The sequence below is a fragment of the Miniopterus natalensis genome, chromosome 5 (assembly GCF_054644295.1).
Source record: "Miniopterus natalensis isolate mMinNat1 chromosome 5, mMinNat1.hap1, whole genome shotgun sequence".
In the NCBI taxonomy this organism is placed as follows: Eukaryota; Metazoa; Chordata; class Mammalia; order Chiroptera; family Miniopteridae; genus Miniopterus; species Miniopterus natalensis.
Window position 1 is genome coordinate 40868363 of NC_142085.1, and position 144179 is coordinate 41012541.

Genomic DNA, 144179 nt, shown 5'->3' on the forward strand with positions numbered 1-144179 from the left:
TATGAATTTAATTGCATATTTTAAAAGGAAGTTCATCCTCTCCTTTTTTGAAATATGGAATTTCAGTTTATGTGGCAGCAGCCATGGAGTCCCAAGTTTAATGATAGCTGATTAAAATTGTTCTTTTTCCCCTTGTTTTTAACTTATTGTAAAATTATCAAAACTATGTTGGCATGGACAACATTTCTCACCCTGAATGTTTTAAAATTTCAATATTTTGTTATGTGCTCTGTGTGTCACTGGAAACAGACATTTTCCCCCTAAAAAATAATCAGAGAGAAAGATTATGTTTGCGTTTTCTTTGTTCAAGATGTTTATTGCATCTCAGAGGGCATACATGCACTGGGTTTTTAAACTGAAATACAAAGAAAGCCATTTTGAAATTGGTTTCAGGTAATTTTCCCCATTACAGTGTATGTTATCCCCACAGTAAATTCAGATACAACCACTTTTAAATGGTACCATACATCTATTAAATAATTCGAAAAATAGGCAAACACCTTTCCAACCCAATATGCTTTTACGAAGAGCTGCCAAGCCACTAGCAACACTGATCAACAGTGACCTCATTTATGCATCGAAATCTGAAGCCAAGCCATCAGCACAGACAGAATGACGACAAATTAAAAAGTAAAGAATACAGTATGTACAGTAAAGGATACAATTCTCTGAATTAGTTTAAATTCTATAATCACAATGGTACAACAAAACCTACTCAGAGCTCAGTTGAGGGATGGAAGAACACTAGTCTACAGAACACACAGAGAAATACTAACTTAACAGATGTACATAAAATCCACAATAAAATAAAAGTATCTGCAGTAATCTTTAAATTACAGATATACTTTGGGGTGCCTTCATAATATCACTTGAATAGCACATCTCTAATCGCATTTGCATGGACATGATAGAAACGGACCCTTTACTTTTCAGTGCATTTTATCAAGAATGAATAAATAGGTCAATTTAGATGCAAAACCTGTCAAATATAATTAAAATATATATTTTAATATAGCAGTGATTAAATAGGGAATTCTTCTCACATTTTTACTTCATTCTTGATAAGGGAGCTTCAAGGAGAAATATTTATTATGGACGTTAACCTTTATATTTTTTAAAATAAAATTTCTTAACATATACAGTGCCACAAAAATAAACATTTCTCACAACAGTTGAAGTTCCTGTGATTGGAAAAATGTACTCCACACAGAAAAAAGTTTTGTATATTTAAGTGTTTTCCTTACTATTTGATATCATCACACTATGTTTGTAACAGGGATACAGAAGAAGAGAGAATTTATGGAGAGAGTTTAGGTTTGTCCAAAAGTTATATATACATTGAAACCTTCAAAAACACAGACACATCTTTCCAAATGGCTCACCACACAACAGCTTCATCATCCGTCCATGGGTGAGGTCCAGAAAAGCACTAAGGGCGTGAGAAACATCCATTCATTGTTTACATCATACAACACACAAATAACCCAAATACACTACAAGTCTGAGAGTAGGGGTAACAGCTAAGGTCGTACACATTCCTAAGGGTCACTTTCACAGCTGTGCTACACGTTTCGGGAGAGAAGGTGTGAGGAAGCATTGGGTTTGGTACTGGTGGCTCACTTTGTAACTCTGAGCGTCAATCTTATTTGAAGTCTCCAAACTCATTATTTTTTTCCTATTCAGTCACAAAAATTGCAGCTGTAAAGATAAAAAGCACTTGAATTAAAAAACAATATTGCAGGCACCTCAAACATTTTACTTCTCTTGAAATTTTACTTCATAGGTAACACAAAAAATCTTTACACAGAAGGCTTCTATATGACCAAAGTCACATTCATATACTTTTTGCCATTCTTTAAAAGGAGCTTAACATTTCAGCCAGGAATAAACAAACAAAAACCATTTAATGTATAGTTTTGTTTTAGAAAAGAATTATATCAGCAAAATTTTGGAATTTGGATACTTAAAAATCTTGGTAGTAAGACCTTTAGTTTCAATGAAGAACAACTAACCTTTAGAAAAGAGCAGTGAAAAAAGGAATGGCAGTGATGTCTATTATTATTATTATTATTATTATTTTTAGTTATGGTGTTCAATGTTGAACAAGTGACAGAACAGAAGAGAAAGGAGAGATTCCTGGTGACTCAGTGCCTTCACTTCCTCTACTCTCTCCTAAGCTTCACAAGTCATCTTTGCCAAGAAACCTTGCCTGGGGTCTTAAGGCTTAGCTCCGTGGGTAGCTCTTCATAAAACCGTCTGCATGTCTCCCTCCTGACTGTGAATCTCTGAGGGTAGGGACTGTCTCAAGGGTCTCAGTTTTGGGTATTAATCAGCATTCCTGACATATGATGAGAGCAATATTTGCTGAATACGAGGCAGATAAAAGGCTGCTCTGTGCAGTGCCCTTGGTCATTCCTGAATGTTCAGTTGCTAAAATAAGTGCTTATTGTCTTACTTATGCCTACACCAGCCCAGTCCAACCCAAAGTGGAATATAAAAATTGGGCACAAGAGAAATTACTTGGCTGAGATGTCAAGGTCTCAAAATGACAAAGTATTAACTTTTCATAAGAAAAAAATCATAAAGCAGGAATTCAAAAAAATCTTAGTAGGCATCAGAGAAAGTTTAAAAATATACAGGTATAGATGCATAATAAAAATAACACTGGACAGTGGCCCAAAACTTCAACACTCTGCTCCTCCAGTGTGACCCTGGGCGAATCACTTGATGCCACGTGCCAGTTTCTTTAGCTGTGAAATGGAGACTAAAGTATCTGGCTACTAGTTTATTTCACGGGCTTTGATCTCATACAGAGAAGGTCAAAGAAGCTTATGCCTGAGAAGTGGGTAGGAAAAGTCCTGTGTAAATGAAAAGCGGCGTTATTACTGTCCCTCTACACTCACAGCAAGCATTTGTTGAGAGCCTACCCACTGTGTAAGGTGCTGGGATTAACAGTAAACCTTTTCCTTCACCAGTTTCCTTCCTAAGTCTACTATTAATCATTTCATATTATATTAGGAATTTAAATTTTGAACCTTAAAATTTAAAATTCTGCTTGAATGTGGAAAAGCAAAGGGTAATAATCTAAGTTTTATTTGACGAGGCCAAGAAAGGCTAAACAAAATAAAAATACGATATGTAGCCAAATATATTCTTAGGTGATTTCTAAAGGCAATATTATAAATGTTACCTTTCTATCAATTCCAGTCACAATTTACCTAGTAGCTTGAACAATTTTTTGCTTTATCAGTATAATATCTATGCTTTCCAATCTAAGAACAATTTGGAGAGATGTCTTTCTCTTAGTTTTATAAATTAAGTAAGGTTTAAAAAAATGATAATTCATTAATAGCTTTTGATATTCATTTAAAAATATAAACACTCAAGTTATTATTATTATATACATGTATTAAAAACACAGAAGTACAAATACCATACCTGAAATAGCTAAGCATTGCACAGGTAACTATCACAAGCCCACAGGAAAAGCTCAATATTAGATACCTTAAATTGTTTACAAGAAATCCTTGATGTTAAGATCCGCTAATGGGTCCTTTGCTGGAGGTTTCTTGGGACTCTGAGTGGCAGGTGTAGGGCTTGGAGAAAGCTAATGGGGAAAGGCCAGCCCAAGAGAGCAGAAAGAAAGCAAACAAGAGAGATAGGTAAGCATTAGGCAGAGCACATACCACAGGAAACAAACATGCAGGAGATCAGATGGCTAAGGGTTGGCAAAATCTACTTTGTTCTACTTGGTCACACTGCTGTGCTTCACTTTGGATTTGTAAAATACACTTCAAGTGAGATTTGGCTTTCTTGATATTCCTTCACATCAGATGTAGCCAAGCAAAATTCGAGGACTGGTAGAACAATATGGGTGTGAGGTAGAGAAGATGTGAAAAACTAGTTACATAAAGATACTATGGTTATATAGCAAACAAAACAAAACATCAATTTCTCTATACGAAAGCATTTTGGCTTTGGGTTATTAGTACCACTAAACTAATAGAGGAATTTAAATGACTTCTTTCATAGTGACAGCGAGTTTGAAGGAGAAATTGAAAAGTAACGGTTTACAGAAAGCCACATAAGAAATTCCTTAAAATTATTAGCTAAATATAGTAGGATTTCATATAAAGTATTTTAGGTGAAAACCAGTCAAGTTTGGGACAGTTTGTTTCAGATGAGCAAACAGTTTCCTAGTTATGAATGACACTAAACTCCAATATTGCCTGTCCAACTTGCAGAAAAGACTAATTATTAGATACTATAGGAAATAATCATACTGAACTTGCAGAAAAAGCAGCAAAGAATTAATTTACCTTGTTTCTGTTTGATACCCAAATTATTTCACTGTGTGACAGAAATAAGTTCTGGGAGCAGGCTTTTGCAGGCACAACAGGGTATAAGGCCTAAAAAAGGTTATGTAATTCTATGTAGAATAATAATTGGCATGTATCCTTTGAGTCTAATTAATCTCCTATGCTCATCATAATCTGATGGAAATCTCAGAAATCTGGGATTGTGGGGCAGGGAATGTGTGTTTTCATTGGTCGGGGAAACAGAGCTCCAGAAGTAAGGATTTTCAGATGTGTTCCTATGTCCAAGACACTATTGACTGACTGCAGAATCTAACAGTCAAATTTCCATTTAAGAAACTTGATTCATACTTCATAGGAAGATCAGGAAAAAATAAGTAGAAGGATTGAAGTTGTTTGGAAGATAAGAAACTCAAGGATTGATCCACAATTAATAATTAGGGGAGATGATAACAACATCACAATACCAACCAGTTGAGGAACAATGGAATTGCCCAGGCATTGCATCAGTAATGAAAAGCTGTTTTGTTTTCTGAAGCTACAAAGTCATGTTTATTTTATTATCTAGTATAACCAGCTATGCTTCATCTCTGATATAGGATATACAATCTAAAAATTGTATAAATATAGGATATACAATCTAAAAATTGTATGAATATGGCATATGATTTCCTAAACAACCATAAAGTTGATGAAATGATCAAAACACTGTTTTCATCATATCTATTTTTCAAGTTTATTCTTTGAATTAAGTAAACAAATTGATATTATGTAACAGTGATATTATGCTAGAAAGCAATTACCTTAAATAATAAAGTTGTACTAATTTATTTGTAAAGTTTTCAGCACACCTAATACAGTAAGATTTAAAAAATCTCAGTGGCATTCTTCCAAGTTCATAAAAATAGAAACACCTTCCTTTTTTCAAAAAGGTGGTAAATAGCCATGAATATATACAACCTGAGAAATGAGATCCTTCTTAAAATTTACAAATAGCTAGACCAAATTTAACTCCACGACTACCCCCCAAAACCTTCTTCACTCTCCCCACAAACAACTCTAGGAAGGGTTCATTAGTCTCAGAACAGACTAGAAAATTCCTCATGAAGACAATGCTTTGGTTGTGGCACTGAAGGCCAGGGTTTCTCACATTTTAAATTTATCTCTTTGAACACCTACCATTCTCTCTCCTGGTCATTGTAGCTTTTGAGGGATTAAAGTAAAAAAGTTGATAGCAAATTTTGGGAAAAGGTAGTGAATGGATTTAGAGATAGTTCAAGGAACAAAGGGGATTAATGTACACTCAGAAAGTTCACAGTAGGAATCCTATGGATAAGACAATATAAATAACCAATTGGTAAGTTAAAAATATAGAGGCAAAACCATTTACAGATATAGTTAAAATGTATTTGAGTTACTTGTTTTGGTTTGCTCAGCATGGTGCTAGTAAAGTCATAACTTGGTTTCTGACTATATCAAAGTCAGTTTCTCATGGTAAAAACCTTTTTGGTTTTACATATTATACATCCACCAGCAATTTATAAGAGAAATCAAGAAAGGGTGACTCATCAGCATGGCTATCACTATTAGCAGCAAAAGAGTTCTACAGAGTGTATATATTTTAGCAAGAAATTTGGCCTTCCCTAAAGAGAGGTTTGCCATTTGTCCTGGGTGCTGGTAGGTAACCTCTAAACCCTGGGAATTTCCCAAGTGACAGGAATATCTTTGTTATTAAGGCTGGATTCTTGAAAGCACACCTGAAAGTTTATGCTAACAAGACAGCTCAGAGTGGGCGCTAGCCATGACAGAAAAACCAAGTGTGTGATTTGAGAGCTGGGTCTTTGGGCCACATGATATCACTTTGAACTTTTAGGGAGAGGGTAGGGTGGGTAGATTAAGTTCAACTACATTGGCAATAATTCATTCAATCATTTCTATATAATGAAACCTCAATAAAAATTCTGCACTCTGAGGCTCAGGTGAGCTTCCTGGGTTGGTGACATTGCATGCATATTGTCACACATTGATGCCAGGTGGGTAACACATCCCTGAGAACAAAGAAGCTTCATGCTTGGAACCCTCCCAGAATTCACCCTATGTATCTCTTCTTTTGGCTGGATCTAATTTGTGTCTTTCACTGTAATAAAACTGTAATTTTAAATTTAGTGCTTTCCTGAGTTCTCTAAGTCATACCAGGAAATTGTCCAATTTGAGGGTGGTCTTGGGAACCCTCAAATTTGTGGGCAACTGATCTGAAGTGAAGGCGGCCCACAGGGCTCCCAGACTTGCAGGTGATGTCTGCAGCGAGGGTAGTCTTATGGGGACTGCTCCCTTCGACTCTGCAGTTTGGCAAACTCATCAAAGTTAGTGTTACAAGTCTTGGACAAACTTGGCAGTCTGGAGGACTGTGTCCCTAACTTTTGGCTAACTCTGGGAATACGTAATAAAACTGTGGGTCAGAAGTACTCATTTTTCTGGAATTAATGCATAGATACTTTCAATGCCTGGTTGTTCTCAGAAACCATTCAGAAGCAAGTAGGAGAGGGGGGGTGGGACTTTAAGAGAGGTAGTTATTTCTACCATTTCTCTCTAAACTTCACACTGCTGCTACTCTGTCTTCCATGTTCCCTTTACTTCTGAAGCAACAGATACAAGGATTATATTAGGTTAAAACATTTTTCAACAGTTTTCCACGTGAAAGTTTTATACTTATCAATTAATGTCATTGTTTTGTGGACATTTAAATGGACCTGTGTGCCAGGTACAGCAGCAGCTCCGAAGGGTGGCCTCATCATGGGCTGTCCAAACATGACTGGCTGCTGAGGCATCATGGGCATGCCCGTCCCAGCAGGAGGCTGAAAGGAAAGGTGGTTCACAGCATGAGAGGAATCCAGTATGGCAAAGCCCTGCCATGTACGTCTTTAATATGCTTCTGACAAATCCTGAGGAGTCCAGGAGGTGAGAAAGTAGAACTTGGGCTATGAGGCTGGCAGAGACTCCAGAGGTGTAGTAGAAGCCTGGCTGGCCACATAGTGTCCTCATGACAGCCAGGCTTTGTTGTTAATTCGTCTTCCGTAAGCATAATTCTTGAAGAGATAAAAACTTGTTTCTTTATGGAAGATGGCCCTACAATTTGCTAGTGAAAAAAGTGGTAAGTGAAAAGTCCTAGTATAGTGATTAAGAGTTGATTTTGATGATTGAACTAAGAATTTTTGATAAATATAACTCCCAAAACAATATATCAATGTATTATAGAAATTATTTTGCTAGAAATAATTTTAACTATCTTATATGTGATGTTATCATGTCATGTGTAGACTACTAATATCTAAAGCAGATGACTTTTAAAATTTTTGCTGCATTTTGGGAATAATTATATTCTATAGCAGTATTTTAAAATCTGGGATTTGGTAACAGCCTTAGAAATGTCAATTACAATTTTTAGTGCAGGTTGTCACTCACCATTCCATATCCTGCTCCTGGTTGTCCAACAGTTGGGGCCCCAGCAACGGGAGGAACCGAACTGGTTGGAGGTACAGCTCCTTGCTACCATAAAAACCACAAAACAAACATACACACAAAATAATAACAAAGAGAAAGAACCAACATAATTTGGTTTAAAATGACAGAATATAATTTTAAAACGCATACTCCTTAGGTATATGTAGACATGTAAAGAATTTTCAAATTTTAGTTTCAAATTTTAAAAAATGGCTCTAGCACCAGGACAACTCTATGAACACAGTTACTAAACTGAAGTTCACTTAATAGTACTATTTGGGCTCATTGGCTAGCTGCTTACTTACAGCATATGGTTTCCTCTCTACCTCCTTTTATATCTCTCCTCCAATCTTACTATAAATGAGTCAAATTTCTCTAAGCTTGTCCTTTCCTATCACTATATCTTCCGACAAATATTGGATTAAACATTTGAGGAATGTGTTTACATTTAAATTTTCAATGCTTAGTTTTCATCTCCCTCATTTTTATTTCAAGGACATCACAAAAAAGGAAACTACAGATCAATATTCTTTATGAACACTGATGCAAAAATTCTCAACAAAATACTAGCATACTGAATCCAGTAACATATTAAAAGAATTATACACCATGACCAGGTGAGATTTAACCAAGGAATTCAATAATAAATTTAAGAAAAAAACCCCACATGATCATCTCAATAGATGCAAAAGGACATTTAAAAAAATCCAACACCCTAACATAACAACAACAAAACACTCAACAAGCTAGGAATAGAAGCAAAATTCCTCAGCCTCATAAAGGACACCTACAAAGAACCCGTGGCTAACACTGTACTTAATGTTGAATGACTGAAAGCTTTCTCCTTAATAACAAGACAAAGATATACTAGAAGTTCTAATCAGGGAAATTAGGTGAGAAAAAGAAATAAAGAGTAGCCAGGTAAGAAAGGTAGAAATATGCTTATATGGTCAATTAATCTATGACAAAGGAGGTAAGGATATACAATGGGATAAAGATAGTCTCTTCAGTAAGTGGTGCTGGGAAAGTTGAACAGATACATGCAAAAAATGAAATTGGACCACTTTCTTATATAAAAAATAAACTCAAAATGGATTAACAAGTTAAATATAAGTTGAAACCACAAAACTCCTAGAAGAAAATATAGGCAGCGAACTCTGTGACTATGTTCTTCGCAATATCTTTTTGGATATGTCTCCTTGGGCAAGGGAAAAAAAGAAAAAAAGAAATGGGACTACATCAAACTAAAAAGTTTTTGCACAGCAAAGAAAACCACCAACAAAACAAAGAGACAAGCTACTGAATGGGAGAACATATTTGCCAGTGATACATCTGATAAGGGGTTAATATCCAAAATTTATAAAGAACTCATACAACTCAACACCAAAAAAACCCCAAAACAAAACAAAACACACCAAAGGGAGAGAATTGCAGATTCTCTGACTTCCTGCAAAATGCACATATTCCTGAATTCTAAGTATCTTCTCAGTTTGTATTATGGAAAGTCTAAGTATCTTCTCAGTTTATATGATGGAAACTTGACAGGCCTGTTATGCATTGGGTGGCTCTGGAAACACAGGGCCCCTGATGGCCATGATGACAGAGCCCTGCCAGCAGACAGATTTCAAATAGTCCAGTCCTGTTAAGGCTCTTAGATCTAACTTGGCTTCTCTGATCTGAAAAATTTTATAGCTGCACCTCCAAGTAGCAATTAAGGGAAATTCGAAACAAATTGGGAAAAGCAACCTTAGCTCTTGTCTGCAAATAAAAACTTTAAAAGGCAGCGAAAGAATTCTCACCCCCGCTTCTGCCCCTTCAGCTCCTACTCAGAGGTAAAGGTCTGCAGAGGGCCAGGAAAATTTGGACACACTACTCTGCTGCTTCTGAAACATGAATCTTGGAATATGTGAATATTCTTAGAAAAAGAAACTTAAACATATTTTAAGGAATAGGAAAATGGAAGAGAGATTTTATGAGAGAATGGGGTGGAGGGAAGCCAGAGGCCCGTGGAGTGCTTTCTGAGGTAAAAGCAGAGCCAGAGCTTTGTTAAGGAAGGAGAGCTTTGCAGTAAATGGTAGTGAATTTATATAGACTACAGATAAGGCTCAGTGAGAGTTAATAAAGATAAAACCACTCTGCATATGAGAGCCTTTATATTTGTTAAGGAAAATAAACAAAAGAAATAGAACTACATGTAACTCTGCTCTCCTAATAAATTATTTCTGTTCTAATTTCTCTTTCCAGAGCTGCTGTGGCTTCTCTGTGCTCAAGCCTACAGTCTCTACCTTTCTAGAGCTTACTAAGAATTTGAAGCTTTCTGCTTCATAAACCAACATAAGGCATTTTGAGGTTTAAAAAAATGAGAATATTAATCTCAGTCTCCGTGACGGTGCCTGCCAGTCAGACAAGTGGCAGCCTTGCTGCCCTAAAGAAGCAAAACAGCTGTTGAATAAGTATTTGATGAATTCACAATTTATATGGTAAAAATCTTGATCTCAGGGGAGGTGATGGCCAAGGAAGGTCTCCAACCTAATACTATTTTTAGAGTACTTCCCTTATTCCCCTTCTTGGTTGAAGGCCTCATTATTTAGCAAACTATCCCACATAGAAACCTGGGCAACCACTGTCTTGTGGCTTCATTCACCATGACCCACAGCTGTGTGGATTCTACCGGAGAGTTTTCTTTCTTGTCTTCCTTTCCCCCTCACCTCAGGCTCTCAACCATTTTTTTTAACCTACAGCTGATCTGCCAGATATCAGTATTCTCACCACCCTTTCTCCACTCCCCTCATTCCATCTTAGAAGCTGCTATCACATTGACTGTTCTGAAACTAACTTAAAAAACAACTTAAAACTTGATCCCACTGAATCGGGAAACACCATTAAAGTGTAAACTTCTCAGAACAGCACACAAGTCCTCTTTAACCTTGCATACAATAGAATAGGAAAATTCGTTCCTTGAACTTGGTTAATGAAAATATAAATTGTGAGATTTAATGTTACTATGTAGTATTAATAGATTGATAAGATCAGTTCTAAAGAAGCTTTTTCTTTCATTAGGGATTTTATTGAATCGCTCTCCCTCTCCCTTCAACAAGACAGTAGTTCTCAAGTGCTTTTGTATTTAAGAATGGAGCGCAGCCCCTTGTGCTAGGTGCTTATGGACTCAGCATCTATCTGAGTCACCGGCCAGGGGTAAATGTTTGAGTAACAATTATGCTCCCTTTCACCCACAAACAAGTCTAGGTTTGGACAATAAATTAAATGGTCATCTTATAGATCAGTTTAAAAGAGAAATTTAGTTTTCTACTAAGTATCCTTTGTAGAAATTAAAATGGAACTCTTTACTGTATTGTTAAATACAAAAATGGTACTCTTAAGCATTATTCATTATTATTATTTTTAAATTCTCACCCGAGAATATATAGGGCGTCCTAAAAAAATGTATATACACACTTTGAATAATTATAAAGGCAGTGTTTATTAAAATATATTTCATTTTCAAAATCGAGCTATCAGCTGTTAAAGTACATATACACTTTTGGGGGGACACCCTGTATTTTCCATTGATTTTTTAGAAAGAGTGGAAGGAACTGAGGGAGGGGGGAAAGAGAGAGAGGAAGAGAGAGAGAGAGAGACACATACGTGAGAGAGATACATAGACTGGTTGCCTCCCACTGGGACTGGAAATTGACCCTGCAACCCAGGTACGTGCCCTTGACCAGGAAACCAACCCACGATCCTTTGGTGCACAGGCTGACGCTCTAACCACTGAGCCACACAGGCCAGGACAAGCATTGTTATTAAATAATGCAAAGAAAGATTTAAAAAGATAAATATCTAGATATAATAGGCAATTTTCTCTTTGTTATCTCTTATAAATCACTTCTTAAAATTAAGTTCTTTCAGACTTTGAACTCACCAAAGGCAGAGAATATTAGTCCTTGAATTTCCTCTCTCACTAACATCACCAGTGGGGTTGGGCTGACCAGAGGAACTGGGTTTTGAGAACAGAATGTATTTTCCTATAGAAACTATGGTATAAATTGTAATTCAATGAATACTGTTAGTTCTGTTTAGTGGCAAATTTTGGTTCAAAAGGCATTTTTCAGATTGGTTTGAACTTATTTTTATTTATAAAACTGCTTATATATATAAACATTACTATTTATAAAATTATTTAAAAGACAATATGTTATAAATTCCAAAATTCTGATATTTAAATTAATTTAAGGAACACAATAGTTTTAATAGAGGACATCTAAAATGTTTATATTCTATTTATATTAATTCACTTCCATGCATATTTGTTTGGCTGGGATTGGTGGGTGATGGTTAGGATTAACTCAGGCAACAAGGAGAGTATTGTATCAAGAAAGCCTTTGATATGAGTTTGGTATAGACAGGTGAAGGTGGTAAGTAAAGGTAAGTGAACTTGGGAAACAGTGACTAGCCTAGTTTTGCTAAATATGGGGCATATATAGGAAAACACTTTTTGTGGCAGCAAATTTCACAAGATAATAATTAGTCTTTATTACCAGTGATATGCTATTTCACAGAGTGAATGGTGGTATTAATATATTAATAGAAGTTTAATATACAGAAATAAAACCTATTTGAATAGTATAGAAAAGATGGTGTTAGTAGTTGTAATTTTTTAAAATAGTGAGAATTCATAGCATTTTAAAATGAAAATTCACTTACACAATAGAAAACTGCCCAATCTTTCTGGTAAGAAAAAAAGTTTTTATTACTTATTAAGACAATCAAGAAATCTGGGCAAAAAATGTAATAAAATATAGATAATGACCCATGATATTAAATGCTTTTGAAAAATTATTCTCATAATTGTACAAATGTAGAACTAATATCTCAAGAAACATATATACTATTTTGAAATAATTAAAATTAAAAAATAGGTCATAATCTTTATGAAGTAAAAAGTCAGTAAGATTTGCATTTTGGTAAATACTGCACCTTGCTTATAATTCTTCGATGTTCATGAGAAAATATAGTGTCAGTAGCAAAATTAATCAAAATGCACTGTGCTGTGTACACTAGGAAACTGGCAAGTTGCCCGCACTGCCCTGGCCTCCGGTGGCTACATACCAAAGGTGCACTTGGTGGAACTCCTGCTGACCAGGTTGCCGGGGCCACTTTCGGCTGCCAGTTGGCTCCACCGGTCAACTTTTTCTCTCCAGCATTCCACTGAAGATCTCCCCTAAAATCAAGCATGCAAAACAAACAAAAACACAAAAATACACTAATCAGAAGGATGGTGTGTGATTCCTGACATAGTTTTATTTGGAGTTAGAAGCAGTCTGCTCGAGACCAGTGATAAGAAAGAGAACAGGTTAAAACTTACCATATTGTATCTAAGAAAGCTTAAAAGCACTTGACAAAAACAATTTAGAGTTTGGACCTCAATGATAACAGGAACTTTCTATCACTTCTAATACAAAAATATGCCACAGAATTTAACTGAATTCCTCACTGGTTATAAAAAAATTCCAAATAAGTCTATCATAAATACAGTGTATCTACACTTTATAGAATTTAAGGTGCATCCATAATGGCACTTTCTAGACTGACAGAAGTTTTCACACAACTATATCATGACTACAACCTGCCTTACAGTGACTGTAAGATACCATTTACTGTAAAATGGATCCCAATTCCAGATGTTGAAATATGCATCTAAAAAGGGTACACTGTTTATCATTCCCACGATCCTTCTTTAAAATTGAACCTCCATGAGAGACTTTTAAAAATCAATGTTAGCTAGGTATATTGTAACGAACCTTGACTATAAAGCTATTACAGTAATCAAACCACAATTCCCCAATATTTATAGATAAAACTTTGTGACAATCTTGGAGACTGAAATAGATTATTCCTTTTCATTGCCAGAGCCAACAGGTTGGATGTTTCAGTGGAAAACAACAAAAACAAGAATCCAGTATGAAATAAAAACCAATTCTGAAATTACCTAGCCTGAGAATGAATAATTAATGAGAACAATGTTTGATAGCCTCAAATAAGTACAAATACATTGTCACAAGAAAACCACATAGTTTAGGAAACACTTACTTTTTGGATGTGGTGCCAGAAATCCCAAGATCTATAAATGGATAAAAGGAAAAAGAATTTAAACCTCTATACTCAGCTTAAATGATATGACATTTAAAAGATCAAAGACTCAGAGGTCTAGAAAGAGTCCATATTTTGCCTAGGAATGACTACATTCAGTTTTACAAAGGAGAAACTATGTTAGGAAACATTCACAAATCTAACATTTTCTTTTACTTTACATTATACTTAAGGATCACATTTTAATGTCAACTGGTGTTCAGAAAAGAGTAAACACAGCAGGCTTGAGGCTGCTATCGTAGAAAGGTCTGTGCAGCTGGCATCTGGGAGCCTAGCTAGTAAATTATTCTCTCTACTGAGATAAAACTTCTCCTAATGATAAGGGTGGCTTACTGTGTCTAAACCATACAAACAACATGGTTCACGCTGAACACCTGCTTTCCTTCTGCGAGATTTAAACTTTGGTACATGATCAGCACCCAAGGAAAACCCTGGGTCCTGAGTCTCTGAAGGGCTTCCTTGGGCAAAAACATCACACATGTGGCCACGTTTTTTGTGTGCTCTTCCCTCCTAGGAAGGAGAGAGCATAAGGAAGTCTGAGTGTGGATGCCTCGGACTCTGCCTCTGTTTTCCCTGGTGACCCAGCTGTGCATCCTCAAGATGCTGCTGTAATAAATCTGAGCTGTGAGTACAAATGTGCCGAGTCCCTTGAGTCCTAGTGAATCTACGACCGTGAGGGCGGTCTTGGGGATTCTGACAACTGGCTTAGTCATTCTGCTCTAATCTCGATTCATTTATTCTGTCGGCAAATATTTATTGAGCTCCTACGTATACCAGGCACTGTTCTAAGTGCTTGGGTTATGTTAGTGAAGGAAAAAAAAATCCCAATCCTGGAGGAACTTACGTTCTAATGGGGTGAGATGGATGATAAACAGTATATGTAAAATAATAATAAAGTAAATTATGTAGGCTGCTAGAAGGTAAAATGGAAAGGCTATGGAAGGGCAGGGTAAGGGGGATCCGGCGGGGCAGGCAGTATTAAACAGGGTGCTCAGGGCCGGCCTCAGGGAGAAGGCGAGACTCGTGCAGAGCGGAGCGGAGATCTGGGGGAACAGCCTTCTAGGCCGTCATGTGGTGCACTCTCTGCCTAATGGCAACTTCACGTTTAACATTTCAAGAAACTGCCAAACCGCTTTGCACAGTAGCTGCCCGATGTTGCCTTCTTACCAGCAGTGTTAGAGGGTTTCGATTTCTCCACATCTTTGACACTGGCTGTTACCTTTTTTATTACAGACATCTCAATGGGTCTGAAGTGATAGCTCATTGTGGTTTTGATATGCATTCCACGGATGACTGATGTTGAATATATTTTCATGTGCAAATTGGCCATATATTCTTTGGAGAAATGCTTACTTGAGTCATTTGACTATTTTAAAATTGGGTTATTTGTGTTTTCATTATTGACTCGTAACGTTCTTTATCCTGGATACAAGTCCCATATCAGATGCATATTTTCTCCCAGTCTGTTGGCTGTTTTTCACTTTCTGGATGGTCTCATTTGTAGAACAAAGTTTTTAATTTTGACGTAGTCCTATTTATCTATTTTTTTTCTAGTGTTGCTTGTACTTTTGGTGTCATATCTAAGAACAAGGTTATGAAGATTTACTCATACATTTTCTTCTAAAAATTTTATAGTTTTGTCCCCCACATTTAATCCTATTATTTATTTTGAATTATTTTCAAGAACTACAAGACTGTTTTCAAAGTGGCTGCCTCATTTTACTTCCCTACCAGCAATGGTTGAGAGTTCTAATTTCCCTACATCCTAGCCAACACTTGTTACTGCCTTTTTTATTATGGTGTTCCCAGTGAGTGTGAAGTCGTCTGTCACTGTGGTTTTGATTTGCATTTCCCTGATGGCCAATGATGTTCAACGTCTTTTCATATACTTGTGGGCCACTTGTATATATCTCTTTTGGAGAAATGCTTATTCAAATCCTTTGCCAGTTTTTAAATTATTTGTCTTTTTATTAATGAATTGTAAAGTTCTTTAATATTATGGATACAAGTCCCATATGAGATATAGGATTTGGAAATTTTTCTCTCATTCTCTGGGTTGTTCTTTCACTTTCTTAATGGTAACAAAAGTTTTTTTTTTATTAAATATATCTTTATTGATTTCAGAGAGAGGAAAGGAGAGGGAGAGGGAGACAGAAACATCAATGATGAGAGAGTCGCTGATCAAGGCCACACCCGGGCATGTGCCCTCACCAGGAATCGAACCCCGATCTCCTGGATCCCAGGTCAACGCTCAACCGCTGAGCCACACCTGGCCGGGCTTAACAAAAGTTTTTAATTTTGATGCATTCTTATTAATTTACTTTTTATTTGATTGGCTATTTTTGGTATTATATCTAAGAAGTCACTGCCTAAACCCAGGTCATGAAGATGTGCACCTGGATTTATTTCTAAGAGTTTTATTGTTTTATCTCTTAGACTTTGGTCTTTGATTCATTTTGAATTGATTTTTGTGGATGATATAAGGAACAGGCCCAACATCAGTCTTTTGCATGTGGCTATACAGTTGACTTGCACATTTTTTTGAATAGATTGTCTTTTCCCACTGTGAATGGTCCTGCCAGCCTCATAGAAGAATTGTTTATCAATATATGTGAGGTTTATTTCTAGGCTCTAACTCCTGCTCTGTAGCACTCTTTATCTCTCTTTCCTGTTGTATTTTTTCCCCAGGGCACTTATGACCTAACAGTATAGAATTTATTTATTTGAAAATGTTTAATGTTTGCCTTTGCTCTTTCAAAGCACTATAAAAACAGAAATTTATACCTGTTTTGACTACTAATTTTATCTCTAGAGCCTAGAAGAAAGCCTAGTACTCAATAAATAGTACTTGTTGAATGGATAACTGAAATGCACTTGGCTGCTCAATTAGTAAACACACTGCAATTAAGTTACTCTATGTTCTCATTTCCAAATGAAATGAAAAATTAAGTACTTATTATACACAATGTATTTGACTTCATACTTACAGATGCTCTTTAACTATACCTTGGATAATTTAGATTAACAATGGCATGGGTACTGCTGGTGAGACTATGCCATAGAGACTGCTTATTTTCCAAGGAGTTATACTGGGTAAAGCACTAAGAATTTCTGCCCACTCCTTAATACACTCACCTACAAGTGAATCCAGAAACAATACATGTGAAAAGACAGGGGAAAAAACACACATGATTCAGTTAAATAAAACTATATTACTCACTGCCTACTAAGCTGGCAAGAGATGAGTCCAGATCACTCCCAAGGGCTTTGCTTGCTGCTACTGCAGGACTGGGCGGTACCATCGAGATGGGTGCAGGCTGCCCAGTTGGTGCCATGGTTGGCATCAGAAGATCACCTAGACCATCAAACACTGGAAATCAAATAGACCAGGTTCAGAATAATTGAAAAAATAAAAAAAAGATCATATGGAAAATTAAAGGGAAACTGTTTTTTAAAAAACTATGGAAACAAATGACTACACAATCTTATAAAAGAAGGCTTGTAATTCACACTTATGACCATAACACCAAAGAGAACTTCTCTACATATGTCTACTTATAAAATATTCTAATACTAATGAACATGAACAAAGATGGGGAAAAAAATCTGTGTAATGTACAGGAAAGAGCACAGACTTTGGAGTCAGAATTGAGCTCAAACTCAGCTGCATGCCTCACTAGCTGAGAAAGTTACTGTCTGAGAAAGTTACTGTCTGAGCCTTAGCTTCCTCATCTGTAAGTGGGGAGAGTACCACTACTATATGGCTTTGTAGTGAAGATTAAATTAGATAATATATGTCATGTCATCACTCTAATGTTTGCTCTACATCACCACTCAATAAGTGATAGCCATGGTTACTCATTAAAAGCTATCACTAAAACACTTTTTATTAAAAGTGGTAGTGATTTATCAAAGCCTAAATGGTTTACTCTAAATTCCTACATACCTACTTTTAAAACAATTCGTAAATGAGAAAAGAAGGCCGAGTCTCCTAGTTTCCTATGAAATCAGTGTCAAAATAAAACTGGATATAATGGTCAGTACCTAGTAAAAAGTATCTGAAAAACAGTTGAACATATTTTAGAAGTAAGAATTTTAATTTTTTTCTCCTGGTGTAGCAATTACTTTTGGTTCTAACTTTAAGGGCATATTTAAAGTAAACACTATTTCAGTAATAGGAATCATGCCATTATTCATGGTTCCTGATTACCATGTAACTAATTACTACTGTCTAGTTCCTAGAATACAGAAAGACTATTTAAAATGCAGACTCATAGGACTTGCATAAGTTACGGCTAATATGCAAGTCAAATGTTTTGTGGTTAACTTTTATCAAAACACTATGCATATTTACCACACACACTTCTATACAATGATTCTAAACTGAAAAAGAACAGCATTCAACGAGGCACTGGCAGGAGAAGCAACCAAATTGTCAGGCAGGGGAGATATTTAGGGTGTTTCTGAAACACAGGTAATTGCCAAAAACTCACCAATTGAAAATTTGTAGTAAGGACCCAGCATGGAAAGAGTAGAATGAAAGAGAATACAAACAGAATGACAGCAGGATGAAAGGTTAAAGGCAGGCAAAGAATACTATTTGTGTCTCAACTTCATAAAACCAAGAACCATGCAAGATTCAGAGGGTGTAAGCAATAGCAGGAGGCATGTCCACACATTCAAGATACTGTACAAAGATTTAGTACAAAGTACTTGTTTTCCCTTAACCATCTCTACACCGTGTGCATGTAAGCTCATGCAAACAGATGGTGTGCGTGTGAAGTTAGATTTCTGCAAAAAATTAAAAACAGAAACACAGAAAGGGATTAAAGGTTATTCTTAAAGCTACCAAAATGTGCTGAAAATATTTACTTAAGTTACAGAATGAGAGACTTATTGAACGGTTTTAAAACCAGGTCATCACTCAATATTGAGTATACATTTCCTGATATCATACTAACCTTAGATGGCTTATTTTTTAATCAGAACAAATGAAGAGAATGTTTGGAAACCACTGACTCACCTGATGGATCAAAGGAGCTGCTGCTAGAAGTTGAAGGCGTTGTTCCAAAAGCTGCCTCGAAATTGGGCTGTAGCAGGTTATTCTGAGCTGGAGTCACTGGTGATGGAGAAGGGGCCATGAAAGAACCCCCAAATCCTAGAAAAAATAGTTTCAGAAAAATATAAGCAGAAACAACTAAACATGGGTAAAGGCCATAAAAATAGAGTCAGAAAAAGTTCTAGAAGACCAAAAAGGAATTGAATGCATGTAGGTGAGAGAAGTCAATGACACCCGGGAAGTTAGTTTTTTAAGTTTTTCAAGTATCTTGATATCTGTCATGTATTAATGAGAGATTTAAGTTAATTAGAAATAAGACAGCACAAGAATATATGCCTTTGTTAAGAGAACCAAATCTATTATTATAGGAGAGAACATAAAGCTAAGAGGGTCTCACTAGAATTAAAATTCAGATAATTATTTTCATTATATTTGAATTTTGATTCTTCAAATCACAGTACCAGGTAGTTAGAAAATGATTAGCTATACACATTGAACCAGTATAATAAAATACAAATCAGAAAAATATGTGTGCATTCTTTCTGCCACCAAATCCTTTTTAATATCTTTCATGTGTTCTAGTCCTGTTGCTGCTACTGCCAAGTTTAGGCTCTCCCAAAACTGCTCTCAGGATTCATTAAGTCACCCAGGGGGGCTTCTAGTTTGGACTTCCTCCAATCTAGTCTCTGCAGGGGAGCTAGAGTGATTTTTCTGAGTGGAAAATGTTGACAAAGTTCCTTGCCTAAAATCCTTCACTAGATTCCAATAACTTTCAGATTCATAGTGTACAGATTCCTTTGTGTTGCAACCAAGCTCTTCTGTCTCTGGCTCCCTCTCCATCCCTGAAAATTAGGTTGCTGCTTATTGCATCATCACAGCGAGTCCAGTGCCTGCTCTGGGGGGGCTTCCTTGCCTTATATTGTTATCAGCCACAACTACCCCAGCCCTGCCCATGCCAAGTATGACTGAGTTCTGTGCTCCACCCAAGCCCCATCATAATTGTTTATTCTCACCCCCAAGCTCCCACCCACCCCAGGGATGGTCTTTTGATGTCAAGAACTGTGTCTTCTTTTCTCACCTTTTCCACTAGCAGTCAGACAATGCCTGAAACACTGTACTAATATTTATTGAATAAAGGAAACTTCTGAATATAAAATGTGTATACTATTATACAGTAAGCAAACCTCAGATTAAATATTTATCTTTTGACTGCTAGAAGCAAAGCATTTCTCTCCATCAACAGACAGAAGCAGAAGCAGGGCTCACCTGTGTTGCTTCTGTACAAAAATATGCAACCTGTGAAGGACCTTAGATGATGTTCTATTGTCAAAGAACTTACTACTACCAGAAGTCTTTTTATACTCAGTTTGGGTGTATATCTCCCTTTCTAATCTAGCTGTATCTCCTCTTCTTCAGAAACTGCTTATGAAAAACCATCAGGAATGATTAAAAACATCCTTAAGCTCACATTCCATAAAACCAATTTATAAGTTTGAAAACGGCTTGCATTGAAATTCTTTGGTTACTATTAGCATGTTGCTCCTGGAAATTGATATGGATTTGGGTTTATGCTTTACTTGTATATGTATTAAAAACTGTAATTTGGAAAATTGCTACCTATTAGAAGATGGTCTTTAAAGTTCACAGTGGCTACTTTAAATGATTTTAGTATTTGAATGCCATAAGCATCATGGGACATTCCTAACTGAAAAAAAGACATTCTTTGTATCTTTAAGGACTAATATCGGTATGAAGCAAAGATAGGTTAACAGTAATTATTTGTGTGGATGTGACCATTTTTTTGTTTTTGTTTTCAGGAGATTGGTGGCTGTGTCAGTGCTGAATTTTTTGAAACATCTCACACCTCAAAGTCAGAATATTGCTGCAGTTAATTTAAACAATTGTTCTATGGTGTGGTTCTTCTTACAGGCGAATGTGGAGGGAATTGTACTTGACTCTCAGTTTCTTAAAACTTGGCCAAGAAAAGACAATATATTCTAGAATGACACCACATTAGTGTTGGGAAGGGCCTTGGGGTCATCTGAGTCAATCCTATCTTTTCATGGCTGGAAGAAGGGATGCAAACAGAAGTTAACACACCCACCCAAGATTCAGTGGTAGAAAGAGAAAAATGTGTGTATTACACAGAGCTCACCTCTGCTTAGTGCTACTAAATTTCATAATATAACAGGGTCTCATCCATAGGTAAATAAATAACACTATTCAATGGAAAAAACACACATCAGTGCCTTCTCTAAGACAAGGAAGAGTAAAGCCAAATTGGCATGAGGCTCACCAAGTGCCAGGCACTGTTCTATGCATTTATTAGGTTGAACCACATGAATTGCCAATATTTGACCATTTTGGTCCTACAAAACAGCAATTTTATATCATTCAACCTAAAACATACGTTAGCTCGTTTAATCCTAACATCAACCCCATGAAGTTCCACAGATGAGGAAACTGAGGCCAGAGAGGTTAAGTAATGTGCCCAAGGTCAAACTGACAGCAAATGCAGAGGCAGGATTCCACACAGGAACTTTCCAGATCCTGGTTCATCACCATAATACTATCCAGCCTCTTTCCCACAGCCAAGAGTAATGCCAAACTTCTACCTTTCCTGTAGGTTTACAAGTTTGACAAAGATCTGGAAAGATGACTTTTCTCCATTATACTCAATTCCTATGAACTAGACGCCCTCACAAATCTAGACGAATTAAAAAGCTATGAAGTGATATAAAATAATCAACTGATTATCTTAAAGAAAAATCCTATAGCTATACTTTTAATGAAGAGCTAAACAAGAAAATTATAGACATTAATAAGGAGGTTGGGGAACTCCTCCCATTAAGTGAAAAGTCTTAGAGCCCTGGAATAGAGGCAAATATAAGAAAACTGAAACCACTGATCTTTCTTTCAATATGGTTCTAAATTATATCTGAACTGTCCTACCCTGTAACTGAATTGCCAACTATCTTCAGGTGTTTAACCGTCTACAGACTCACTGCCTTTTATCACAGATGATTAGTCTTACAAATGTATTTTTCTAAAAGGGAACAGCCTATGCTCTTAAGGAAGTTTTATTAATACAGAGATATCAAAACTGACAGTCAAAACACATCATTTTACTTGGGTCAAAAGAGTGAAAATTTAAAACTATTGGTAGATAAATATACTCCCACACACAGTCTCTCCCACACCCACACTTGCCCCATTATGTTAAAGATGATGCCATTTCAGTTATTCTCAGTGGTATAATCAGTTCTTAACACATTCCTTTTATGAAGATCAATCTGAGATAGTCAATATTTCTAGGAGTGATAGTTTTGTCTGACACCTTAAGACTGTTTCCCAGACCCACAGAGGATGAAAGTTTTGGTTCTCTGTGGACCTTCCCATTTAGTGAAAATTGTTATTTATCAATTCGACACTGAACATTTTTATATTTTAAATCAATTCAAGGACTTCCATGGCTCTGCTAAAAAGTAATTTGTGTCTTGTGGTTAACAGAGAATGCAAAACTACAAAGGGCCTCTAAGACTGCCCCAAATTCTTCCCCGTCTTTGGAATTAAAGATAGGATATGACACATTCCTTTATTAGCACAGATTCATGGTGCAGTCACCTCAGAATTGTGTCTGTTATGGAAGAATATGGTTTTCCTGCTTGATGTTAACCTCAGAAATTAGGCATATCCTTCCACACACCTAATCTTCCTTAATTATTTATTTTTACATCCATCACCCAGGAATCTGTCTATATCTCTCAAATCTCTATATTTTCAGCTGATATATATTGAGAGAAGTTTGAATTTTACTTTTCACCATGTGAGATAATACAGGGTGTTCCAAAAAAATGTATACACACTTTGAATAATTGTTAGTTCCAATGGGTTAAATCCAAAAAGAAACAAACATCAATTGAGCTATCAGCTATTAACTATGTATACATTTTTGGGGGATATCCTGTATTTCCTTTTATTTGTTATAAACTTAACTCTCAAGTTTCCAGCCAGATTCCATCTGAGATATGGGTCATATCCGCATTCTACCAGTAATCTCAATGGCTTGGAGAGAATACCAGAGAGAAAGACAGACTTCTTGGAATTCTACAAAAAGCCAGAACATTTGACCACATCAGTCTTAATTATAACTTCAAAGCAAAAACTGATAATCAGTAATCTCGTTTTAAAATTGACAAAGTCATGTCCCACAAATAGCCATTTAAATAGCTATTTCTGCAGCCTGTTAAAATCTTATTGCTACACTTAAAAACCTAAATTAATTGTACTGGTTTAGTAAGAGCTTCAAATTTCTGTGACCAATTTCAAGCTGCTATGACAAATATCTAGACCAGGAGAAAAGCCAGATAAACTAGTATTTTTTTGGCCAAGCAACCAGTTGTGGTTTATGTTAAGTACACCCCCTCTTATCATATCTGCAACTGCTGAAGTCCACAGTGGAACCCTGAATCGTCATCATTCACAAAAAATACCAGCTTACAGTCACTGGTATAAAGGGGATTTGGCAAATAGGAGGAAAGGATGGGAAAGACACAAAAAAGGCCCACGGCCCCTGGGGAAGATGATTAAATAACCAGTTTGATGGAAGGAACAGTCAAGAGTGCAGCTGTGATAACTCCCACCAGCCTTCTGAGGAAATATTTGACTTCATGTCAAATGTCCTCTAATTCTGAAGGCTGATGAGGCCGCTATGCATTACCCATCCCAGAATGAGTGTTCCTTATCTGGTATACCTGGTGTCAGGGTTGTTCATTACACTAAAACATGAGCGTCAGTCACTAACCCTATCAAGGGCTACGTGGCCAGCAGAGAATTTAAGCTGAGAGACTCTGGATGTGGTGGCTTCCCTGAGCTTATGGGACCCATATTCTCACCGGCTCCTTGCCACCCTTATGATCAAAATGCATCCCTTTTGGTGACTGGGGAGGGACGGCAGAAGTAGCATCGAGTATCTGAGGCCTCTGGATGCTCCTGCTGTGCTTCCTATTATGTTTCCTTCTAAGTCAAGTCAGAGTGAGGTAAACCAGCAGCGTCCTGTGAGTTTGATTGATAACCTGAACCCAGAACTCACGATTGTGGTCTTGTAACTGGCAAATGCTTTGTCTGCAAAAATTGTAAGTATACTTTGCCTTGCCCCCAAAGAAGACTGACAGTTGGCTTTTACTGTCTTTGAGTCCTTTTATTCTACCTATCCCATCCTGGCAATCGGCAACAATTCTAGGCGTTGTGCACCCATCTGTTCCCGTTGAACTGGGATTACTCCAGGGGTTTTCAGATAGAAAAAGGATCAGCTTTTTGAAAAGGTGGCAGCAGCTTCAACCCATGGTAGAAATCTATGAGTTTCTCTAGTGTGATTCATGTATTACAGAATCAATGATCAAACATAAGCATATTTTTAAATCATTTTTTATTCATTAGAGAGAGAGAGAGGAAGGAAGGGGGGGATTGAGAGATTGACTTGTTGTTCCACTTATCTGTGCATTCACTGGGTGTTGCCTGTATGTGCCCTGACAGGGGATCAAACCTGCAACCCTGGCCTATTGGGATGACGCTCTAATCAACTCAGCTATCCAGCCAGGGCTTAAAATATGAGCATATTACTTCGTGAGTAAACAAAAAGCAATGTGCTAACTAAAAGTAAGGCAGATTAGAAGCATCCATGGAGCCACGGGGGCGGCTTGCATACAGATGTGATTTTAAGACTAATTTCATAAAAGCCTGGGTCATAACCTTCTATTACACAATGTCGTTTTTCAATTTCACGTCTCAAGAGGGAAAGAAAACATGCAACCTTAAAATTTATATGTTACTTATAAAAATATATCCAAACTTCACGTCCACAAAATACCATTTTATTTTAATTAAATTACCAGCTAGTAGGTCTGCCGATGCTGACGAACTAGAAGCAGCCTGAGGTGCAGGTTGGGGCTCAGAAGCACTAGTTCCAAATGCATCTACCCATTATCCATTATGCAGCAAAAAAGTAAAAGAGTGTAAACGGTAAGTACAGTGAGTAATTTAAGTGTTTTGCAGATCAACGCATAGATATGGAGCTTTGTATGGTGAGCTTTGGAGGGTGAGCTGGTCGCCTATGGATATGTAAAATGATACAGTGAATCAAGTTATGTTCTAATCAGTTTATACTCTCAAAAAAGAGTTCTATAATATGTAACAATTAACACCTTTGTAAGAATAGGAGAACTTTTTTAAAGAATAGAACTTTTGGACTAAATCCTGTCATTGATCAAAATAGGATTAAAGTGTTAAGAATTTTGCCCAATGGTAATAAAATACAAACTTTCCATTTAGAACTGTTTTCCTTTTTTTTTTTTTAAAAAACACAAACTTAATTCAAGCAGCAGCAACAGCCCTCTTGTACCCATATATCAAGGTTCCTTGTTTATCTGCCACAATTTTTGAGCCTCTGAATGTCAGAGAGACTGTGACATCTTTGCACCCCTCATGTGCCCTACCTATCATGGCAGTGTGGGTTTAATTTAAGAATGGTATTTTAGACAAGTGCATACACATTTATGGATATTCATGAAGAAATCACTTCAATCCTGCATTTTTCCTTATAAGTTTACTGCTGATGGAAGACTTTAAATGTATCATCCAAAGGACTAGTTCAGGAGTTAATTCAGCGTATCTCCCTGCTTTCAAATAACATAAAAGAAGAGGAAAATACATTTAAATCAGCGAAACACCTTCCAATTCTCTGGAAGGATTTTAAAAGATTAAACTCAATATAAACCCTACAGAATAATGTGTGACATCTAGAGCTTATACCTTCCGTTTTGACTGGCTTATTTGTTTTCAGTTTTGAATTTGGTTAATTTTTATATTGCCTTTAAGAACTTAGAAATGTTGATTTAGCCAACAGATTAGGATCGCCAAGAAAGAAGAGTAGGAGGAAATTCCAATGAGCTGATTCTTCATGAAGATGAACGAAAAGTTAAAAGCACAATGATCTGGAATTGTTAGGCCATGCACGGAAAATTATAATGAACTGATGAGGATGGGGGTGACGGCAAAGAAATAGAAAAGATCTTAAAAACTTGTTTGCATTTAAGAGACGGGAATGATTTCACATGGTCAAAAAAAAATAATGAAAGAGAAAATCTACGACTTAAGTGTTGAAGGAGGAGAGATACGCACCCCCAAAAAGGTCTATCACACCTGAAGAATCCACCTTTGCTGGAGAGGCAGCGGCTGCAGGAGCCGGCGATGCAAATGTATCCACTGCAGTGAAGCACACAACAGGAAACATTGTATGTCACCCGAAGGAAAACGAAACCATGAGCCTTGACAAAGGGCTTCTTGAGAGTTCATGTTTAACAGCAGGCAGTAAGATTGCAGACAGTCTTGATAGTTAAGGAAAAGTAAATGGATTTTAAAGTACATACTTTCCAGAAGAAAATAAAATTTGACTTCTTGAGGTCAGAGGTTTTAGTGTGGGGGAAAAAAAGTTTTGTCTTTTTATTGCCTTAGATTTGAAATATTAACCTTCATCAGCTGGTGATGGGCCAACAAATGAGATTTTTAAAAGTGAGTTTTGAGTTTAAAAGAACTCAAGACAAACCACATGCTTGCACATTGAGCTCTCCATACATAACCCCCACAAGACATCAGAAGGCTTGACTTTGGGAAAAGGACTCACCGGATAAGAGGTCAGCGGTGAGAGAGCTCTCAGGCACAGGAGAGGCCCCTTGTGGTGGAGAGGAGAAAGCATCTTCCAAAAGTGAAACAAACCAAAACCAAGCAGAAGTAAGTAGAAAGCTGAAATCAAAGCCAAACATCTAACAAATGCATTATCACAGGTGAGTACAAAGAGCTTTATCACGAAAACATCTGGAAAAACTAACGTAAGAAAAGGGTTTCTTTGGCTTTACCTGTACCGAACAGGTCTATGCTAGGCGCAGCATCTGGCTTAGGCGCTGCCGCGACTTCAGGAGCAGACTCAAATAAATCTAAGACCAAGAACACACATGCCTTGACTCAGATTGACAAACCAGCCTGAAACAGTATCGCTTTCCAGTTCTGAATTAGTACCCTGGAGAATTCTGACACAAGCAGCAAATGGTTTCTAGAGAACCATTTAGTTACACAGTATTCATGCAGTAACAGTTGTGGATGCAGCAAATCGCAAGTACCAGCATTCAATCCACCAGGTGTAAAGAGGTCAAGGACAACGACAAAAAATTACCACCAAAGATATCTAGAGCAGGAGCGGCGGTGGCGGTGGCGGCGGCGGAGGTGGTGGCGGTGGCGGTGGTGGCGGCGGTCGTAGCAGCGGTGGCAGCTGCAACGGTGGCGGGAGCAGGAGAAGGAGCAGTGGCGGGCACCGGAGGGGCTGTGCTAGCTGTAGGGGTAACTACAGGAACACTGGTCTCGGGTGGCTTCATTGCAAAGAGGTCCAGCTCGGGCGCAGCCTCTGCACTACCTTCAGACGGGGCAAAGGGGTCTTTTGGAAAGGAAAGTGGAGACACGCACAGCATCAGTAAGGAAAGAGACAAGGGACTGGCATCATAACTATGGGTGAGAGACGCCTGACACGGAGAGCTACACACTAGCTAGGCATTCACTAGGCTGCTTGGACTGAACAACTGTCCTATGAGCAGGGGTCAGTGATTAGGATGTTTTTCTAAAGAAAAAAAAGAAAATTTAGCAGATACCGCAAGTTAAGAAACTGAAACACTTTAAAGTACTGTAAGATTAGCCTGTGGTCTAGCATCAGAGGTTGTTAGTCTTCAAATCCTTCCTTAATCTGGCAGCTTTGAAAATTCATTAAAACATGCCTACATATTTGAACTCGGTGTTACAAAGAGTTACAATACAGCATTAGAGAATAAAAAACATTAAGAGAGCATACTTGCACTGATAAAAATTGTCAATCTTAAGAAATTGTCAATTTTGATAAGTATGCACTTCATTGTCTTAATGTTTTAAGTGCCGGCATTTATTTATTCAGCTACGATGCATGATACTTTATAATCAGAAGAAATTAAAATTAGAAAAACATATGGCCCCATCTAACTATAGGAGCTTCACATTAGGACAGAAAAACAACAGACGGGCTCGTGACGTGAAACCCACCATTTCCTGAGCATGCATCAAGTGCTGCGGCTACAGGGGTTGGGGTGGCTGCTGCGGCGGCCCCTTCGGATGCTGCAGGGGCCTCCCCGGGAGAAGCTGCAAAGGCATCTTGGGTGCAGTTTTTAAAACAGTAGAAATTAAAGGAATAAAAAGAGAAGAAAATATAGTAAAAGAACCAAGTTAAATTGCGAAGAAGGCTCCCTTATACAACATGAATTTCTTAAAACGCATTTTTACGGCCCATGCACTGCTGGCGGTCACAAAACAACTCTTTGCGCCCCTTCATGTTGGTTACATGCAAGTGGTACAGTGTTGATACTGTGAGGCCTATTAGGATCCAAAAGATAACAAGATTCTCATTGTATAAGGGCTCTGAGAAGCATGTTTTATGTATCATTAGAAATTCATGGGTGTGAAAATTAAAACAAAAATAACTTTATTATGTAATTTAAGACGTTAAGCTTTGATGTCCAGGTGATACTTGTTCACTACATTACTATGATGTCTTTGACTAGTGGTTTCTAGCAAACATGGATGTCTTCTTTAATGCCAATAATTTGAAATATATGACGGTAATGTAAAACAGACAGTTCTAGTTAAAAAAATTTTTTATACTGTTAATACAAAAGGTTTACAAAGTCTTCATAAAAGTTAGGTCTTCATAATCCTTGAAAAGCATTTTCAGATACAACCAAGGACTTGTTTTAAAGAAATAAAGAGATAATAAAATTAGGGGATAACACCATAATGCCTTTATTTTGACTTAAATTTATTGTTGTTTTCAAATATTGTATTGCTCTAGTTATTTGGAAAATAGCCTATTTTTAATAGATTAAAATATAGTTTCATGTTCTAAGAATCTAAGTGTTCTTACTACTTAGAGTAGAAAATCCATCAACATACAGGCAGCCCCACTTTATAAATGCCCCATTTATAAACTGTTGATGTCTGCAAAGAGTTCCCAATATGTGTGGGGTTTTTTTCATTTTTTTCACCCCCTTAACAGACAATGTTAATTATAGTAAAAGAAAAAAACAATCCTGGAGTTTTCGGAGAGATTCTATAGTTCCAAAGTACAAAAGGAATGAACCATCATAAGTTGCTTACAAGAAGAAACTCCTGGAAAGTGGCCACCGACACCCACCCGGAACCTGCCACCTACAGGCTAGACCTCCCGCCTTAGAACACTGCCTTCCGTGACATCCACCAGAGTCCCCAGAACACTGCTGCTCTGGCCACTAAATGGAATTTGTCAATGATGCTTGGGAAACGCTGCACAGTATATTCCCTTTCTCAGAGATCTGTGTAATATATTAGGCTGTAGGAAATCCTACAGTCAAGGCACTTATTTCTGTTTAACCCAGCACGTTACTAATGTCTTGAGTTCCAGCATTAAGTACTAGAATGAACATTAAATTAGAGACTCAGTTGGCTTAAAAGGCCCTTTACAAAAACACAAATATCCCTAGAAGGGACCCTGAGGCAATCAGTTATTTATAGCTTATAGATTTATTGAATCTGATTGGTTCTCTCAGCTACACTGAGGGAATATATGTTCTGAGTAGAGATCAACAAGGGGAGAGGCCAAATAATAGTAATGGAGTATGAAATATATATCAGGAGATAGGGCACACCTACCTCTCCAGATGCCATGTTAAGGATTCTATAACAGGGAACTTAGAACAACATGAAAACTCTAAGAGATGGGGCAGACGATCACAGGAAAAGTCTAGGAGGAGGTTGGGAGGCCAGGAAAAATTTTGTGAGGAGTTGGGTCTATTTTCTTTCCTTTTTTTCCCCAATAACCTGGAACTGAGGCTAATAAAATGGAAATAGTAGAAACTGTAATAGCAGTCACTATTTAGTGAGTATTCATGTGCCAGCCACTGGGTAAATATTTCATGTGCATTATTAAATTTAATTCTTACATATCTTGTAGATGTAGGTTCTACTATCTCCACTTTGTAGATAAGAGAATGGAAGCTTGGAGAGTCCAAGTGACTAGACCAAGGTCACACAGTCAGCAAATGATGGAGTCAGGCTTTGGCCATGAATTGTCTGATCGAGGTTTGTGTGTTTAACCACCATGCAGCACTGCTATGAGCTATGCCACATCCTACTATGCAATTTCCTCCTGAAAGACGGAATAAACAGCAGTTATATCAGTGCTAGGGGTCAAGTAAATATTCATGGTGTGGCCTGCTGGCCTCTTTAATGATCACTTATGTGTAAGTAGGTGAAACCCATTTTTATAGCTCTATTCGGAGGGGTTTTTTGGTTTGTTTTCCTGTCAACAAGACATCTCCTTTTAATGCTTCTCCTATTAGGTAAAGCTAAATATTCTAAACTTAACTCATTTACTCCCATCAAAACTTCTCTTAAAGACAGAAGCCCAGCTGCTCCAGCCCTGGCTAAGTCTTTCCAGCCCAGGAGATGCAGGTATGAATGAGGAAGACTGCCTGGCCGCTGTCTGAATGTAGCCACAGAGGAACCCTGAGCAAGAACTGTCCAGCTGAGCCCAGTCAGCCCCCAGAATTGGAGAGATAATAAAATGTTGATGTTTTTTTAAAAAATAACACACAAAACTTCTTTTAATACCTAGCTCTCTCTCATCCTCAATGGCAGCATTATTCGTCCAATACTGAAAACTAAAGCTAGTTCCAATGCAGTTCTCTTTCCCTTGTTACCCATATGCAGTCCACGTCTAATTCTGGGGGGCCTTACCCAGCAAACTCCTCTTTTGAACACGGCTGGAGACTCGTCTTTTTTCCCTTCTAGCAATCTAGGAAGAATTTTCTCTCAAACTTCTTTATCATGTGACTGCCCTTCTAAATACGTCTAATAGCTGTTCTCCCCATCCTGACCTACTCTCCCCACCTTCTTCAGCCACATAAGCCACCTTTAAATCACACACTCAGCATGAAGGCTTCCATCGTTCTCAACAGCCTCAGAGTCACCATTCCAATCCCTCTCCTTCTCCTAAACTCAGCTTGTTAATCAACACGTACCAATGGAGTCAGACTTGTGGAGCAAGTTCCTTGGTTTCCCAGGCACTGGTTTTGTGCTCACAGACTACACCCTCATGAAGGCTCGCTCATAACTTGATACAGTTGCTTGACAGGGTACCCTGGTGCTTGTGTAGAGGAATTATCATCAATTTAGCATTCTAGTGCTTAGGAAAACACTGTGTTGTTACAAACTAATATGATGTTGTTAGTGAGGTTTCCATAAATAGAATGTTTTTAAGGATGTCTTTTAGCTTTATTGATATCTTTAAGTTTTACTAACATTTTAAACACAACATTGCCTTACAGTTGTGTTATGCATGACCACAGAAAGGAGGTTTTTATTCCTTAAGTTCATTAAAAAACAATAGACTACTTAGTAAAAATGTTTCTGAGAAACTTGTTTAATAACCTACACTGAGATGACTAAAATGTTATGTGGGTATAATCTGAATGTTTAAAAATAATAAGCATTTCAGCCCTAGCCAGTTTGGCTCAGTTGTGTCTGTGGACTGAAGTGTCCCGGGTTCAATTCTGACCGAGGGCACGTACCCTGATCCCCGGTCGGGGCATGCCTGCCGAGGCAACCATGAGATGCATCTCTCTCACTTCGATGTCTCTCTCTCCATATTTCCCTTCTACTCTCTCTGAAAAGCAACGGAAAAAATATCCTCAGGTGAGGATTAAAAAAAACAGACATTTCCTATTTTTCAAATTTATAATAAAAATATATAGAAAATGCTATTTTAATATTTCATATCCGTGAAATTAAAGAATTAGCCATTTTTCAGATATTAAAATTCCTTAAGCTTATTTCTAAAGAAATCTCCTTAATAATGCTGTACATGCTAAATAAAATCTCAAAATGGCATGTTTTAAAGTTGTGTCAACAAAATAACTGGTGTCTACTATTCAATTCCACCACTTGAGCATTTTAGAGATAAAATTTTTAAAAAAATGGCCATACATCATGGCCAAAGAGAGTTTTGTTTCAGTTTTTATTTAAAATCCCATCCCTAACTGATTTCTTATAAATCAACAAAGAGCGTGAAAGAAATTAGGGAATATCAATGAAAACTGCAAATTTTATCGCTGTCAGATGCCAGTTTTATTGAACTATACAGATCAATAAAAATAACTGTGATGAGATTTGCAGTCATCTCTACTCAGCCTCTAGCCAGATGACTAGAAAGGAGATAGGTGAGATCAAGGGAGAACCCCATTCTTTGGCATTAAGTTGCATGACTTTCTGTAGCACTAGTCCTTCCTTCCTTCCTTCCTTCCTTCCTTCCTTCCTTCCTTCCTTCCTTCCTTCCTTCCTTCCTTCCTTCCTTCCTTCCTTCCTTCCTTCCTTCCTCCCTCCCTCCCTCCCTCCCTCCCTCCCTCCCTCCCTCCCTCCCTCCCTCCCTCCCTCCGTACCAGTCCTTTAAATTTTTATTTTAGGGTAGAGATAATGACATTATGAAAATATTTTCAAACATATATATGTCTCTGCTTGATAAATATACTTAAAGCAGAAGAAATGATCAACACAAACAGCGTAATGGCACAAAGATTATTTCAAAGAAATGTCTTTAGCTTTATCATTCTAGAGAGCCACGAAGGCAGCAAGAGGGAGCTGGTTTCTAAGAGGCAACCAGCTCCTCACAGATAGACTGAGAAACAAAGATCTAAATAAGCTGAAGGCACGGAGGTGCTTAGGCACACAGTTGTTATCTATCCTGTCCCTCCTTTCCTAGAAGGTTTCCTGTTGACATAAGCCTGTGAGACACCACCCATACCCAACACCAGTGGTGGGGGCAGGGAAGGGAGGGCCTGAAGATATTAATTCTATACATTTAAGCTAACACAAATTTTTGGTCTCATAACCAAAAAGCATAACCAAAAAGCTTTCTCTAGTGGGTGATGCTTTATAGTAAATTATTAAAGAGTCTGCATAATTATTGACCTGCCCCCGTTTCTTTATAAAAACAGGTTTCTCCTGTGGGAATGGGAGTGCACATTCTGTTCCTGGAACAGTGACAACGATGTCGCCTTATTCAGTGCTCCTCGTCTCAGACAGGCCTGGCAGAGCTCAGAGACGGGCCCGGCGTGCAGCACAGTGGTATGTGACAGTGCGTAAGTGTCCAGGGGAGCATCCTAATTCACCAGAGCCTGCCAGATAGATCTCTCCTGCCTTCCCCACCACTTGCTTCCTCCAATGTCTTTACCATATTCTCAAAATGCCCTGGGAAAGACGTTATATTATGATGAAGAAACACAACACTCCTTGATGTGTGTATTTGATATGAGCACCTCTCCAGGCCTGGACACTAGCTCCACGCAGACGGGAACACGTAAATAAACTGGCTTCAGACGGTTCGCCAGGTCCAGGCATACGATGCTGGCAGAGTCTGGGATATTCGACTCGAGCCCACAGCTGTAAATCAACTCCGTCAGAATTTACATTTGCATGGAAAGCATTATTTTCGATCATTTCAAAGTCTCACCTAAACCTGTTTTCAATCTATTTCAAAAGCCGATTCAAATGATCTCTCAAAGTCCCAGAGCCAAAGATGGTCCAAACTTTTGCTCAGACAGAATAAGCTTAACGTTGCAAAAATGGGCATATTGCTAAACTCTTCAGAGACCTCCAAATGTGAAACTCTCTTAGATGATTTTTTTGTCATAAATCTTAAGAAATAACTTAGGCCAGGATTTCCCCTCCCATAGTCCCCAAATACTTTTCTCTCTGCTATTGCAAATCTGGCCTCAAAGCCAAAACTAAATATGATGGAGAGGTCTGGTACCCCTCTTACACAGACACGGCAGGGTGGAAACACACATGGGGCAAAAGTTCAAGCAGCAACTTCAATCCTAGCTTTTGAGAAATGGAAAATCAACCTCTGCTCTAAAACCACTAAAATTAAGTGAAGATAAAGTTGATAAACTTAGCTACAATAAATCACATAAACAAACATTTAGAAAGTATTTCAGCGCTCCGGCATGCTGTTAAATAATGCACGAACTTCTAAATTTCAGCAATCCTGGAAGGAAAGCGAGAGAACAGTGATGTGACGAACCAACCTCCAAAGAGATCCACTTCAGCAGTGACAGCAGTGACAGTTGTGGTAGTGGAGGCAGAAGCTGAAGCAGTTGCAATGTCAGCAGTTGTGGTAGGAGGGGTGGGTTCTGGTGCAAATGGATCTGAAATCTGTGCTTCAGAGGGAGCGGAGGGAAGCGGAGCCAGAGAGTCTATGTCGTACCAGAGATGGAGAACAGATGGGAGAGAAGAATAGGCAAGGACGAAAAATATACCAGGTTCCGAGTGATCAAAATGAGGGCAGCTATTTAGAAGATCCGGAAGTTTCCCAAAAACGGAAGTTTAAAATAAAGCTTTACTCACCCTCTCCCAAAAGGTCTATCGATGTCCGTTATGTGTCAGCATATGAAGAAATAAGAGACAAAGCTGAAATACTGGACCACACCAATGTCCAAGAAGGGTGAGGCACTAACGGAAGAAATTCTAGCTTTCTGGGCCATTTGTAATAAAAATAAATAAATGTAGAGTCAGCCCTCTGTATCCGTGGGTTCAACTAACCGTGAATCCAAAATATTTGGGGGGAAAAGTCACATCGTGCTAACAGGTACTATGTAGTCGGGCCTACGACGGTTACGTCTGCACTGAACATGTGCAGACTTTTTTTCTTGCCATTATTCCCTAAACAATATAGTATAACAACTATTTACAAAGCATTTACATTATATTACTTATTATAAGTAATCTAGGGATGGCTTGAAGAGGGTGTGTGTTATATGCAAATACTCGCCATTTTCTGTAAGGGTCTTGAGCATCCGCAGATTTTGGTACCCGAGGGGGGCTGTAACCAATGCCTCGAGGATACTGAAAGATGACTCTATCGTCTGTTATTACTATGGAACTTTTGAGCTGGAAGGGACTCTAGTGATCCTCTAGACCAAGTTTCCAACTCCATAGATGGGAAAACGGAGAGCAAGGGAGGTCAAGACACTTACCTTTAGTCAGGTCTAAATAATTTTGAAATACTTAATTTTTTTCTTAACAGATTTAGCATTTTATCTGCTTTGATTGACCTCACTATACTATAAATGTCCATTCTGACAAAACTATAGTTAACTGGACTTTATTGATCATCTTTATTTGATTTGCTTTCAAATGCATGTTGATGATTAATTTCTTCTATTAGGTGTATTAATTCTTTTTTTTTTTTTTTTTTGAGGTAGTTTTATTTCATTTTATTTTTTAAATTTTATTTTTGTTTAAAATATTACAGATGTCCCTTTTTCTTCCCAATGACCCGTTCCGCCCCATCCCTTCCCCCTCCCCAGTCCCTCTCCCCACCATTGTCCGTGTCCTTGGGTTGTGCATATATGCATATAAATTCTTTGGTTACTCTCTCCCCCTCCACCCACCCGCCCTCCTCATTAATCAGGAAGAATATATGTACTCCGATGTTCATAGCAGCACAGTTTACAATAGCTAAGATCTGGAAACAGCCCAAGTGCCCATCAGTAGATGAGTGGATAAAAAAGCTGTGGGACATTCACACCATGCTACGCAGCTGTAAAGAAGAAGAATCTCGTACCCTTTGGGACAGTATGGATGGACCTGGAGAATATTATGCTAAGTGAAATAAGCCAGGCAGCGAAAGACAAATATCACATGACCTCGCTTATACGTGGAATCTAAAGAACTTAATAAACTAATGAACAGAATAGATTCAATGACATGGAAGCATAGATGAGACTGACAAATGTCAAAGGGATGGAGGAAGTGTATTAATTCTAATTAAAACTCGAGCAGTAATTCTGTGTTTCTCACAAAGCAGAAATCTCACTTCAAGCATTTATAATAAGAAATAATCTGTTTTCCCACTTCTAAGATACACAGAAATATAACGCACACTCACTTATTTGTGCTGAGAGATGAATTTATTATGAGTAAATAAAGCTCTCCCTATTATGGGGCCAAAAATAGGAATTTAAAAAATTCTCAGTATTCTTTTCAGTGAAACATGTTCATTATTAGCCCAGAGGATGCCAAATCTTATATGCATTATTCAAATTAAATTTACTAAAATATGAATTTTCTATGTTGGTTGCTTTATACCAACTGGAAAAAAAATAATATCATTTACAATGTGTCCCCTAAAATAGCAATACCGATCAGTACCTGAAGTAGGGATGGTCATTGGAAAATGAAATCCTCTTACTCTGTTATAGTCAGATAAGAATATCCAAATAGGTCTAAAAAGTTTTAAAGTTTGTATTTTACTGTCTAGTTATACAAAATTAAAATATGCTTCAATAATAGAATCAGCCTGACCTTATCAAACTAGATTGAGAGTATGATTTTTATTTTTTTCTTAGTCAAATGAGCCAAAACATATTTGTTACAATACGGCATCACCTTCAACCATCGCTGAGTGTCTGTAGAATAAATGCAAACTGAAGGTAACTACTATTTCTCAATTTCATATTACACTAATTTACTCCAATTTCTTAAGACTTATAATTTTTACTATTTTCTTAGAAAATTTATTTCTTAGTATTTTTCTCCCCAGCTGACTTTTCTACTGATATGCAACACTGCAGCTGTAGGTATTTTGTTGGGATAGAAGACTAATGCTGTCTAACCATCAAAAAGTGACCATCAGGCTCTAAGTTAAGGCTTTTGCTAGCCTAGAAGGTGCTCTGCACTAATTATAAAAAAGTGCTCCCTCTGGGCCAGCAGGTTAGAAAAATAAAAAGCATTTTCTTCTCAAGGATGAGAAAGGCTGACAGCTTAGCAGAAAGCAGGCGGGATGTCAGCCCCTCTCCTGAGCACCACACAAACTGCATGTCCACCTCAGACGGCCGTGGCTGAAACCACACCATTCTCTTTTCTTCTCTACCTACAGATATCTCAGTGTTTCAGTCATCAACAGTTCCTTATTTCTAACAAGACTGACATGTATGATGATATAATTTTAACCTATTCTTCACAATATTATGTGAAGTACTTAGCAAAAAGTACTTGCAGATGAATATGAATGAAACTGTTCCACTGAAATTTTAAAAGATCTCACCTAGGTTTTTCTTTTGTGATAGAAAAATAAATAAATAAATCAGTGACCCAAGTAACCTCAGAGGAGAGCTGACCATAAATTCCTAACTGGACAGGTCATGGTGGGTAGTCATGCTCCAGGCCTGTAACTTCTTTAGCGAAAGGCTTATCTTTGCTTTAAGCAGGCCCTGTCCATTGTTCTTTGTGCACCTAGATGAACACACCTTTGAAATGTCAGAGTAATCCTCTTTTGCAGAGCTTAACGACTCTCCAGGGAGCATATAATCCTGCTAACTACCCTATAATACAATCATTGAGATTTCCCCAACTTCACCTAATCTTCCTTATGCCCCTCCTTAATTCCAAATGCATAAAAAGAATGGCAAAACTAGCCTGCTCGGGAGCATTTGAGATCTTGCTTCTCGGCATGTCATCAGGTAGCTCAAATAAACTCAAGTAATCTCTTGTAAAGTTTTCTACAAGTTTGGACATTTCTTACGTTGACACTTTTTAAGTTTTATTTTGGTGCCAAAAGTTAAACACACACACATGAAGGTGGAGAAATCTCACATAATTATTATCTTTATTTTTGTGGTGAGAATTTACTCTCAACAAATTTCAAGTATACAACACATCAGTAACTACAGTCACAACGCTGTATGTTAGCTCTCTAAGACGTTCTCATCTTACAGATGACTGTTTGTACCTGTAGGGGAGCTCAGAGATGCAATGCGTCTCTAGCAGTAAAGGCATCTGGGAAATGCTGGATTCTGTTTAACTTTCTATCACTGTTTAACTCTCTGTAGCCTCGGGTTTGGCTGGTCTATGTGACTACCCACCATATGGTTTTACTATTAACCCCCTATAAGGCGGGGGTAGGGGAGTGGGTGGGGAGAGGTTAATCAAAGAATTTATGTGCATATATGCATAACCCATGGACACAGACAATAGTGTGGGGAAGGCCTGTGGGGGGGGGATCAGTGAAGGGGGAGAAGGGGACGTCTAATACTTTCAACAATAAAGATTAAAAAAAAGAGAGAGAGAGAGAGAGAGACCGTGTCCTGGGAGTGGGTGGGTTTATTCCCGGCTGGCCAATACTGGGAGCGTAGCTGCTTTGCCCGTGTGTGTGTTTCTCCTATCAAAACTCTAATGAATTTGAATAAGGCTACGTGTCAGTTCTTCGGAATCCATCCTGAATTTAGGCTTTTGGGGCTTTCCCTCAATTGTAATCTTTGGCCAACATTTCCCCATCCTGCTCTGTGCCCCTCCCCAGCCCCCACCCCCAATTCCAGCCCCTGGCAACCACCAGCTTCTTTCGGCTTCTAGGAGTTGGATTTTTTAGATCCCACATATAGATCATGCAGCATCTGTCTGTGTCTGGCTGATTCACTTAGCATGATGTCCTCCATGTTTGTCTATGTTATGGTAAATGGGAGAAGTTCCTTTTTTTCTAGGGCTGAATACTATTCCTTTGACCATAACACATTTTCGTTATCCTTTTGTTCACTGATGTGCATTTAGGTTATTTCCATATTGTGGCTATTGTGAAGAATGAGGCAATGAACATGGAAGTACATATACATACACATATACATGTGTGTACCTGTGTGTGTGTGTGTGTGTGTGTGTGTGTGTATGGACATTCTATATCCATATATTCACTAAACAGAAGTTCCACATGATTCACTAATACCAATTCTAGAAAGGATGGAGGCGAGCCACTGGGCTCCTTCAGGATTTGAGGTTGAACAAAGGGCATTGGACCTGCATCTGGGGACATGAACCTATGTGTCACCTCTGGATTCCTGGGCAGGCAGGACTGCTCCTAGACCAAAAATGAGATGGGCTGGAGCTGGTACACAGGCCTTTTCAGGGTCCACAGCTGAGACCAAGGTTAGCAGGGCTGTTACCCAAGGCATGGGCACACGAGGCTCCTCTTGGGTCCCTTGGTGGATATTGCTGGTGGCAGGAGCTAGGCCTAACAGGACTTCAGCTGAGTCCATGGGGGGATGGCAAGGGTGTCTCCAGGTCTATAGCCAGGACCAAGGTTGGGATCCAGCCTCCCATCTGGGCGTAGGCCTACCTTCTCAAAATAACCCTCCTCAGTTTGGGCTCTACTGGGGGTTACAACCTCCTACCTGGATCTCAATGCTCCCACAAAGGCACTTTTGTCCTTGGATGGTTGTCAAATTATTGTTGCTGTGTGGAGATATGATGGGGCACCTCCTATTCCACCACCTTGCTTCTATAGTTGTATGAGTCACTTTTAAACTTAAAATTTTTTTTTTTGATAGTTTGATGCAATAGGGCAAGGTATTTAAAACCCACTCTGTGCAGCTTTGAGAATTATGGAGTAATTAACTTAATTTTTATTTAGTATTAAATATGCTTTTAAATCAAATACTTATACGAGTTTAATTTTTTCTAAGATACATGAATAAAATGGGAATTCCTCTCAGGCAGTTTAGAGTGGATCGTTCCTGGCACAAACAAGACTCTACCGCCGATTTCAACTGCATTAAGTCAAATACGATGTGAATAAAACCAGTTCCAGTCTAAAGGAATCCATGAAGGAGGCTATACCTGAGAAAACCAAGTTAGAAATGCTGTCTTTGGATAATCTCATAAATGCGCAGGAACACCCGGTCCTCTAGAGCCTGAATCTCTAGAGGATAATACTGAATATAATCAGAATTTTCATCTAGCAAAGAAAAGCACTGCCTTTGTTCCAACTTTTTAAATAAAAACTACATGACTGCTTGAACATTTTAACTGTATTATGAAGGTACTTTTTCTCTCTGTCTCTGTCTCTCTCAATATATATTCATCAATAGATGCTGTTCTGAGCATTTTCTCTCCAAGTTTCTAGCACCATTTTGGACCCTCAGAGGTAAGCATAATAATTGTCGCCTGGATAAAAACAATTAAACAGAGAGACGGCATGGCTGTCTGGTTTCGCTCACCTCCCCACGCAGTGGCTCCTCCAGAAGGCGGGGGTGGTGCCGGAGCCACGGCTGCTGCTGCCCCTCCAGAGAAGTCTGGCTGGAGGTCCAGGAGGTCGCTAGATGGTTTAGAAGCGCTGAGTGGAAAATATAATTTTAAAATCGTATTTCAAAATTTTATAATGTAAAGATGCTTTCAGTAAAGAGTGATATAGAAAACTTCATAGATTTTGTATATTTTAAATCAAATAAGGGAATAATCTTTTGGAAAGTATAGCAGTATAGTGTATGTTCTTCTACACCAAGGGCTGGCAAACTACTTTTGTCAAGGGCTAGGGGCGAAGTATTTTAACTGTGGGGGTTAGATGATCTCTATCACTGCTTGACTCTGCCACTGTAGAATGAAATAAGACATAGACAATGCCCAAACAAATAAGTGTGCCTTTGTTCCAGTAAAACTTTATTTACAGAAACAGACAGTGGGCTAGATTTGACCCCTGGGCCAACTCTTTTTCTATAGACAATGACAAAGTCACTCACCAGATCACAGAGCAGAAATTAAAAGGGAAAACCTAAATGCCTCAAACTAAGGTGGAATTTTCTTAATCGTGTTATGAAATGTTGGTTATGAGAACTGACAAAAGGAAACATAATTCAAATATTAAAGGTATTAGGGTAAGAGGATTATGGATTTTTTTTTTCCCTTTTCTCTATTTTCAAAATTTTTTTGCATGAAAAAAATTTGTCTTGAGAAGATTTAATTTATTTATGAACCAAAGATACTAAAGTGAATAATTGCTAACGTACCTTGTTTTCTAAATAAAATACAACATATCAATTTTGCCTGCAAAGAGGCTTCACCTAAAAATATTTCTATGTTTTTAATTCTTATTCAGTTGGGGCTGTGCTTCTCAAAGCTCCTCCATCTGCAGAAGTTCTAAGGGGGAACCTAAAGCTTTGCTGTTCAAAGTGTGGTCCCCAAACTAGTAGCATGCTGGGACCTTGTTAAAAATGCAACATCTCAGGCTTAACCAATTAGCTCCTATAACAGAATCTTTATTTTAACATGACGTCAGGTGTGTCATATGTACTTTCGGGTTTAAGGAGCACTGGCCTAAAGGTTACCAGACTAGGTACCAAGCCATGAGTGTCCCAGGGTCCCCATGCCCTCTTCATAAAGAGCAGTTCGATCTTTATCTTTTTTACAGATAAGAATTCCAAGTAACATTCTTTTGAAGAATGGATTCTGCTGCTTTAAAAAAAAGTTTCAAAACCCCTGAGACTTGCCTAGTTTTAATGTCCATTTAATACATACAACAGGTCTAAATGACAGAATAGAAAAATATATTTATTAAGACCCAAATCACAGCTTTTATAACAGGCAACTTGTCTTAGTAGTGAGGCAGAAAGGACTTGGTTTTACCAAGCTGGAGATTATAAAAAGCCAAACTAAGCAATAGAAAGCAACACACATAGTTAACATGGGTGTATTACTTGGATTTATTGCTTAGTTCAAAATTTAAGTCTCTAAATATAGGGCATTCACAATCAGAGTCACAGATACTACAAAATGAGACTAGAATCCTCTCAAGGCAAAATAGCCAAACAAAGAGTTGACTGAAAGTTATGATTTGAGGAAGGCCCTGAGCGTTGGGGCTTCACTGCAGGCAGCCCTGAGATGTCACAGAACGTACAGTCATCTCTGCCTTCCTCACTACCACTCTGACCTGTCCACGCTATAAAAGCTGATTAGGAATACCATGGTGGTCTCTGCCTGACCCCAGAGTTCAGTCCCTCAGGTGCACTAGCTAATTGATATACAACTGCAAGCATTTTTCAAAAAAGCATTTTAAGAAACCCTTAAATTTCCCACAAGGAGAAACTACTTTTAGAAAACATTTTCCACATCAGCCAGTTTCAGAAGAGCCTGCAATGTGCACATGATTTTTCTACTTCCTTTCCCAAATGTGGGGCAGCAAGGTGATTTCCACAGCTTAGGTCCTTCGAATGCTTCGAGAGGTACAGGCCTAAATAACTGTGTCAGGTATAAAAGAACTTACTTTGTGTACCCCAAAATAACCCCGAATAGTACATGTTAGGATTAGCTTTCACCTTCTGAAATAATTTGGGTTCAGTACATATAAAAAATAAAAACCAAACATTCAGTGAATACTCCTTAACTAACCTGACTGGGACAGCGGCAGATGGAGTCGCAAATAAATCCACTGGTGGGGATGTATCGATAGTTTTAGCTGGCGTAGAACTAGGAGACGTAACAGTTGTGGCTGGAGAAGACTGGAAGTGAAGATGCACAACACGCTGTGGTCAATACGAATCTACGGGACACAGAGCAACAGGACTTCCCCTCTGCAGACCCATGACATTCCCAGCATTTTTTTGGTAACTCCTCTTGGGAGGAATAAACTGAAGAAAATTTGAAATCAAGAATTGTAATAAATAACCAGTACTGGGCAAAACATCTTTCACATTTTAAAAGTTAAATGTAATTTATGTAAAATGATAAAAATGTTTGGCCTAACACCTTAAACACTTCTATTCATGTATTTAAAATCAAAGCTAAATGTATTTTTTGATCATTAGGGGAAAAGATCTTGTTAGCTGCCAGATTTAAAAAAAATTATTGATTGTAATAATTAGTATAAAACCAAGGCCATTATTTTTCCTTTGCATCCTAAACAGACTTCATGTGAAGTCTTCTCAGATACTTTCAAAATCTAGAAATCTAACTTTCAAAATAGTTCACAGATGACAGAGAACATTTTACAAAAATGCATTCAGGTCACTGCTCGCTTAAGGATACCATGACTATATCCCATCCCTAATATGACAGATATAAAACTAAAAAAAGTAAAATAAAAGCTAACATTGATTGTCCTGGATGGGTTGATTTTTAAGAATAGTTGGCTAGCACATTTAAAAATTAAAATTTTTATTGAATAACTATCATAAATTTACTTTCTTTTATTTTGTATGTTTTATTATTCATGTATTCACAAGAGAAAGATTAGTGTAAGATCTCAACAGTCCACTGACAGTTCTGTAAGTGGAAATGAAATAAAACAGCAGGGAAAAGGCACAGAGACCAAGACCAAGCAAGGGTTACCACACGCTGCTGTAGTGGACATCTGACTTCAAGTAAGCCAAACTTAAAGGACATTTCAAAAGGAGTAATTTAAGAAAAAGGACTGAGGAGATAAAAAACTTATAAGACTTTCCAGACTTAACTAGTATTTAATAGCTACTTGTCTAGGAACATAACTAATCAAGAGGTCAACATCCCATAGATACACAAGAGCCAAGCATTCAGCACTTTGGGAAAGACAAACACGAGCAGTATGGATATTGTTACTCAGAAAACATCAACTTGGCCTTTCTCAACCCAAATTCAGATTTTCCAAATGGACCTATGAAAGATTATACAGGGAACAGAATGGACTAAATAAAATTAATTTGCATATCATCTACTGTGGACACTGACAATTATTCTAATGGAAATTAGTTTTTGTTTTTTTTAACCACCACAGGTAAATAAGCTTAGAAAGTGATGTATGTAAAACATAACAAGAATTTAATGACAGCATGAATCCACCAACAAAAATACAGAAATGAAGGTCTTCAAAGGCCTGTTAAAAAGTGCCAGAAGAGCTGAGAGAGCTAACAAAAAAGAACCAAAATAATCCTATTTAAAAAAATTCAGTGAAAATCAACTTGGCCAAAATGTAGAAACAGACCATCCCAAAGGATGCCACAATTTTATGACACTACTTACATGTTGGAATTTTTCACATAGACATACAATTTTAAACCTGGCTTTGCATTAGAATCACCAGGGAGCTTTCTGCTTGTTTGTTTGTTTTATTTGGTTGTTCAAACTCCCAAGGGAAGCTTGGGCAGCCAGCCAGGCACTGCGCAGTATAGGGTGACTGTGACCCACCACTGCCGTCATGATAATATTCTTCATGTCTGCAATTATATAATGGAAATTTGCCAGAGAGTAAAGAACACGCTATATATATGTGTCTAAAAACTACGATGGCAACTGTGAACTACAGATCTATAGAAGGACATGCTCCTGTCACCGATAACACTAACCCTGTCCTTCAACATGCTAAAAAAGAGATAGGGAGGCAGAGGAATATTATTAAAGTAGACTATCTAAAAGGCATGCCTGTGGAAAGATACCCAACTACAATTGGTTTCTTTACCATCAAAACACACATAACATTATGTGCCTTACCTATCTCACAGGGCTGTGATTCAAAGTATGAGAAAGTGCTTTGTAACTACTTAAAAAATTTTAGTACAAATAGAGCACTAAGTTGACATTGCGATATTACTTTGGACTTAGAAAATATAAAGGAGAACACATAAAACTTATCTTTCCTTTTCTCAAAAATTTAAGATTAAATTAACATTTGGTCCAGCAATTCCCCTTCTGTGTAGATACCCGAAAGAATTGAAAGCAGGGACTCCAACAGGTATTTGTACACTCATGTTCATAGCAGCATTATTTAAAATAGCCAAAAGGTGGAAGCAATTCAACTGTTCATTGATAGAAAGATAAATAGCAGAATGTGGTATATTCATACAATAAAATATTATGCAGCCTTGAAAAGGAAGGAAATTCTGACATGCTACACCTTGGATGAACCTTGAAAATGTGATGCTAAGAAAAAGACGCCAGTCACAGAATGACAGGTACTGGATGATTCTACTTATATGAAGCACCTGGAGTACTCAAAGCCATTGAGATAGAAAGTAAAATAGTGGCTGCCAGGGACAGGGAATGGGGGAAATGGGGAGTTAATGTTTAAAGGGTATAGAGTTTCTGTTTCGGATGATAAAAAAGTTATGAAAATGAACGCTAGTAACATTGCTCCATAATATGAATGTACTTAATGCCACTAAACCGTACCTCAAACATGATTAAAACAAAACAAAACAAACTTACCTTACTTAATGGAGAGGGAGCACCAGATCTAAAAGGCAACCAAAGAATTAAATCTGAATATACATGGATACATTTGTAGAAGCATTTAAGTTTGATAATATCACTTGGCCAAACACTAATTTGTTTACATACAAAACTGTCTTTAGTAATGAACACATGATGTAATACTTTTCATCTTTTACTTAGTTATGACATATTCTTCTAATGCTTTCCATCTACTAAGTTTCTAGTATTAGAAATTCTTAATTTTTCCCCCTATATCTCTAGCAATTCAGTCCTTTGAGCTGATCATTATTGCCCATGTCTATCAAAACTAAATTGTCCAAATTGGAATTTTAAACGTTTTGCCAAAACTTGGGGAAAATGATGTTTTATAGAATTAAAAAAACCCAATAACCCTCTGGTTTATTATTTCAAAAAGTTAGAAAACTCACTGAGATGAAAGTACATTTGATTGATTAATCATAATTGTGATGCATAAAAGGAACACTAGAATATAAAATAAAAATCCCTACAAGCCCTGTGCCAGAAATGTGTCTCGACTTCCTGCAGTTCTTATGTTTTTTTTATGGCTATAATGAAATCTATAAAAAATATTCCTATTGTCCTGTTAGAATTGGTGGGAGCTTGAAAAAGAACAGTAACCTCAATGCTTGTTTCTAAGGCAAACAAGGAGGGAGAAGCAAATTTGTTTAAGTTAGATTATGAGTAGCAGCGACTATAGCACGTCATTTCTACAAAGGGCCTCAGAAACAGCTGCCTAAACAGCTTCCATTTACCAACCTGAGTTGGTGGAAAATAAATGAATAATTAAACAAAACAAATAAAAAATACATTTCAATAAGAAGCCTCTTGTCAGGGTCTTAGAGGATGTCAGGGATGTCTTGCTGCATATCTACAGAGAAAATAGCACATGTAGCAATAGCAGAACAAGATTAGCAGAGGTACTAACTAGAATTTTATACAATATCATGCATTTTTGTTTTATTCGATGTAGCAAGAAAAACCTAGTAGCATTATATGCCTGATTAATACCTTTTATGTTCAACTTGATTTGCAAATACATGCCTGCCATTTTCTGTTTAAATTTAGTTTTTACTTAAAATTAAAGTAAAATAAGGGCATGCAGATTTTTCTGCTATATAATAAAGGTAGAAGCATAAGGGTAACAATTTGGTTATGTGTAGTTTGGTTAAATATAATCTTAAGAATAACACATCCTATGAAGTAAACGATATATATTTATCTATATTGCTTAGTTCAAAGGGTCTGCTGAAACAAGTGAATTCACAGTCTTCTCTGTATCTACGAAAGTTACTTAGGCACCTAAAAATCTTGTATAGCAGAAGGTTGAAAATTCCCTAATGAGTTTTTGACTAATAATTTCTCCACTCTCACCAATTTTTTTCTTTATATATGTGGAAAAGGAAGGGAGGTAAGTCTAAATAAAAATCCAAGAAAATAACAGCCTGAACTTGGCAAAGAAAACACAGAAGCCATTTGACATGGTCACTTTCTAAGAATGAATTAATTGAAATTAATTTATCTCTCAAGCAATTTCATGAAGCAATGCTCAGTGGTACTGACACAGTGAGAAATACTATTACAGAAAAGAGAACTGAGGATATGCAAACATTTTTTGAAATGTTTCCAAACCAACACATAAAAATTTCTAACATATTCTATATTCCAAAGCAAGAATAAAAATAGAGTAAAAATGATAAAATTGCTCTACCTGCCGTTAACAAGTATCATGCTCAAATTTAAGTATAAAGTATCATATTTGGCACAAGAGTTAGTTTGCAAGCTCCTACATGAATGCTATTACTAAATGACACTTGTAGTTACCCCATGGATTAAACAAACAAATGAAAATCTCCTCCTGTCCATGTTGAGCTATCATGCCACTCACAGCACTGTATTTTAATTGTTCAAGTATCTGCATTCTCCATTAGATGCTAAGTTCTCAGAAGTGAGGGAACTCATCTCAATGTTTTAGACCCCTGGCTTTACACAGCAGCTTGCATTGTGTAGGCAGTGAAATATTTTCCTGTATTATCTGAATTTTTGAATGAGAATACATTCATGAACTCTTTGTGTGAAAATATATATTAACCAAAAGTCTTAAAAATCATTTTGTGTGAAACTAAACTGTCAGGATGTGTGACTTCTGTTCCCATGGACCAGATCCAACCATTGGCAAAATTTCATCAAAAAGGTGAGAACCAGAGGTGCTCCCATTGGGGCTATAACTTTAAAAAGGATCATTAATCACTGACTAAAATTTGAGAGCTCTGAGGCTCAGAGAGGTAAATAACTTGTCAAAGTCTCATCATTCTTTAGTGGTGGATTTAAGACTCCAAAGCCTATCTGATGCCCACACCCTGTGCTCATCTCACATTCTGGAAACACACACAGCCCAGCACATTTGTTCCTCCCTTACACAATACAGAAACTGCTTGCTTTCACTTGGTCCTTCATTGACTCTTCTATCCTACCACTGGTCATTTCTCCGTTATAAAAGAAAATGCTGCAATATTTTATAAAGAAATAATAACATTTATGAAAGACCTATACTTATTTTAATTATTTCAGCTAAAGATACTTAGCACATAGTGAACTGTATTGGGAAAAATAAAACACAAATATAATTTCAGAAGAGAATAAATGACCACAGAGTAATCTACCCTAAATTCTGTAAAATGCTACAAATATGTGTTTTTTTCTGATGCACGTGGCAAATGCCAAGATTTAAGTCCAAGATGTTAATAATAAGCTATCAAAAGAGAAAACTTTGTTATTTCTTATTCACAACAATAACCCCTACATAGTTCTGGTTATAAGTGCTGGCTAGAAAAAGAAACAACAACAAAAGAAACGAAACACAGGTGTGGAAAAATCTGTCTTCCAAATAATTTTAATTACAATAGATTTATCATCTTGTGTTTCTGGCGCCCTCAACAGTTAGTAAACCCACATGTAAAATCAAATCAAATTCTCTCTTTTGTTCTATGGAATCGTAGAAACAAACAATATACAAAGATGCATCATACAACATCGCGTAAAATTTCAAAAATAAATATCAGTGTCTTTAAGGCACTAAATATAAAGAACATACATATATTTTATAGAAGACATTTGAAAATGTGCCATTTTATGCATTTACTTAACCTAGAGGTTAGAATAATTTTATACTGCTACTGGAAGACATAGAAAACAGCTTTAATAATTTTCTTTATAAAACTGTCTTTTGGCACTTCTGTCATATGACATGGGAAAATCTTTTGATTAGTAAACAAATGAAAAAACCCTTTGATTTCTAAAAACTAAAAGGAATATATATGTGTGTGTGTATATACACACATACATATTTAAGAGAGACTGTTAGTCTTGATCCAAGAAGACCAAACTAAAGTAAAAACATTTATGCCAGTCACCTTGGGAGACAAATAAAAAATTAAAATGATAAAAACACACACAGATGTGTAAAATGGACAGAAATCAGTTTTAAATGTTCTAAATACCAAATGTGGACCCTTAAGAGTGTTTTTTTTTGCATTTTTAGTAATGACCAAATGCAAAAAAAGTCACTCAATATAGTACTCACCCTTCACTTAAGTTCCCAGGTAAGCACAAACATACAAAGAAGAAAATAGTTAACTACTGTAGTTCATTTATTTTAAAAATAGGGAATAAGCAAAAGACAAGTTCACATGTGGTCTAAGCCAATTCGGAAAAGAAATCTGACAAGCATAAAATGATTTTAAAGGAGAGAGAAAAATTATGCTCAGCAAGAGGTAATTCAAAACAGAAGATTTTATTTCACTGCTCATTGAAATGTAACTAAGTATATACATAGCTAAATTTTCCAAAAACAGTTTGCAGCAGCCACAAGGGGGCGAATTTAGATTTGAAATTAGGGCTAATGAAATCCACCATAGAAGGCCGCTTCTCCAGTGACTGCAACCCTGGAAAACTAAACAAGGGGATAGTGTGGATCTGTGCAGAGTGGGGGGGTGGGGGGGAATGCAGAGGGGGGAAAGAATGCAGAGAAATTGACTTTTCACTGAGGTACAGCCCTCACTGTCCAAGGAAGAGGCTCTGTCTCTTGGGGATATGCATACAGTATTTCCTTAGCTGAAGAGATTGCTCTGCCACAGGAGCAGGGACTTTTCTCAGGCTTCCCGCCTCTTTTACCTTAAATCCTAGGCAACTCACTTGGCTTCCCAGATACCCTAATGCAGGGTGGCCCCAGCAACAGCTGGAAGTGGGCATCTTCTATTGTACTTAATATACTCTCATGTTTTTTAAGCTGACATCAATCTATCCACCAAGACTGATCACCCATGGCCACCCTGAAGCTGGGGCAGACCCTGGGCTGTGGTAACAAACCTGCTAAAGCCCCCAAAAGGTTCATTGATCCAAATAGCTCTGCCATCACTGTCTAAGAGAGTCCTACAGTATTGTTTATCATTGAAAACTTAAAACAGGCAATAATTTTTCTACTAACTTGGAAAAGATGACAGAAATAACACTTAGCTAATAAAACAATAAACAAAAAAGTAACATCAAAACACAAGTCTAGATTTTGGGAGAAGGCCAACAGAAGAAAGCAGAAAGGAGCCACATTTTGATGGCTGTATCACAGGTAAACTCCGTGATCAGCCTACAGCCCTGCAATGATCAGTTCTTAGGCTGTCCCTGCTAACTTCTGCCGTCCATTTAAGTGGAATAAACATAAAGCCAGGATGACCCACCAAGACATTTCAAGCTGACTCTGGAGAGCTACACTAAGTGTTAAGGGGAAGATAATGAAGTATAAAATAGTCCCTGACCTTTAGAATCAGAAAATCTATTTAAACTACATGTGTGAAAAAAAAATTGGCCACAACATGGGGCAGTGCATGACTAAAGAAGGTTTTATGAAATATTCCTCTCGGGATGTGTGAGATTTACAGAGATAAGGGGGATAGGCATCCAAGACCAGCAGAATTATGGTCTGTACAAGGCACTGGATCTTGTGAATACACAAATCTGATACCTGCTAGAGCAAAGAAACGGAATGGAACCTGGACATTTTTTGCATGCACTGAGGAAAAGTAGCAAAAAATGTAAGTGCCCAACACAGGGTATGAAAATCCAATAAAACAGTACTGATAATAACAGAGACTGCTTGATTGCTAGTCTCTCTATAAAAAGATCTCTTAGTAAAATGTCAGCAGCATGCCTTGCTGAATGCTTCAAGTGGGGAGTGTCTGGAGTCTAAAAAACTATACTCAAGGGCTTTGCTTTTTTCACAGTGAGGTTGGTTATACAACAGTATTCAAAGGCTGCTTGTGAAATTGTGCTTGTTTTTACTCATGCCCAGTGATAACAGCCTAAATGTTTAAACACCAGCAACTCTTTTTGGGCACATTGTGAATCCCTTCCAAGGGTAAATATATAAATCAGCAAGTTCAGTTAACATACATACAAGCCAGTAATTTGCTGCATTCGTCTGCAGACAGATTGCCAATACGCAGGGTTACACTGTCATAAGTTAATGGGATGGACGGGGGTTTGGAGGAAACCCAGAAGAACTGCAATAAAGCATACCCTAAAACTGTAGTGATATAAGTTGTACTGTGATAAATCTCACTCCTGTAAAGAATGACTCTAACATTTTTCATCTTATTTAGAATATACAACTAATGCATACTTGTTTCCAGGTTTCTTTCCTTCTAATGTATTTAGATGCTGTTCAAGGGTCTCCATAAGACTGCTGGGAGCCTACAATAAGAAAGTAAAAATAAATGTCTGCATTTCTTGCTTGCAAAGCAAATACACTGGAACGTCACTGTAACTTCGTATGGTGGTCTGTGGGTGGACCCCAATACATATATGAGATAATTTCATTCTAGGTTCTTTTAGTATATTTTAATCTTTAAATTCCCTGGAATCTCAGACAGGCCCATTTTACATATACTTAATTCCATTGCATAACAAATAGTGTTACAGTGTGGTTTCAGTGTAGAGATTACATTAGACAAACTTTTTCTAAGATATTACTTATATGCAGTAAACTCAATTTAATCAAATTCACCATACATTTCCATAAGACCACAGTGAAAAAATAGGTATTTGTATCCAAGTCAAAAATATAAGTGCCCAAATATAAACTAATAGAAAATTGAAAATACAGTAAAATCTCACTTATCCACATTTGACTGAAATATTAGGAAAAATGTCTACTATATTAAAAAAAAAAGGAGGGTAAGTGACAGTTGTGGGGAAAAGAATACAACTTTAGTAGTTAACAACAATTAATATTTTCTTATATTGAGCTATTTAATTTATTTCTATAATAAAGTAACTTTAGCAAATATAATAATGTTATATGTGTATTGGGAGATTTAATATATTTCAACCATTTTAGCAAAAAGTAATGGACTGTTATTAAACATTTTAGGTAATATAAAGTGATGGCATTTTACTGTATGTTAGAAAGAGAAATAATAGGTTCATACAATATTCCACCCCATCTATTCCTCAAGCATCAAAAATATAATTTCATCTTTCTTAACTGTAACCCAAATTAGGCCTTAACAGCAGCATAGGCATTCAGATAGCATTTCATGAATAAAATATGTAACTACATTTATAGATACACTGAATTCTGACAATTGTATTTAAATTAATATGAAATTAATTTTGAAGGGCTTTATGCTAACTTTTGAAATAGCTCACGTAACTCAAGGAAATTCATACCACTGTAATTTTATACTGTACCTATAATGACAAATTAAAATAAAATTTTATTAAAAATTTTTAATTTTGAAAGTTCAGGATATTTATTTAATATTCATTTTAATGTCACAGATAGATTCATATACTGTCTTAATAATTATGTGATTATTATAAGTGTAAATTACTAAATGAAGCAAACATGTAAATTTATAAATATAAATTACTAAGTGAACAAAGTATTAAATGTGATCAGAGCGATGAAGGTAAGGTAGAAAGAAACAGCCCTACGAGCACTACCTAAAAAGTCAATGACTCTAGTGTAGAAAGAATAAATACTGTCAAGGAATATAATAAGTTTAGAAAATTATAAAAATGAAAAGTTTAAAATATAACTCAGGTGAACGTGGATTTATTCAATAAGTTCCAGTAAACTACAACAAAGAGTATGCCTCCAAGTATAAAAAAATGAATTTTTTAAAAAAAGAAATTTTGCCCGGCCGGGCGTGGCTCAGCTGTTGAGCATCGACCTGGGATCCAGGCGATCGGGGTTCGATTCCCGGTCAGGGCACATGCCCGGGTTGCGGGCTGCAGCCGATCAATGACTCTCTCATTGTTGATGTTTCCATATCTCTCTCTCCCTCTCCCTTCCTCTATCTGAAATCAATAAAGATAAATTTTTTTAAAAAAAGAAATTTTGCTGTATAGAAGAAACAGTCAACTATAAAGTTGTGCTAATTTAATAAACAGACTGTATATTGTAACCTTAAAAGAAAACAGAAATGGCTTCATAATTTTTAGGCGAATCCACACCTGATAACTTCAAAATTGTCATCATAATAATTATCATTTTCAAAATAATGGAACCTAGGAGGCCTGGGCATATAACTTCAAACTTCTCCTATTTCTATATATATATATTGGGATCTCAGTAAGGAAAAAATGTGTCAAGTCACAGAACCATTTTCTAGTTAGAAGACTCAAGTCCTCTGAATGTTAAATACAGTGTAAAGGAAATGTGATTCTGTGCTAATCCTGTTCAAAAACAACAAATGCTATTCACAGACATAACATAGAGAATATAAGAGAGTAGCATTTTCTCTTATAACATTTCTTAGGTAGCTAAACAACAAAAACCAAAACCAGGAACAGAGTTTGCCATTTCGTTCTTTTTTGCAAAGTTTCTTAATAATTTAATGAAGAAAAATTTGGAAATAAATTAATAGTCACAACAATCACAAAAGAAATCTGACCAAGAACACAGACTGAAAAATTGACTTTTGTCTTTAAGGGGAATTATTTCACAATACATTGCACATAAAATTAAGTTTGGAGCATTTTATCTTAGAGTTTTAAAATGCTTCATCATTTATATTACTTATAAGTATTTGTGAAATCTAATAGAAATAAATTCTTCAAGTGTATTTGGAAAGAAAAAAACAACTTTGCTAGTAATGCTCAGGAGCGCAGGGATACTATGCTATGTAATACTGTATGCTATGGCACTGAGCATATCCTAGAGTGTAGTAGGCAATAAACAAAAATTCAAATTTCCAAGGAGCAAAATTTTGAGAATGCCTCTGCCGTTGTAAAGGAATTAAAGGTTAATAAAGTATAGTTAGCAGCATCTTTAGTTGCTTATTTTTAAAAATGCCGAAGTCAATAGACCAATCAGACGGAAACACCAATGCAAAGAACAGGAGTCAGCCTGTGGAAGCCAACAGATAACAGCAATACATCATGGTTACCGATTCATCAGTGGTACAGTCTTTAAAAGGAGACTTTTCTTTACCAGTAGCTTTCAGATCAACCAGAATTCCTGACATCAAAACCTAAGATGTTTTTCATAAATGGAGATAGTTTAAATTTGGAATGTGCACACCATTTCAAATAATTTCAAATTATTTTGAAAATCTTTTTCTTGAAACAAATTCATAAATAATTTTGAGTCTAGGATCAAAAAGGAAGCATCCATCTAAAATTCAGATTGTAAAGCATCATTAAGCGAGGGAGGGGGTTAGGGGATTGGGTAGAAAAGGTGAAGGAATTAAGGGAAAAAACACAACTAAACTCATAGACACAGAGTACAGTATGGTGATTACTAGAACGCAACAGGGGTGGGGGGAGGTAGGAAAGGTAAAGGGGAGGAATAAACGACTTGGGGTGGTGAACACACAATACAATATACAGAGGATGTATTATAGAATTGTACACCTGAAACCTGTATCATTTTATTAACCAATGTCACCCCAATAAATTCAATAAAAAACCCAAATGTAAATAAAAGCAACCAAAAGATGACTCAAATTTTTGATCATTGGATCTAAGAAACCATTTGAAAGTGCTGAGCAGAAATACCTCAGTTCTAATATCACAGTCACTTCTTACCCAGCAGAACTTTTCAATGTGTTTTTAAAAATTTTTCATTTGATGTACATAAATCATTTAAATGTACTTGTGATGACATTAGATGGAAAATTTCAAAAGGGCTACAGATGGCCACACCGGCATTTATTATGCATTTTCTAACCTAAAAGATACCCATTAAATTCCTCTGGCCCATCTTGCTGCAAGAGGGAATCTGATTCTCTTCCAGTTACTGAGCAGCCTACACCTACCCCCAGTCAACAGGTCTCCATCTCCTCTTTAACTCTCTTCGGTGTCTGGTGTTTTCGTTTATTGTCGCAGCCAGATTCAGTGCCATGGTGGCTACAGAGAAGTCTGGCAGAGAGCAGAACCGAATCTCAAAGGTATTAAACTGAGCCCACAAAAAGTAGCGTTTCTGACCCATCTCCAGATTAATTTTGGTCTAACGCCATGTAAAGGATTAACCCTAGAGCAGCTCACACTTGACTAGCCTGGACCTGACTATGCTGTCCAAGTGGGTCTAAATCCCCACTTCAATTAGGAGCCTCCATTAGACTTGTGGAAGGGGCTCTAACGAATGAGGGAGTGTGTTTAGCTCTGTTAGTCATAATCCCAACAGAAATCACAATTAGGTAAGAAATTTCAGAATCACACAATACTCTTGCACTGAGATGTAAATATATACTGAAGAAATGAAATACAATTTTTTTTAATGAGGAGGTAATTTAAAAATAAATATTAATAATGAAGTTTACATGGCTCTTAAGGTCGTAACAAAAGTAGAGGATATGAAATAGCAGATTCTAATGAATCTCTACCACAGAATAACTTTTTACTAGACCCAGGGCAAGATTTTACCTTAAGGATTTTATCTCTGTTCTCCAAATTGTGATAACACACAATGTACATCATTATATAAAACAGTATGTCTCTGAACTTCTAGAGAGAGATTGTATAAATTATATTAAATATTGTATCATTAAAAATTAAACCCAAGTATGTGAATCCTTCTTTTAATGATACACTATAATTTTCTAATTTTAAAAACAAAAATGTATTAAGTATTCCTTTAAACCTTTCCTTGTCTTCCTTCAGACTCTGTCCAAACTAACTGGGACAAACGAGGACTTATTTTCTTATTAACTGAGAGCCTCTCTAACAATATATCTAGTTTTCCTTTTATTATACAGTGAGCTATCTATAGAGTTGAATAAAGATAATTTACCATTTCTAAAAGCTATTCATTGAGCTAAGTATTTTAATATCTAACTTTTTAAGTTAACACGCATTATTTATTTGGGTTATTTTACAAAACTACAATGTAAATGTTTATTGTAATTAAGTACCTTAAAAGCACACTGATTTTCGTTGCTTTTTGTTAGTGTTGCAAAATTCATACATCTATATCCAACAGAGATTCTTGACAGTACTCTTAATTTTTTAAATTAATTTAAAAATTAAGCATATTTAATTTTTAGTCACAAAGTGACATCAATACCTTATTCAGGTATGTACCTGATCATCTTCTCATTGTAGCAAAAATATTTTATACTAATAATCTGTCTACCTGAAGGAGATATTGCCCAGCTTTTAAACTGAAAAATATACTGCCATCATGTTCTGAATTGTTCTATGAATCATATTTATGAAAAATTCTTGGCATTTCATTGATGTTTTAATTATACATATACAGAGACCATTACTTTGGGTTTCTCTATTTTTAATAAAAATTTAAGGTCAACAGTATTTTAAAATGGAAATATTTTAAGGAAAGTAAATTATTAAATGCATTTTTGAGGCTGGCCGGGCATGGCTCAGCGGCTGAGCGTCGACCTAGGATCCAGGCGATCGGGGTTCGATTCCCGGTCAGGGCACATGCCCGGGTTGCGGGCTTGATCAATGACTCTCTCATCATTGATGTTTCTATCTCTCTATCCCTCTCCTTTCCTCTCTATGAAATCAATAAAGATGTATTTTAAAAAATGCATTTTGATATTGTTAAAGAGTGGGTAATCTTTCATTATGACAATTTTCTTTGATTACAGTGACTTTTTTTTACAAGACAGAAAACTTACATATTCATTAGTAGTATATAAGACAGTTTTATATTCTCTCCTATCATCTGTCTCCAGTTGAAGGATATATTTGGGATAGGAATTTACCATAACAGAGTGAAAAACTGATTAAATAAAAACAGTTCCTGCCAATTATGAAAAAGGTCATAAAATAATCCTATTTGTGTGAATGATCTTGATTTTATACCTGAGGGCACTCTTGATATCTATGGATTGGATATCAAGGATTGATAAAGAAGCCCAATATTGTTTTTGCCTACTATTGGTCCCAGAAAAATCACTCATCTACCACTATTACTTTGTTAAATATTATTTTATATATGGAAATTCCTCCACTTCATAAGGGAGACAAAAATCAGTGTAGTAGAACTAATCTGAGTTCGCCCCATTCACGCCCCTTTAGTACCCGAGACACATTGAACTCTAAAGAACGAGCAGGAAGAACAATTCAGGTGTTCTGATTACCATGCCTACAGGCATCTTTTCACAGAATAAGTACTTTTTAAACCTTATCAAGGTTTCCTTTTGATTCAAATTCAAGAATGAAAAGATGAGCTCAAAAGGTGAGTTCAGTTGCCTTTAAAGAAGAAACTATGTTCACAAGGGCAGGAAAATCTTCATATTCTCTTTAGAAATATATTCAATAGCTACGAAATATGTTAGAATAGTTTCCGGAAAAGTTGGTTGACCTAAATTTAAAATGCATTAAATACTTGTGAGACTATGATCTAGGTAAGACCTTTTATGAAAAACTATGGAATAATAATTTCATGTACACTGAATCTTCCACTCAGAGAATCACTTACCTGTGTGAGGTCAGGAATATCACCTTTATCAATGCCAACTTGCTGTGGATTAAAAAAAAATAAAACATAACTTAATGGGAATTAAAAAAAATTAATTTCTCTGAATTTAATTGAAGATCACCACAGAATTAGTTAAAACGATATGTTAAACATGGTATAGAATTTTTATACATATTAATCTTACTTTGAGCATATGCTTTCTGTGTAGTTTTCCACTCAAAATAATATAGCAATGATTTCATTAATATAGTTAGATATAACAAGTATAAAGAATTATGTTAGAATCCAAAATGAGAACTTAAGAAATTGAAGTGTAAAATTTAAGGTTTCCTCTATGTTTAACAGCAGCTAAAAAACTAAAAACATTACATAGGCTAAATTTAAATAGTTAATTATGCCCAATAAGTCCTCTGTATACAAAATGTTTATTTTTAAAAAATATGTTTTAGTTAAAAAATTTTAAATTTAACCCCCCCCCAAAAAAACCAGTTCAGCCATTTCTCCCCACCTCTTGCAACGACCAATCTATTCTCTGTACCCACGAGCTTAGATTTTTCTTTTTTTTTAGATTCCACATATAAGAGAGATCATATGGTATTTGCTTTCTCTGACTTATTTCACTTTGCATAATGACCTTGAGGTCCATCCATGATGTTCCAAAAGCAAGATTTCATTCTCTTTTATGGCTGAATAATAGTCCACTGAGTGCGTATATAATGTGTGTGTCTATGTGTGTGTATAACATTTTCTTTAACAATTCAACCATTGATGGACACTGAAGTTGTTTCCATACCTTGACTAATATAAATAATGGTGCAACGAACATGGGGTATATATCTTATCATTAGCGTTTTCATTTGTTTTGGATAAATACCCAGGTGTGGAATTTCTGGATTATACAGTAGTTCTATTTTTAAAAAAATCCTCACCCAAGGACATGCTCACTGATTTCAGAGAGAGGAAGAGAGAGAGAGAGAGACACTGATTGGCTGCCTCTCGTGGGTGCCCCAACCAGACCAAACCTGCGAGCTAGGTATGTCCCCTGATGGGGAATCAAACTCACGACCTTTCAGTGTTTGGGACAATGCTCCAACCAACTGTAGCTCTATTTTTTATTTTTTGAGGAACCTGCTTACTTTTTTCTATGGTGGTTGCACCAATTTACATTCCCAGTAACGGTGCACAGGGTTCCCTTTTTTCCCACATCCTTGCCAATACTTGTTATTTCTTGTCTTTTTGAAAACAGCCATTCTAACGTGTGTGAGGTGACATCTATTGTGGTTTTGATTCGAATTTCCTAATGATTAATGATGTTGAGCACCATTTTATGTACCTGTTGGTCATCAATATGTCTTTTTTGGAAAATGTCTATTCAGATCTTCTGCCCATTTTTAATGGAACTGTTTGCTTTTTTGCTATTGAGTTGTATGAGTTCTTTATATTTTTGGGGTATTAACCCCTTGTCAGACATATGATTTGCAATTATTTTCTCCCACTTGGCAGGTTACCTTTTTGCTTTGTTGATGGTTTCCTTTGCTGTGAAGGAGCTTATTAGTTTGATATAATATCACTTGTTTACTTTTACTTTTGTTGCTTTTTCTTTTGAGGTCAGATTTTAAAAATCATCAAGACCTATGTCAGAAAGATTACCACTTATGTTTTCTTCTAGACATTTTATGGTTTCAGCTTGTATGCTCAAGTCTTCAATCCATTTTGAGTTGGTTTTTATGCCTGGTGTAAGATAATGGTCCAGTTTCATTTTTTTGTATGTAGTTGTCCAATTTTCCCCGCACCACTTCTTTAAAAGACTGCCGCTTCTACATCATGTATTCTTGGCTTCTTTGTCATAAATTAATTGACCAAATATGTATGGGTTTATTTCTGGGCTCTCTATTCTGTCCTACTGATCTTTTCTCAAGATTGCTTTAGCTATTTGGGGTCTTTTTTGGTTCCATGTAAGTTTTAGGATTTTTTTTTTTCTATTTCTGTGAAAATGCCACTGAAATTTTGATAGGGATTATGAATCTGTATATTGCTTTGGGTATGAACATTTTAACAATATTAATTCTTCCAACCCATGAGCATGGAGTATCTTTTAATTTATTTGTGTATTCTTCAATTTCTTTCATTAATGTCTCGTAGTTTTCAATATACGGTCTTTCACCTCCTTGGATAAATTTATTCCTAGGTATTCCACTCTTTTTGATGCAACTGTAAGTACGACTTTCTTCTTAATTTCTCTTTCTGATAGTTCATTGTTAGTGTAAAAAAATGCAACAGGTTTTTGTGTATTGATTTTGTATTCTGCTACGTTACTGAATTTGTTTATTAGTTTTAATAATTTTTTGATGGAGTCTTTAGGTTTTTCAATATATAATACCATCTGAGAACAGTGACAGTTTTACTTCTACCTTTCCAACTTGGATGCCTTTTCTTTCTTTTTACTGCATAACTGCTCTTGCTAGGACTTCTAACACTATGTTGAATAAAAGTGGAGGGAGTGGCCATCCTTGTCTTGTTCTTGATCTTAGAGAAAATGGTTTCATCTTTCCACCATCATGTATGACGTTAGCTGTGGGCTTGTCATTTACGGCCCTTATTTCGGTTGAGGTACATTTCCTCTATACCTGTTTTATTGAGAGTTTTTTTTAAATCATAAATGGATGTTGAATTTTGTCAAACACCTTTTCTGCATCCATTGATATGATCATATGATTTTTATTCTTTCTTTTGTTAATGTGGTATGTCACATCCTTGCATCCACAGAACAAATCTCAGTTGATCATGGCGTATGCCCTTTTATGTATTCTTGAATTCAGATTGCTAATATTATGTAGAGAATTTATGCATCTATGATCACCCGTGATATTGGCCTGTATTTTCTTTTTCTGTGGCATCCTTACCTGGTTTTGGAATCAGGGTAATGCTGGCATTGTATAATGTGTTTAGAAAAGTTGTATTTTTTGGAAGAGTTTGAGAAGTATTAGTATTAGTTTTTCTTGGAATATTTGTTAGAATTCACCAGTGAACCATCTGGTCCTGAAATTTTGTTTGTTGGAAAGTTTTTGATTACTGATTCAATCTCCCTGCTAGTAATAAGTCTGTTCAGGTTTTCTATTTCAAATCATAATTCAGTCTTGGTAGGTTGTATGTTTCTAGGAATTTATCTCTTTCTTCTAGGATGTCCTATTTATTGGTGTATACTTGTTCATAATAGTCTCTTATGGGTCTTGGTATTTCTGTGGAATTAGTTGTAACATCTCTTTCATGTCTGTTTATTTATTTGAGTCTTCTCTTTTATTTCTTGCCGAGTCTAGCTAAAGTTTTGTCAGTTTTGTTTATCTGTTCAAAGATTGAGCTCTTAGTTTCACTGATCTTTTCTATCATCTTTTAAGTCTCTACTTCATTTATTTCTGCTCTAATCTTTGTTATTTCCTTCTTTCCAACTTTGGGCTTTATTTTTCATTTTCTAATTCCTTGAGGTGTAAAGTTAGGTTGTTTGAGACTTTTCTTGTTTCTTGAAGTAGGCATTTATCACTATGCACTGCTTTTTCTGCATCCCATAAATTTTGGTATGTTACATTTCCATTTTCATTTGTCTCAAGGTATTATTTGATTTCTCTTTTCATTTCTTCTTTGACCCATTAGTTGTCAGTAACATGTTGTTTAATCACCACATATTTGTGAATTTTCCAGTTTTCTTCATGGAATTTATTTCCAGTTTCATATTATTGTGGTCAGAAAATATACTTGATATGATTTCAGTCCTCTTAAATTTATTAAGACTTATTTTGTGGCCTCATATATGCTTTATCTTAGAAAATGTTCCACGTGTAGTTGAGAAGAATATCTATTTTGTTGCTTTTGGGTGGAATGTTTGTAACACTGGAATTTAAAATAGACTGTTATAGATATAAGTTGTTATATGTAAGGGGTGGGGGAGAGATTAATCAAAGAACTTAGATGCATATATGCATGACCTATGGACAGAGACAGTAGTGTGTTGAGGGCCTGGGGAGTGCGGGGGTGGATGCAGGGTGGAGGAGATCTATGGGGGAAACAGGAGACATCTGTAATACTTTCAACAATAAAGGTTGGCAGAATGGGTAAAAACACAGGATCCAACCATACGCTGTCTAGAAACTTATTTTAGATCTAAAGATACAAACAGGTTGAAAATGAAAGGGGAAAAAAAACCTATAGCAAATACCTACAAGATAAAGAAATCTAAGCACACAACTACAGAAATTCATCAAAGCACAAAGGAAGAGAACAAGAGAAGATGAAAGGAACAGAGAGGAACTACAAAAACAGCTAGAAAACATTTAACAAAATGGCAATAAGCTCATTTCTATCAACAATTACTTTATATGTAAATAGGCTAAACTGTCCAATCAAAAGACACAGAATGAATAAAAAACAAAATCCATGTATATGCTGACTACAAGAGACACACTTTATTTTTATTTAGATATTTATTTTTTAAAGTTATTATTTTTTTAAAATCCTCACTCAAGGACATGCTTTTATTGATTTTTTAGAGAGAGAGGAAGGGAGAGGGAGAGAGGGAAAGAAAGAGAGAGAAAGAGAGACAGATAGACAGGCATCGATGTGAGAGTGAAACATCAATCAGTTGCCTCCTGCACGTGCCCCAACTGGGAACTGAACCTGCAACCTGGGTAAGTGCTCTGACCAGGAATCAAACCCATCACCTTTCGGGGTATGTGACTATGCTCCAACCAACTGAGTTACACCAACCATGGCAAGAGACACACATTAGATGTAAGGACATTCAAAGTGAAGGGATGGAAAAAGATATTCCATGCAAATGGAAACCAAAAGAGAGGAGTACCTATACTTAGACAAAATAAACTTTAAAGCAAAGGCTGTAATAAGAGACAAAGAAGGGTGTTATATAATGATAAAAAGGTCAATCTAACAAGAGGCTATAACATTTATAAACATGTATTCACCTAATATAAGATCACTTAAATTTATATAAGGCAAATATTAAAAGATAAAAGAAGTAGAGATCAATGCAATAATAATAAAAGACTTTAATAACCCTACTTACATTGGTGAATAGATCATTCAGACAGAAAATTAATAAAGAAACATTAGCCTTAAAGGACATGTTATATATGAAATGAACTTAACAGATATAGTACATTCTATCCAAAAGTAATAGAATGTACATTTAAATTTCATAACTTGTTCAGGATGTATTTTAACTTCTTTCACAGACAGAACCATTTTGTTAGTTTCTTATGTATCCTTCCTGAGTTCCTTTATGTATATCCAAGGAAATGTTAACTATATAAACATTTATATCCCTCATTATTATACAATAGTGTATTATATATACTGAGTTTATATTTTTCATTTAACAATTTATCTTAGCTCTATATTGATACAAATATGCAGAGTTTCCTTATTTTTTAAAGTTACCTTGTCCTGTAACTTATTTAACAAGTCCCCTATTAACAGGCATTGAAGTTGATTCCATTGCAAGCAATGCTGCACACAATATTTTGCACCAATGTGGACTCACCTGTAGAATACATTTGTAGAAGTGGAATGACTAGGTAAAAGCATATAGAATTTTTAACTTTAGTAGGCTGGGGAAGGGAGTGGAGGGGGGGAGAAGAAGCAGAAAGAAAGAGCACATGTGTGTGTAAATATAGAAATAATAAAGGGAAATCAACGGAGAGAGTACATAGGTATAGGTGACCTATATACTCTCTTCATTGATTTATCTTTATCAATTCTTTTGTAGATTTGAAAATTATTCAAAATGAAAAGTTGGTAAAAATTCAAATTATAGCTTCAATGCTCTCATTTTATATAAATGATAGAATTGAGTCTCAAAGAAACAAAGTAGGTTAAAACAAAGTGTCTCTCTCTTTGAGAAATGAAGTGATTTGATTATGCTAATGAAAATAGAAGCAAATATATGAAGCGTAAATGTTGGGTTCCTGCAAAGACAATGAGGCAAACAGGAGACTGAAAAAATCCACCTATGCGTCACGTGCTGAGCTAACTTCTTTCCTCTGCCTTTTCTATGTCTAGATCAGCCTGGGCACTATTGATATTTCGGGATGATTCTTTGTTGGGGGCTGTCTTGTCTACTGTGGGATATTAGTAGTATCATTGGTCTCTACCCACTGGATGCTCATAGGCCTCCCCCTCTTCTTCTGTCTATCCATTGATGTACATGGGATTATAGTCCCCCACTATTATTGTATTGCTTTCTATTTGGTTGTGACAACCAAAAATGTCTCCAGATATTGTTCCCTGGGGAGGAAGGGGGAGCAAAATTGCTCACTGTGGAGCAGCACTGGTGCAGAGAGCATTGGCCCTCATCCCTCTAATCAGCTTATGCTGGAGATTCCTCCCTGAAATACAGATTTTTAACTGCTAATGACTGGATTCTGGCTTTAGGGAAGCCACTGATGCTTCCCTAAACTCACTTGTCATTACAAATTATGAAAATTATAAACTATGGCAACTTCATTACATTTTTCCATATTTTAAGACTCTTTAGATAATCCATTAAAATGTTAATATGAATGAAGTCAGTGTTTTTGAAATTAAAGTATTATGGATCCCTAATATTGGAATCACTTTGCTAAAAGGTGATGTGTTTTTACTAAATGTATAATTCTGTTAGAGACACAATTTAGAAATTCTTCCTTGACATTGCTATTTTTACTGTCTTGACCTCGGAAGATTGAGGTGAAGTGTGATTGTACTACAGAAATCTCATTACTTTCTGTCTGCAAATATTCTGGGAGACATAACTCCTACGACTTGGTATTTACCTTGGAATAGCAAACTAAGAATAACTTGGTTCTATAAAAGGGAAGCGTGTTTGGCAGAAATTCCTGTTACATGTAAAACAACCATTTTACTAAGTTTCAGTTCTCTGCTTTAGGAATCTTCAGTACAGTCAGCCCCCTGTATCCACGGGGTCTACATCCATGGATTCAACTAACCACAGATAAAAAATACTGGGAAAAAATGCTGTGTTGTTGGTGATGTGTACTATGTAGCCAGCCTATGATTGTGGTGTCTGTACTGAGCATATACAGATTCTTTTTCTTCTTGTCACTATCCCCTAAACAATGCAACGTAACAACTATTTAAATAGCATTTACATTGTATTCGATATTATAAGTAATCTAGAGATGATTTAAAGTATACAGGAGGATGGGATAGTTTATATGCAAATACAATGCCATTTCATATTAGGAGACTTGAGCATCTGTGGATTATGGGATCTACAGGGAGTCCTGGAATCAGCCCCCTGCAGATACCCAGGGATGACTGTATGAGAATACAAAACATGTAAGTTTTCTGCTCTTCAAGCAATTTCCCTGAGAAATTTGATTATTTCCATAGAAATTATTTTACTACTCTACATTTCTTTTATTATGATGAATAACTTACTGGTAACATTTTCCAACTGCCCAATAGAGTTGTATTTTTAAAATGATATTCTGGAAGTCTTCTACACACTCTAGGCAAGTGGTACTAACCACAGGATAGCTACTGGTTATGAGTCCATCTGAGTCCGTAGATACATACACCACATGAGTACTAACTGGGAGAGAAAGCTTTGTACATTTGTCAAAATATTTCTGTATTAACCAATCATAAGCATACCATTAAACACTGACATTCAAACAAATAGTGTTGAAACGATGAACAATTAATTTAAATGTGAAAGAAAACACAAATGGTTATGGGTTATCATTGTAGTTTAATGTTTATTCTATTAAAAATAATTTTGTAAATTAGTATCCATTCTATAAAACATTAATCATAATGTTCAAGTAAAAGTAATTCAGTTATTTAAAGACAGGCTCTCAGAGTGACATCTGATTTCTGTAACTGTCATCACAACAGCCTGAATTGAGCCTGTGCTAACATTAACAGACACAAAGTACATTTTTACATGTAAAAATAGAAGGAATTGATAAGTAAGTACACCTTTTCTCATGGAGACCTGAGCTGAGCCGTATTAATCTAATTAGATAAGTATATACTCAGACTGCCACATGTCCATCTTTACTTATCTGATACAAACAGTGACAATTAGGAAAACTGGGAAGCATGTGCACCAGGAATTAGTGGAACAATGAAATAATCTCCTGCTCTGGGTACTTAGGCAAAATTGTATTTCCCTAGAAAGAAATTAGGCAAATTTACTAGATTAGATTGATAACTATGGTTAAATCAGGGGAAAAAAATCATATAAAATACAAAACATAAAACCTGTGCAGCAGCAAAAGCAAAAGTTTCAAGCAATTATATCCTTTCTTAAAGACCATCGGCATCAATAAACCCATGAGGAAATACACACGAACATGCTTTCAGGTACATGTAATCTATATAAGCTAATCTTTACCTTTGTTTCCCATGTGATATAAAAATTTTTATTCCTGATTACAAGCTGTAAGGATCAAAGCTGAAGAGATAGCATTTTACAATATTATTTTGGTCTCAGAATTTGAATTTGACAAGTATTACTCCTGTGAATAAATGAGATTTGAAATATAACACATAGACGAGAGTGTTTTTGAAATTGTGTATATAAAACACTTCTTCTGTGCTATATTCTCAAAACGGCAAAAATTACAAAAGCATGACATGAATGTCCCATGGTCATGGCATTGTGTACTTTGCTATTGGGCTTCAAGGACCCCTTGCGCACAGTGCTCCAGTCAGTCTTAGCAGTCAGACGACATGAAAGATAGAAACCCATCTTACTAACAGATAACAATGTCACAATTTCCAATATCAGTATGAATCAGTAATTGGGTTTTAGAAGAGAAAAGACCAACTTACAGAGAACCTCAGGAACACCAACTATACGGTTATAAAGTCATTTTGACTAAGTATAAAAAAAGTCCTTAAGAAACAATTTTAAAACTTTATAAAATTAATTATACTTTGTTTTATTTTTTCAGTGTGTCTAAATCACTGACAAGGTAAGAAAGGTCAGATTTTATGATCTATCATTTACACACTAAGAACAATGGATAGACTTTTCTGAGGATTTTTTCTAGGGTTCAATCAAAAGGAAGCACTTCCTTACAATCAAAGATAGCCAGAACAGACCACCTTACCAAGCAGTAAATGAGCTCATAGCCATGAAACCTTTATTTAAGACAATGATCATGTGCTTGGGGTATAGGAGTGCAGAGAACAGCTCTGAGTGAAAAGTTGGATGAGGTGACCTCTAAGGTCACTTCCAACCCTACGCTCTGTGATCTGTGGCAGTGTCTGGCTAGATTATAAATGTTATCCTTTACTCCAGATACATGAGCTAGTATTTTAAAATTATGTTTCCAACAAAGCTTAATATTGCTTACCTCTGCAACTTTGAGAAATTCAGACACGCGCGTCATTCTGGTTAGAAATCGTTTGTAAATTTCTAGAGCATCTTTACACTGTCCTTTCTTCATTTCAAAAAACTTTTCTAGAAGAGACAGACAAGGATTTTGAAAAGAATATTATATTCAATTTCATTCTAAGCTTATGTTAATACCATTACTTAAAACTGAAATTAATGTTTGAATCAAAACACTTGGCGCTAAAATCTGTAAGAGGTAGTAATGCACCTAAACAAGGAGACCTGAGTAGTTTAAAAAAAAGATGTTGCCCGGCCAGGCATGGCTCAGTGGTTGAGCATCAACCTAGGATCCAGGCGATCAGGGTTCAATTCCCGGTCAGGGCACATGCCTGGGTTTCGGGCTCAATCCCCAGTCGGGGGCGTGCAGGAGGCAGCCGAGCAATCACTCTCTCATTATTGATGTTTCCATCTCTCTCTCTCCCTTTCCTTTCCTCTCTCTGAAATCAATAAAGATATATATATTTTTTAAAAAAAGGTGTTATGTTCTACCGTGTCTCACATGAAATAGTAGAGGCAATGAAAATACAGTTAAAGTAGAAGAACACATGAATTATCACAACAGGTGAAATTCATGGCCCATACCTCTCAGTGCTCCGTTTTGGAAAGCAGCGTCAAATTCTTTGTGATAACAATCTCAGCGTTATGGGTGACTGCACCGAACAGCATCCTTATTTCCTTACTAGCTCCCTCTAAACCAACAATTTCACATCATAAAGCAATAACCTAAAAAATTCCCCGAATTCACTACAAGAATTCTCTACAATGTCTACACTCTGTATAAACTGATACTTGCTTTTATTGTTTGTAAATGATTTCTTTCAAACAGTGTAATGTATTTTTTAGTTATAAAATAGTGGTTTTGTGAAAAACATTTGGTTGACCAAGCTCTCCTTGACTTCCTAGTCTACAACTGTCTCCTCTTTCTCAACCTGCAGCTTTCTCGTCAGAAAAACAGAGGACCTTGCTGTTATCTTCGGTGCTCCTAAGATCAGCCATCCCGGTCATTAAGGTACTATGGCTCCATTACAACTGCAGCACCACAGTGTACTTTCTCCACACCGTTTTGAGGAAAACCAGCACTATATCCGTGCTTTTGCCAGCCAGTCTTTCATCAATCCCTTCAGTCAATAACTGCTGCTGCTGCGGATGGCGACACGGCAGGCCATCGTCTGCAACAGCTCCAGGCAACTCTGGATCACAACCGACGGCGCAGGATCGTTATTTTATATTTACACGTGGTTAAACACATGCTATTCTTCTATTCGCTCAGACTTTAAAAGTTCTTGATTTCATTCAGCATGTAATTTTACTACCTCAAAGTATTTTAAATTTTCTCAAGAAGGGTTTAATAATATATAATTACACAAAGAACTAATTATTAAGGGCAGCTACTCATTACCTTCTGTTGACAGTCTTTTTGTAATTTTACTTTTAGCATGGACCACCCCTGCAGGGCATTCAGGGGAAGCAAACACACACAGTTTCCTACATGTTAAGATTTGAGAAGGAAGTGAGCTTAAAAAAATGGCCAAAGCTAAAGCTATATTCTTTATCCACACTATCATCTTTTTTTATGCTATAGGTAAGATCATGGTGCTATAAGGAAACAAATATTTTTTAGTTTAAAGTTTTGAAAATAAGAACTTATTCTGGTAAAACATACTTTTCTTTTTTTCTTGTTATACAGTCTTCACATAAACAATCTCTTCCAAATGTCTAAACTACTTTTCTTTATTATAATCTAAGTTTATTTCTTTGCATCAGATCTTCAGTAATAACACAAAAAAAGAGACTCAAAATAATCACAATTTCCTTTTTAAACTAATGCATCAAAATTTTAAGCAACTTTTCTCTGTCTCCTTTGGATGCTTTTAAAATTGTATTTATCATGGTAATTTAGGATTCAGCAACAAAAGAGATTCAATCATGGCTTTAGGTCATAGTCTCATAACTGTTTCTATCACAGTAGTAATGACATTGAAAGGCAACATGTACTGATACAGGCAAAGTTGTGAGGTTCCCTTGTCCTCTTAGAGACCAGGGCAGGTTCCAGAGAAATTAACACTTTTAACAGAAGGTATGTGTCACCCAGAAGTGAGCCTCTTTCTTTCATACTAAAGACACATTGGTTTTCAGTATTTTGAAATGATCAAATTTGACATTTGTAACATGAATCTTTGTAAAGTACTGATACATTCCCATCATGTTAGTATTAACTTTCACAGAATTACTGTCTTAGGAAAGGAGCCACATGAAAAGGAATCTCATCCCTGAAAGACACACCAAGGCTTTTGCATGTGAACTATTACTAATGACCATCAGTCAGTAAGGTAAGCATCTTCTAACCTGAACATCAGAGTTTCAATATAGTGATAAAATGTTTGTGAAGGTTTTTGCCACCAATATTGATTCCAATATGAGACGCAGAGAATTGGTCATGAAGTCCTTGATTAAAACGAACCCATAATATATTTATCAAGTTAACTCCTAGCATTACCTAGTAAACAAAAAACACACCTGTCTCAAAACACTTAGAATACTAAGTGTGCCTATGTTCTAGATTGTTACTTGCACAAGAGCTATTTGTCAGCGCAGAATGAAGGCCACTCCAACCAGAATGTTCTCTCACAGGAATGTACTCCTCTACCACTTTCAAAGATTCAGGGTCTTTAATATGAAAAAGTGTAACTCTCCTCCTTTTCTGCTCCTAATCTTAGCCAATAGGCTATCTTTTTCAAATTAAATGAAATAAAAGTATGTACTGAAGGGTTGTTATTTAATATAAAGAAAAAATGCATTCTTACTACAATCTGTGAATTCAATATAAAGAGAAAGTAGAGCAGCATTTAAGTAGCTGTTCAAGGCAACAATAGAGGAGAAGCACATGGCTTAACATGTTTGTTAAATGAACTGTGGAGCTGATATAGCCAACATTCTTGAAGCAGAAGTGGGAATGAAACAAGGGTCCACAGGTGCGAGAGGGTGAGAATGAACTAACTGAACACCTCAAAGATAAGTGAGGTTTTAGATTTAAAAGACTAATTATATATAAACAGAAACAAGAAGATTAGGAAGGGTAAATTCAAGAGGTCAGTTTTAGACGTTTAGTTTTAGGTAAGAACACAATATTTAAATTTAAGTGTCTACAAATAAGACATGCAAAAGTAAAGCTCAGAATAAAGGTAAGGACTGACATAATTAGATTTGGGACTCATCATCACGGAGATAGTAGGTTTTCCAACGAAGAAAATACAGGAGCAGCAGAATGGTAGATGGTTAGAAAGAAACCAGCAAAAGCTCATATTTATGAGTAAGATCAGTCAGCAAAAGAAAACAAAAAGTCTATCTTATTTGGCTTACTGATAAACTCTCCCATCTGAAATAAAGGTAATATGGTTTTGAACTGCCTATTATAGGCACCAATCTTTCTCCACTAAAGGCAAAACCTCCCAAGAGCCCTGTATTCAGTGTTGGGATTGGCTCACCTGTCCTCCATTCTATCGTTTTCTAGACTCATGAGAAGCCAGGGTTCCGGATGTAAATAAGGCAGACCTGTGGGAGGCCTAGAAGGTGAAACTGAGGCAGAACCATGTTTCCTGTACCTTTTCAGCTGCTCCTTACAAGTGCTAAAACCTTAGAAGTATGAGTTTATCTTTCAGCAGCATTGCATTGTCTGCTGTCCACTTTAGGGGTTTTGAGGAGTAAATGTTATGGCGGTGGCCTCTTGATATGACTCCCTACTCACTGGATTATAGCTTCAGGTGCCTGTTCTCCAGCTTCCTAGGATTGCAAGGCAGTCAGGGTGGTGGGAGCAGCGATTTGCTTTTAGCACACCTTAAACTGGTGGCCTCAGTAGTAGCTCCCCTAATGTGTAAGAACTTAGTATTCGGAAGTCATCTCAGCAGGCGGAGCCTAGAACCAGTGCCTGCAGGCTTCCAACAATTACATAAGCACCTACCTTCCTGTATCAAATCCCTTTTTATTTACAATATGTACAGTACTTTCTGTATCTTGAATGGACACAATATTTAGTACCCATACTGGCTGTAGAAATAAGACCCTCAAAAATGTTGAAAATGGGAAACTGGGAATAGATATGTAACCTGATTGGATTTGCTGGCAGCGATGACCACCTGTAACTATTGGAAAATTGGATTCTTATAGTCTGTGCTGCACAGGAGCAAAATAATTACTTAAATGATCATCTACGGTTTTCTGAAATGAGCACCCAGAATTAAGCATATCAGACCAAGCAGCTGCTGGGATAGACCACCATGATGGGAGCAAGGCAAACAGAACTGTGGGGTAAGTGGCTGCTCCTGACTCCCCTGAAGAGCTTATGAAGGAAAATGACAGCACAGGATTTGAAATTATTGGCTCAAGGCTCCATTTAGACTGTGGTACTTCAAGCTGGCCTAAAATAACCTTATCTCTTACAGACACAGGGCTGTCAGAGCTGAAAGTCAGATAGAGTCTAATCTAGTGAGTTGCTGAATTATAACTTCTGTGGGTAAGTTAAATTTCCAGCCTCACCGGTTTCCTTTGTGAAAGTTAGGGCTTTTATTGTGAAAGAAAATTGGAAACAAAAACAAAACGCTGGGGTAGATTCATACCCAAATGAGCTATCCTTGCTGGAAAAAGCTTCCCCTCTTAGTCTGAAGAAGGTGGTCCTCCCTTGCTTAGAGATCTTATAATCCACCCACCTTTCATCAGGGAATGAAAATTCTCCTCATACCCTATCCCTCTACTTCTTATTCCCTTCCTGCCAACTGCCTCGATACCTCGAATGAAATTAGGATCCAGCAATTCTAGCATGCCTGAGGGAGACAGACACGAAGTCTGACCCAGGAGGAGAAACCACACATGCTAAAAGAAGTGCAAGAATCTGTAAATTTATGTTGGCAGTAGGACTGCCAGACAAAAATGCAAGACACTGAATTAAATTTAAATTGTAAATAACAAATAGTTTTTAGCATGAGCATGTCCCAAATATTGCACAGTATTTATTAATACAGAGTCATTCATGTTGATCTGAATACAAATTTAATGGGGCGTCTTGTATTTTTTCCTCCTGAATCTGTCCATCCTAATTGATAAAAATCTAGAGAATTGGAATGAATTTTAAAGGTTCTGAGCAGGAAAGGAATCTTACATTAGAGTTTATAATGTAATCGATAACTTATCGATTTGGGTGAGCATACCAAAATGCTAGCCTTGAACACAGTGGTTCTCAAACTGAAGTCCCCAGACTGGCAGCAACAGCACTGCTCAGGACCTTACTAGAAATGCAGTTCTCAGGCCTTTCCCCAGACCTACTGAATTAGAAACTCCAGGTTAGGGTCTAGCAAACCTGGATTTCAGTAAGCCCTCCAGGTATTCTTAAGGAAGTTTCTAGAAACACAGACAAAGCACTTTTTTTCTCCTAAAAAGGGACTGTTACCAGAGTGACTAGCACAGGGGAAAGGACATACCCAGACTTTTCAGGGACACAAACTCTAAGCTGATGCTTCTCCCTGGGGACTCAAAATGTCACTATATGTTCTACCAATCTGAGTAGAGGCTCTATGGAGATTAGGTGATAAAAGAAAACTATACCCAGTGGATGCATGAAACTATCTGTGGTTATTTCCCAAGTTTCTTGAATATATAGTTGGAGTAGAAATATTTTTAATCGTGCAGAGTCCCCACACTGGTTTCCTAGTTTCTGCAAACAATCAGGGTTAGCATTCCATCATATCCCCAGTTAACTTGGGTATCTGGTTTGTGCAAAAGATGCACGGATGGTAGAGAGTAACAGTAGATTACTGTAAACTTAATCAGGTGGTGATGCTTACTTGTAGAGATCCAGATGAGTCCTTACCAGTGTAAAATCAGCACAGCTCCTGACACCTGACAGGCATCTATCAAGCTAGAAAATTCTTTTGTCTCTATCCCAATAAACAGAGTCCATCAGAAGTAGTCTGCTTTCATCTGGCAGGATGCCAGTACTCCCTCACTGTCTTATTTCAAGGCTATCAACCTCTCTGGCTGTCATAATCCCAGGGGATATCACTTTGATGACATTATTCTGATTGTATCTAGTGGGCAGGAATTTCAAGTATGCTAAGTGTCTTGATAAGATACATGAATAGCAAAGGATGAGAGGTAGAATCTATGAATGTTCAGGGCCCTGCTACTTCAATGAAATTTCTGAAGGTCCAAAGGTCCCCTCCACGGTGAAAGACAAATTGCTTCACCTTGCACCCCCTATAACTAAAATGCAGGCAAAAGTTCGCTGAGCTCTTCTGGTTTGGGACGTAACATATACAACATGTGTGTACTGCTCTAAACAGAATATCTGGTACAGTATCAAATATAAATTAGAATCCAGTCAAAGGGAAGGCTCTGCAACCTCTCCAGAATGGAGCCACACAGGCCTCTGCTCCTGCAGATCTAAAGGAACTCAACGTGTCTGCATCAGCTCCAAATGCAGCAGAATGCCCTGGCTTGCTCTTCTAGGAAAATAAAGAAGTCTTCAGTGCTTTGGAGCAGAGCCATGTCTTCTTCAGACAGTAACTAATATCCTTTGGGAAAATTGCTCTTGGCTTTCTTCTAGAGACTTAGATTCTCACCATAGAATATTGAGTAGTCATGAGACCTCAAGTGTTAATCTAATATACCAAACCATAAAGTTGGACAAGTGCAAGAATACTCCATTATCGAACGGAAGTGGAGCATCAGAGATCAGCCTCAAGCAGATCCTGAATCCTGTGCAGGTTGTGCGAACAGGACTCGTATTCCCAGTGTACCTCGTCTTCTGCATTGACATCTCTCCCTCAAATCATGCCTGTGACCTGCTGACCGGGGGACAACAGAACTCAAGCTTGGTTTGGAGATGGTTTCTCATGCTGGCACCAGTTGGAAATGGTCTGCTGAATCATTATATTCCTACAAAGGTGTGACCTTTGGAGTGAATGAAATCTTTTATTGTGGGCCAAGCTTTATGTAGGATATCTATCTGATTTTTCACTTTATGTCAAAGAAAATATGACGAGACATACAGAAACACACAAAAATACATGCAGTAACTAACTGCTGGCCTGTTTGGGGACTTGGAAAAAAATAAAATTGGAAGATTAGTGAAGAGTGGTCTGGAGAATAGTAGATGGACCTCTGGGAATGAATGAAGAACATGAGATTATTTTTATCCCATGCAAATGCAGGCCAAAGGCATACACCACAGAAAGGCTCTCAATAATCAGGGGGATAAGAGGACTCCATAAGCTGATGAACTAAGTGCCGTTGCTAAGTCTTCAGTCTGCCAATACCTGGGGTCAATGCTGAGCTTCCACCATGGCGTCATCCACAAAGGAACAGGGTAAGGATGAATTCCTAGCGGGGAGAGCAGTGATCTCTCTATACCGTAACAGGCAGCTTATCCTGCACGTGGATTTATCATCTCGGCCCATATTGCTCTGCCAGTACCACCATCTGTGGCATTACTCACCATCACGGTATCTCACACAACACTGCCTCTATTTTTACTGCACACGAAGGGAGACAACAGACTCCACAGAATCCATCAGTCTTAGCACGAATCCCATCAGTCCAGAAGTGGCTGCCTTACAAAATGATGGGACAGCCTGAAGAAGAATCCATTTCAAACCTGCTCTAGGAAGATACCTTAAGAAGTTAGGGATTCTAGTGTATACTCTGAACCAATGATCAATGTACGGGTCCAGGAACCCAGGAGCTAGAGTGGCCCCTCTCACTGTTATATACTGAGGTGGCAGTGGCTGTTTGTTTCCTGCATGTCTGCAGGGTGGCATCACAGGTAGTTGTTAGCATAATGGAGCAGTTATTTATCATTATGGGACTTATTCCAAGAGGCAAAGCTTAGATCCTACTCCTTTAGTCATTCCGAAATATAGAAAAGCACCAAAATCCCTGTATGAAATCCCTTCCTGCTTAAAATACCTAGAGAACTTCCTGTTTCCAGCACTTAGCTTAATCTCAACTGATGAGAGAATACACAGGGAAATGTGACCGGACTAAATCATATATTTAGATTTTCATGTATTCAGTCTGTGGTGTACAAATCTTTGCATTCTGATACAATCTTTATGCAAACATCATTTAGTGGTCTACCTACCAAGTAGGTTAATAACTCCATCGTTGTAGCAAGCAAAAAGTTTGATAAGATCTTTGAAAAGAAGCATAAATGCAGCATTTATGACACCATTTGTTAGCTCATTTGGATGCACCTAGAAAATGAAAAGTTAATATGTTAAGTCATATCAAATGACAATTTTTCTTAGAGTACATTAACATGTCTCAAATGATTACTAAGAAATTCACCCCTATTTTACAAATGTTTTATAATTCTTTTAGTAACCCCACCAAAAGATGGACTGTGTTTTTCTTGCTTCAATTTAAGTCAATGAAGTTGGTCCTATCAATTATAAGACATACAAACATTCTATTAGATCAGTCATCCATAGATGTTCAAAACCCACCTTTTGAACATCTGGTCTTTTTTTGCTTTTACTGTTATATTACATTCTTCCACTTCCCCTATGTAATGTTGTCTGTGGAAGGGTTCAGGTTCCAGGGCCTGCAGTGACTCAGTGAGGAGGCGTAGCATGGGGAATAGATACCTTACCAGCTACCCCTAAAACAATTCTTGAACCTCACAGCATTCACCCATCCACCAAATACCCTAATCACCAACACAAAGAATAATAGTTTCTCTTAACCCCCCAATCCTTGTTCACAACTTCTCAAGCTCTGTTTTTCCCCCTTTATAACTTTTCTCCCTTAAGACAGTACCATTATTGGGGGCAAAAAAAAGCAAAGAAAAAGAAATGCACAAAAAGGAAAAAAAAGTTAAGAGAAGCAATTCCATAAATACCTAGAGTTAAGTCCTTACTATAAAATCTGCCAAAAAACAAGATGGTTTGCTGCTTTTACTGAAATGTCACAGGAATTGGGTGGATGACTAGAATTCAATTATAGAGTAAACCATATAACTGTAACAGAAATTTTGTTATTAATATTTAAGAAAAATTGTTTTAAACAACTACCAAAAGAGGGGAAAGCTAACAATGTGAGTTAAGAATCTTATTACATGTCAGAATATTTTATTTTCATGAATCAAATGTTTAAACTTTTTTATTTTGAAATAACTGTAAATCCATATGCCGTTGTAAAAAATAGAGATTCCCAGGTACCATGTACCCAGGTTCTTCCAATGGTAACATCATAGAAGTATAGTACAATATCACAGCCAGGATACTGATATTGATACAATCCACCAATCTTATCCAGAGTTCCCCAATTTTACTTGTGTTCATGTGTGTGTGCATATTTAGTTCTATAAAATCTTATCACATGTGTAGGTTAGTGTATTTACCACCACAGCCAAGACACAGGTATGGTTTTAAGAGACCAGTCACACTGGTTCTGTCATGAAGAAGGACCTTGACAAAACAAAACTAATTCTTTGGTGGATGGTGTCATTTAAGCAGTCTGTATAAAATCGCTTCTAACAGTAGGCTGAGTTACTTAGCTGCCTGCCAGTACATTTTGCAGCTACAGTCTGTCAAAGACAACAGGAGACGACCATCCTGCTCCAAACCTGGGGTTCCAAGAATGCATTGCTCACATTTTTCCACGACTTAAGTAAATATCTGGTAAACTGCTCGGACAATCTGGTCAATCATGTCTACCGTGCTAACAGCTTCAGCGTAAATGAGGGAGATCTAAATCTGCTTCCTGAGGATATTCCCAGCTTTACTCGTAGCCTACCTTCAAATAAAAGACAACACTGACTGTGTAAGAAAGATTTGCCAGTGAGATACATACATCGAATTCAAGCAGTGCATCAATCTGTCCCTGCAGTATTGGCATACTCTTTAGTAGCTTTTCGGGAACCATTGTCCTCATTACACCATCGGCCCTACAATTTTTTAAAAAAAGAAAAAGATAAAACTTCCTTGTACATGGAAAATTCAAGACCACATGCATTGTTCTAAGCTGTTTCCCCCCTATTTCCCTGTTAATTATGTGGGATGATTTTGAGACATGAAGAGGTTGTGGGTGATGCTCCCCTGAACTCCTCTTATCCCTTCTCACTCCTCAGCCACACAGCAACACCTTCTCTCTGCACCTCCCTCGGCGAGAAAGCAATGTGGTTTGGATGAGAGAGGTCAGTTTAATTTCTAAATGGATTTTTAAAAATCTATAACAGATAATAGTATTAAAAATCTGTTTCCTAAATGCCAGTTTGTTTCTGAGAGAGAAAACATGTCGTGGAAGTCCTCAAAACCTGTAGGACTGAGAGTCCAGATGTCATACTAGGAACCATCCATGAAGAAAAATGCATGCTGATGTCCACAGTTTGGCCAAAGGAGGATAAGTGTTTAACTAACTGCAGAGGATGCAACTGGAAGCTAGTGCCAGAGGGTGCGTCAGACGGGGCACTGAACCCTGGACCCACCCACAGGCCTCTCAGGGAGCCCCTGCACCCAGGATGGTCCAGCAGTGGCAGTACTGAAACAGGTTAGGAACATGCCCAGGTGATGTGCACAGGCCAATGATGGCAATTTTCAAGGTCTCTCCCACTTCAGTGGTAGGAAAAGCATCCCACAGTGTTATGTTTTCATAAAGGGGTGCAGAAATTTCTAAGAAGGCTGCAGACCTGTGGTGGAGAGGCCACGATGCATCTGGGAACATCAACAATGATTGTCCAGGGCCTTGTTAGCAGTCAGAGGAAGAAGTATGGACTAGAATCATCTCTAATAAGGCGGGGTTGAAATAAATCTTAATTTTATAAAATGTTCACCCACAAGAAACTAATTTGTTTTGAATAGGCAAGTTTAATATTGTTCATCACCATGATTAAAAAGCTCAAAGCTAAGGCTGGGCAAGCTATTAGAAGAATATAGCTTTTTGTGTGGATTCCTGAGACCAATATATTACACCTGCTACAATACCTTGTCATTCTTTCAAGGGAGGAACAGGCACAAGATTTGCACAAATTTTTGGCTGAACACTTCTGATTAAACTCAAACATCTATTTAGAGGGAAATAAATGTTAATTAAGAATTAAAATGTGTTTCGGTTTCAGTGAGGTTTTCTTAATCAATGGTTAGTTAGTATTAATAATTAGTTCAATTATGGTGGGTGTGTGTGTGTAATACTAGGACTGCATTACCTCTCAAAAACAGATCTCCCCCATGTACACAGTTTAGTTTAACCTCAATCAGAACACACTGAAATAATTATTGTCAATTTCAGTCACTGTTCTTTTAAATAAACTTTATTTAAATTCTCTCCATTTAAAACTATTTAAAGATATATATGTGTTTAAGAATTTTGAATTGATTTTAACAAATAAAATGTTATAACATTTCAACTCTGAGCATCATCAGATTTTAACACAAGAAAATATAAAGTGATGCATTAGCTGGTTTGGCTCAGTGGTTAGAGCATCAGTCTATGGACTGAAAGTTCCTGGGTTCGATTCCAGCCAAGGGCATGTACCTTGGTTACAGGCTTGACCCTTGCGCCGCGTGCAGAAGGCAACCAATCGATGTATCTCTCTCACATCGATGTTTCTCTCCCCCTTTCCACTCTCTTTGAAAAGCAATGGAAAAAATACCCTTGGGTGAGGATTTAAAAAAAAAAAGTAATGCATATTACAACCTCAAGGCTAACTTCTATAATATTATTGAGGTTTTTTTTCAAGTATTTGTAAACTAGGCCTTTATAATCAAAATCAGTTGGCATTTAAGTTTAATTAAGCCCGGCTGGGTGTGGCTCAGCGGTTGAGCATCGACCTAGGATCCAGGCGTTTGGGGTTCGATTCCCGGTCAGGGCACATGCCTGGGTTGCGGGCTCGATCCCCAGTGGGGGATGTGCAGGAAGCAGCTGATCAATGACTCTCTCATCATTGATGTTTCTATCTCTCCCTCTCCCTTCCTCTCTCTGAAATCAATAAAGATATATTTTTAAAAAAAAGTTTAATTAAAAGAAATTAAGTATGCTTCAAGGACATATTCTGCTCAAATAAATAGGAGAAAGGAAAAACCTACCCTTTCTTCACTCTGGCAAAATCAAATGCCATCTGTCTGTAAGAGAATGCCTTTTCATTCAAATATCTACTGTAGCGCCTTATAAAGGTAGACATATCATAACCTGGGGAAGGAGCAGAGGAAATAAAACTAATTAATAAAATACCTCCACAATTGTGCTTTGCTTAGTACCAATTTCCTTTGCCTCCCCAAATGTAAATAATTCTAAGATGAGGTCAATAAGTGTATCAGACAGGCCTCCTTTAAAATCTTACTGCAGGCAAAAATACTTTTGGCATGAGACATTCCATGACTATTCAGTTTAGTTACGCTACCATCCTTGTATAGGATGTCTGTTCTGATTTTTCCTTGCATTTTTGTTCACTGTTTCAAATAACACCCTGTTTTAGACTTAACAGATGTAGCTCTCTGAGAACTCTCCCCTTGCTCGTGTGCTTGCCTTATACGTAACAGTAACCAGTAAATATGATGAATGAACAGATGATTGCAGTTTGAATTGCATTCATTTATAAAGAACATTCCCTTAGGACTGTTACCTGCTTTTTAAATTGGGACAATATCTTTCATTTCACTGCTTCTTGCACCACTATAAACAAACCGCTGTGGGTCTAGCATGCCCATTGTTACCTTTTAAAGTAAACACTAAAAAGACAAAAATAAAATTTAAATAATTTACATGCTGAGCCACTTTAATGATGGGATACTTAAAAGCTAGTATAAACTAACTATATATAGGGTATCCCAAAAAATGTATACATACTTTGAATAATTATTAATTCCAATGGGTTAAATCTGAAAAGAAAGAAACATCAATTGAGCTATCAAAAAATGTGTGTGTATACATTGTTTTGGGATACCCTATACTTTTCATTTTTTTCTTAAACACCCAGGGGAGCTATCAGTTATAATAATTTTGTATTAATAACCTCACTTCAAAAATAAAAATAATTCAGCATCAAAAACATTAGCAAAAAAATGATAAAATGAATATTCTCACCATGGGATCCACTTTTGTCCAAAAAATTGCTGAGATTGAATAGTGTATTTCTAGAGGCCAAATACTGAATAAATCTCTGAAAAACAAAAATTAGAATTATACATCAATATTCTCAAATCATACCTTTAGATAATTTCTGGTACTAAAGGGAGTTTTTATCTTTACAAATTCTCACTCTTTTCTTTTACTTAGTTATAAATCTTCTTAGTCTCTTGACTTTTTTTAAGGCGCGGGGAAAGACTGAATAATACTCACTGAGTTAGAATTAAATTGTATGATCTTTCATTTCTATATATAACAGAAACATTGCAATTTAATAGGATTCAGTAGGCATCCTATACAAAGTGGGGAATTTTTATTGTATTAATGTTTTCCAAAATTAAACATTTTTATGAAAGCGAATTTTCACTTAAAGGCACAAAGGAATATTTTCTATGGGAAAAATAATTTTATTGTTCCTTCTTCCTAACATTTTTGCCCGCCAATACATTTACATGGTATACACATTTAGGTACCTGTAATACTTAATACGTATTTACCTCTACTAAAATGTCTAACAACATTTGCTGTTTGAAAAACAGCTAAATAGAAGATTAAAACTACTCTAAATGAATTTGAACCATATATTTCCTCTTTTTTTCCTCCGAATTAGTGAAAACTCGAAGGGCCTTAAGTAGTCATCATACTCTTTTATAAAAGCCTCACTCCCCCACCCGAAATAGAAAGTTTACTTAGTTTACCTCATTTCCGTGCACCATTAGATGATGTGTTGTGACTAAAGCTTTAAATACAACCACCCAGCTACTGTTCGTTGCCCGCTCGAAGAGCGTGTCGGCCATCTGAGGAATATTAACATTGGTCTCGTTGGTAGCCTGGATCAAATCTACGAAAATAAAAGATATCAATCAATGATATTCATCATTATATACTAAACTTCATTTCAAATGTTAAACATCTAAACCTGTTCACTGAAATTTCAAAATTGCTTTGAAAATAGTTAATAAAAATTTAAAATTAAACTGTATTATTTTCACACATATATTTATGAAGACATAAATATATTTGTTACCCAATATATTTGTTTTTTCTTGAGCTTATTTTTTTCTATTGAATTCTCTTTTATACCCTCTTCTGAATTTTACCTATTTTCTGTTACCAATGTCATTTTTAAATTACAAACTCAGGAAAGCTAAGCCTCATATTAATCTTCTTCATTATCCCTCAAAGCATAATTGTCTCCAACATGTGGGCACTTACTCTATGTACCATTTGAAGTCACTAACCATAAATGTATTTTTTGAAATAGCTAAAAGCATATTTCACTTGGATTTTCATTTTGATGGATGTTAATAAATACATTTGTCACATAAGTGTCAGAATGAGAGCAAATAGTAAAAGGAAAGAATTTTACTACACCCATCTAAGCTTTCAGAGAACATCATGCATGCACTAAATTGCTATAATTTGACTTGAGTTTCTATGGGAGTAAAACTTTGTAATACATTCGCTATCCACACCTACATATTATCAGTATGATTCCAGGTCTATTTCAGGAAAAAAAAATATACAGTGGCCAAGAGGGGCTGCCCAGCATTCAGAAAACATGGTAGGTGTCAAAAAGTTAGCAGAGGCAACCAAAGAGCATGTGCTAGCAAACAAAATCTAAGCCACACCGGGGCAGTGCAAATTTAAGAGGAAATAACACAGACTTCTTTTGCAGGCCACACCCACCACACGGATAACTGCTGGCATACCCAGTTCCTAGGAAATCGCAGGCAACAAACACAGGCACAAATCCATTCCTTTCTTTACTCAGAATCCACACTCAGTAGTCATTAAGCTATATATTTGTTTTATGCATTTCTCTGTTTTACAATAAATAAGGTTTTAAAAAATTGATACTCCATCACTAAAAATAGCTCTTAATTTCTAGACTAAAGTATCAATAATTGTTCTGACTTACAAGTGGACCAAACCAGGCTTATTTCTGACTTTATATTTATTTTAAATTCCAGTCATCATCCCTATCCCCTTAACTCCCCTCCCTCAATATTTTCCTTTATTGGAATTCTGTACGTCCTTCAAGAAATCCCTCCTGATCCCTTTTAAATGCAGCCTCATGTGACCTCCCTCTGTTTTAAAACTTGAAGTGTTCTGCTTTGCTGGGTGTTCAGATTAGATGTGTGTCTGTCATAAGTTCTTGCCATACCAAAGCTCCTTGAAGATGGAAACAGTCACACCAGTGTCTGTTTCCTGTGCGGCCCTTCTCAGAGCGCAGTGCACATTAAACTTCTGTTGAGCAAAATGTACACAAGCTATACTTTAGCCCCAAATATAAATGGTTCGTTGAAAAAGAAAAATCACTATGCTATAACACTGTTTTCTGAGACAATATCACGGGACTAATTTATATTTGAAATTCTGTGCCAGTCATAAATTCTCCTATTTGTTTGTTTACTGAACTGGGCTCTGGGAATACTGAAATGCATTGCTGGTCAGAGGAGACAGAAGCATTTCGGATAACAGAGAAATCCCTGTAAGAGATGAGTAAAGAGAGGCGACATAATAGAGCAGAGCGAGCCCTGGGCCAGAGCCCAGCTCAGCCCCTGCCTAGATGTGTGACTCAGGCAAATTAATATCTCTTAGATTTGGGCCCTCATAATTTAAATAGGGGTAATAATTACTACTTTTCAGGGCTATTATAACAATTGCAAATAGTCTAAACAAAGCAGGTGCCCAAAATAAATGTTTGTAAATACTGTTATACATACACTGCATTATGAGAATACAGTGGGACATTAGGGAAGATCCCACAAGAAGGGCCCTAACATCAGCTACGACATGCCAGAGGAGCGAAGTGTGGAGCCATAGGAGGTGGTATGTCCTCAGACAACTGTAGTGGTCTCAGGGCTAGGTGTTGGCAGGTGGTGAATAGCAACTTAACTAAGAGCTAGGGAATGGCCAGTGAGGGATCTCACACATGATATCAAAGAGTTTGGACTTCACCCTACGGACTAAGGGGACCTCCTGGAAAAGTATTAATAAGACTTCACTTCTAGAGTCAACCACATTATTCAGCTATCTGCAAGGTAAGCAGAGGCACAGGATAAGCAATAATCACCTTTGCCTAGAGATACTGGGAGATGTAAAAATGGCAAGTGAGAAAGCCCAGCTGAGAGTCAGAGATGACGTAAGCCTAAACTAAACTAAACTAAAGGCAGTGAAAATCGGGGGAGATGATGGATGGAACAGAAAGATATTTACGAGGGGTACACCTGACAGGATTTGCAGGTGACTAAATGGATATTAAGAGGTGAGGGCAAAGGAATTTATTGGCATCAAGGTGTTAGCAGTACTCCCTTACTGTCCTTCTGTAGAATCAGTAATGATGTCACCTCTCTCATAATGACCTGATATCGATCATTTATGTCTTCTTTTTTCCCCCCTTATTGGTCTAATAAAGGCCTTTCAATTTTATCAGTCTTCTCAAATCATCTCCACAATTCAAGAGACCATGAAGATCCAGCTGGGGTCGCCCACCCTTTGCTATAGCCTAGAAACCCTCTCATGGCAGTCAGCTGGGACGACCCTAGAACTCACCTTGCTCGTTTCCCATCTCTCAGGGATCCCTGTCCTTCACTGCTTGATGTCCAGTACATTTAAAAGTGATTTGATAAACTGTCCAGTCTCTCAGTTGTTTCAGGAAAGAGAATAAATACAGGCCCCATTATTCCATTTTCCACAACATGTAAGTCTCTCTTTTTTGGTGATTTTAAAGCAGTTGAAGATATGTTAGAAAATCTATCTGAGGCAAGGTATGATCATCAAAATAAGAGAATATAATAAATAGATAAAAGTGGGAAGACAACTTTTAACTTTTAGGAGGTGTAAATGTTCACTAAAATAAGAAAACACCAACAAACACAAATAGCGCTCAAACTTGAGATCACCTACATCTCTTCCCAGTACTGGGTGAGACCTTTGGGAGAACTGTGGCAAGTCTAGGCAGGGCTGGACACGTAAGATGAAATGACTTAGTGAGGGTTTAGATGGCAGAGATGCCTAAAGGGGAGGCGCAGAGAGCCACATAAATGACAGCAAAGGAGGGACGGCAATAGTATGAAGTGATGACCCTCAACTGCCAACGGTAGATAACAAGGAAAGAGTGAACGCCCGCCTGGGAGTTTGCAGAGATAAAGGGGAGCAGTTTGTAAATGTGCCCAATATGATAAATAGCATTTGCAGAACTTAACAATAGTATCCTTCTTCAAATAAATTCTTCTTTAAATAGAAAAGTATAAAATGTGAACTTGAAAATTTTTCACTTACCCTAATCAATACAGCTAAATAAAAACTTTGTTTGTACTTTTATATTACTACATGCAAACTTGAATGTACTCTAGCTTCTAAACTATTTAGGTAACTGCTCTCAAAGAAAAATATGTATATTTTGTAATTTCTTTGTAGTCCTTTGTAGAAATATATACCCCCCCAAAATCCCCTATGGTATTTGTTCCCCTATAGAATTATAGCAGATTCAAAATTAGAAGATGCTGGAGCCAGGTCAGACCCAGTTTAATTACAATCTGTTACTTAATAACTGTCTGACCTAGAGCAAAGGTGTCCCTCTTAACTTCCATTTCTGTATTACTATGATGAGGATAATAATAGCACCTATGTGACAGCTGTTTTATTAAACTGGGTAAGGCAAGCAAAGTATCTAGTAGGGCCTGATACATTATAAGGGAAGGATATCAAAGTACTAGCACAGAGCCTGATACACTATATCCACCCCTTACAGTGTATCAGGCTCTGTGCTAGATACTTTGCTTGCATTATACTCTTTCCTTCCTTCCTTCCTTCCTTCCTTCCTTCCTTCCTTCCTTCCTTCCTTCCTTCCTTCCTTCCTTCCTTCCTCCCTCCCTCCCTCCCTCCCTCCCTCCCTCCCTCCCTCCCTCCTTCCTTTCTAACCTATCTACCTACCTATCTAAAATGTATATGGCTATATATTATACTATACATACATAATATAGTATACACTAATAGGGATAGATACACAATTATAATTAGATCCACCCTTTGGCTACCTATATCAAAAGACTTGACATACTCTGTTAATTAAGTCAGCTAATCCATTCATTAACAAATATTTTCTGAATGCTTATCATGTGCCAGGCCCTGTTCTATCAGCTGGAGATATGGTAGTGAACAAAACAGATATCATCTGCCTTCATAGGTCTTACTTACTAACTGAGGACACAAACAACTAGATATACACTGTCAGGTAGGGATAAATACTGTGATTAAGAAATAAAGGAAGAGCCTGGCTGGCATGGCTCAGTGGTTGAGCATTGACCTATGATCCAGGAGATCGTGGTTTGATTCCCGGTCAGGGCACATGCCCCAGTTGTAGGCTTGATCCCTGGTGGGGGGCGTGCAGGAGTCAGCTGGTCAATTACTCTCCCATCATTGATGCTTCTATCTCTCTCTCTCCTTCTCCCTTCCTCTCTCTGAAATCAATAAAGACATATTAAAAAAAAAGAAAAGAAATAAAGGAAGGGATAGAAAGTAATAGTGTGTACTGTTTCAGATAGAGTGATGAGAAAAGGTCTCCCCAAGGAAATGATATTTAAAGAGACCTAAATGCACTGAAGAAACCAGTCATTCGGTCATCTTTGGAAGGAATGTTTCATGCAGGGCAAACAGCAAATGCAAAGGTCCTGAAGTAAGAACATGCCTGAAAGGTCCAAGAAACAGCAAGAAAGCCAATGTTTCTGGAGCAAAGCAAGGGAGAAAGTGGCAGAAAAAGAACTGATCAAACCACATAACTCAATGCATTACAGCTCACAGGAAGGACTTACAATTTCATTAAAATGCAATGGGAAGTTGTTTGAGGGTTTTGATCAGGGAAATGACATAACCCAACTTATATTGTGAAGAATTACTATGGTGGCTATATGAAGCACAAACTCGGCAGGAGGGAAGTTAGGGAGACAAAGGTACGTCTATTGTCTGAAACACATAAAAAGATGTCCTCAGAGTTATGCCAACATTTAAGCAACGTGGCAAATTATACATTTAAAGGGCTCTAAACATGGGTCAGTTTGAGATTCAGGCAATAGCAACTTTTCAAAATAAATATTATAAATTACTGTGATTCTTTGACCAATTGGGGGAGAGGAGAAACTGACCACCATACTTCCCGAATGCAGCACCACGACTCACAGAGCTTCAAGAAGCCAGCACAAGAGCCCACCCACCCGCCTGTATGACTGGACCCAGGGTATGTCCCACTATTGCTTGGGATTGGGGGTGGGGAGCCAGTGAGCAGCCACATGCCAAACATTGTGTCCTGTTAACTCCAGGATGGCAGAAAATTATTAGGACAAAAATGGAAAGTTTACTTTTTGCCTTTTGGATTCTGTAAACAGCTGTACAAGATAACAGTTAGGCAGGTCACTGGATTTCTTTAGCATAGTGTCTTCATTTATCAGGTAGAAATAATTGCATCTGTCCTCTGGCCATAATACTACATTGCTCTTATATTTTATCTTCTTCTGATGGTTTTCTTAACAATTAAAATGGGGTTCTCAAAAGAACTCTGTGCTTTAAGGACTGGATGACAATTTATGTGAGCAGAACTGGGGGCGGGGGTTGTGGAAGGATTGAGCAAAAATGGAAAAAAAAAGAGAGAAAAAACTAACTCATGGACAGGGACAACACTGTGGTGACTGCCGGGAAAGGGGGGCGGGAGGAGGGAGGAGAGAGTATGGGGGTCATAGATGGTGATGAACAGGGTCTTGACTTGGGGTGGTGAACACACAATACAGTGTATAGATAATGTATTATAGAATTGTGCACTTGAAACCTGTGTAGTTTTGTTAACCAGTGTCACCCTAATAAATTCAATTTTTAAAAAGGGTACATAAAAAAAGTAGAGAGTATTATAGAGGTAGAAGATGACATTTGTAACAGACCACTGAAACAGAAGATTGTGGTGTTCTGGGCAATCCACAAAGAATCTCAAGCCAGTTCTCTAAGCTGGCAGTCACTGCTGGGAGGTGGCCTTTGCTGACTTCGTTGCCAGGGAGATTGCAGAAGATACGTGTAGCCCGGGTTTCTGATGTCCTGCTACTGCCACTCGATGACCAGCTCTAGTCTTCAAGTGTGTCAGCTAAATGAACTCATGTCCTGTTTCCATGATGGCCTTAAGTTTTGTTTTTGCTTTTTCCACAGAGCCTTGGACTGAAAACAAGTTTAAGGGGTTTACATTTACATAATCTCAAAACAGTACTTTAAGGAGTGTCTGGAAAAGAGTTTGCCATGTTAGTAAGTTCACCATATCCCAACATCCCAACACTGACCAACCCTGCATGTCTTTTGAAATATCTAACCTAAGTTCCTCATGCTCTAATCACAGCCCATCACTCCCTATTGCCCTCAGAAAAGAACAGCCATTTCACCTTCAGCTAACTCTTTATATCCAACACCTCCTTTCTGAGTGCTCTCCAGCCGTAAAAAAAGTAATGCTTCATGGTTAGGACTCACGCAGCAGGAGCAAGGCATCAGTTTTCTGTTCCAATCAAGTTCCCTACCCACATATGTGAAACGTATGTCTCCTAAAAATAAATAGTATCCCTAAATGGCAACTCCTGCAGCAGAAATTCAGGACTTTTCTCCTTTGCTGTATCTACAGCCTCATCTCTAGGATACCTCCCAAAGTTAGTACAGGGCCGGATCTTATCTACCTTCTTACCTTGCTCCTCCCCTAGGCAAGTCCTGGGTAATGCCTCCAGCATTATTCCATTTCCTTGGCCCTACCCAAAGTCTTACTGTTTCTATTCTTCAGAACTTTCTACAGAACTTCTGGAAGGAAACGTCCAAGAAAGACCCAAGTATATTTTCTTTCTGAAATAACCATGAATACAACTTTAGTTCTTAACACACACACATACACACACACACGCACACAGGGCGATCCCCCTGCCCCCCCAAATACATACAGACTTTGAATAATTATTAATTCCAATGGGTAAAATCAAAAAGGAAGAAACATCAGTTGAGCTATCAACTATCAAATGTGTATACATTTTGGGGGACACTATATATATATAAACTTTATCGTAGTAAAAGAGAAGGCAAGAATTAAGTGAAATGAAAAGAATATATAAGCTTCTCCTTAATTCTAGGGGGAAAAATAAAAAAACAAAAATGTTTTAGAGACACTGAAGAGAAGTTTGTGAGACATTTACTGATGAGTGAATGCAGGGGAAAAATGAAGAATGGTCAGAAACTCAGGTGTTACAGGTGGTAGCTGCAGAGAGGTAAATCAGGAGGTCAACCCTGAGACCCCGGGCCGCCTCCCCATCTCTTCCTTTCCCACAAAGCCTGCACAGCTGAGAGCCTCCGCCAGGCTACCCCACTCTACGCTCTTTTATCCAACAGGTATTAAAAAGAATCAAGTTCCTACCTAGTTCCACTTAGTTTAGGGAGGAAAAGCTCTTTCTGATGTTTCGGAATGGAACTCACACAGGCCTTACCAACATTGTAACAATGACTAGTTTCTTCATTAGTTCAGTCCTATGCTCAGGACATTATGATTAATACAGGCTAACCCAGCTTAACATCTTAGCTATGCTGGTTTGGAATCTCTCCTTTTACCCTTCAAATACAGCCCCATAGCTTCCCCAGCAGAGTTTCCTTTCAAATCTGCCTCTACCTTTTATCCCCTTTGTAATTTCCTCGTGCAGGCCCTCATTATCACTGGGCTCCCCAATATCTCTATCTAGTCTCCATTTCCCCATAATGTAGCCATTTTTGACACAACCAGATATTCTTGAAAAACAAATCTGATAATGGAACTCTCTTTTTAAAAACCCTGCATTGGCTTCTTGCTGCTTTATAAAATAAAACTAGGGCTTGCATTTACATCATCGAATACTATGCAGCTGTAAAAATGAAGGCTCTTACCCTTTGGGACAGCATGGAGGGAACTAGAGAGTATTATGCTAAGACAAGTATCACATGATCTCACTCACATGTGGAATCTAATGAATAAAATAAACTGATAACAGATACAGAGACACAGAAGCATGAAGCAGTCTGACAAATTTCAGAGGGAATGCGGGCTTGGGAAGTGGGGGGAGAGATTAATCAAAGAACTTATATGCATGTATGCATAACCTGTGGACACAGACAATAGTGCGGTGAAGGCCTGAAGGGAGTGGGAGGTGGGGGATGCCGGGTGGAGGAGATCAATGGGGGGGAAGGGGGGGACATCGGTAATACTTTCAACAATAAAGATAAATTAAAAAAAACAACAGCTAGGGTTCACCTCGATGATTCTTTAAGACACAGCCTACCTTACCTCTCTTTTCTTTTCTCTACACACTATTGATGCCCATCAGACTTCTTTGTCTAAAAAACTTGTGTGTCTCCCAATATTCAGCCAAACATCACCACTTCAGAAAAGCCTTTCCTACGCCGTTCAGGCAAAACTGGCCATTTCCTCCTCTGTTCTCTCACAATACATCAGTCAAACCTTCACTATATCACTTACAATGGTGTATTAGCATTGGTTTGCTTATATATCTATCCTATGAGGCTCTCCATCGAGGCTGCTGTGTCTTATCTCTGTTTTCTCATAGAATCTCACTGAGCAGTAGGTTCATGGGAGACCCTCTGCTTAACTGAGCCCCTGAGGAAATCAAGTGTCGCTCTGAGGTAGCAAAGATACCTGTTCTTCAAGATCTTTCACCTTCAGATGTGCCACTCATCATGGCCCAGGGCAGGGCTTAGAACAGCCTCTCCCGTCCATCTGCAACGTTAGGGGCAAAAACATTTAGGGCCCCCCAGAGAAAGGGAAGCTGGTGGTAGGCCAAAGCAGCTTGATGACAGAGGTGCTATCATGGTCACTGAACTGCCTGCCATCCCTTTACTTTTGTTTATATTGAGGTCTTTAAAACTCGCCTATGAAACTACATGGCACAGCTTTCAAACAATTGTCATTTAAAACCTTGAAATTAAAATACCTTTTTTGGCACTCATACCAAATTATAAGACCACAAGAGCAAGAAAGCCAACACCCAGCAAAACAGGCTATGGTCCTCAATAAACATCTGTTGAACAGGGCAAAATAAAGAACCTTAATACATTTTGCTCATCCAAAGAATGGCAAAAAATGGTAGATTACCAGAAAAAATAAAGCACAAAACAAGTCCTAAAAATGGAAATGTCCAAATAATTTTGGGATAAAATTGTTTAAAATCCTAGTAAAGATGAACTCATTTCAGTACCATGGGGTTCCTGTCACTCTGTAATCTAAGTATAAAAGTCAAGAGAGAAGTCGGTAAAGACTGAGGTCTGAAATTTATTTAACCTTTGACATCATTCCTCAAAAAAAATTATGGATATAAATATCACAGCTTTAATTTCCTATTAATCCATGTGAAATACTGGTTTCCAACCCCCCCCCTCCCCTTCTTCAGGTCAGTTGCCTCACCTTTCAATATTTTCTATTTTACACATTCCATTTTGACATTGAACTCTCCATATTTTCTGTAGGTTATAAAATTTTGTCTTAAGTGGTTGGCTATAATTTTCTTCATTTTTCCCCTTTTACTTCCTTTCCATTTCTTATTACTTACCTTATTTTCATTTTATATGTTAACAGTTTTTATTAATCTTAACGATTTCCTTCTACCCTCCCTTATTGCTAAATGATTAAGATTTCCTTTGTATTTATGATGAATATGAAAAATACCCTCAGGTAAGTTTCCTTGGACATAAGGATAAAAGGGAGCATCATATACTGAAGGTTTTCCAAATAACTATGGACACAGCAATAACTTAATTTGAAGGTTTTAATTTTTCCCGGGGAGCGCTTCCTGATACTGTGATGAACAAACCTCTTCTTGCGCAATGAGTAACATTGTGACCAAGACAAACGCACCACTCCTGTGACCCCGCTTTGTAACCACTCCTGTGACCCCGCTGTCTAACCGCTCCTGCGACCCCGCTGTCTAACCGCTCCTGCGACCCCGCTGTCTAACCCTTCCTGCGACCCCGCTGTCTAACCGCTCCTGCGACCCCGCTGTCTAACCGCTCCTGCGACCCCGCTGTCTAACCGCTCCTGTGACCCCGCTGTCTAACCGCTCCTGTGACCCCGCTGTCTAACCGCTCCTGTGACCCCGCTTTCTAACAGACCTGCGCTCTCCCTGTTCTCCTTTCTCTGCGAGTCTCAGAAGAGACTAGAGCATAATCTGAGATGTCAAAGTTAGTTAGGAAGCACCTGTTTGAAGGTTTGTGGGTCTAAGGAAACACAATTCAGCTCAGTTACACGTTAATAATAAAACGCTTAACTCTCTGCTAAAGCAATGTGTTGTTTGGCTGGTTGTATCTATACTGACACACGCCTCCAAGCAAAGAGAAGGCCGACAGTACAAAGCCCAGGGTGCTTTTCGTAGGACTAAGTTTGGAAACAAGAAGAGTGAATCTTTAGCTCAAGAGAGACAGGCAGGTTGTATAATTCTGGCAATTCCCGCTTTTCTATCTTGTCCTAACACACTTCAATTTCATCTCTTTGGCTATACACTATAAGAAAAATAAAATACATGGTATTAGTTTGGTTCTCCTAAAACAGTCTCACAATAATTATTAAACTAGCAGGGGAAAGGCATTAATATTTACTTCTAAGAAATATCATCTTGTATAAAAACTATTTTAAGCTACCATGTAACAGTTTTATATAAGATAACCAAGATTTAATATATATAATGAGTTATAATATGATGCAGAGATGGCTAATATTCCTTCCTTATGCATTTCAACTCTAGTTATCATTATTAAAATTGATTGTAGAGAGGGGAGAAGCGGGAGAGAGAGACAGACGGACAGAGACAGACAGACAGGGACAGAGACAGAGACAGAGACAGAGAGACACTGATTCTGTTGTTACACTTATTTATGCATCATCAGTTGCTTCTTGCCTTTGCCCTGACCGGGGACCGAGCCTGTCACCTTGGTGTGCGGGGACAACACTCTAACCAACTGACCTGTCTGTCTAGGGCTCAACTCTGAGGATCTTACTATCTATGATTAAACGTTGAGTTTTTAAGATTAAAAGTTTAACTCAAAACTGGTACTCCTAAGACAAGGCAAATGTTTGTCCTTTTTACATTTTTAATAGCCAACTTTAGCAATTATAAGAAATATATAACAAAAAGCACACAAATTGTTTAAAAATAGAATAGCTCATAATCATGACCTACTTAAGATTTTTGACAAGCTCTACAAATTATAACCTCCCTGAAGTTATACTGTACCTGGTCAATTAGCTTATTAAATGTTATGAATTTTTAAACACACAGCTTATTGTTAGCTATAAGGACTAAATTTTTATATGTAAAATTAAAAGTGATTCAATTATCCAGCTAATAACTTTTCAAAATGTCTTCAATCCAAACATTAACATTAGTGTCCTTGCTATTATTTATTGACTAAATTTTGTTATATGGTTCCACTAAGTTTTGTTCACCTTTCTATTAGTACCAAAACCTGTCAAAACCTTTCAAGTATATTTCACTATTAGCTTAAACCATATACATTGAGATTCACCATGAAACCGATCTCACTTTTAAATCAATTTTATCAGTTCAAATTGTTTTCTAAATATTTAAAAAAAACCTTTCCTCAAGGACAATTCATTAGTGCTTAATGCAAAACAATATATTTAGTGTGTCTTCATTTCTAGTCATGTCTTCAACAATAACCAAATCGTAATCATAAAGAATCTAGGTCCAACAACAGTCACTCCACATATTTTAGTTGTGTAACTTCCTACATATCTTAAACATTTCCGTGGAGAACCACCATTATTTTTTTAAAGAATCAATAATCCTTTAGTGGAACCATATTGGAATAGTTTTAATATCTAAAAAAATGCTAAGTCTAAACTTTTTTTTTACCAAGTCTTAATAATGTATGTTAGGAAATGATATTAATCAAACACAAGTTATACTTATATTTTGATAATTATTACTAACACTTGTCAACAGAACAAAAACAAGATCATAAACCCATATAGTGAGGGCTCAATTGCCCCATATCTTTTCATATCGTCTAGGAATATACTACAGTCTCTCAAGCTCATGCCAAAGATAAGCACAGAGCAGCTGAAGTGGGCTCGTTTCGCCTATTTATTGCTGCACAAAGTACCTCACCGATGATACCTGGGAAGGTAACTGCTGGGGTCCAGAAGACATTTTCCTCCAGTCACAATAATTTATCAAGTAATTTAGGGTTGAAGTTTGTTGTTGTTATTGCTGTTTTTAACAAACCTATTCATTTAAATGTTAGCATAACCCCATGATGCCTTAGAAGAGACTGAGCTCTCCCCTCATCCCCACATAAGTTAATTGGCCCAAGATCACAGCCAGAAAGTAATAGAGCCTGAAATTACATTAGGTCCTCTGATCACAAATCAGTACTCCTTCTGCTGAACCTTCCACCACCTCCCAAAGTCTGTAATTAAAAAGTATGTTAAAATAAAGGCCTCTGGAGCAAATCAACAAAAGGCGTAACTGATGAGGGTTGAGACTGGCTCAAGGATAGTCATTTGTACCCACCCTCTCCATTTCCCCCTCCCCCATTAAACAGAGGAAGGCCTTTGGAGGATTTCTGCCCATGTAGCTAATTAGTGAATGACGTGCCTTTAGATCTAACCCTGTTTTTAATTCCCTGAAACAATCATATGGTGAGTAAAACTGTCATTATTTGCAGATGACGTGATACTGTATATAGAGAACCCTAAAGATTCCACCAAAAAACTACTAGAAATGATAAATGAATTCAGTGAGGATACAAAATAAATATCCAGGAATAGGTTGCATTTTATATACCGATAATGAACTATTAGAAAGGGAAACTAAAAAAACAATCCCATTCACAATTGTTTTAAAAAGAATAAAATACCCAGAAATAAGTTTATCCAAGGATGTAACAAACATATGGTGTTTTATCGGGTTTTGTTTGGGATTATTGCTACTTGTGACACTAGAGACACAGACAACATCAAACAAAGGAAAAAATATTCTTGCAGTTAGAACCTTTGATGAAATCCTGACTCCTTCTCTCATTAGCTATGGGACCTTGGATGGTCTCTAACCTCCTTGGGCCTCATTTTCCCCTCTGTAGAGTAAAAAAGGGGTATTTATCTCAAAGGGGTTTGTGAGGATAATAGCAATTGATCCTTTATTTTAATTGACTTAAATCTTACAGGAAAAGGCAGACTGCTAATGTATTATACATCAAACAAGTGAGTCAAGAATCATCTTACATTAAAAAGGAAACCATATCCATGTACTTGTACTTGAGTAGCAACTCAAAGAAAATCTCTTGGTACTAAAATTCAAATATGCTTTGCATAACTTATCATTTAAGGCAATAGATTAATACCAAACTTGATACCTGGAGAAAGTTTAGATTTTAAGTGCAAAAATTCAAAACATCCTTTTTGCACTTAAGGATGCAAAATATGAAGTCACCCTTTTGCTATTTAACAGACCAAGGAAGAACTTCTTGCCATGGTCTAATCACACAAATCTCTGAATTACTAGCTTTTAAAGACAAGCTCATTGACAAGTGAATTCTGGGCTTGGAACCATCCAAGATGAAGGCCAATTCTGGGAGTCCAGGTAAAATCAGCAAGCACTTTGTCTTAGTATCCAGTATGAATAAATTGCCTAGAGAGGTGATGGCAAATCTGTTTCATCTTAAGTGTCACCCTGACAGCAGAAATCCAAAACACTGTACATGGATGTACTTGGAAGCCAAATCAAAGCTTTGAAGAAAAGAGTGCCAGGATCAACCTGCAATGTCTGCCAAGGGTGGAGGAATATATAGTGAGTCTACCGGCCAACCATTAGTCACCCATTTGCAGAATTGCCCGGCATTGCGGAAAGAAAACTGAACAGCAGCTAGCTTATTGCTAGATAATAACAGTTACGTTCTTACAGCAGTGAAATCTCTGGCAATCCAGTGGCATAAAATAAGAGTGTTTAAGGTATAGGTGACAAGCCATGATCCAATTTCTTTTTCCCTGGATATGGCTAAGGCAATGCTCTGTGTTTATATCCCATTTCCTCGCCTGTCTGGACTGGACTTGCAGCCAGACTTCCTTCCCACCCTCTCCCACATTTTGGCAAGGCCGCTGAGTTCTTGCTAATGGAACACAGGTGAAGTGATTGCAGCCTGGACCGTCCTCCCTTCTGTCTGCCTTCCTCTGTTGGACAGATGTGCAGTGCCCAGTGGAGGACCCTGAAACCCTAGAGGATGGGATCTCTAGGAAGGAAAGCACCGTCCACAGGAGACTGATGTGAGCAAGATGTAAAATTGTATCGGCCACTCTCTCTTGGAATTCCCAACTAAGCAGTTCTGCTTGAGAGTGACAATCATCGTATCATGCCACACACACAGGCAAGCCATGCCCTGAGCAAAGCAAATGAGAATTCTTCCCTCTGAGGGATCCACAGCCGATAGCTGGGCCTCAGGACCTTGCCCTCAGCGGCAGCCGTGTGGCATGTTCGACTTCCGAGGCGTGTTCAAAAACTGAAGTGTTTGCTTCTGGGTTTACGGCGTTCATAAACCAAAATGTTTGTCAACAGAGATGTCGAAAACCCAGGTACCACTGTACATATTATGGGCATATACGTACTTTAAAAAAATGAAAACCATATCATATCTCATAAGTCATCTTCCCATGTCAAATGCACTTTAAGAATCTCATTTTTCAAGGTTGCCCAGTATCCTGTTGTTTGGGTACACCATCACTTTTTAATTAAGCATGTTGGTGTATTCAATTTTGTATTCCTATATACATTGCTGCAACAAGCACCTTTGGATGTATATCTTTTCTATTTTTCTTTTCATTTCTCTGAAATAAATTTATAGCAAACTTCTGGGTCAAAGGATTATCAAAAGTTTTGATTACTACTGCCAATACGCCTTCCCAAGGGACTGCCCAATTCATACTCTTCTTTTTCTATCCGAAAAAGTAATGCTGAACTCAACCAAAAAAGCACTTCTTTCTTTGTTTACATACACTAAATGAAATGACTAGCACAATCCCTCAGAAGAACCAAAGTCAAATCTCCATTCCACTGAGATGTGTTTATGGAACAGACCCTTGACAGGGTAATGTTACTACGGCACACAGTTCTCCATAAAATGCAAGCAAGTACAACTAAAAATGAAGTGGTTTCTTGGAACCATGAGAATTCTTGTGGAGAAAAGAGAACACGTAGAGAATCACAAAGCAATGAGGAGATGCAGGTATTAAATAGTCAGTTCAGCCTGTTCATTAGCACACCCTCAAATCAGCCCTCCATGGAACCTTCCATGGCTAAGGTCATGCTCATCCAAAGGTAGCCAAAGCCAGAATATTAACTGTCAAAATACTTAATAAAGAGGCCAGAAAAACATGAATACACTGAATACACTCCAACCCTGGTGGGTTAGGGAGTCAAAAATAACAAAATTTCATTAAGCCTTGGTCTAACTGAATTATTTAGCTAGATCATGGAGGGTTTGTAGACTGTACAATTTAAGACTATAAGAGATTATAAGAAGTTTTTTAAAAATTTATCTCAGTTTTTAAGGAAGAATCAATAGAATCTTTTCTGATGTTTTTAATATTGATCTTGAGGAAAAGAATTACAGAGCATGGTGATGTGAAAATAATTGGCTTTGCAAAGAATAGGAGAAAGATAAAATCCTTCTTTACTTGGATATTTACTTAATCTAAATTTAATAGCTTTAGTTTTTTTCTTTGGTGTTAGCAAACTAAAAACAAACCCAGGAAAGTACAGCAGGAACATACTTAGATATACTTAATATATATGGTGATTTTGGGGATTTATTTTTGGTTTTTGTTTTGGATTTTTAATAGTTAAGCCTGAATTCATTGGTGGATAGTTAACAAATGTTATAAATTATGTTACCACAATAGTACCACCAAACTAAATGGTCTTTAAATTGAAGTTTGTTTTAATACATAGTTTAAAAAAAATATTTTTAACTAAATTACACAAGCCTGCAACCTTTTTAGTCTTCATTGTCACCAATGGCATAAGTAACATTCTCCTGTGTCAAAACCATGACCCAAGAACCAAGCAACAGACAAGAAGAGGGAAAAGATGAAAAGAGGTCAGGCTATGGTGTTGTTTGAAGCTGAAAAAATAAAAACTAAATAAAATAAAAAGCAGTGATGGTGGATATCCTTGTCTACCTTTTAATTTTATTGTTAATCCTTTTGAAATTGTATCATTAATTATGATGTTCAATAGTTTTTTTTGGTATCATGTTTAATAGCATAGCTTATGAAATTAAAGAAGTCATCGCCTAGTCCTAATTTCCTAAGAATCTCTTTTAGTATGACTGGGTATTGACTTTTGTCAAATATCTTTTCAGCATCTATGATCATATGTATTTTCTGTTTTAATCTAATAATTAATTTAACTAATAAATTAATTAAGATTAGTTAAAAAAAAAAAAGGTCAGGCTAACAAGATGAACGCTGGAACACTATCAGGGACTAATGCATACTGTGTACTGTCAGAGTGCCCTGGGTTATGTTTGCATTTACAGTGAATTTGAATTCAGACAGTTAAAGTGTATGTGTTTGTGTATCTATATGTGTGTGTACACACATGTACATATATACACACTTATACACACATATCTATCTATCATCTAATCTATTTTTAAATATTGTTACATTTCCTACATGACCTACACAGAGGATATTTTCTGGCATTTACATAGCAATCAGAACTAGGTGAACAAAGCAGTGACCCATTAGGGCACCTGCTGAAGGCAGATAAGAATTATTTCGTACTGACACATGTAGAATGTGTGATTTTGCCTGTTTGGGATTCAGTTTCCTCACTTGTAAAAATGAAGAGGTTGGACAATTCCTAACATTCTCTCCAGCCTAGAAGATCCTCCGGATCTGGCCCCTGCTCACAGCTCAGGTCTCATCTGTTAACACTGTCAGTCCTCTTCAACTCAGTTTTGCAGCAACCCTTACGTCCTTTAAATTCCTAAAATATGCCTTGCTTTCTTTGAGCCTGTTCCTAGATAAGATAATGCAGCAGTCCTTGTCCTCACCTAGGTAAATCCCAGTCATTCTTCAAGTCTGGGCTTAACCATCACTTTCTCTGCAACAGGCCTCCACTGTAGTCTTTGCCTCCCCTGTTAAAACTCAGTCCTTTTTTTAAACACCTGTAATTATTTCTTTCGTTTTCGGTCTCCTCTACTAAGCTGCAAGCCTCTGATGCCAAAAGCTCTGTGTATCTTGCTCACCATGATACCCCTGCCTCCTGGAACAATTCCTGGCATTTAGTAAATACTCAAATGTTTGTTAAATGAATAAATAATGGGATTGTGCTAAATAAGCCACTGAAAGCCTCAGTACTGAAAGTTAATTTCTAATGTCTCCAAGCAGTTCATTAAAAACTAAATTAAATATGTTAACATTTATCGGTCTCTTTACAAAGACAAAACAACCTAAAGTTTTAGCATAAGCTCATCCCCTTTCCTCACTGCTTTTCTGAAATCCTCAAGTTGTTAATGGTAATATTATCATGTTAATGAGTAATATCACTACAGACACAGTGAATAATATGATTTCAGTGAAAATTAAAAGTAGGTACTTCTGAAATAATGCTCTTCTTCTGTAACTATCCTTACTATTCATAATGTATGTATTTATGAATTATAAAATGGATACTGAAAAGCAATGCTACTCAACTGTATCTAACTCAAAACAAGCTAAAGTAAATGTGTGCACACATACACACAAACAAAATGCTAGCAAAGAATTTTCTCTGATATTAATACCTAATCGTCTACTATCTAATCATTGCTGATATGCACCAAGATCAGTATACATATGCTTTAAATCCACAGCCAAAAAACTCTCCATATCAAGAATACAATTTTCCCCAAATTAAATTTTTATCATATCACAAGAATGCAAGTGTTGAGAGACTGTCAGGAAATAAACATTAACTATCCACAATGGCAATTAAATGTTTCCTTTGTTTTCCTCCAATATTATACTTCTATTCATAACCCTGAGAGAAAATGAAACACGTTGCAACTCCTTGCTCTTCTGAAAGGTTAGCAAGTAAAGGTAAAACTTTTAAATAGAAATAAGAAAAAAGGGTCTAAAATTTGGGAAATATGAAATGTGTAATAAAAAAATCATTTAGCAAATGTTTACCAAAACCTGTTCCCATGCTTTATTTGGTGTCAGGGATAAGGCAGCCTCAACTGAAGACTAGAGAAATAAAAAAACCATGATCAGAATCCCACAACTTTGTGATATGACAGGAATATATGCACAGAGACACATCTGAGAAAGAATGACTAATCTAGGTTTTAGAAATGAGATTTAAAAAATATATTAAACACAGAAACAGCATGTGCAATGGCCCCCAAATAATATAGAGTATACTGAATCTAATGAATTTCAAAGTTGTTTAGGAAAGAACTGTGGTATTTGTGCTGGGGGTGGGGATTGGTGGGGGATAGAGGATAGGAAAAATAGGCTGGTTCCATTTCTAGCATGTAGGTAGACTATCAAAAACAACACAACAACCCCAAAACCCCTCCTGATAATCTAGGTAAATAACAAGCATCCTTCCAACCATTTGGGTGAACTCAGAAGGAAAGCAATCCTCAGGGCCAAGAAAGAAAGAAGATGCAGAAAACCACATAGTAAACTGATACTGAAAAGAAGGCTTCCTGAGGCCATGTGTTAATGTGAGTGGGCAGAGGCTTAGATTTTAAGAGTCCCGTGGGGAACAGGAGACAAGGTCTTTAGGAATAAGCAAGGTGGATAGCTGGAACTAAGACCTCTGTATAAATCTAGGATCCTCATAGAGTTACTCCCTTAGTAAAATCAGAAGAAAAAAACAAAAACAAAAAAGAATACCTTCCAGCAAAGGAAGACAACAGAAAAACTTGTCCCACTCAGCTTAGGTTCTAGATAGATGAAGGAAAAGAAATATCTCTGAGGCATTTCTAACCATAGATTTCCCCCTGCCCAAGACTGTGATTCAAATTTAGACTACAGATTCATACTCCTCTAACCAAGATCCTCCGAGCCATATATGTTTCAGAATTTAAGATTTTTCAGATTTTACAAAAGTAATATGACATATACACCATATATTAATTAGTAACACCCAGTATAATCTGTACAGCACACATAATGACAATATTTCTGTAGCTCAACACATGAACCTTCATAGCAGGTAGTATAATGGCTATATCAGGTGTCAAATTTTCCCACCAAATGATTTGGGAAAAAAAATTTAAAATTTGGTCCTCTGAGCTTTTTAGACTTTCAAAATATGGACCTAGACCTGTACAAGATCAGAAACTCCAATAGCAGAAATCAACTTAAGATGCTCCCAAGATGATAGCACTGTGGGAGCTCACAGAAGCAAACACAAATCCTTTTCAGGTGATCCTAGGCTTCTCAGGATTCCCACAGATGAAGTCCTAGCCAACATGATTTAGGAGTCCAAAATTGAGGAAACAAATCATGCATGAGGGTCACGCAAAAATAATAACAGAAACAGAAATTCATGTAATGAATCTAAGACATACAGAGTATAAAATGAATTGTGTCCGAAATGGTAAAGAAATAAAAGAGGAACTTAAACATGTGAGCAAAAAATGTATGTTATAAAAAATCCTAATTTGAAAAACTTCAAAAATGAAAAAAATGTAAGTGAATAATATTAAAAACTCAAGATGAATAAAAGCAGAAAAGACACAGCTAAAGAGAGAATTAATAAACTGGAAGATATCTGAAAAACAAAACATGCTAAACAATAAAGGAAATATTAGAAACTATGAAGAGTATATTTAGAAATATAAGGATAAAATGAGAAGGTCTAACATGTGTATAATCATATTTGAAGGAGAGAATAAAGAGAATGAGTATAGGCAATAAATAATGGTAACTGGAACACTGAGAATTTTCCAGAACTGATGAGAGACATGAATTCTCAGATTCAGAGAATCCAACAAGTTCCAAATAGAATAAATAAAAGGAAGGCTACATCTAAACACACATATACTACAGAAGGACAAGGCAAACAGATTTTAAAAGCAGCCACACAAAAAAAGAGATTACCTAAAAGCAGGTAGACTAATAGTTGACTTCTTAAGGCCAAAAGAGTGACATATTATCTTCAAAGAGAAAATAACTGTCAATTTAAAATTGTATATACAGATAAACTAACCGTATACAAAAATAAACTCGAAATAGATTAAAGACTTAAATGTAAGACTTGAGACCATAAAACTCCTAGATGAAAACATGGGCAGTAGCTCTTTGACATCACTCTTAGTGCTATTTTTTTGGATATGTCTCCTCAGGCAAGGGAAACAAAACATAAAAATAAACAAATGAGACTACATCAAACTAAAAAGTTTTTGCACAGTGAACAAAACCATCAACAAAACAAAAAGACAAGCTACTGAATGTGAGAAGATATTTGTCAATTATACATTTGATAAGGGGTTAATAGCCAAAATTTATAAATAACTCATACAATTCAACATCAGAAAAAACAAACAGTCCAATTAAAAAATGGGCAGAAGACCTGAATAGACATTTCTCCAAAGAGGACATATAAATGTCCAATAAACATACGCAAAGATGCTCAACATTATTAATTATCTGGAAATGCAAATTAAAACCACAATGAGGTATCATCTCACAGCTGTCAGAAGGGCTATCGTCAATAAATCAACAAATGAGTGTTGGTGAGGATGTGGAGGAAACTCTCATGTACTGTTGGTGGAATTGTAAATTGGTGCAGCCACTATAAAGAACAGTATGGAGGTTCCAAAAATAATTAAAAGTAGAACTACCATACTACCATATGATCCAACAAGTCCTCTTCTGGGTGTTTATCTGAAGAAATCCAAAACACTAATTTGCAAAGATATATGCACCCCTATGTTTACTGAAGCATTATTTACAATAGCCAAGAAATGGAAGCAACCTAAGTGTCCAATGATAAATGAATGGGTAAGAAAGCAAGCAGTCGTGTATATATATATACACACACACACACACACACACACGCACACACACACAATAGAATATTACTCTGCCATAAAAAAGAATGAAATCTTACTATTTGTGACAACATGGATTGACCCAGATGGTATTATGCTAAGTGAAATAAGTCAGATAGAGAAAGACAAATACCATATGATTTCACTTTGATGTGGAACCTAAAAAACAAAATAAATAAAAAATAATAATACAAACTCATAGATACAGAGAACAAATTAGTGGTCACCAGATGGGAGGCCCTTGAGGAGGATGGATGAAAGGAATTAAGAAGTACAAATTGCCAGTTATAAAAAAGTCCCAGGGACGTAAAGTACAGCATAGGGAATATAGTCAATAATATTGTAATAGCTATGTATGGTGCCAGATGGCTACTAGACTTATTGGGATGATCACTTCCCAAGGTATATAAATGTCTAATCACTATGTTCTACACTTGAAATTAATATAATACTGTATGTCAACTATAATTGAAAAATAAATTTAAAAAAAAGTAAAAGCAAGAAAATTTTAGACCTAATGAAGAAATGGTGATCAAAGAAGTTGAGGAGGATCTATCTGAATAAACACTGCCTATATTGAATAATAATATCTAGCTTGGGGTTTAAAACTATGGTGCAATTAAAACACTGAACAACTATAGCATGTAAGTAAGAAGGGGGTGATTGGAGTTAAAAGTTTCTAAATTTGTTTGGGAGGAAACTTTAAGCATGCATATTAAAATTTTAAGGGGAAACACTAAAAAAACAGAAATAATATATATAGCTTCCAAATTATCAAAGTGGAAAGTTGGAATTAAAGTAAAAACTGAAGCAACTGAAAGAAGGGGGCAAAAAACAAGCCCAGAGAAGTAGTAAGGGCAAATCATTAAGGATTACATGTATCAGTTGTTATAGTGGTAGGAGTAGCAGTAACGGTAGTAGCAACAACAATTGTATTAGTGATGGTTAGTGGGAGCAGTGGGATTAATAACTGATGTTCTTTCCACATTTATGTGTCAAACTCTGGGCCAGGTGTTTAACATGCATTATCTCACTTGTTCCTCACCAAAAGTGAGGTAGGTACCATTATTAGTCTTCATTTTACAGGTGAGGTTTATTACTGATCTAAACCAAGGCAGAAGAAAGCTAACGAAGGAGATTTCAGAGTGTTTTTAATAATTAGTCACCCACTGGATTTGAGAGATGAGGGATAACTCTCAGGTTAATAGTTTGGACAACTGGATGGGCAATGCCTAGTTCCTAATTGCAATTCTAATGTTTCATGTATGAATTAAGTCAATCAAAGACAGGATATCCAAAGAGGGGTAGAGTTGAATTTGGTTTCTTTGGAATGCCGAGTTATTTTTCCTAGAGTTTGGTTGTGAAAGAAAAGCAAGGGATGGCAGGGTGGTTGCTGCAAGAGGTCACAGAGTCCAAGGAAAGTTGTGTGTAGGTGGTTTTGCCTATTTTAAATGGAGATACTTGAAATTGTTTATAAGAGAGAGAGAAAGAGAGGGTAACATACCGATGACACAGAGAATAAATGATGTAGGAAGAAGGAGAATTATAATTGAAAATAAAAGTGCCAACTCTAGGGAAATAACCAAGGCCAAAAAACAAAACCACACAAAGCAGGCAAAGGTTCAGCTTCTCTCTCTCCTGAGCAACCAGGAATGACACATCACAAAATCCTTTAGAAGATATTAGGTCTTACATAAAAATACGCAAGAGAGAAACCTTATGCACATACATGGAAGGGTGAGGGGACCCTCACACACTTGGGAGAGCAGGAAAGAAAGCTATGGAAAGGCTGTGGGCTTCAGGGTACAATTCTCTCTCTGGTTTGTGCTATAAGGAAGACTCCATCATTTCTTTCTTACAGGTCATCACACAATTGACACTCATATGCCATTCAACTATTGTCCCCTTTATGAGAAACGAACAACTGAGCACATTACATAAACACCTAAGAAAAAACAGCCAACATTTCCCTTCACAAGCAAACAATATATTTCTCCGTAAAGAAAAAGGAATTTAAAATATTTTTAATGGCGAGAAATGGGGCTTTTGAAATTATTTAACTGTGCCAAGATTATATTTGAAGGATCTCTTAGTAGCTGCTGGCTCAGGAGCTGAGTCACCTAAACTACAACTCTGTAAGGAAAGCATCGTCGGCCCTGAGGGAACAGGGTTATATGTCACTTCTGACCTTCTTTACCAAGATATTGAAACCAAGATAAACTCCAAAGAACACCCTATCCTAGCATCGATCAATTTGAAGCGAGGAGGTAAGATATTTATTTGTGAAAAGCTAAGAGGGAGATCCATGGCAACTAAGTGCTCAGATTAAATTACAAATAAGACTTCAGTGACCATTTATTAAACATTAAAACTAATATGGCAATGTACCAAAAATCTAGACTTTAATCTAAAATGCTGCAAGCTAATACTGAAACTAAGATACAAATTTACCTACTACATACATAATTTTATATGTTTTTCCACATATACAATTTTTTAAATCACTAGGGCAACTTTTAAAACATCAATTTGAATTACCATTACCATTTTTATACTGGTTCTAAGAAAATATCTGCTAACCACATGGATTGTTAAAGAGGGAAAAATATTAAAAGGGACCCAAATATATTTAATATTATATCATAAAAAAAAGATTTTTCTGAAAATGAGGAAGTAAAAAGATCCAGGAAGAAATCCTAATCTTTCCACTAGCGGATATAAAGCCTGCGTAGTTACTTTAAGTCATTTCTGAAGCAAGCTCCCTACTATTGCCTGACTCTTGGCACCTCTTTTGCTTCCCTGGCTCCTGCCAACCCCTGAATCTCACATGCTCTCTTTTCTTCCCTCCTGGGATGCTGAGCATCATCCCAGAACATCACAGGACCACAGAGATTGGACCCCTTAGGTTTCTCATTTCTGAAAAGCTGTTCAGAAGTGTATTTTCCCCATCTCTTCTTGGCTGCCTAAAAAATAATTCAGATTATTCTAAACCATCCTTGGGCTGGGTCTTCTGATGAAATCAAGAAGAGGCAGTGTGCCTTGATACAGAAAAATGAAGGGTATATTTAGACTATAATAAATAGTAAATGAGAATATCTGAAAGTTGCCCTAGTGTCTAGTAAACTTTTATATATTGTTACAATAAACTTGGCTTAATTTTTGGATCTTAGCACTATAGAAAGCTCTATAAGTTACAACAAATATAGATATGGTATTAACTGGATTAGTGTACAAACAGCATTTCTATAAATAAAGATATGTATTATATATACTAAGCAATCTTCTGCAAAGCAAATAAACTTTTAGGTTTAAATTTTCATTTTATGTTTACTCAGAAAATTTCTTACTTATTAGCAGAAATTTTATGAATAGAATTAAAGCAGCAGGAATTGTGTGGTAATTTGCCAGTATTTGCCTTGAATCTTATCTCACCCTACCTTTAACAGATATTCTTAAAAGAAATACCACTGAATTTTCTCTTAATATGGGGGGAGGGGGAAGAATCTCTTAAAAAATGAAAATGTCTCTCAAACATAAGATTCAGAACTTGAATCACTTGCTTATTATGTGGGAATAGCTCATTATTAAAAACCCTCAAGAGGTTTAGAATACAAAAAAATAGGATTACTGATAACAAACTTGGCTTCTCATAAGGTTTGGTTGGATGTTAATACTAATGTCTAAGTTTAAATTCTGATGATCTTAAGTAGGGTCTTTTAATAACATAGCATATATAGAAATTGTTCATAAGAGCTATTAACCAAAATGAATCTTATATCAGGGCTGCAAAACTTCCCAAATATTCCCCCTGCAGGTGTTACTTTCAGCCAACTCCCTCTCTATTTTTTGGTTGTGGTTCGTTCTTTAACCTTGACACAGCATTTGGGTAGGTACTGGGTACCCTATTGAATCTTGTTACTTTAATATTTGATTTGGGCTACATTCTTCCTCTAAGAAGCATACTGTTTTTGGGAAAAAGGTGAAACAAATCTGAGAATATATTTCTAGAGTTTTTTGTTTTTTATCTCCACCTTCTCACCATATGTAATTCTGCCCCAGATGGTAACAAATAATTTAAGTGTATAAATCATGTACGATTAAGTATCATTTTATAAATCACCATAATTAACAAAAATTTTCTTGGTCTATGAGCCTAAAGAGAAAAAAAATTATATTTTAAACCAGTACTTTAATTAACATTAAGTACACTTTTCATAAAGATTTTGAGTCCATTTAATTAATCAGATATCTAAAAAAAAATCACGAAACCATATACTCTATTCTTATAATTTTCCAATCTAAACTCTACACTAAAAAGTTATACACAAATGAAATTAATTGTAAATTATTTTTTTGGTCTCAAATCCCCAACTCTACATTTTGTGCTCTTTTCCTCTCAACTAGTGTTTATTATTTCCAAAACTAAAACACTAACTACTTAAGAATATTTCAGTGCCTACAGTGAAACTTAGTTATGTGTTTGTATGTCTTAATGACAGGTATGACTCACTCATAACTGGTACATTACTGAAAACCTGTGAATAAATTACTAAGGTAGTCTACTGTTATTTAACTTCACAAGGAATCCTGCATGAAGATGCCTTCTTACCATGCATATAAATATAATGTTATGTCCATCCAGATTTTCCACATCATCTTTTCTTATAATAGAACATATCAGTAAAGTAGTATCTATCTTCCCAAATTCCACCCTCAGGTTGGTTTTAAGTGAAGATAATTTATGACTTAGTGGAAATGTAAAATGTTAAAAAGAAAAACCAGTACTTCTCAGTACTCGGCTCTTGCTCATTTTTTTAAGTGACAGAATTAAAATTTCTTCATGCATTTCAGAGAGACTGCAATGACTACATGGGTTGTAATGCTCAATTTCACACAAAGCCTTGCAAACAGGATGGGTGTTTTGAAGATTAGACTATTCAAACTAATACAGTTTCTTCCCCCCACCCAATAGATAACATTACTAAATAAACCACAGATGGCAGTTAAGTACAGAGGTCAAAAGCTGTGAAAATTAATTACCCTCCCTGAACTGGTTAAGCAGTGATAAATTAATAATGTAAAGCTCATTGCCTGGCATACAGTAACTGCTCAATAAATGTTTAGCTCAATAAATGTATGATTATTCACATCAATAATTCAATACTAGTCCCTACTTCAGCTGTTTTCTTTAAATATGGAATCTTACCCCTGAGTTCCACATCTTCAAAATCACCCGACCTACTGACATATGCTGCAGACACTGGAAAATCTTCCACCTTGAAAAATTTTAAGAGACTTTTTGACATCTAAAAGATTAAGGTGACTGCACATATTTAGATATGGAAAAGTCAGTCTTTATCTGAAAATGTTTTAGTGAAATGCTCAAACCTATGAATGTTCTCTGAAGTGTATCAATATACTGACTTATTATTTTCATAGCATTTAGCAAATTCACAAACTATACCTTTTTATTATGAGGATTTGCTAGACTGACACATACCTTTAGGACATGAGTCACCCTTCCAGAGTTGGGGAAACTGATGGAAAGATGGCTACATGATTCAGCATGCTGCAGCAAAGTGAGCTGGTCATGAATTTATAATTTCCACTTCTTTTAGGTGCCCTGGCCTCTCTCATCCTGTACTGCATATATGACACATAATACCGCAATCAACAAATGTTGTTAAGAATTCCTCCAGGAAAGGAATAACGGTGTTTTCCTCTCAGACAAGCTTCTAGAAGCAGAATTATTCAATTTTAGGAGACAACGGGTTCATAAGGTTGGAGAAGCCTTACAATGTCTGTTGTAAGCTTCACCAAGCTTAGCTCAGACAGATGGGACTAGAGTCAACTCTAACACTGGTGCCATTTTCTCAGCTACACACGGAAGACACTGGGGAAGGCCTGAAGCAAAAGAAAACCAGAAAATGGGCAAAGGATGTCAGATGTGAAATGGGTATGGCTGTATCTGTGTCTCTCTCATGCCAACATTGACCTTTACTAACAAACATTGTAACAGGACAGATCCTAAGCAGGTCCAAAAGACTGAGTGGAAACTACAGAATATATTCTGATGTGGCCTTATTAGGAGCCCCATGGCCCAAAGCAGGTGAAAGCCTTTTTCTAAGTGTCCCTATTTGCCTTTCAATAACAAAAGATCGCCTGCTAATCAAATAAAACATTTCAGAAATATATAGATTCCAAATGACTTTTTTTCCCCATCAAATAACCAATATGAAAAAAAAAGTTATGAATTAAATGTTTTCATGTAAAAATCACACGGCCTCCCATGCTGGGAAAGCACATCCATTTTGTGACCACAGCCTAATCATTCTGCCCAGCAGCTTCTGAGAACGGGACAAAGAAGTGTGCCAGGAAGTTACAATGAAATCGCCATTATCTATGAAGTGCAATTTCCTCACTCAATAGCCTGCATTTATTTCAGTTTGGTGCGGTGATACACAACACGTACTCACACACCCACACCCACACACAAAGTCTCAGCAGCGACACCGAAAAAGATGACACTATCTAAAAACTGCCCAAAATGTATTTAGGAAACAACGAGGGTGACAAGTTTGACCTTCCATAAATCCATCTTATTTGTCATGTTGTTATGACAGTGCAACCCCTGATTTCCTCTAACCTGGAGAAGAAGGGGATTATGGATAAAAGTAAAAAAAATAAGAGGTGAAAACTGACTAATCCAGAATGTGCAATTTTTTGGTATCTTTTAGTATTAATAAGTGTATATATATGTATTTATGTATATATGTGTGTATATATACATATATATGTGTGTGTGTGTGTATATATATTCTCCACTAAGACCTTGGAGGTCAACAGGAGAAAAAAAAAAAAGGGCTCAAAGACAAGGCTTCAGGGGGGCCCAAGGCGACACCTGCCGGGAGGAGATCCCGAGCCCGGGCCTGGGGCAGCCCCACTGGGAGCGGGGAGCGGGGAGGCTGCGGCGCCACCCACCGCAAGCCCAGGCCGGCGCCGGCGCGCCTCTGCCGCGCGCATGTCCCACTTATATAAAGAGGTGCTTACAGTCCAGGTGCTTTTTCTTGGGGCCCATCACCTCGTGAGTGGTGGCTTTGCAGACCGCTCTGGCCACAGCGGAGCCCGTCACGCTGTACTGAGCCGCGGCGATCCGATCCGTGAGCGTTTGGCCCGACATCTTCTCTGGCAGCGTCTACCGCCTCCTCTTCTGCGGGAAAGTAGGGGAGACGGTCCTGCTTTAAACTACAGACCCTCCTCCCCGCGCGCGGCGCGCCCAGGCCTCGCCTCCTCCAGCCGCGCGCGGCTCTCCGCTCCCGCGTCCCCGCCCCGGCACCGCCTCTCGGAGCCAGCGCCGCGCCGTGCCCCGCGCCTGCAGCGCGGTCTCGGGGGTCTTGAGCAAGGGTAGGTCCGCCGCGCAACCCCAGCGCGGGCTCGCGTCCCAGCATCGCGCCGCCATCCCCTCCCAGCCCCGCCTCGGCCTGGGGCGCCCCCCTTCTATCAGCGCTTCGCCTGCAACCTGATCCCCGGGTGCCGGCGCGGCGCGCCCCAGGGTTCTTCCCTGGGCGTCGCGCCCACCGGGTGCCCACCTCTCGCCTCCCTGCCGCAGCGCTGCCCCCTCGCAGCCCGCAGGCTTCGGAGCACGAACTGGATGCCCGAGCCCCGGCCGCTTCCCGCCTCCTCCCGCCGCAGCGGCAATGGGCTCGTCCTCCCTCGGTCGCAGTGGAGATTATACTAATGTTGCGCCATGTTATGCCCTCGCCTCGCTTTCCTTCCTCGCCGCCGCCTCTAAAGCGCCGCCGAGGCCCTTCGCCCGGGAACCCTCCCGTCGCCCCCAAATCCGCGCTGCAGGGACCGCCCGGCTCTGCGGAGGCGCCCCGCTCTCCGGGCGCCTCGCCCTTCCTGTCAGCGGGGCAGAGACGGGCTGACAGCCCAGCCCCCGCCCGCCCGCCCCGAGCGCACCGCGGCGCTGTCACCGGCCGCGGCCCTCCTCCGCGCCCCAGGATTATCCTCGCGGATCCCCGCGCGGCCCTGCGCGGGGGAGGGGGCCCAGCCCGGGCCGCGGGTACTCACCCCGCCGCAGGAGCGGCGCCGCCCGCCGCAGGATGAGCCGCGCCGGTGGGTGTGTGCGGCCGCGCGTGGACCCGGTGCCCCGGGGCGCTATTCCTCCAGCCCTGGCCCAGCCCCTGGCCTCAGCCCCGCGGTCCCTGCGCCCGCCGCCGGTGGCCCCAGGAGCCAGTGCCCGCCTGCCGCCTCCTCCGCCAGCGCCGCCGCGTCTCCCCAGCGCTCGGTGCCGCGTCCCCATCCCCGCCCCCACCTCAGCTGTGGCTGCTCCAGCGAGTCAGGTGACGGCGGCGGACAAACCGGGGCGAGCTCTCCGCCGCGCTCCTGGCGGCCCCCTCCCAGCTACTCACACACGCCGCCCCCTCGGGCCACGCGCCTCCGGGCAGGGGGGCGCCGCGCGCGAGCATCCCCGGGAGGGGGCGCGGAGACGGGAGGCGCGGGGGGCCGACAACCTCCGGCCTTGGGCTCTCCGCCCGGCGCCCCGCAGCCCCTCGCCCGCAGGACGCGCACCCGGCGAGCGCTCAGGGCGCGCGCCGCACACACCTGCCCTCCGACTGCGGGATGCGCTCGGGCCGGCGGGGGCGTTGGCGCAGCCCTGCGAGCGGGGTCGGCAGTGTGGCTCCGCGAAGGCCGAGGCTAGGGCGTGGTCGCACTCTGCCCGACAGATGCCAGCCCCTTGTCCCCTACATTTTGTCTCGCACACGCGCTCCTGTCAGGCAGCCCTGGCACAGGTGGGCAGGGAGATGTAAGATGTCAGATTCTGCGGGCCAGCCGCACCCGCTCCCTGCGCGTCCTCAACTCCTTGGGCTCCTCTCCTTGCTTCAGTAACAGTCGGGAGCGTGGGTGGGCAGGAAATTCTAGCCACTTGGGTCTTAAACGGATATTAAGGTCAGCTGCAAGGACGAATAATTAACAAAGCCATCAATCAGTCCCAGATCACAGTCACAGTAATCTTTTGGGTGTGTAAGGAAAACTCTTTGTACCCTTAAAAAGTAATTTCTGCCACTTAAATATAGTGTTTGAATTGCAGACACAGATTGCTAAACAGGGATTTGGTCTCAGTCAATAGTTTCACGTGTTGACGTTTTCAAAAATTGTTATTTACCTTACCCTATTTTTTTTTTTTTTTTAAGTTTTCAAAGTAGAATCAAAATCAGAACTTCGGGTGTAATTTTTCTTGACTTTTTTTTGTCCTTGCTGCAGGTGGCCTCTATTTGGACTCGACACTGTAAAATGTCTACCTATACTATCAAGGTTTTGTTGTGTTCTCTCTTCCACCTGGTACAATGTTTAGTATTTCATAACTCTTGGGACTGACTAGCCTTAGAAGTGTGATGATTAAAGGAAAGACTGCCCAAGACCACCATTGTTAGGTTTCAAATACTGATCTTCCCATCCGATCTACCAATATCACACCTAAGTATTTATCCAAGAGAAATAAAAACACATCTCCATTAAAAAAGGTGTACTCAAATCTTGTAGTAGCTTTATATAATGACCCAAAACTGGAAGAAACCCAAATGTTATTCTGATGGTAAAAGTATAAACAAAAAGTGGAATATCCACACAATGGAATTATACTAAGCAATAACAAAGACCAAATTAACTACATGGCTGAATCTCAAATGCATTATGCTAAATCAAAGACGCACAACCCCAAACACTACTCACTGTGATTCTGTTTCAGTTGCATTCTGAAAAAGGCAAAACTTTGGAGACAAATGCGTATCAAATGCTAGGGGTTGGGGAGGAGATTGACTGCAAAGGGGCTGAAAGTAACCTTTGGGAGGTATAGAAATATTCTATATCAGGATTGTGATGATGGTTACACAACAGCAAATATTTCTCAAAACTTACCAATTTGAACACATAATTGGTGAATTTTATTATATGTAAATTGTACCTCAATGAATCTGATAAAAAGAGCTGGAGTGGCAACGTTAATATCAGACAATGTAGACTTCACAATAAGGAATATTATTAGTAGGAAAAAGAGACACATTTCATAATAATAAAAATTCATCAAGCATATGTAACAATTCTACATGTTTACAGATCTAGGAACAGAGATTCAAGATAGGCTGAGACAAAAACGAATAGCGTTAAAAGGGGAAATAGGCAAATCCACAATTATACTTGAGGATTTCAACACTTAGTAATCAATAGACAAAAAAATGAGTAAGGGTATAGATAATGTGAAATAACCATACCAACCAATTTGATCTAATTGACATAAGTACTCCACCCAACAACAATGGAATACATTCTTTTTGAATAAACATGGGACATTGACCAGTATAGACCACATTCTGGGCCATAAAGCTAGTCTCATAAATTTAAAAGGATTACAATCATACAAACTGCGATCTCTTACTACCATGGATTTTAACTAAAAATCAATAGCATATCTGGAAATCTCTGAATATTTGTAATTAAACAACACATTCTAAATATTGATCTAACTTTCCCACTAAAAATTGGAAATTACTTTGAACTGAATGATAATAAAAATGAAACATTAAAACTTGTAGGATGCAGGTAAAGCAGGGATCAGAGGGAAATATTTAGCATTAAAATACATATATTAGGAATAAATAAATACCTAAAAACAACTATTTAAGTTTCAACCTTCAGAAACTAGAAAAAGAACAAGTTAAATTCAACATGAGCAGAAAGAAGGAAATAATAAAGAGTAAAATTGATGAAAGAGAAAATTGACAAATTACAGATAAAATCAATGAACCTGAAAAAGATCAATAAAATTGATAAGCTCCCTAGCCAGACTGATCAAGGAAAAAAAGAAATGACACAACTTCTCAGTGTTAGGAATGAAAGGGTGGATAGATTCTATGGACATCAAAAGGATAAGAGAATGTTATGAACAACAATATGCCAATAAATTAGACAATTTACATTAAATAAGGAAATAGTGTAGAATAGTGGTTCTTCAATAGTCCAATAGTGGCCTTATGTCACATATGTTGCTATTAGGTAAGAGGTTTTGAGCAAATAATATTTTTCCAATAAAGGTTAAAATAATACAATCGATGTAATTTAATTTTCAAAAATAAATTGGAGTAGAGTCACAGTCAATCCTATAATAGTGTGAACTTACATATAGTAAATTATGTTCAGATAGCACTGAAAAGTATGGGAAGCCATAGCGTGTCTTGGGTATGCGACTCTTGTCTCTGGTTCTATGCATGGGAGAGTATCCCACACATGGACATCCTTCCATCATGGGTAGTAGCAGAAAAATATTTGAAAGTCTCCCAACTATAGAAATATCACATACAAATTAGTAAGTTATGTCAAGGGTAGAAACAGCTTTTGAAATGTTATTTGGTTGTTTTGGAAGAAGGTCTTACACAGCTTTGAAAATAGTAGCATAGTTCTAGTGGCAAAGATTAAAAAACACCAGGTTTTCATATCCAGGAAAACTTAGAAATAGAACCATGAATGTTGTATACGAAGTTGAGAGAAAGAAAAAGGATTCCTTATCAATATATTCCCTTTGAAGACTAAGGCACACAGTAAAAGGTATTCAGTAAATCTTAAGCAAGAATGAGCATTGGCTTGCAATATTTGAGTACAAATGGTTTTTGTTTTGTTTTGTTTCTAATGGAGATGTGTTTTTATTCCTCTTGAATAAATACCTAGGTGTGATGTTGCTTGATCATATGGGCCTTGAAGACCCAGGCCCACAATAAGTAGTATTCAGTAGAGATTAAGCAAGAGCAAGCATTGACTTTCTCTTTTTATTGACTGAGAGAGAGAGGAAGAGAGAGAGAGAGAGAAGTAGAGAGAGAAATATATTGATTTGTCGTTCCAATTATTTATGTATTCATTGGTTGGTTCTTGTATGTGACCTGACTGGGGATCAAACCCACAACCTTGGCTTATCGAGATGATGCTCTAACCAACTGAACTACCTGGCCGGGGTCAAGCATTGACTTTCAATATTTTTACAAATTGAAGGATCTTCTGATCTCTCTCAATGTTCAGAAAAGAGGTTAAATACAATAGACAGCCAAATCATCGGCTCAGAAAAACAAGCTTTTTTTTTCTGAGCCAAAATGCATGTATGTCACTGTACAGATGTTTTCTAAGTCTCTGATTTAACTCCCATGTTTTATTCTGAGTATCAGATTTAATAGAGAAAAAACAAACCAACAATAATTACATGTAGACTGACAATTTATATCAGCACGTGAGGGTAGATGTCTTTAAGCTCTTGGTTTCAGCTTACTTGTAAGACACATGAGTAAAAGTAAAAGAAATAAAGCTAAGGGCAATTGACTGCCTCAGGTAACAACCTGAGGTGGAGTTTGAACATTTATATTTATCTCTAAAAACTACAATGTTTTTAAGGTAAAACTGTAGGGTGATTTCATTCCAGGGATGCTTTTCTGTCAAAGTAGGAAAAAAAGTATGTTAGGTGCAGAAATAACTATATTGGGATATATCCACCTCCATACACAAATGTGACATGTCTGTCCAAACTCAAAAGCAACTGGCAACAAAAAGCAAATTTTAATGTCCTGAATGCATTTGTATAGACATAAGAAGATCGTTTCTGTTTTACAAGACTACAAATGAAAGAGACCTTAAAACTAATGAGCAGTCTAATGTAGCAAGAAAAGAGCAGGCTGCACAAAGTACATATCAGTAAGAGTGAAATTCAAACAAGTAGATCATTTTAGGGAAGTACAACATTTTATCCAGGAAACCATTCAAGTTATTTAAAAATGAAAATAAATGGAGAAATAGTATATTCCAAGACAGGGCAAACATATATATTAACTTACGTTCCATGGCAACTGGGAGATTTTACATGCATGATAACACTTAAAACAATTTCAATATTCTAGTTTCATTTTGCTTCCTTATTTTAAATCTAATGTGGCGGTTCTGGTTACCCATTGTCCAACAAACTTTGACTTAAAAAAACAAGTTTTAAATTCTCTCTCACAGTTGTGTGAGTTAACTACCCAGGGCTCTGCTGGGTAGTTCGCCTTGAAGCCTTTCGTGTAGCTGCAGTCAGGCGAGAGCAGGGGCCGTAGTCATCGGAAGTCTGCTGGGCTGCCCACCAGGGCTCATTCGCTGCCCTGTCTGGCAGTGAAGCTGGCTTCACCGAGAGTTCAGCTAAGGTTTTGACTAGAGCACCAATACAGGGCATCTTTATGTAGCCTGGTCTCCGTATAGCAAAGTGGTCCAGGCTGTCACATTTCTTTCCTGGTGGCAGGCTTCTCAGTGGGAACATCTTAAGGTGGAGTGTTCTGAGAAACATAGGTGGAAGGTGTGAGGTTTCTTGTGACCTAACTCCAAGGTCATTCAGCATCAGTTCTGCTGTAGTCTATTGGTCAAAAAAGCAAGTTAGAGAGACAGTGCAGATGCAATGGGAGGAGACTTACTGGGAGATTCTTTGGGGGACCAACTACCACAGTAGCACACAAAAGTAAACCCTTTTGAAGATCCTGTTAAGAGAAATCTATACTCTCAGAAATAGGAAGTTAAGTGATTCAATTAAGATTCTTTGGGAACTACCCCTCAAATAATCAGCAACTGATCAAAAAGTTGTTTGAGGATAAATTAAAATAATACAGAGAATTATTTCCTTTGGTTTGAATATTCTCTCTCACATATCCGGTAAACTCCTACGCATCCTTCAAGACCCCAGATTCAGTTGTATATGATCTGTAAATATTTCCCAAATCCTCCATTTTAGCCCCTTCTTTTTACAAATGAGGAAATTTAAGACTAGAGAGTTTACATGAATTTCCCTCTGTGGCGTAACCAGTCCTGAATTCCAGTTGTTGAACTTACAATGCAGTGTTCTTTCCACTGCACTCATTGATTCTTTTTTTATTGCCTCTCATAAAGGTATGATAGTATTAGGATAGAATTTCATTCATGATATCAACTAGCTCTTTATTTAGAAAAGTCCTTTTTAAAAATTCATGGACTGGAAAGCATGGTAGCTAATAACTTAGGGTATAGAATTGGACAAGCCCTGGTTTGAGTCACTGGTATTGATCCTCACTTGCTGTGTGACTTTGGGCAAATTCTGTCACCTTTAAGGCTCAATTTTCTCTTCTGTAAAATGGGCATGATCATAATATACACTTTGAGAGATTGTTATTACCATCAAATAAGATAATGGCTTATAAAGCCAATAGCACAGTGTATGGTACACAATAAAAGCCCAATGAATGTGACTGGTAGTACTCAATAATTTTGATGGAGTAATTGATTTTATCATTTAATTAATAGAAGGTTATATAGTACATTATATCTTACTATTTTTTTAAAATATGATTTTATTGATTTTTTTAGAGGGAGAGGAAGGAAGAGTGAGAGAGAGATAGAAACATCAGTGAGAAACATCAATTGGCTGCCTCCTACATGCCCCTGACTGGGGATCAAGCCTGCAAGCAGGGCATGTGCCCTGACTGGGAATCAAACCCTGTGACCTCTTGGTGCATGGGACGGTGCTCAACCAACTGAGCAACACTGGCCAGGCTTACAATTTTATTTTATTATTTGGAACTACAATTCAAGTTTATACAGTTCTCTGATAAATATATTATTCTACTAGTATCATTTCTAAAGTGAAAAAATAAACTAAGAAGTTACCTAGTTTCTGAGCTGTGAAAACCAGATTACTTCAAATATCATCATGGGCTGAACTGAGCTCCTGCTTTTCTCAGGAAACTGAAGTAGAAAACATATGCATATACAAATAGTCATTGTACAGTAATGGTGCTACGAACAGCAGTTCTTTCTTTCCAATCTAAAGAGATGATTTCAAGAGAATTCTTGAGAGTGAAAAGATTTTTCTTTGAGAAAGGAGAGGATTAATCAGGAAAGTCTTTCTGGAAAAGGAAGTTTCCCAAATAAACTTCTAACTTAAATGCATGTGAGAGCTGAGTCACTGTGCCTCACCGTCCACTGTGTAGCTCTTAAAGTTTTCCTCCTGTTATTTTACTTTCTCCTCGATTTGTTGTTGTTTGTATTAGTCTACAGCTCCGTTTGCATTCTCAGCTGCTTAGGGCAAATGACTGGGGCTCCACTCGATAATTCATTACATGAGCACTACAGAGGGCCGTGCATTTGTCTTTGTACAGCTCTAGGAACATAGCAGTGTCCTGGGAGGTGGTGAGATCTTCTCACACTCCCCTCAAATTGTGTAGCCCGAATACACACATGTACTGGTTAGTTTAAGAAGCTCTTGCGCAAAAATAATTACATAGATCAACTATAATTTTAATTACATAATGATAGGCTATAATTATATCAGCCAAGGACTTCTGTTTCTCCAATAAAGAGAACATTAAAGAGAAATGGAAAGTTTAGGGTATTTGATGCTAATTCAGTATAACCAATGAGAACGAAATGCTGTGTTACTATTTAAACGAACTTTGCCTTGAACAAGTATGGCCTTACTCTTTGTAGAGTGTAGTTCATATAACAGTATTGAGTTTTCCTTTGTCTAAGAGCTAATGCTTCAGATATTTGGGATTAATTATATAGGACAGAGCATTGTTGTGGGAAGTTTAGAAAATTAGAATACTCTACATTTAAAGTTGATTAAAATAGTTATGTTAGCCTTATGTTAGAAAGTTCTCCAAATTACCCCCAAATAAAAATATAATGAAACAAAAATTATAATTTCCTTTTTTAAAAAAAAAAATGTTAGTTTGGGTCACCAAGTTTTCCATGGAGGATCACATTTTTACTTTTAAGAAGGAAAATGGTAAATAATAATAATAATAATAATGCTAGAGTGCCATTTTTTCCCCATGGAGAAACTAAAGAATGAGTTGATTGTTTTACTTCTCCAAATGTATTGGTCAATAGATGTCTTGACCTTAACATTTTGTCTTACTCAACCTAAAACTGGGTTAATTCTGTTATCATTGTGATTAATTTTAGATGTATTCATAAAAACAAAATTCAAGAAATTCCCTGGCTTCATCACTCATCACTCATGGGCTTGGATGCTTGTTATGTCTCTGCATCAGATGCTTCTAGATGGGCATTATCTGAGATGTGCATTTGCCTTAATGACACCTCAGTCAGTGTCAATGGTGCATCTCTATATCTAGATGTGGAGAGACAGCCAATTTGTTTCCGTTGTTACTGACTTCATTCTATAGTCCCCATCAAGTTCACTCAGAATTTTGCTGATAAAGAAGAACAAATATTGGCTTTACAAGAAAACCCTAAAGCTTCCATTTTGTGGGCAAAAGCAACAAATCATGAATCAAATAAGTAAGTCAATAATCTTAGCATGTAGGTAGCACTGTTTTTGTAGGGATATGAAAGTATTTCTCATTAATAGTCTACAAAATTTGAAGACGCTCATAGTTCTGAGATAACAAATACTGTTGTTTGCATCTTTGAAGTTTTGTCGGGGGCTTTAGCCCTTAGCCTGGTGCTGTCCAGTGAGGGACATTATTTGGCAGCTGCATGGTTTATTGCAGGTTGCTGTCCTTTGCACTTGGACATGTTATTGATTGCTGTTACCACGTGGGCCCTATTAGGGAGCCATAGCCCTTTCTAAACTGTGTATATAAATATTGTTGATTGATTTCCAACTATAGTAATGGCTTGTGTGGCTGCCTCTGTTTGAGACCTGCCTCAGATACACAGTCTCCTGCTTATAAACCCTTAATGGTGATTACATCTGTTTAAGCACATTGTCTCTCATGGGCTATAATCTCCTAGTGGCCCACAGCTTTGCATTCGTGAAGTCCTTAAAGTATCTTTTGTGCTTTCCGTGGTTCCAGCTGTGTGAGCTACAGCTGGCTGTCACTGAGGCATTTCCATGCCCGCACCCTAGTCCGCTTCATTTCACACAGCTGTGTGTAGGGGAAACCATTTTAACAGCAGGGTTCTGGCCGCAGTCAGGGAGCTCATTGCTGGAGAGTCTCTGTTGCCACTTTGTTCTCCATAGTGACCATCCCAAAGGCTGGATGTGATATTTATGGTAGGTTTAAGTGTCACCGTCATCTGGAAGTTTAGACACCTATGTCTGGAGCTTGGAACTGATTTTAAACTTCTTCCATTTCTTCTTGGCCTCCTCAATTCAGAAAATCAAAGTACCTATCATCAAACAATGCACTGTGTCTTCCAGCCCCACAGCACAGATGAAAGGTCCTGATGGTGGTAGGGCGACCTCACAGAGGCTTGACTGAGATCAGGTCAGTAGAGATGTGCTCATTTCATGGTTTGCAAATTTCTTCCTGCATGGAATCTTCAAGAACAACCATTAGCAGAATTATTTGAGAAATAAAATAATGAGCTACCTTCATAATCCTGAAAGATAACCTTGGGCAAATAGAATGATTTTCTTACATGTGTGGAAGAATATTCTGGCATAATCTGTGTCTATTTTTATGAACTATTTTAGGGGCGAGAGATCAAGCTCAGCACAAACTCTGGCCTGTTTTAGTTGTATTATCTTGCATTACAGTTTCATGTGTAAGCTGTCTTCAAGTGGTTTAGAAAGTAGATTATTAATAATATGCAAACATATTTCCTCATAGTACTAAACATATCAAAATCATATAATTACTTTCTGGTGTCTATTTTTGGTTTAATATACATATATATGTTTAATACAAATATTTTCCATTGTAATCTCATCTTCTTGCTTTCAGCCTTACTTAAAGGCAAAATAACATTTAAAACTGGAGCTAATTGAATGTGTTTTCTTTTTATAAAAATCAAATATGTCTTCCTCTATTGACCTAAGCCTTCTCTATTTTATATAGATAAATTAATTTCCTGCCTATGTAATCGTCCCATTTTATCTTTTAAAATATGTGCCTCTCCTCAATACAGATAAACAAATGTTTGATGACTGAGCTAATGAATGAATGGATCAATATCTAACACAATACCTAAAACACAGTAAATGCTCAATAAGTGAGTTTAATACCTGAATGAATAGGGAATCATGGGTAGTAGTGACATTGGTGATGGGAGTGAATTTTTTGAAAAATTTAATTTGTGAAATAAACCAGGAGACTCTTAAGGTCCCTTTGATTATATGAGGTCAGTTGCACAGAGAAATTAAAAGAAGGCTGGCACTCTTTATAAATCTACTGGCTTTTCTCCAAGGAATTCTAGACATTGTCACAAGCTGCAACTTGCCAACTGCATATTAGTCCTTAAAACACCTTCAAGTAAGGCTACAATTGCTCAAAAGTAGGCTTAGAGGGTTAATCACTGCTGTGTTGTGAAAATACTATAATTTTGTTAGCACAGCAGTACATTTTGATAGGTACATGTAGCAACATTGTAAAACAGCTAAGCTGTCACTGTGACTCATGATTCCTGACCAACTTTCCTAATCTTTTCTTATTAAAATTTGCTCAATGTTTTCTTAGCAACTAAATTGTACTTATATGTTGTATTTTATCAACTAAAAACATTTTTCCTTAAACTAGAACAAGCAGATGATGAATTTCTGCTGCAGCAGCAGTTTTCATATTTAAGAATTAAATCACAGTATATGCTTTGCCTAGAGACCACATAATTAGGAAATAGTTATTTTAAACTAAGAATGTTGAATCATAAATAGATAGATATGCCATCTTACATTATACTCTAAATAATAATGTGATATTCCAAGAATTCAGCAAATTTTGTTGAGGATCCACATGACAAGCACTTTCTAGGAAAAAAAAATCCTTACCTCAGTCTATATGTCTATATATTTCTGTATAGATGATGTCATTTCCCTGCCTAAAACTTCAATGACTCCCTATTTATCATAATGTGCAACCTCCTTAATTCTAGCAAGAGAAGGCAGATGATAAACTAATAAATAAGTTTATAAGAGTGACAAGTACTATAGAAAAAGCAAAAGAGTAGGAGGCTGATATTAGAGGAGTGACAATGTAATCTTAAGTAGGATGGTCAAAGGTGGGGGGAGGTGGTTTGTGGAGGAGGGACATTTGAGTAACGACCTGAGGAAGGTGAGTGAGCCACTGTTGCATATAAAACATTGGTCATTACTCTTGCAAATTTCCTTTTAAGCACCCTCATATGTCTATATATCTCTGTATGGATGATGTCATTCCCCCGCCGAAAACTTCAGTGACTCCCTATTTAGCATAATGTGCAACTTCCTTAATTTGTTCTATGACAACCTCTGTGATCTCACCCCTGACTCACCCTACAGCCCCCTGCCTCTTTCTCTTGTTTGTTCTGTTTCATCCATGCTGGTTTTATTTCAGTTCCCTCTTGAGTGCCAATGCCTTTTCCACATTTTGGTCTTGCATGAGCATTTCTCTCTGTCTGTAATCATTCCCTGGACTTTTACCTGACCAACTTCCCAACTAGCTGACCACCTCCACCTCCTAAACTACCCCCTGTTCTTAGATTCTCATTGCGAACCATCTTTGCCTTCCCAGTCCTTATTGAAATCATAAGTAAATAATTGTTTCTGTAATTATCTGTTTAATTTCCATTTTCCTGATAGACTTAAGCACATTAATGATAGGGATGCCCTGCTCATTACTATATCACCAGAGCCTGACATAGGGCAAATGTTCAGTATTTGTCAAATGAATAAAGTATGTTTGAAATGGGGTGGGATTCATGTTGTTGGGCTAAGGAGAGAGACTGTACCAGATTAGGACAGGGAAATGATAATGAAAAGGTTTATTTCCTTGAATGAACTTAATATACTATTAAGTTAAATGGCCTAAATGGAAGGACTGTTAAGGTCTTAGGCAACTCTTTTGGGGTATATTCTTCTTATGGATCCATGCGTAGCTGACAATGAGTCTCCTTAGACAATGATTATAGACTAGGAAGTGTAGCAATTATGTTTCTCCAAACATTCAGTTCTCAACCCTCCCCATCTGGCCCCCTTGAGGTTGCGTGTGGCTATGTGACCTTCCTTGGCTCATGAGCTGGGTGGATGAAGACATGTCACTCTGGAAAGAAGTTTTAAGAGTCACCACACAGTTAGCCACCTTTCTCGTTCTGTTTGCCTGGCAGTGGTTCAGGTGGCAGCTCATCTGCTGGCCATTCCCTGAGCGGGCATGACATGGAGCTCCCAGCTGACCCACTAAGGATATAAGGCATGGATGAATAATTCACCTTTACTTGAGTCACTGAAACTTCGGGTGAATTTTTTCGTGGAATAATCTAGCCTGTCCCAACTGATTCATAAATGGGTTTTTTGACTCAGTTATACAAAGACATTTTCAAGTACCAGTACCGAGATGGAAACTGAACTCATCATCTCTCTGCCTAAACTGGTGTCTCCACAAGACCACCGACCCAAAGGAAACCAGTTGTCCAAAGCAGAGCAGCGGACTCCATTCGGAACTCCTTCCTTTCTCCTGTTCCCCATAGGCACTTTACCACTTCCCTAGTGAATGCCTCCTGAATACTTTCCCTTCCTCACATGTTTCACTTTCCACCTGTCTCTATCTTATCTCAGGCCTTCCCATTTCTCTCCTGGACAGCCTCTCAACTCGTATCCCTGTTTCCACTTTTATTCCTCTCTAATTGATCTTCTGTGTTGTTGTCAAAGTGATTTTTCTAAAAGAAAGCTCTGATCCCACTCTTCTTCTGTTTAAAACTCTTCAAGGAATTCTCTTTAACTTCAGGATTTAGCCCAAATCCTCAGCAGAATGTATTGAAGCACGACATTTGAGACCCTCAGTCCCTGCCCCTGCTTCTTCACACGCGGCGTTGGGTGCCCATCCTTCATATTTCCACAATATCTTAGACATTCGTGCTTCTTATAATATATCACCGTCTCACTGCAAGCCCTTGTCAGCTCTGTGGCTGCAGCACGTTGGGCTACAGGATTGTAGTGTCTCTGTGGGGTGGCACCCGCCCAGCCCTGCAAGTCATTTTTACTCACAGACAAGCTAATGAGCAGAGGAGGCCAGACACCATGCTTTCAATGGAAACGGCCAGGTACATATTTCTGCTCTCTGATTTACTTTCTTCTTTTCTTAATAAGAGAAAAGATTTGTATCTTTTATTTGTATTGAACATATTCAGTCTTGAAATGTTATTCGATATGTATATTTCTCACATGTGAATCACGAATTCCTTTTCCTAGCCTTTTTATCATTGCTACGGGAGCCTGGACAAAATAAAAATTTAAGACTATTCTGTTTAGTGTGTCTCCATTACATTTAAGTCCTATTGGGTTTATAACCATAAAAAAAAAGTGTGTGTGTGTGTGTGTGTGTGTGTGTGTGTGTGTGTGTTGGGTGAGAGGTGTGGTGGGGCTAACAAGCGTCAATTAACCGTGTCATAGGGTCAAAACCAGAGGCCCTCAAACCACGTTCGGCCGGACCAAACCTTTATGTGGTTCTATTCCAAGTAAAATAAATTATTGATTTAAATTTACTTGAATATCACCAAAGCTTGGAAACTAAATTAAAAATGCATACTTTTATATTATGGGAGGGAAAAATAAGTGAATGACATAGTTTGAAATAGCAGGACCGCTTGAATAGAAAGATTATGTAAGAAAAAAGGAGTGTTGGGCCCAAGCTAGACAAATGTTTACCTAGTGTATCCTCCTGCCCGTGGCAACAACCCAGTTAAGTCATTCTAACTGGGCAATCTCTGCTTTGGGGGATACTTGGGACATGAATTCCCTGAGCCCTCTTAATTGTTTATTCCTCTGGGACCCTTTGGTGACCCCAAAGTTCTGCCCCAACATGTTAGCTGATTTCAAATTTCCTTGTTATCTTAGATCTTGGCCTACCTCTTGAATCTTTAATGTTATTTATCTGGCTCACTTATTCTTAGTTCATAGTTATCTTTGTCAAGGGTAAATTTTAGTTGACATTTATTTAGGTGGGCTTATAGTTTTAAAACACTTTTTTTTTGTCCTGCAGGAAAAAGTGATGCCTTAATCAGGCATATATAACAATATATTATATTTACAGAATTAAAAAATATATAAATCACACTTAAAAATTTTTGGTGGCACCCCAGCCAGTGTGGCTCAGTAGGTTGGGTGTTGTCCCATGCACCAGGAGGTTGCTGGTTCAATTCCCAGTCAAGGGCACATGCCAGGGTTGACAAGCAAGAGGCAGTCGATTGGTGTTGTGCTTTCACATTGATGTTTCTCGTACTCTCTCCCTTCCTCTTTCTGAACATCAATAAACTATTCTTTTAAAAAAAGTTTTTTTGGTGGCAAAAATTAAATATAAAAATACTCAGTTTGTAGTTAATAAGATTTTAATGTTTTTCAAAAGTAAAAGATTCTTTTTCTTTTTAGCTTAAAATGTAATTTATAAACCATAACATGAAATGAATGCTTAGTTTTAAATATTTGAGAAATGTTGAGAATAACCATACTAATAGCTTCTTTAAAAAACAACAGAAGATGAAGAGACCATTTTCTTATTTATAGCAGGTGCTATAAATAAAGTACTTTATTTTATCCAATAATATTCCCAATGCATTTTTGCTTAAGTTATGTTTCAGGATGCCTGCTGTTTTCATTACCTAACTTTCATCTTGGGATTAGGGCAAAGACATTAAAAACCATTGTCTTCTTAAGTGAGGGAACTCATTTCACCTTATACAATTACCAAATACACATATTTATCATATTAGGGAGCTCTCATCATAAAAGGTTTAGAGGCCTTCGCCCTGGACAAAGGAGATAATGAACCACTAAGTTTTAGTTAAAATTTTTTTAAATTAATTATCATTTTTTTAATTGATGAAAATTTTACAGATGTCTCCTTTTCCCCCCATTGACCCCTTCCACCCCACACCCACATCCTGCCCCAGGCAAAGAAAATTATGGAATCAAAATGTTTCCTTTGTGTGATTAGGACTCTGTGAAACCTCTTATTAGGATCACTGAGATCAAGAGCATAATAGAAGGTGTTGGAACCATTGGGAGCTCAGGAAAAATTTGGTAAATGTGATAGGCTAAAAAGCTGAATACATTTTCTCTTTTACTGTTTTGCTAGGACTGGTACTTCATTATTTATTCAATTTGGCCATTCCATTTTCAGTTTAATTCTTCATTCAACATGCAGTTATAAACACCTACTTTTTATCAAACACTTTTCTGGGTTTGGGTGACGGAGATAGAAAGGACAGAGTCCTTGCCCTGGATGGAGTCAGAGTTGATGCAAAGGGTTCCAAATTCTAGTGCCCATAACACTCACCTAGTGGTTTAGCTTCAAAGAAGATTCCTCAATTCTGTCCCCAAAGACTGAGATTCAGGAAGGCTGGAGTGACAGGCCAGTATGCAGATCCTCCAAGTGTGGGCTGGTCTGCCTCTTTGAGTGGGTTATATGTGCTCTAAACAGACTGGTATTCTTCAATTTATTAGAAGGAATAAAGTATTTCTTGACAAGGGGAAAGGAATAATTCAGGAAGGAATATAAAGATAAAAAAAACTTATCCGGAAGTGGGTGTGAGGCACAGAGGGAAACCAAAACGAATGCCAAATGATTGAGTGGGACAAGAGAGAGAAAAGAAAGCACAATATTGGAATGACTCACAAGCACAAGTCTCTGTCCCACAAGAAGGATCCTCACATCTGAAGAAGTGGAACTCCAGACCTCACATAATGGGAAGCAGTTACTGTTCCTAACTCTGAGCTGAGTGAGCTTGTCACTGGTGCTAGAAGGAGGTACAGCCCCTGTAGGTGTGTTTCTGTGGCAGCTGCCCTCGTGTTCCCCAAAAGGAGTTCTAGCTTCCTGCACTATGTGCTTGAGGGGCCTTGGAAAGCCCTCAAAAGCTTACAGATCCAGTGGCCACCACCACCACGACCAACGACAACCGTCAGCACCACCACCAGCGCCACCTCTGTGTCCCTCACACAGGACACGCCACTGTGTCCTAGGACCCCCATGGGTGAACTGCACTCTGAGCTCAGCCTTAGGCCTCAAGGGGCTAGATGAAATATCGCCATGTGAAGGAAATCATCGACCCTGGGGCACAAAGGCAAGAGCAGAACCGAGGGTTTGTATAGACCCACAACTGCCCCAGTCCCATCCACAAAGCCCTGAGGGAGAAAGTAACTTCCCTAGATGCAATCCCCCCCTCCAACACCCACAAATAATAATAGCACATTAGGACTCTCCAGACTACCAAGGATAAGGTAAAAGTAGAGAAAGGGTCCCCTCCCAACAGGTGATGAAAGAAAAAAAAAAAACCCACCAAAAAAACCAAGGGCTGGATCCAGATGTCAGTGGACGATAATGAAGGAGCCCTGCCTCGGCTCTTCAAGAAATATGACAAGCCAGTCTGGTCAAACAACATGAAGAGGGAGTCTGAATACTTCCTCTGGCCCGGTGCTTCGTAGCCACCTGCCCCTGCTTACCTCAGCTCCACCTCAGGGACTGACTGTCCTGGAGGTGGTGACCAGGGTGGTTTTTACCAAAACCATGTGGCAGGAGCCACAATGCATGAGCAGGGAAAAGTGATTCATGCCACTTTCCGCAGAAGTGTGCTTGCTGAGACTGGTAATAGGATTTTGATAATTTATGAACTCTTCTTACAGCCCATCAGGAACATAAGGTTGACTTACTCTGTCTTATTATTTGAAGCAATTTGATGTGTGCTTTGAAGCAGGGGGCACAATGCTCTCCTTAGAAAAAGCAGGGACAGTTAGCTTGGAGAAGAACATATAAGAAAAAACTTCTTAGTGGTAAGAGCCTTATAAGAATGGAATGACAATCTATTAGTGAAGGCAGAAAGCTATCAGGAGTTGGTAGAACTGAAAGCACAATATGAAAAACTTTTTTTCAGTGAAGGGTTTGCTAGACACATTTTAACAAGTAAAACTAAGAACTCAAAATGGCTCATCTGATTGACTAAAAATCTTGAACTCTATGTTTTAAAATATTATAAAGACGAGGTTATATATTCATTAGCAATGAGCCTCTCTTCTCTAGTTTGGGGGTCACAGTCATTTTTACTATTCAAGCAATAATCTTTGGTTACTCCTACTTGCCCTGACTGTTTAAATCTGTAATCTTTTCCATAGGATTCCTCTCCTCAGATGTTCCTGGGGATTGCTAGGGAATTCTTCCGCATCTCTCTAACCCATCCTGTGCCACTTTAAACTCCAGAGCTCTTCCAGTCACCTGTGGCCATTTCTAATAAGACTTGTACCTGTGCATGCTAGACTGATTTGCTCCAAGTATAGACACGTTTTCCTCTTAACCCTTCGAAATTCCTTTGAGGACAATGTTGCTTAGTAAGGCTTTACTGAATGTTTGGAAAATAATAATATCTGATGCCCAAGTGACTTACCCTGGACATTTGAACCCAGTGTCAGGGTTGTAGCCCAGCCACCTACAGAATCCTGTGTGTCTGGAGTCCAGTTCACTACCCCAGCCAAGGACAAATCTCCATGTTCCTTCACTTCAGGCCCCCAGTTCTTTAGCTCCATATTGCACAGCAGATTCCCTCCTCCCACAAGGCACAGGTCCACCCATTCTTGCCCCTGCTGGACTCCCATTGGAAACTCCCATTCCTTTAGCAGAAGACAGAGGATGGGCTCACAGTCAAGACTCAGATAATACAAAGACTGGACCTTTCAAAAACCAGTTAAAGGTACAGAACAAATCATATGGTTTACCTTCAATTTCAGGTGGAATATGAAGTGGAACCTTTTGTTCATGGTTTTATAGGCCAATAAAGATTCTCATTAGTCCTGGATGAACATCTAATGATGGGATTGCTAAGTGGTTCAATCATAACTATAATTGATCAGTTCATTGATTTCCCTTAACAGACAAAGGACCTTTTTTTTTTTTTTGAGGCTTCTCTTGTGGCCTAATGTGTGATCTGTCTTGGAGAATGCTCCATGTGCACTTGGAAAAAAATGTGTATTCTGCAGTTTTTGGATGAAATCTTTTTATCAGTGTCTATTAATTCAATCTGGTGTAATGTGACAGTTGAGGCCATTATTTCCTTATTAATTTTCTGTCTAGATGACCTGTCCATTGATGTGAGTGGGGTATTAACATCCTCTACTATTATTGTATTACTATAGATTTCTTCCCTTAAGTCCTTTAATAACTGCTTTATATATTTAGGTTCTCCTATGTTGAGTGCATAGATATTTACAATTGTTAAATGCTCTTTTTGAATTGATCCCTTTATAATTATGTAGTGTCTTTCTTTGCCTTTTTTACATTTTTTGTTTTCAAGTCTATTTTGTCTGGTATGATTATTGCTATTCCGGCTTTTTTTTTTTCATTTCTATTTGTATGGAATATCTTTTTCCATCCCTTCACTTGCAGTCTGTATGTGTCTTTTGATCTGAAATGAGACTCTTGTAAGCAGCCTATAGATAGGTCATGTTTTTTAATCCAGTCAGCCACCCTATGTCTTTTCTTTGGAGCATTTAATCAATTTACATTTAAAGTAACTGTTGGTAAGTCTGTACTTATTCTCATTTTGTTACTTGTTTTTTCCTGTGTGTTGTTTCTATAGTTCTCTGTTCCTTTCTTCTTCTCTTGATCTCTTCCCTTGCAGTTTACTATTTTACTTTAGTGTTTTGTTTTGTTTCCTTTCTCTTTGCTTTTTGTATATTTTTTAGGTTTTTGGTTTATAGTAACCATGAGGTTTATGTATATCGTTCTGTATCTATAATGGTCTATTTTAAGTTGATAGATGTTTAACTTGAAATATATTTTATAAGGACTATGTTTTCACTACCTCCATCCTCTTTACACTCTATGTTATTGATGTCATGTTTTAGATCTTTTATGTTGTGTATCTCCTAACTACTTATTGTTGTGTGAGTTTGATACTTTTTTCTTTTGACCTTGGTAGTAGCTTTTTAAATATCTGTTTCACTGTATTTGTTAAATATTTGGCTTTACCTGTGAGATTTTTCCCTTTCTCATATTTTCTTATTTCTGGTTATGTTTTTTGTTTTTGTTTTTTCCTACTTAAAGAAGACCCTTTAACGTTTCTTGTAAAGTTGGTTTAATGGTGACACACTCCCTTAGTTTTTTTTGGGAAAACTCTTGCTCTCTTCTCCAATTTTGAATGATATAGCCTTGCTGGGTAAATCATTATCTATTGTGACTTCCTTTCAGCACTTTAAAAATGTCCTGACACTCCCCTCTATCCTGTAAAGTTGCTGCTGAGAAGTCAGCTTATAGCTTTATGGGGTTTCCTTTGCATGTAACTTGTTGTTTTCATCTTTCTTTCTTCAAGATTGCTTCTTTGTCTGTAACTTTTGGCATTTTAATTACAATATGTCTTGATGTGGATCTCTTTAGGTTCACCTTGTTTGGAACTCTTTGTGCTTCCCAGACCTGTATGTCTATTTTCTTTCCCAGATTAGAAAAGTTTTCAGCCATTTATTTCTTTAAAAGTGTTTCTGTTCCTTTTTCTCTTTCTTCTCCTTCTGGTATCCCTACAATGCCAATGTTTGAGTGCTTGATGTTATCCCAGAGGTCCCTTAAGTTATTCTCTCTTTCTCTTTTTAAAATTCTTTTCTCTTTCTGCCATTCTGATTGGTTGATTTCCACTAGTCTGTCTTTCAAGTCACTGATCCATTCTTCTGTGTTAGCTAATCTATTGTGGATTCCTTCTAATGTGTTTTGCACTTCAGGTATTGCATTCTTCAGGTCTGCTTGTTCTTTATTATACTTTCTAATTCTTTGTTGATGTTCTCCCTAAGTTCCTCTATTCCACTCTCAAGTTTGGTGAGCATCCTTATGACCCTTTATTTGAACTCTTTGACAGACAGATTACTTAGTTCTATTTCCTTAGGGTTCCCCCCCCCCCCCCCCCCCGCAGGGAATTTTCTGGTTCCTTTGTTGGAGAAGTATTCTTTGGTATTTTTATTTTGTTGGAGTTTTTATATTTACTTATATGAATTAGACAAACTAGCTATCTCTCCCAGCCTTGAAAAAGTGGCCTTATGTAGAAGTGACCTTTGTGAAAGCTGTGTGCTGGGTGGTTTTGGCAAGTTGGTAGGAGCTGAGCCTTTGCCTAAGGCATGAGGAGCACTGGCCTACCAAGCTGGAGTGACTGTGAGTGGGGAGGCCAGGTATGTGTAGTAATGCCCTGTTGCTCCCTTTGTTCAGGTGGAAATGGGCTTGCAGGATGTATCCAGGAATGCACTGTAGCAACCTTGCAGGTAGACCAGAGCATCTGGCTGGAGCCCCTGCCCACCCTATAGAGTTAAGAGTGGACATAAACAATGGGGCCCCTCTGGCTCTGGAGAATTCCCACAGACCCTGAGAGCTCCCCGAGAGCTCCTGTGGCTCCCTAATCTTCTCTATATAGTTTCTCTCTGCTTTGTTGTACCAAAAGTTGTCTTGTGAAGAAGCAATCTCTGTGTAGACTTTATGTGTGGATTAGTTTTCAGAATCTCCTTGGAGTCTGGCAGGCCCTTATGGCTCCTGGGGCACTGACCTTCTCTCGGCCAGAGGGCCAAGTGGGTGTGGTGAAGCCCTACTGGTCCTGCTTGCACCTTTTTTTTTTGTATGCAAAAGGCTCCAGGCAATGTAACTTGAAAAGTCCTCAGGTGATTTTGCAGATAAGCTAAAGCACTTAAATAGAGTCCCTGACCAGCTATGGAATGGAGATGGTGGAAACAATAGCTCCCATAGGGCTCCTGGCTTCCCAGCCTTTTCTGTTTAGTCTCTTTCTCCTGTTTATTGTTCATAACTTGTTTATTCAGCCCTTAGTTCCCAAATACCTTTCTTAACATCCTGTTATGTGCCAGACTCTATCCTAGATGTCACATATATAGTAAACAAATAGAATCTGATCCTGCCTTTGTGGCATTAGCAGCCTAGTTGGAGCTTGTTAACCAAAATTTATTTGGAAGTTTCTGTGCAGTGTTAAATTATTGGAGTGAATCTTATCAATCACTAAACATGTAGTATAGTAGTACAGATTATAAAGTAATATTCCAATTCTTCAAAATGAAACAAATGAGGAAATATTTACTTGATTATCTCGTATATGTCATTTCTCAAACCTTGCAAAATATCCTGTTTAAGAGCAGATGATGACCCTCAGGATTCAATAAGCAATTTTATAAAATGTATACTGCACAAAATATATTTTTTATGGTTTTTAATCAGAAGATTGTGTACTAGGCAATGAATTCTATATCAGAAATAATCAAATAGATAGAGCTCTTACAACTGAAAAGCCATCTATTTTAATATAAACAATTCATCTATCTTAAAAGGTATCCTAAACGGATTTCATAGTAGCACAAAATACTATGCATTTGTTATTCTAATCTGAAAAACATAGTCACTTTAGGTAACTTGTTCTTGAATAAGCAATAAGGTCAGTGGTGTATAAAACAAGAGTAATAGAGAATGAGAAACAGAGAGAGGCCCAATGTAAAACTCTGAATGTATATTTATATATCTGACACCTGCCACTGAGAAATTCTGACCATCTCATTCCATGCATGCGGTACTAAAAGGAACCATTTTATCACGGGCTTTTGAATTGTTGGTGCATTAGATAATATTCTTTTGTCCACTTGCTTCTACACTACAAGATTCCTGAGAGTGTAAAGTGTCACTAATTATGGTGTATGACCACGTGGTATTTCTGTTAGCACACAGCAAAGGGCAAATTTGTTTTACTCAATTATTTGCATTGCCACAGGGCAAAATTTACTCATCACTGCAACATGAGGATTTAAGATTTTCCATTGCACTCATCACTCTGTAATGCATATAAATGAAACCATTAATGTTTTCTAGTATCCATAAATATCTTCTTGACAACATGTTCTCATTTTATTGCTTTGCTTTATGCCTACATTACAATAAAATTAACTAAGACAAAAGAGAGATGATTAACATCACAATTAAACTGGTTCTTTAGCTAAGTTTGCAAAGGCGTTAATTGCCCATTGATAAGCATTACTAAGCTGAACTCAAATGTGTGTGACTACAGAAGTAGTCATAAATGTTGTTAGTTTATTTGTATGATTGGATTTTGAGGGGGAATGACCAAGTTTCCACACTGTACACAAAAACACACAACTGAAGAGTAGGTTTTGAACATGTTATTCTTGATGACATGATAAAGTAAAAGGATACCTTTCATACCAGGAAACAGTTGCTCACTTGGTATTGCCAGTGAATCACTGGAAAAACCAAAACACTGCATTAAGGAACTAAAAACAATGGGGTAGTTACTGAATTTTCTAATTACAAGATGCTCCTTCTTCTCAGCCTTGTTCTCTTAGGAGGAATAGTCTACACATTGCCGTAGAAACACACAAACCTGAAAATAGAAATCTATTAGATTCTGCTTTCTGAATGGTGAGGGGTTAAACTAACAATTCTAGCTCTGGAACACTAGAGAAAAGTATCAGGAGAGCTTGCTAAGGGAGAGTACTAATTTAAAGTTGTGTGTGTGCTTTTGGCTAAGAACATCCCCATAACAATGGGAAAATGTCAAGAATTTCATAGGGGAGGTAAAGGTCTTTATTTTTATTATGCTTGCCTTGTTGCTAGGGTTAACATTGGACAGGATGGAATTTATGATATGCAGTCACTTCAGGACTTTCATCGCCAATTTTAAAATCATAGTTGTGAAAGTACTTTCTTACATCTGAGCTACTGAAAAATTATTCTGTAATACAAAATAACATCTAGGCAGAAGTTGAATTCTGTAAGTGATTAGCCCACTGAACTGTTAATTAAATTTATCTGGAACTTTGTGCTTCCAGTTTCACCTGAGATCGATTTTAAACAGACCAACAAAATGATGGACTAGAAGTGTTCTTATGAGACAGAAGTCACCTGGGATAAAGTGGAAGGAGATATATTATTATAAACAACTGAAATAGCTGAATTATAAAAACAACAAAAGTAGTTTTTATAAAAAAAGAAGAACCTCCACTGTATTTTTCTCAAAATAATACCTACACTATCTTGATGACTTTAAAAAATAATCTGCCTACTTATAATACTTCCTGGAAAGCTATTTTTTTTTTTTTTTCAATTCTAGTGATCAAGAAATACCTGATGAGACAAATAATGTAATAGTCAATTCTACATCCTGAAATATTTATGGTTCTCCTAAAAAATTTATCAGACTTAGAGGAACCTTGAAAAACTATAAAACTAGGAACCTTAGCCTTACTTCTGAAAACTACAGGGACTATTAGGATGGAATGAAGATCAATAGCCATTTGGGGATATCCCACATCCACTTTACAACTTCTAAATATGGAAGGGAAATACAATTAAGATAAAAAATGAAACACATATCACAAAATCCCTAGGGACATGTTTTTCTTTCTTAACACAAATATATAGTGGTTTTTTTTTCAGGCAAATCTGTGTAAACAATCAACCTGGGTTCCTGGACAGCATTTTCCAGTCTCTTATAGCAGCACAGTGGTCGAGAGAGAGAAATGTGGACTGGGTTACAGTACAGCTGTGTGGATCCTTAGGTGTTCAAATGAGACAGTAGAGCCTGAGTATATGTAAATGGTCTTGTATTTGACGACAGTTTTGATGAAAATACAAGAGACATTTTTATCAAGTTTTAGATGATAAATTTTCTGATGTGAATATATTGAGAAACAGAATCCATATTCAGAAGACTGCTATAAGGCAGATTAATAGGTCAAAATGAATGAGATTAAACTTTAAAGAAAGAGCATGACACTTGCCTTCCAGTCCCAATGTCTTTCAAGGTTTGACAGCTTTCTAAACTTTGAAATAAGAAAATAAAACATGAAGAAAAAGAGCATAGATTCTCTTAATGCAGCCAGGCAGGTTGGAATCCAACCAAGCGGCTGTGGCCAAGGGGAACTAGGCCAAGAAATGACACAGGACCCTGACTGGGGGTGTAGGCTTGTATCTACCTGTGCTGTGCTTTTGAGTGGGAGGGGGGTGTCTTCATTAACACTCCTAAGGAATGCCATCATCTCTGTGGGGGTAAACAGCAGTTTAAGACCATGACACCCAAAGAGTGAGGTGGGCTCAGGTCTAAAGGAAACCTCTTATTGTCATTAAGATTTTGTCTGATAGTTGGAGCAAGGCAGTGGGAGTTTCTCAGTGGGAGGTACAGTCTGCCTAGTAGGGTCTGGGTGTCTGAGGTGAGCTGGCCATCCAGCCAGAGGAGCAGCACAGTCCCCAGCAGTAGAGGCTGGCAAAAGCTATAGGGAAAGTCAGTCCTGTAGATAAGTGAACCTCAGTTCTAGCAAAGGGAATGAGAGTGAATTACATTCTGAAAACAAAGGTAAAATTTCCACAATCAAGGTTGGACTTGGGGAGGACAGAAGGAGTCAGTGGGTGTGAAGAAGCTTGGGGCCCGCTTTGGGGGATCAGGTGCCAGGCTGCACAAGGAAACATGAAAAACAACCAACCTAATTGAAAGAGAAGGGCTTTGAGAATCATAATTTGGTTTTGGTCTGGATTGTTCCAGACACCAAAACTATTTTCAAAGTGTTAATACAACTGAATGTAAAGTAGCTAAAATAAAAAGCACAATCACAGACTAGTTTTTTGATTATAGCAAACAGCACAAAAAGTTAATTTTAAAATGTAAATAGGGATAGCATAAAATAGGGATTAGGAGCTAGGACTCTGAAGTCCCAGGTTTATATCCTGGCTCTACCACTTACTAGCTGTGTGACTTCAGACGAGTTACTTCATTTCTCTATGCCTCTGATAGCACCTCTCTCAAAGTTTTTTTGCAAGGATTAAATGAGTTTATATTTGTAAAGCACTCAGAGCAATACCTGGCAAATACTAAATGCAATATAAGCATTTGCTAAATGAAAAGGAGCATTCAGATTGATGAGGGAAATATGAAGGCCTATCCTAACACATTAATGGACAAAGAGCACAGATAATCATACAAAGGATGACTCAATGATCCAATATGCATGGAAAAATACTCAACATTAGGAGTAATGAATGGAACACATCTTTTAAGAAGAGTAAATTACCATTATAATGGTAATACCGTTGTAGACAAGATGGAATGGGCATGTTTCTCTATTCATTCATAAAACACTTAATCTTTATGTTAGGTACTAGTGATAGAAAACTGAAGACCTCATCCTTCCCTGGAAAACCTCACATCTAGATGAGAGACAAACACGTAGATGACAATTATGGAACAGCGTGCTGAACTGCACACACCACTCATGCTTACGCTCTCTCACGCATGCTACTGGTGCACAAGGCTACTGGAACACCAAGATAGAAGGTGTTAACCGTGACTGGAGGAAGTGAGGCGGGTAGGAGGAAATGACCTGGGAAAGGTAAACTGAGGCCAGGTTGTAACAGACACTAGCATAGCATTTGATAGGAAATTGGCATAGGGTAGAAATGAAGAAACTGCTCTTCATTTTTGAACATTAAGAAGTAAAACCCAGCCCAGCCGGCATGGCTCAGCGGTTGAGCATCGACCTATGACCCAAGAGACCTTGATTCGATTCCCGGTCAGGGCACATGCCTGGGTTGGGGGCTCAATCCCCAGTGGGGTTGTACAGGAGGCAGCTGATCAATGACTCTCTCAGCATTGATTTTTTTTTGTGTGTCTCTCTCTCTTTCTCTCTTCCTCTGTCTGAAATCAATAGAGACATATTAAAAAAAAAAAAAAAGTAAAGCCCAATATCCATCATATCCTTCCTATAGTGCAAGGGAAACAAAGATATCCTTAAATGGTCATTCCTGGAGAGTTAGGGAAAATCTAGCAAGCTTCTCCTATTTTGGAAGCAGTTTGGCAAAAGCACTGTAGATTCATAAAGGTGGTCCTCTCACATTATAATCCTGAACGTTATTTCAAGGAACTAAATGGGGTTATTTATAATAATTAAAACTGGAAATGCTTAATAAAACTGTAGTATATCAACTTGATGGAAAATTTTGCAGAATATTTTTAAAAGGTGAAAATATTGGAATCCATGTAGAAATTGGAAACATGATATAATACAAAATTAAATGACGCAAAATGGAATCTACATATGATTACCACTAAGGAAAGACTTAAGGGGACATTTTCACAGTTGACTTGTCACACTTAGATTGGTGGAACTGTGGGTATTTAAAATTTTTTTATTCTATTTTTGATAGTTAATTTTAGTGCAAAAGAAAACAATAAAAATTTCTTCATGTATGTTCAAAAAAATAAATATTGGATTAAAGAGACTGGCTTGACAACACATCAAATAAAAAGGCCCAAGGAGTTTAATTCACTGAACAGTCAAAATGAAACAGCAATTTGATATCACTCCTCAGAAAGCAAATTTCATTTTAAGAAGGAAAAAACCTCCACAAGAACAAGAATTACAATAGGGAGGTGGCAGCCTCATCTCAGTTGTCATTGATCAGGTGATATCTGAAACTTACTTTGTTCTGGAAGCCACATTTTAAGAGGGATATAGGCAAATTGGATGACATTCAGAGAAGAAAGGTAGAGGGAATGAAACGGAAGGATGTACCAAGGCTTAACTTGGAAAGGGGAAGCCAACGTGGGGATAGGTAGGTGTCATAGTTATGCTCAAAAATGTTACGTGCTGTCCTGGAAAAGACAGAATAGACCTTCTTTATGTGAATCCAGGCCTCCCTTTGAACAGTCACTTTAGTACTATTCAAAACAAAATGATCTGTGCCTGGCTGGGCGTGGCTCAGCGGTTGAGCATTGGCTTATGATCCAAGAGATCGTGGTTCGATTCCTGGTCAGGGCACATGGCCAGGTTGCTGGCTCGATCCCCAGCCAGGGGCATGCAGGAGGCAGCCAATCAATTGCTCTCTCATCATTGATGTTTCTATCTCTCCTACTCCCTTCCTCTCTCTGAAATCAATAAAGATGTATTTTAAAAAAACAATGAAAACCCCCCCACACACACACAAAATGACCTGTCATGAAAGGTAATGAATTCCTTGGAGTTGAACTGGTTTAACTAGATGCTGTATACAACCTGTTGGGAAGGTGCGAGTTTGAACTAAATGTCACTTAACATCTATCCCAATACTGACTGTCAGTAACTCAAGAAATCCACAACTTGGCCTGCTTTCCTGAACCTGCAGAACCCGCTTGTATTTCTCTTTTGTATCATGCTTACGATTAACTGGGATGCTGTGTAAGAGAGGGCTGGGTATGATGTGAGAATGACAGCTGAAATGAAGGAGGTTGATATTTAAGGATTAAAAGAATGACTTGAAAAAGGTGCTACTATCCAGTCCTCTAGTGATGAAAAGTTGGATGAGAAGCTGAAAGCTGGAGTTATAGTAAAGATTCCAATCACTGGCATCTTGCAGTGAGGAACAGTTTGATTAAATTTCATTCCAGGAAAAATTAAATCCATTTAAATCCTCAGAAGGAATGTTGAAAGAACATTGCAGAACCTAGTGAAAGAGCTATAGACTCACATAGTTTCTGGTCTTTGAGAGTGAAAGATATACTTAAGACATATTTTAAAGTGGACTTTTATACTTGGAAAGCTGGTTTCTGAACTAGGAGCTTTGTGTAATTGATTAGTCTCCAATTTTTCCAATATAATAGCATATTTATTGCTTCCTGCTTAAATGGTTTTCATAGGACAGCACTTGTTATATGTGTTCACTATAAACAGAGTCAAAGACTCAGATTATTATTGTAATCCTTCAAGGCTCTTTGTTTTAATTGAATGATTTGCAGCAAAGTATAAGGACATAATTCAGCCAAAAGCATGTTCCGAGTCTCTTTTGGTTTGTCTTCTCATGACCTTGAAGTGTTGCGTGGTGTAATCAGTGAGGAACTACTAACATTTCAGAAATTCCTTCTTATCTATTCACTTTTATCTATTGGATTTTAGGATTTTTCTTTTAATGTGGAATTTTAAGTATAATTGTTGGTATCTGCTTTTAAAGTTCTTAAGAAGTGTTTATACTACTGTGTTTAGTTCTTTAATTAGAGTACTGGGGTGCTGTAGTAAACCAGTTTAATTAAAAATGCTTGATTTTGTGACTCCAAAAGTGGTGACCCATGCAACACACATTTCATTTCAAGACAATCTGGCATTGTTCCTCTTGTCTAATGAGATTTTGTTTTGATTTGTTTTTTGCTGTTATTATTATCATCAGAATTTTGTAAATCTTGTAACTTTGATTCAGTTTAAACTTCAGGATCTTTATTTTGAAAAAAAGATGTGTGTGTGTATATATAACATACATTATGTGTCATGTCAAGAAATAGTTCAAAAGTTATTCCATTTTCTAAACTATTATTTTTAGAAAATATCAGAACAAATTATTTATATCTTAAATCTATTTTTTCCTTGGCGAGTGGCAGGCCAAGTGACATTTCATTTGAAGACAGGAGACATGATGTAAGTAAATTAAACTGAAGGGCCTTAATTAGGTTCAAGCATCTAATATGCTGGTAACCCACGAACATTTGAAAGCTCTCATTACTGAATAAACAGTAAAATTAAATTAACCAGAACATAATGACGCTTATTTATTAAATGGTGATAGTCCCCGCCTCTGCCAGAAATTACCATTCAGAACAAACACTTAATGAGTAACAAAATGCAAGGTAGGGGAAGTAGAGCTTGATAATCATGACAAAGGATTCTTTTCTCCAAATATTTATAAGCAGGTGTCCTTAGCATGCACAAATACACACAAACACCCCCCCACACATGCCTCCCATCAGCAACTGCTGCTGTTCTAACCCTATAGGCCAATTCTGTTCTTGGTTGATGGCCATGTGTTTCTGGCCTTGGGCCTTGACATTGTCCTCAAAAAAGGGAACAGATGACTGTAGGAAACTAGTCCAAGAAGATTACCTTACAGAGCCTGAAGCCCTGCTCATGGCATCCTTTGATGGCAAGAAACAAATCAAGAGTGGCATTAACTGACAAGAAGCCCTGTAGGGGCCAATGAAAAGTATCACATGAAATCTGAATGTTTCTGCATTTTGGCTACATTCTAGGAATTTTAAGTTAGTAATATTGATCAAGAACCCTATTTTCAGTACTATGGATTTAACTATTCTAGAAAGCATTAGAATATGAAAGTTTATTGAGAGAGAGAAAAAAAATGTCTTGGTTAAATGGAAATTCACATAGTCCATGTTCTGTTTGGGAAGTCTAAATAGCATATCAATTCTTCCAAATTAATTTAAAGTTTTAGCATACCTAAATGCAATCCCAGTGACATTTGGAGAAATTTATACCAATATAAATATAAAGAGAAGACATATGACAGATTAACTGATAAGGACCTATTTCCTCATTCACCCATTTCAAATGTATAGAAATTCTAGGTAAAATGTAATAGAAAAGCAAGTAAATAGCTAAAAGGAGAGAGTGAGAACAAAACCCCAAAACTCTGCATTCAAATTGAGCCACAACAAAATTCTACCATATAAGAAGAAATTTAATTTTAGATATAGTACCAAACTTCTACAATGCGTGAAAAAATTTAATCTCAGAAGGCCATTTAATAAAATCAACAATAGGACATGGATTGACATTAGATTAAAATAGTATTATAGAACGGTTGGACAAAAATTTTCAAAATAAATATATGTACAAGGTGAAAAGAGCTAGATGAAGGCATCAGAATAACTTGAAAATATTAAAATGTAAAAATAAAAAATTAAATGAACATAAAAAAATAAACATTTAAAAATTAGGAAAATAAAAATATTTGTTGAAATTAAAAACTCCAGAATAGACTATACTGTATATTGGACCTAGTTAAAGAGAGAAGTAGTACATTGGAAGATGGTACTGAAGAGTTTGCTCAGAGTGTAAAGAGATGATATATGAAAGAACAGTTGAGACATGCAGAATAGGTATAGCAGCTCTGACATGTGTAATAGAAGTTACAAAAGAAGAGAATGGAGGAAAAATAACATTTGTAGAAATAGTAGCTGAGCTGAAAAAAGATATATGAGTTCTCACAACAAAATTACACTACGAATATCAAGTAGAATAAATAAATAAATTCAAAGCAAGATGCAGAACATTAAAGAAAAATAAAATTGTTAAAGCTACCAAGGAGAAAAGGCAAAATATATTGAAAAAGAGTACTTTGAAACTGGCAACAAACTTTTCCTCAGCCATGGATGCTAGAAAACTACAGGATTATCTTTAAAGTGTTGAAGGAGTGCATCTGCCTAATTAAAGTAGTGTGGGTGGTGAAACTATTATACAAAAGTGGTGTAAAACTAAAACATGAAAGTCAGACATACTCAGAAAAAGAGTCTAGCCCCAACAGACTTTTCTAAATTATAAAAGTATAACTAAAACTGAATGGAGAATGGAAGTGTGGAATCCAGGAAACAATTGTGAGCTCAGAAAATGATTAAAGGAATCATAGAAATAATTGACTATTTCTATTAACTATTAATAATCTTTGCATTTAATAAGAAAAAATGAAATTTTAGATAACATTAACAGGGTTGCAGGTGTGGTGGCCGAACAGGTAAATTGCAATAAGTTCCTTATATTTGAGAGGAAGATAGAAATACTAAAAATGTATACTTTGTTATATATATATAAATAGTTAAGAGTAACCACCAAAAAGGTAGAAATACAATCTACAGCTTCCAAATCAGCAGAGGAGCAAATGGGGGAAATGTGAAAAGTATTGATTTAAAAAAAGGCACTAAAAAAATAAGTAAATATAAAGAGCAATAAAAGGAAAACCCCAAATAAGGTGTATAAGTCAGTCCAGATACTGTGTGGGACAAAAGGAGGTTTATAGTTGTAAGTATGCAAAACATAGTTTATTCTTGTATAATTATTTATTAATTATTGTATTATTTTCCATGCAAACAACTGTAAGTCCACTTTTGCCCACCCTGTATATCAATAATTAAGACAAATATCAATGGATTAAGCTAATAAATTAAAAGAAAAAATAATTATCTTATTAGATTCTTAAATCCAGCAATATACTACTTTCAATGGACAATTTAAACAAAAGCACACAGTAAAGTTGAAAATAAAAGGATGGAAAAAGATACACTATTGCTACTTTAACTGCAAATTCAATGTTACAAATAGAATTTGAACTGAAATATTAAAAGGCATCAAAGAGTCATGGCATAATAATAATAAGAGAAATCCATCAAGAACAAAACTCAGAAACTTTTAAGTACTTAACTACATAGCCATGAAACATGTAAAGCAAAAACCAAGACAACAATATGCAAATATGACAAGTCTAAAACCACAGTGGGTGATTTAACACAGCTTTCAAAAATTCATAGATCAAGAAAACGTAAAATTAGTAAGGATATGGAAGATCTTAACAGTGAAATAAAAAGCTTGATTTAATGGATATATATAGAATCATGTGCCTTCTAATCAAAGCATACGCATTCTTTTCAAGTCCACATTGAACATTTACCAAAATTGACCCTGTACAAGGCAAGAAGGAATTCCAGTAAATTTCAAAAAGCCAGTGCAATATCCGTTAAATTCTCTCATCATAATAAGATATTAGAAATTGACAATTAAAAAGCCCAAACCTTAAAAATATATAGAAAAACAGCAAGAAAAGAGTTGTCAATCATGTACGTGAACATGGCATAAAGTTACAATAATAAAAACATTGTTGCCCACTCAAGGATAGCCCAGAAACAGATAATAGAATTATATATGCCTGTGTTGTGTGTGTGTGGCATAATAGTTGAGTAGAGAAAAAAAAGATTCAGTAAGCTATTAAAACGATTGGCATATAATTTGGAAAAATCCCTTTATATTCTCATCTCATACTATATACCACAATCAATTCCAAATGGACTAAACAGTTGAATCTAAAAGTCAAGACAAAAAATAAGTAAATAATAGAAATAAATAGTGTATCTCTGAGCATGAGAATATTTTCTAAGCCTAGAAGCAAATAAAGGATTTAGTAAGCAAAAGATAGACTTAGCTCTATAAAATTTTTCTTCAAAAACCTCTGTACATTAAAATGTCTACATTAAAAAACTCATTTGCAACAATGATTCAAATAAAGACAATACCTATAACTATAAATATCACATACAAATCACTGAGGAAAATGCCAGGAACTTCAGTAGATAAATGAGCATTGGAAAAATGAATTATTCACAGAAGAAAAAATACAATATAAAATTTTAATTTTCTATTTACAGTGAAATTTTATTTTCCTTAATTAAATTAGTAAATACCTTAAGGGTCTGTGAGTTGCTGATGAGATGGTCAGTCCTATAATGAGTTGGTACTCAGCTTGGCAGCCTGTATCAAGGGTTTCATAAAGCTTCTATGCCAAAGTATTAACAAAATTTTACTCACAATGATGATTTTCACCTCTTTATTTGAAAAATAAAAATTGCCAATAGTTTAACTGTCCAGCAATGAAGGAATGATTAAATTAATTATTGTACCTAAAATATTATGCAATTATTGTTATAATTATATAAAGGATTTATGATTATGTTTATGTGAAGTTTTGATTATATTCTAGTTTATAACATGATAATATGCTTTGACATAATTAAAAATAAATCAGCATACCAACTATAGATACAGTATCATGTTAACAACATAAAAATTTGGAAGAAAATACATGAACACGTTGATTGTATTTCTCTTTGGTTGGAATTGTGGGTAATTTCTGTTCTTTGAAATACTCTCATGTATTCTCCATATAGAACATGTATTTATTTCTTATTTATTTATTTATTTATTTATTTATTATTTATTTATTTATTTTAATATATCTTTATTGATTTCAGAGAGAGGAAGAGAGAGGGAGAGAGAGATAGAAACATCAGTGATGAGAGTCATTGATCGGCTGCCTCCTGCATGCCCCTATCTGGGCATCGAGCCCGCAACCCAGGCATGTGCCCTGACCGGGAACTGAAATCTCGATCTCATGGATCCTAGGTAGATGGTCAACCGCTGAGCCATGCCCAGCAGGGCTATATTTATTTCTTGTATTAACAAGTAATAAAACAAATATATCGGGATCTGCAAGTAACTGAAGGTGAAAGAATGAAGGGAATAAAAACCTTAGAAATCTTAGAAACCCTTTGAAACTTTGCCTAATGACCTAGACCAGGAAAAAACTAACAAAGCAACAAACACAAAAACAGAAATATTTTTATTTTATTTAATGCAAGTATTTACCGAGTAGTCCTTTTGATGGTGCTTAGAAATACTAATAAACTGAAGAGTCATACTCCCATTCAATTATTGGTAAATCTTTTGTTAGCAGCCAAAACCCTGCTCGTACTAGTGTTTATACATTTTGATGTCATTGTTTCTCCAGAGTCAATGAACTAATTGATCAGCAAATCTTTACTGACACATCTTGTTTGGATCCTAGCTTCTCTTGGATTCAGTTTTCTGGTATATAATGAAAGATGTTCCAGTGCTTTTCAAACTCTACTGTGTATGTGACTGACTTGGGAATCCTGTTAAACCACAGGTTATGGTTCAGTAGGAAGGGAGTGGGGCCTGTACGCCTGCATTTCTATCTACCACTTATTTTTACTTTAAAAAAATTTAGTTACTTTTAAATTAAGACTTTTTGTTAATGCTCCTTATAAAAAGTTTTCTCTGTAATGACTTAACGGCGTGCACAATCATACTCCTAAGGGGTTTGCCATTTCAGGGGTTGGTGACTTTCAGGGATGTTTCCAGGACTTCTTGAGAGGATGGGAAAGTCTGGACCATGCTCAGAGGGCCTTGCAGAGGGATGTGATGTTGGAGAACTGAAGTCATTTGGTTTCACTGGGTAAGGAAATCCTTCTAAACTCAAAATAAGATCCCCGTATTCCTTTGTTTTCTACATGTGACTCTGGAGGGAACCGTGACTGGCGTGGTGGTATGTCTGTGTCCTAGTCTCTGAAGCCTCAGGTGCCTGTGGCACTGGAATCAGGCACGTTCATGCTGTCTGTTCTGTAATGATCAGAATGCCGGAATGTTGATCTTACCTTTTCTTCAAATGATCTTCGGATCCTGCTTTGGTCATTGGTTTTTTAAATTTCTATTTCTATTCAATCTCCTTAAGGATGGTAAAAGTTCTGATTTTGAGATGCATCCACGGTGATTGATTCTGAGACTAACACATTTTGAGTAGCAGGGTTCTAGAGGTCTCTGAGGCCCAGCTGCTTCAGAGGCCTACACTTTTATCCCGGGCAGTACTTAGAGCTAGGGATGTTGCTAAGGGCCTCTTTTTTATCCCTCGCCTTACCAACAATTATATCATCTTGGGCCTTTTGGCTGGAGGGCAGAGGTGGGAAGAGACACCTGCCAGATTGTGGAAAAGATGGCTGAGTGGTGACACCGGGAGCTGGAGGAAGGGGGATTACCGGCTGAATGAGTCACACTTGCTGACCCAGCTCTGTTTTATCGACACTGCTTCCTTCCCCTGCCTTCTCACTGGAACTAATTAAATA

The 144179-nt window shown here is 37.4% G+C and overlaps 1 protein-coding gene across 1 annotated transcript; it reads right to left on the reverse strand.

Annotated features, from left to right (window-relative positions):
- Positions 1 to 219: 219 nt before the first annotated feature.
- On the reverse strand, positions 220 to 108949 carry SNAP91 (synaptosome associated protein 91). Its single transcript, XM_087817486.1, has 28 exons — positions 108798 to 108949; positions 80327 to 80469; positions 79587 to 79662; positions 78590 to 78692; positions 76359 to 76452; positions 74647 to 74758; positions 66475 to 66581; positions 57098 to 57139; positions 50825 to 50895; positions 45127 to 45154; positions 42340 to 42449; positions 40176 to 40291; positions 34534 to 34548; positions 34215 to 34382; positions 28144 to 28251; positions 27254 to 27511; positions 26940 to 27017; positions 26708 to 26779; positions 26206 to 26289; positions 24918 to 25001; positions 18991 to 19125; positions 17188 to 17337; positions 13908 to 13938; positions 12927 to 13038; positions 7779 to 7862; positions 7067 to 7171; positions 3505 to 3607; positions 220 to 1698 (listed from the first exon to the last, which is right to left on the reverse strand). Exons 1-27 carry the CDS (start codon positions 108925 to 108927, stop codon positions 3515 to 3517), a joined length of 2709 nt encoding a protein of 902 aa, XP_087673612.1. The 5' UTR covers positions 108928 to 108949; the 3' UTR covers positions 220 to 1698; positions 3505 to 3514.
- Positions 108950 to 144179: the final 35230 nt, after the last annotated feature.

Coding starts and splice junctions, on each gene's coding strand:
- SNAP91 (XM_087817486.1), bottom strand. CDS start 108,927: ATGTCGGGCCAAACGCTCACGGATCGGATCGCCGCGGCTCAGTACAGC. Junction 26,780..26,939: donor CATAGACCTGTTCGGTACAG/GTAAAGCCAAAG, acceptor CACTTTTGGAAG/ATGCTTTCTCCTCTCCACCA. Junction 25,002..26,205: donor TGTGATAGACCTTTTTGGGG/GTGCGTATCTCT, acceptor GATAATGGGTAG/ATGCATTTGGAACTAGTGCT.